The sequence below is a fragment of the Cygnus olor genome, chromosome 1, assembly GCF_009769625.2.
Source record: "Cygnus olor isolate bCygOlo1 chromosome 1, bCygOlo1.pri.v2, whole genome shotgun sequence".
Taxonomy (NCBI): domain Eukaryota; kingdom Metazoa; phylum Chordata; class Aves; order Anseriformes; family Anatidae; genus Cygnus; species Cygnus olor.
Window position 1 is genome coordinate 72521041 of NC_049169.1, and position 142193 is coordinate 72663233.

Here is a 142193-nt window from a genome sequence, read left to right on the forward strand (position 1 = left end):
GCCTTTTCTACAATAAGCAACATACTGTTATTTGCTCTAAAACAAAAATTCTCACTTTAAGCACTGCACTCACTTTGAAGATAAAACTCAACATTAACTAGAAAGTAATAAAATCTGATCCTCTGAAGGTGTATGAGTATGACTTAACAGCCCTTGATCCCTTTTCTTTTTTATGATTGATAGATGCCAAATGAAATGAGATAAACTAAGTATGACTATAAATTTCTAAAATCCATTTTTAAATTTAAATAATGTAAAGACAAATGCCATTTCCCTTCAACTTTTTCCATGAACCACCAGTGTTTAGATTGTTTTGTTTGATAGCTTTTATGTTTTCTATTTTCTTAATAAAGTTTTATATTGTGCATTCTGCATTTCTATTGAGCCTTGATATGTGAATTTTAAAATCATATTTAGCTCCTTGCAAAAGGTTTCAGGCAACATGGAAATGACATGTCCTAATACTTAGTTTCTTCTTCCTTCTTCTGTTTTTTTTTTTTTTTTTTTTTTTTTTTTTTTTCAGCAACTACATCTGCTGGATGTATCTGAGCACAGACATTTATCTCAAACTGCTGCTTTTCAGTTATTTATATTGGCACCTCTAAAAGATGAAGCAAAGGAAAAAAAAAACAGGGACAAAAAATAACGGCATTTCTCAGTTAGCTGTATAGTTTCATGTATGTAAAGAGAACTAAAGGAAAACTAAACTTGTAATGAAGTCACTGAGCTGGGAGAAAAGTGATTTTTTTTCAGTTGCTGGCTATTATGATTTTCATTTTTCCCCAATTTCCAAGTAGGAATAATAATACCTTATTTCTCTTCCTTTTTCTTCTGATTATTTAGAATTGCAAGTTCAGTTGGAAACTACCTACTGTGCATATATATGGTGCCTGTGTTGATGGGTTCTTGATCTAGTTCAGTGCTGCTAAATGAAGCAAATATATATTGGTCATGAACGAAGAAACGACATTTATGTGCTTCCTAAAATTTGTACTTAAAATAAATAAATAAATAAATACAAGTCTTAACATTTTTTAATGTAGTAGTATACATTGTATTGAAACACTAGTCACCTGATACAGACCTTCAGGCCTGCATGTTCTTTTCTCTTTAATATGTAAGCAGTGAGTAGTTTTTGAAATGCTTCCATTGTAGTTTTCAGCTAAGCATATTTCAGAGAGTAGGGGGGAAAGGTTACAGCATAACCAGCTAAATTGCTTCCTAAATATTTCAAGCAGGACTGAGTATTCTAGGAATCAACAGCTCATCTGAATCTGGATTATGGTGTTTGGAAATGAACTGCTAAAATAAATAAGTAAGGTAATGATAAAGATTTTTCCACCTGCTCTTTGTTATCATTTGTGTCCTGTTCTTATGTATGTATACATACCATGTATGCATAAAACAAGTTACACTAAAGAAAAAAAAAAAACTTCCAGATTGCTTTCCTGATTTTTTTTTCAGTGAATAATCAACCTAAATTGCCATGAAAACTGTCTCTCAGTGGGTGAACAGCAATATTTACATATGCAGATAAACACAAGAAATGCTCTTGCTGTAGCTTAGGGTTTATAAACCCCTGTTAAACTCTCCCATGATTTCTTGAAGTATTTGCTGGTCGGGCTGAAGTCACTCATTCTCACCCTACTGCCTGAATTCAGGCAAATTCCCTTGGCATGGTGCTGCCCTTTGCTCCCAGTGGTGTAAGGCAGGCACAAGGCACAAGGCACCAGGCAGTGCTACCGGCGTGCAGCTGTAAGCACACCAGCCGATGGGGCTGACGATGAAGGAGCTAACACCAGCATCAGAGCCAGTACTTAAGGCATGGAAACAACATCAGGCACAAATATGATGTGCTCGCCCCTGTTACAGTTACCATGGGAAACCTAACTTTGAATTTCTTTGTGTCTCAGGGTAGAAAAAGCTTGGAGCATGCAGCATTAATAGAGAGGGGCTGGCTTTGCACTCTTTGGGTACAAAAATAAACAATACAGGTGTTCAAGTGAAATCGTTTTCAACGTTTTGCTTGCTTATTCCTTTGGTGTCGTGCTTCAGTGTTGCTCTGTTTGAAGAGCCCTAAGTGACCCTTTAAGCTTAAACAAAGACAGACAAACTTTTATCCCAGACAATTACGAGGGAAAACATGGTAATGTCACGCAAACGTGATCCAGTGACTTAATTAGAACCAAGTTAGCAGAGACAGAGAGGCGTTGTAAATCTCCTGAGAGTCTTTTGGGGGTGTTGCAGGCGGGTGAAGCCTTTGCAGCACTGTGAAAGCCTGCAATAGGAGAAGAAAAAAAAAATAGGAGAGAGAAGGGAAAAAAGTATTTCGGACAGAAAAGCAAATGTTAGAATATGACAGTATTTTTTAAAGGAGAAGGTGAAAGCCAGCTCGGTGAAAAAGCCGGCAGGGCGGGAGTTAATTTGCAGCAGCGCTGGAAAGGCAGACCGAGCCTGGGCAGGAGCCCGGCGCCCTCTGGTGCGGGAGAGCAGCGGCAGTGGAAATTTCCTTTGGAAAGCAGCTTTGTTTCAAAGTTCAGACAGATTAAAATGACTCTAAAGCATGCCGGCAGGACGGGTGCAGACTTGGCCGAGCCCCCCGTAGCACCTGGACGAGGAGCCCTGCTGGGGGGAAGCTCGGTTTGGGGGTGATGTTGAGGTGCGGGGGGGGGCGATTTCTTTTTTATTTTTATTAGTATTTTGCCTTAGTTTCTGCTCCGGTGCCGACTGTGACGCAGAGCCATGAGACGAGGGAAGGAGGCTTGAGGAGCCGGGCGGGGATGGCAAGGCTCGCAGCCGCCTGCCGCGACATGGTGGCGGCGCGACAAGCGCCGGGGCTGCCGAGGGAGGAGGGAGGGCGAGCCGAAAGGAGCTCCCAGCAGAGATGCCGCCTCCATGCATGACCCTAATCCCAAACGGGATGGTCCGCAGCCAGGCGCCCGTGCTTTCCAGCGGTTCCCCGTTCCGTTTGGGGAGATGTGCCGGAGCCCAACACTCTTGTTGGAAGCGCCGGGACAGCGAGGAGAGCTCTGCGCTGCCAGGCTGCGAATTCCCATTTTTCACATTTGCAATGAAAGCTGGAGCAAATAAAAGCAAGCCAGTTGCACCTCATATTGAGAAACAGCACACACACAAAAGCCGACCTACGAAGGACCAAAACGGGAAAGCGAACCGGGCTATGCCTTTAGGTACCAGCTCGGGAAATGCACTCCGTTTTTTAACATCCCCCCACCCAAAAAAGGGGGGTGGCAGCGTGGAGGCAGCTTCCCAGCTCGTCTCCCCCAGCTGCCTCTCGCTCCTTCCTATCGCGTCCCGCAGTGGCCCATCCTCCCGCAAAGCAAAATCCTCTCCGGGAGAGCCGACGGGGCGCGGAGGTCGCTCCTCGTCGGCACCTGGCTGCCGGGGTTCCCCCTCGGCTAATGACAAATTTGCCCTTAAAAATAAAAAAAAATAAAAAAAAAGAGTAAAAAAAAAAAAAAAAACGGTGGGTGGATTTTGAAATAGGCGCTTTCACCTCTCCCCTGATTACGCTTGAGAAAGTTTGGGAAAATAAGCGGCAAAGTCCCCGACGTCCGCTTTGCTTTTGCGTACCAACCTAAGCGCTGAGACTTCGTCCAGCGACACATTTCTCGGGTAGAAAAAAAGAAAAAAAAAAAAAAAGAAAAGAAAAGGAAAAAAAGCAACCACAGTCCCCCCACGATTTCTCCGGCAGGTTTCTGCTGTCACCGTGCGGGGGGCTCCACACCTTGCCCGCGTTGTAGACAGCCACATGCGACTCTTCCACCCCATCGAGCTGCCTTAAACGGGAAAAGAGTTTTTTTTGTTAGAGAAAAACTACAAAATAAAATAAAGAACCCATTTTGCAGCCAGTCAAAGCAAACTGTCTCCGAATATATGTGGGAAGGGTCATGTGCAGGCGGATTTGTCCTATTAATAAGGCACGGGAAGAGAGGGAAGAGCGAACGTGTGCCCTGAAGCCGACGTGGGATGTAATTTGGGGTAATAGATTAAGGACAGACATCGGAAATCAGCACCTGGGGGATGCGCAAACGCGTCGCTATTTCGCGTTAAATCTCATTTCCGAAGAGAGCTTCCCGGCTCCGCTGCACGTCCCTTCCTGCTAGAAGGAAGCAGGATTATTTGGAAGCAGCAATAGGACGGGGGGGAAATGAACAGACGACAGCTCCCTGTCGGGAAGCTAATCAACATTATAGATTAGAAACCTTCAGCTACTAAGGGCTGCTTTTCCGCTAATGGTTTTAAACCATACACGTATAAATACGGAGACTAATTACGAGACCGCATCGGAGTTTATCTGAAAACGGCTGGGAAGTTGCAGACCGTGCTCGGAAACTGCTCGCACCTTGCAGGGAAGCCTGTTGATGCCGAGGAACTGACAGCCGGCTGCCAAAACAGGGCGGGAGGGGAGACCAACCAAACCCTGCAACGCAAAGCAACCTTGTAAACGCAATTTTGTAAAATCCTTATCTTTTTTTTTTTTTTTTTTGTAGTTAAATAATGCAAAATTTTGGTTGCAGCCGGGGATGTTAAAGATCGGCTAGTAACACGCTGTTCTAGATGGAGGGAATATTTAAAATTTGACCGTAACAATTTAAGAAGTAAGTGTTTTAGGTAACAAGACTACGATAGTTATTCATTTTCCTTAATTAGAAATAATTGATTTTAATGAACTCTTAATAACAGAGATTTCGCAAAATAAGGTTTCGGTATTTTTGCTTACAAGCATTTTTTTTTTTTTTTTTTAATTCGGGCTTTTACTTTTTTATCCTTTTACTGCCCACTTTGTGGCTACGTTTATTACCATCAATAAGGGTTTCCAGAAGGAAAAAAAAATGCCCAAGATGACGAGGGCCCGTTTTCTTTGCTGAAGTGAAGGACAAACCTTCTGTTGGCTTACAGGGGAACAGGATGAGGCCCCAGCTCTCGCTGAGTGTCTCCCCCATAAAGGATCCCCGTTTATTTCCCTTATGTCCCGCTTCATCCCCTGGAGGACAGGCTGCCGCCGGGGCGAGGCAGGCTCTGCTCCTCCCGTGCAGTGATTTCTGCTCGGAGGCTTCCCCGGGTCGCCACAGCGGGCCGCCTGTGGGCTCAGATACGAAGGCTGCCCCTCCTCTTCCTCGGCCTTCTCCCGGTACGCGTGGAGTGTGCGGGCGGGGGGCAGCGGCAGAGGGGCGAGGGAAGGAAGGAGGCTGTCGGGCACCCCAAAATATTCCGCTGTCACTGGTGGCTCGCAGAAATTCTTCTATTAACGAGCCATTAACTGCGGTAATGACCCCTGTTATTTAATTACCAGCACGCCACAAAAATTATTATTTATTTGAGACTTCATTGCAATTGCCAATCGGCCGCCACTTACCGAGTGTATATAATATGTGCTATTATAAGGTAAGCGAGGGGGCTCTCAGATAGGAAAACACGGAGCTAAACAAACGTACTAACAGCCGACCACTGTGCTTAGGGTGCTAGTTCCCTTCTCAGCACAAATAAGAGCAATTTCCCCCTTGCTCAGCACTCATTCTTCCTGCTGATCTCCCTGCAAGGCGCTGGTCACTAGAGCCGCAGGGTCAAGCGGGTCACCTCCCCATAAAGGCCTACCACTGGATTTCAGCATGGATTTCAGCCCAGCCTGAAGCACCTGTGCTAACCAACAAGGAGCCCACGGCTCTGCTCCCAACCCCGATCCCTGCGCCGCGCCCTGAAGCTGACTGAACCAGATGTCAGTACCAGAGAAACCGTGCAAAGGTCGAGGCATGCCAACCAAATCCTAAACGAAAACCGATTTTAGGGGATTTCAGCGCAAAGCCCCCGACCCTGGGGCCGTAGGATTGGGTCCACGCCCCTCGCCCCCTGCTTGCCTGGCCGGCGGGAGAGTGACCAGGACTGCCGCCGGCCCAAAGGCTGTGAGACCGCAGCAAGGTGACGTCAAAAAAAAAAAAAGGGGGGGGGGGGAAGAAAAAAAAAGGCAAAATAAAAGCTGAGGAGAGGAGGGCAGCTGCCCAGTGCTGCGGGCTCCCAGTTGCTGTGCCGAACTGTTGCTCGGGTCTTCCTCTGCGACGCCCGCACCACGGAGGGGACGGAGCTTTTGAAGGTTTTGTTTTGTTTTCTTGCAATGTCTGTTGTCTTTTCTGCACAAGGCAGCGATCATATCCCTCCATACTAGGCCTTGTAAAACATTTCAGTGTTAAATACGGGGTGTGCCAAAGGCTGAGCTATTCTGACTGACGTTTATATTATACAAAAATGCATCCTTATATACATCAGGGACGAATTACACCCGAGCTAATGTGAAGTCACTAGAAGCAGCAGTTTTTCTAGCCAGGCATTGTCTTTATGCCTGGTTTATACAGTGCTTAGCAAAATGGATTAAGTGCACTGATCCCTTGGTGAATCTAAGCAGTATGATAAACTGCAGTGATAAAATATGACCGTACCATTCTTCACATGATATCTCCAGATTATTTTCTAATGGTACATTCCCCAGTTATTACCTCTGCTTGTGACTAACTACTGCAGGGCTGCCAGAATCAAAACATATGGTCTAACCGAGGGAAAAAAAAAAAAAAAAAAAGTTTATCCTACTACTGCCCTACCTCTTCAGAAGTAATAAAAAATGTAGCATTCATGAGTCTGAACACGCAGCTCCTCTACCACTAAGCTCATTGAAAATTGTGACATGCGAGCAATGCCCTTATTTTTAAGTAATTGGTCTGATTTCAGCTACCTTGCCTTTAAAATAGCCTATTGTGTATTAGGCCGCTGAATATGAATTTTTTTTTTTTTTTTTTTTTTAGTTAGGAGGTAAAGAGCAGGCAGCGGTCTTCTGACTTTATACAGTTTGATAATTTCTTAGAATTAACAAAGCATGAAACGAAAAGAGAAACAGGAAAAGTCGTTCGCTCCATGGAAGCCTTCCTCACAAGCAGTCACCATGTAGGCCCCGCTACTCGCGCAGTACAGACATGAATAAATGCATAAGCTAAGGGGCAAAGGAGTAGGTACAGTGACACCGAGCATCCTTCGGGGACCTTGACGGGGCCATGCGGGTGCCATGAGGGCAGGTGACTGCTGCCACGGCCAGCACGCCGGGATCAGACCGGACGAGCCCTCAGGAGGGGCGCACACACCTAAGGGGCTCCCGCTGCCCTCCGCGGCCCCAGCGCCGGGTCAGAGGGCGTGCTGGGCGCGGCCGCCTGCTGTCAGGGCGGGCGAGCGGGCGGCCGGCGGCCATCTGCCGGCAGGCTGCAGCACGCACCGAGCGGGAGGGGCGCGGTGGGAAGCCCGGAGCGGCGAAGGGGGGAGGAAGAAAATGGAGGAAGGCGAGGGGAAGGCGGGCTTGGGGCGGCCGCCAGCTGGGCAGGGCTGAGGCTGCGCCAGCGCTCTGCGTAGCGGCAGCCTCGGAGCGGGACAGATCGACGGCAGCGCCCAGGGGGGAGCTTTGGCGGTACGGGGTGGGCACCCCTGGGTGCCCCCCGGCTTGCTCACTGTCCGGAGCCCCGCGGGGCCCCAAGGGAGGGCAGCGCAGGCAGGGGCGGGAAGCGTCAGCAGCGCCTTCCAGAAAGTTCCCCGCGCCCTGACTGGCTGACAGGGCGGCGCAGGGCGCCCTCTGCCGCCGCCCCGTGCGTTTGGGGCCGGGTAACCGCACACGGGATTTTAGTGCTTTCTCTGGCGGGCAAAAAGTCTTTTAAAAACGAGTCCTCATCCCACAGTATATCCCCCCCGCCCCACACCTGCTGTTTGTGTAGTTTTTGTCGAGATGGAAGCAGGTCGTGTCCCTTCTATGTATAGCTTTAGCACTTCCAAGACAAAAGTGCTGAGTAGAACCAGAAGTCGACTTAAAAGATGAGCATGGCCTGCGTAGAATTTTTCGCTCTTTTTAAAAGTGCATGCTCACTTAATAAAACCTTTATGCTGGTTTACAGTTCCATTAAAATGGCTATGGCTATCAGATCGCAAATAGCGAAAATGTAAATTCGGCTTGTCTAATCCATAGCTTAAAATATTCTTGTGATGTCATGAAATGACGGCTTATAAAATATTTTCATTTAATTAGGAAGCACTAAGAGGATTTCTAGAGAAAAAAAAAAAAAAGAGGAAGCTCACTCTGAATTATTTATGTGCTGTGAACTACCATTGTTGCTTCTGAAGCTTTTTAAGTACAAAAATGCAGGCTTTATTCGTTTTCATTTTTAGGCCCTAATTCTTTAATTATTCAGGCATGCAAATGCTTGTGAACAGGGATTAATTATGCAGGTAATCAAGGTTTTATTCCAAGTTTACTCTTAAAAAGCAATGATTATTTGTTATTATGTATACTCTGCCTGACACCATTCATATTCATGTACCAAAGTAAGGTTTTAAGGGTATATTGATGTTTTGGAATTTCATAAATGGAAAAAAGTGCACAGATGAATTTGTGCCATGCATAAACTGAAGAACACGTTTTGTTGCAGCATCACTGTGGTCAGTTAGCAGGACTCACTTATCTACAAGAGATGAGAGCATACTCTGTCAGGATCTTTGTTCACTATCCTCTTCCTTTTGCAATGAAGATGTACCACATTATATACAGCAAAGAATTTGGGAGGTCAGAGGCTGTTTTAGGCTGGAAAGATTTAGTTCAGAGCGAGAGTTAAAAGGAAGACCCTTATGTCCAGTAAGGCTGAGCTGACCTCTGCCAAGGAAGCATTCCAGAGCTTTCAGAATTCTGCCTCCCACAGAAAAGTGTTGCATTTATTGCACAGCATCGTGACACTTTATTTAGCTGCCCTGTTCCCACTTACTTTTCTAGCACTCAGACAGTGATATGACGTTAAGAATCTCAGTTCAGGTGCCGAAGCACACAAATTTGGTGGTGGGAGACCTTATCATGGAGAAACTTAGGTACATGAGCAGTGTATAATTTAATAAACTATGCTGTCAGAAGTACCACAGAATACCAACACTGAGAGCCATTTACATCTCAAAAAATTTTGCAGCTGTAATCATACTTTCTTCAGTTATTAAGTACCTCACTTAAAGCCGATAGTTATACTAGTACAGTTTCAATTTATGGAAGTGTCATAGTGTATGTAGTATGTCTTGTTCCATAAAACAATAATTCCTTAAAAAAGACCTTCTCCTGATCCTCAGACTAAGATATTTTAAATGAGAGCTGAGCTTAAGACCCTGAAAATAGTGAGAATTAAAACAGTAAGCGGTGGAAGACTGACAGCTTCCAGTGTGAGCTGCACAGCTTTCCTCCCTCCGGGTAATCTGCAGCGCCATCTTGTGTGAAGCAATGGGAATATTCTTACGGCATGTGGTGGTGGTTGTCTGGTGTACTTGCAAACTGTCCATCACCTGAGTGTTTCTGGCTTTAAGATACGGTACGTTGTAAAATGAAAATGTCGGACTTGACGTATTTTGAATGCAGTTTAATCACGAGTCCCTTCAATAAGTTAAATAAGTAAAAGCATACTCGAAAAAATGCCTTTTTGTAGTAGGAGAAAGAGAGATGTATGACTTTATCAAAAGAGCTGAAGAGTAAGGAGTAGCGTTACTTTATGCATAGCCCAAAGAGAAGAAAACCAGTTTGTTAAATACCAGAGGATTATTTTAAAATGTTAAGACAAGAGCTAGAGGTCTGTGAAATGGGTAGTCCGAGACCTTTGGAGGCTTAGTGAATTTTTTGTTTTCATCCCTCCACTGAACTCTAGTTCCACTCCAATTGTTAAAGACACCCTCTAGGCAATAGGGAGTGGTCCTCAGCATTAAAAAGCTATTTTATTTCAGACGGTAAAAAATGTTTTACATCTGGTGTCTCATGTACGTACCAAAACTAAAAAAAAAATAAATCTTTTAGCTTCTTCTTACCAAAGTAGCTTCCTCAAGCCCTCCACAATACCCACTCCTTAATACAGGAAAAAACAAAACAAAACAAAACAACAACAACAAAAAAACACTAAACTCAAACCACCCTTACGACACCAACTAATGCTGTCAGATATCCAGAAGGAGAAATGGACCTCCTACTTTAACTGAACTCTTGTTTTCTTAACTCACTGACGAGATTGGTGATTAGGCAGCATTTACAGTGTGTCAGTTCTGACAAGGTTAGAAGGAAAAGACAGCTTGGGGGATACTGGTACAGCAGGGAAAAAGTCTATACTTTTTATAACCAGCCAAATACAGCTAGATGAACACCATAGTGCAATTAATGATATAGAAAATATTTATTCAACATACTTACAGTAAAGATTTTTTAGGGGCCTTTTCAAAGAATAGAAATAGTTATGAACTAATCATTAGCATTAGCATTAGTATTAGCATAGTATTTTTCATCCAGCTTGAAGGAAGACATCCTGTTACGACCAGAACATCCAAGTCCAACCTCATTCTTTGTTCTGAAGGTAACTTCTTCAATCTGAGAAAAACTACTTAGAAAAGGAACATGATTAAAAAATCACAGGTAGAGTACCTGCATGCTTTCATCTTCTGGTGACATTTACTTCAAATAGCAAAGGACTAGAGAAAGAGAGAAATTAAGGTCTCACTCAACCTCTTATTTTGTTGAAACATGATGAAGTAAAAATAAATAAATAATTAAATAAAAGACCATCACAAAAATGCACAAAAAGGATAAAAACATCAGCACTTAGTAACAAAATTATGACATTCTGTTTACTTCACTAGTAAGGTAACATATATTGGCCTGCTTCTGCGACAGTTTAGAGACAGTTTACAGAATGTCTACAGTTTGGACTTGCAAGCCACAGGGTTGCATGCTGCGCTGTAGCTGCATCAACATTGTCATTGTGGTGCAAGTTCCCAGTGTAGATACTGGAGTATTGGTGTGACTTCTAAAGAAACTTTCTGCCTTGGGAGAAAAAGGGAGGAGGATCAGACATTTCCTCTTCTCCCTTCTGTTGCATTCAGTTTGTCAAAGCATTGTTTCTCCTGCCACAGGGGTGGAAGCCACTTCTAGCTTTGGGTGGCTGGAAGAAGAAAGAACAAGGAGCTGAGCTTCGTTTGTATGGAGTGAACAGCAACAGATGGAAAAGCAAGAGACAAATGCATTGTTCCTTTCCTTCCCTTCCCTTTCTGGATCTTTCTCTGGATTTAATTATCCAGTGATTTTGTAGCTGTCAACTGATGGATGTGCACTCTACCAGTGCCTGCTGGCTAATCCACTTTTGGGCTGTATTAGAGTGGTTGAAGAATGATTGAATTAGAATAATATTCTGCTGCAACATAGAACAATAGTGGGAGAATGAGGAAGTCTATGGAAAAGAAGTAATATTGGTATCAACAGAAGAAACTGTGTTTCAATTTCTAAGGGGAAAATATGAGTTTCAGTTACATTAGTGCAGCATCACAGTTTTAAGAGGTACAGAAAGAGTTGGACTTGTTCTCAAAAGACTCAAAATTACATAAAATAAAAGAGGAGAGATGAAAAAAATAGCAAAACAAATAATAGGATATATGATCTTATCGTCTGGTAGGATTCCAAATAAAGTATATTAAATTTGGTTTGTGTGGTCAGAAGTGTCTTGTAAACCCAGATGCAGAACATGGAGAATGGTAAAACAATAACAATTGGAGAAAAAGAAATGGAAAGTGGTAGACCTATCAAAAGATATACAGGAGGGCTCCTTTAAATGAGTGCTTGAGGTTTTACATAGCTGTTTTACATAGCTGGAGATTTGTCTTATGCCATAAGAATTGCATTTGTATGTGTTGTTTTTCAATGAATCATGCTCGAATAAAAACAGAATGCTGCATAGACCAGAGTGTTTTTGGTACTGTGTATCCATGCCCTTACCTCTTGCCACTGACTAATGATTTACTAATAATGCAATGATTTGGAGTTGGGTAAAATGAGGGATTCTCCGTGTATCTTAAGATTCAAGGAAACTCATTTAGTATATAGGGGTTTTGTTTGTTTGTTTGTTTTTGATGTTTAGTGCTCAGTGCAACAAATACTTTGTCATTTGGCAGAAGTGTGAAAATTATTACTGTATGAACAGTAAGCCTTTATCGTCCTAAATTTTTGTTCTTAGATCTATCTACATACTGGTATTGCTGTTATCTTGGTTGAGTTGATTCTGACCCATTCTACTCTTCCCTTTTCTCTAAGTAAATGGAAAAGGAAAGTATTTTTTTCATACATAATTTTTGCATACTGAGAAGTAATAGTATAGTGTCTTTGGAAAACTCAGTGCTTTTAGGAAAGATAGGTAAATCATTATTTTAGTATGCAATGTTTACAAAGGGAGCAGAAATGGCCACTGAAAGCAGAGGCCATAAAATGCCCCAAAAAAGCCAATAGTGATTCAGGAGATATCAGTATATCTCACAAAATTCACATGGCATCTTCAACAAAATAAGCCTGACCCCTTTACTTGTTTCTGTCTCTAGGAAGAAATGGTATTTTTTCCCCATTTCACCCATACCAGTTATCAAACAGGTAAAGAAAGAAGGTCAGTATGTGAGAACACTACAAGCAATATTCCCTATAAAAAGCAACAACTGCTGCAGTCACTAGTGTGTACGGATGATTTCCTCATCCTTAGATGAAATGCCTTCATTACAAATTGTCTTAGATTGGCCATCTATTCAGGAAAGCATTAGTAATCTTGTCAGTAATCACATCAAAACATCCCTGTTGCTCTTTGCAAGCCATAAAGACAAAGGTCTAGCTCACAGTTTTGGCATTTCCCGTTCAGCAAAGCTGGTGCAAACATCCAGAGAAGGTCTATTTGTGTCCTTTGGCTTGATTATTGCCTCTTTTGTGTAAACCCAATCTGTGGGGACCCAATTAGATTTTTCATTGCTAATAATATCACCACTGTCTTTCATAGCACTATCTATGAGTAGACAGCAAAGCAAGTAAAGATGGAACTAGCATGGATATCCCCATTTCCTAGCTGAGGAAGGAGGCACAGTGACAGAAATGACTCATACAAAGTCAATCAATAGGCCAGTGATTCAGTGAAAACTAGCACTAGGCATGTTAAATTCAGTATAGTCAAATTTCATTAGCATCATGAAAAAAGACATGAACAGAGATTAGCTGAGGTGACCTGTGACAAAGAATTAAGAGCTAGAAGGTGCCCACTTGCCAATTGTTTGATTTCTATGGGTAAAGGTTGTATTATTTCAAAACATTATCAGCAGAATGCCTTGATGGACAGTGTTTTGTGCTTAAAACAGCTGGAACCGAGTTGGTCTATCAGCGAAAAAACAACCAAAAAGTCACACCAATCTGAAGGAGTGGTGACAGATTCTAATTTCAGAAAGGGAGCTATAGCCATGGCAAATTATTACTGGAAATAGGAACCCATGGGCCTACATTTGCTGTAGTATTACACTCTTGAACACAATTTTCTTTTTTTTTCTTTTTTTTTTTCTTTTTTTTTTGTTTGTTTGTTTGTTTGTTTTAATTTAGTTGTTGAGTTACAAATAGATTCTTAGAAATACGAAAGAAATGCCTTATCTCCTGTATATTTTAACACAGCAGTTCATTTTACCAATGCTCCTCTTTCATTTGGTTCCAAAATCTTTCTTTCCTTCATTCCTATTCACAACTAACACTCTTTTCATTGTTGGCTCACTCTTTTCTGCATATCCTTTTTTCTCCTCTTCACTGTTCTTTTCCCATTTTTCTGAAAATTACCTTATATTTTCTGTTCTAAGTTTTTTTTTTGTTTTGTTTTGTTTCATTTTGTTTTTTAAATATGTAAGTAGCTATAACAGCCACCCTTAAAGTCCTTTGAATACTTATTGTCCTACATCAAATTCTTCCAAAGGATATACTTATGCTGCATATAGAAAACAGATTGCTGTGCATTAAGATACCAACAAGTAAGACTTAGTAACAATGCAGTCTCTGCAAGAGCTGACACAATGTAGATGTAAGGAATAACAATTAAGATTTGGCTTCCGTGTTACAAAGGAAAAGTACCCATGCAGCCATAGAGAAATTCAAAAGAAACTTACAGAAAATTGCACTTTTTTTTTTTTTTTAAATTGCTAAAAGTAAATGGACACATGGACACCTACAGCTACCAACCAAATGAGGATTCCTCCCCCCGCCCCCGTCCCCCCTCTCCCCATCCCTTACCTCTATGCCTCATTGAATGTAAGAGGCATTGTCCGTACAGACAGTGGAACATTACCTTCAGAATCAAACCAATTTATGACTTTCTAAAAGAAGAAAAAAAGAGTGAAAAAAACTAAGGAAAGAAAAAAAGAGTGAAAAAAACTAAGGAAAGATTTAGCAAATAGACTGTGTTTGGTAAAAGCAATAAGTAAGTTCTCAGTTTATGGTTCCTAGAGTGTCAGTAGACAATAGCATAACAATAAATTGTAGTATGAATTATCCTTATTACACCAATTAAAGAGCAGAAGACAAAACACCATATTAGCTCTGCCATGCATACAGACAAACAAAACTGCAATGATCTTGTGAATAAAGCTTTACATCACTTTAGAGGGACTAATTTACTGAGCCTAAAACTCCCTTGCATCCGAAGACCCAGCAGAAAAAATGCAAAGGGGTGAGGAATGTCCTACAGGGTGGTACTAGACTTCAGGGCTCTACTTGGGATCTGGAATTATGGTGGGGACTAATCGTTTCAGCTTGGGAATCAGCAGCTCTGTGTTTTGATGCCAACACAATGATTCTGTGCTGGGGAGGAGGAGGATGTCTAATCCAGATGATATTGTCCCACCATTTTCTGCTAGCACAGGCAGCATTCTTTATTAATATGTACATAATTATGTTGCATTAAGGTCACAAAGCTAGTCTCCAATTTGCTAACCCTTGTCGGAACATACAGAAAAAAAAAATCATTGTCTGCAACCAAAGAGGAGTGAAAGAATTTCATTTACACCATGGTGTGAAACCAATCCACCCTACAGAAACAGTTTATGCTTTCTCCAAAGATCCCACAATTGCTCACTATTTTGGAGGCATGGGTACGGATGCACATTACAAACACAGTGGCACCCATACTGCCCATCTTCTGTTGTAAAATCAGAAAGATGCATTGTTTCTAGAAGCCAAAGAGAATCGAAGAGTGTACTAAGGCAGAGTCACGTAGATAGATGTCTGCTAGGGTTACTAAATTAGTGGTTTCTGCTCAGTACTTTAAAGGTTTTGCTGTCGTGGGTGGAATCATAGGAGCCCATTCTGAGGGCAAACCTCCACAACAAATAAATGTTTCCCTGAGCATTGGCAGCTCACTGTCTTACAGGATTTATTTTGTATGCTTCCCTAGGTAATCTGTCCTCATGCTTTGCAGCTTTCAGGGCATACTCTGTTTGAGGGGGAGAGGCAGGGGCTATGGTGGCCACACCATGAATTCAGATAATGCAGAAGTTCAGATATCATGCCAGGAGGGTGTAATGGATGAGTTACTGCCCTTTAGGGCCTTGCCCGGTAAGTCTGTGCTTGATCTGAAAGTAAGATTAACACACACACAGACACACAGAGGTATGTTAGGGCTGCATCAGATAAATAAATAAATAAAAGTGCTGAGACCCTTCAGCTCCAATGAAAGTGATGACAGAGCAGAAGCAGTCAACACTTAAGTGTAGACCCTGGTTTCTACAGAGATCTTGTATTGAGATTACCAGACACTAGATTTAAGCAAAGAGTTAAGTCTGAAAATGCATTTCTAAACATCTCATAAATTGCTTATAACTGCACAAAATACCGCAGGGTGCATATAAGCACCCCCACATTAAGTTGAATAGCTGCCAGATAAAATATGCTGCAGCTTTTGCTGATAATCCTGATGAAAGGAGGCTTATTGTAATAGAGAGAAAATGTAAGAAAGATTTGTAGATAAATGATCATTATAATTCAGTGACCTGGGGGGGACATGACACAAACGACATTATTTGACGAATCATTGAAAACTGTAATGGGAAGAGTGGCAATCCTGTCTAGCTTGTTTCCAAACTGGTCATTTCTGTACACTAATACAGGCAGTAAAATTTACTATAGAACTGCAGTGTGACAATATAGCTAGGTTAGTCAAAACCTGCTACAGAGGCAAAGATGAAAATATCAGTGTAAAAGCGACAATTGTTTTGGAAAACAGTACTTTTCTTTTATTTTCTTGCCATAGTTCCTGGTAAGAGGCGGGAAATCCCATTTAGGAGTTTTTCTCGGTATCTCACATGTATGAAAAAAAAATCCACATGTTCACAGCTCATCTGTTATTTAAAAACATCAATCATTAGAAGGCATGCAATTAACTTTTGAAATCTGGCAACTATGTACTGTCAAGTGTGTATAAATGTGAGGCACCAGAGTCATTTTTAAAAATAGCACACACAAAATTGAGATATGATACTTCTATGCCTAACAGGAGGGCACACATTCATACAGATTTACATCAAGATTGTAAGCCGTATACAATAAAGCAAATTAATAAATTCAATATGAATACAGCTGATAAAGTCCTGTGTTTTTAAGCAGATATGGTTATCAAGTCCTTTAATGAGTTACTCTGGGAGAAAAAAAAATGGATGTTTAAAAGTCCAGTTACAAGACAGAGGCCCAAACATATGGCTGATGTTACAAAGTTTCCTACTGGTTGTTGAAATCTGTTGAATATTTTCTTGATATGAGGGAGAAAAAAAATATGCCATTGAATTCCCATGCTCACTGTTCTCCTTTCAGGATGTTTTCCTAACATGAGACTGCATCAGGTAGCTACAGCTGTGTACTCTAGGTAGGGACGTGCACTCCAGATCTCAGATTTCTGGGAAATGTAGTTTAGAAATCAGAAAGAGAAAAGGATGGTTTTTGATAAGCTTATTTGCAATTGATAAAATTAGTGGTTTATCTGAGATATTATGAGTAATACCTTTGAAAGCAATAAGATGAACGGCTAAAGAAGATTCACTTGATTAAGCTGTAGCACCAGTGATACATTGATAAATGAAAAAAGAGTAGTGTACCATTTTATCTATCATTATTGCTTTCTTTCACCCCCTATATTTCTCCCGCTTCTTATTTAATGAGTATTCCTACTATATACCTTTGATGAGTCTCAGCACAATGTCTCAGCTTCTTACAATGAAAAGTACCTTTGCAGTGGGTTATCCAAAGAAGGGATCGAAAAGATCTGCAACTTTACATGCACAACTTAGCTGCATCACTAGTAGGGATGAAGCTAACATTGAAAAAGGGGACAGCTGCAGTGGCAGAAAGAATGTAATAAAGCCAGCCAGAATTTCCTACTTGGTAACTTGAGGGTAAGAGTATCTCTCATATTTCTCTAAGGAAGTAATCACCCATTAGCATTGGTAGAAAAAATGCCATGCTCTACAATCTTCTCCCATTATTTGGCACCCAGGCCTCACTGGCCTTACTTACACTGGGATGATGCCCCAGTGACAGACACTGCGTTTGTTTCACTGTATCTGCACAACAGCAAAGATTTGCCTTAGTGAGATTTCAAGTGTTGTACCTGTGATGCAAACAATAATTTCCATGACATATTTGGAATCTACAGGTATGCCATTTCACTTGGATTTTTGTCAGGCTAAACACACAGTGTAGGTGTGGCTTTAGTCTTCACAGGCTGATCATCAAGACATATTCATATATTACTCACAGAAGTTAAAAAGAATTCTGCATCAGATGGAGTAAAGTTACAACAGTAGATCAGTTAGGAAAAATGACTCCTTCCTGTGGACTGCTTAATAGTTTATAGCTTCCCTTTTAATATTATAAAAATTCCAGCACAGTATTCACAGGCAAGAAAATACCTGAATTCACTCAGCTATCATAAAAACTATCCAGTTACATGGTTTTTGAAAAGATGATTTTAAGAGGAAAATATAATTTTAAACCACCATAATATCTTTTGTGCTTGTTATTTGAAAACACAGATAGCTAAAAAGATTCTTGGCCACCTAGGCTTTTCTGAGAATAATGATTAGAAAACATAAATGAAGCATGAATAATTAATTATTTAATTAAAAGACCTTCATGTGGATTCCAATTCTGTGTACTTATTGGTGGGACACACCAGGCATGAACCTGTGGATAACGTAAATCACAAAAGAGAAAATTACTCCTCAGTCCTGACGTTCCTTTGTTGTATCATAGGTAGTTGTTGACTAAGAGACCTGCAGTGGATCCTAGAAAAATAAAAGAGAAAGGGTTTCTCTTTAAATAACACAAAAACAACAGTAGAAGTTTGTACCAATTACAGATTAAATTACTGGACTAAATTTATTTCTTTTTGATTCCCGTATAAGCCTTGCTGAACTCAATACTTGGTTTGCATTCATTTGGGCTACCCCAGTGGGGCTACGTTAGACAGACAGCAGACTTTGATTCAGTGAGATTCTCTTACTCTTTACATTACCTGAAGCGGGGAATGAAAGTTATATACATAGCTTCAAACCCTAAGTCTCTGAATTGCTGACCTGACTAGAAATGTGCAGACTCCTTTTATTAGATGTAGGCATTATGCCTAAAAGGGACCTTGATGCGTGTAGCCTGAGGCAGAATCCTGTACTACTAAAGAATTTCTTGCAGTTTTTTACCTAACCTGATCTTAAATCTTGTGAAGATTTTTCCTGATTTTTAAACTAATTGTATTTAAATTCTGCTCAGATCCATTTATCCCATGTGTGTGTACAACAATTTACTACCTTGCTGTATTTTCAATGTGCTTTTGCACCTTTGATGACTACTATCCTCTCTCTGTTCAGTCCATGTTTCTGTAAAATAAACAAACACAGATGGTTTAACTTTTCTTCATGAATCAGATCTTCTACACATCTTCCTGTTGCTCACCTATGGATTACCTCCAATTGATCTACATCCTTCTTGAGGTGTACTGCCCAGGAGACACAGTTCATCCATCACTCTAGCCTTCATGCTGCTTCAGAGAATAACAGGATTGGCTCACATATAACATGTACATCTAACAAGTCAGTTTTTTCAGAGTAGTTGTATTTAACATTTTTGCAGTTATATTACATTGCTGGCTAATGTTCAATTTTAGCTGCTGAATCTTCTTCTGCAGACAGTGTTTTAGGCTAACATAATTGATGCAGGTAAGAAGCCAGTTCATGAAGTACAGACGAAAGGATCTAGAATTATGACCAGTGCAACAAAGCCAGTAAACACCCACTCAGCAGGGGAGGAGTTAGTGAGAGGGTTTGTTAATTCCATTTTGTGCTGGTATCTCATACACATAATGTATTCCAATCAGACATTTCTGTGGTTTGAACAATTCCTCTCTGGTCGTTGATGAAAAAAGTAAAATAAATAAAATAAAAATTCAAATCAGGATTAACCTGAAAATGTAAAATGTGAAGCAACCAAACATGGACACCTCTGCTGCTTACTAATATAATTTGGTATCTGCTAAAGTGATGAAATGTTGGCAGGCTTCGGAATTACAGGAAGACAGACACCTTGAGAGGCAGAACATATTCCAGGCAAGAAGATGTAAAAGAGAAAACAGGAAAAAAAAAAAAAAAAAAGAGAAGGAGAGAAATAGGGAATGAAAAACGGGGAAGGAAAATAAACAAAAAACAGTGGTAACTAAAGGTATGGACAAGAGCTGTTAAGTGTAATACCAAGTGAGAGAACAACTCAGGGTGCAATGGAAAGTTTAGTCACTGTATAAGACAAGACTCAACCCTTGACCTTGGTGCAAACTTTCTATCGCCAGTAATGGGTGTTATGCCAGACACTGTGCCACATGTGTGCCCCAAGAGCATAAACAGGGTGTAATTTGCATGCCTCTGTCAGATGAGTATCATAGCCTCATGCTGAACTGAATCTCAAAGTCCAGATGAGCAGAACAAGCTTGGCATCAGAACCTCTCTGAAGGACATCCTGAAACTTAAAACCAACTCTAGAGGTAGATAGTAGGTTCAGTAGTCTCTCAGAAAGGGTGGCCACCTTACACCTAAGAAGCAGTTAAGTAAATGAGAGAAGGAGCCAAGAAAAGACTTAATGAGCAAAATATTAAGGACTGTTAGTAAATGTGTATAGTTAACACATATAATTGTTAAGAACACTTGCCAATCGTATGGCATAAGATCCTTGTCAGATATGGTAACTCTCTCCTTGACTGTTTCATGGCTGCTTGACTGCTCATTTTTATTCTTTTAGTTCTTTTCCTCTCTTTCAGCCACATGTCCTCTTCGTGTTTTCCCTGAGGAAGACTTTCACATTTCTATGTATGTTAGGTGGCCTTCATCTCCAACAGCGTGGAGCAACAGTGCCTGCCAGTGGCTGGCTGGGATAAACGCAGGCAGATTTTCCGGTGGGTAGCCTTTGGGACCTGGGACAAGCATGCCAGTTACCTATGATTGATCTGAGCAGTAAAGAAGAGAAAGGCGAGTAAAGAAGCCTGTCGCAGAGGCATTATGCCTGCTGCCTGCATTCCCGAGAAATTTCACAAGATTTATTCTGATTTTGAACACCGTGCTTGGAAATAAGCTCTAGGGAAAATGTTGTGAAGTGTGACAGACAGTTTAAAATTCCTCTCCCTGTCCACTCTGATCCATTTATAAAGATTTACATGCTGGTGTGCAGGCTTTTGCCCCTTAGTCCCCTGAGGATTGCTTCCTCATCCTGGGACAGTTTGTCCTCTGTCTGTAAGGCCCTACAGTCACAGTGGTCCAGGTCAGACTAACAGTGCCATGTCCTTTTTGGCACAGATTGGGCAATGGAAAATAATGAGATGCATGCCCTGGCAAGCTGGCAAGTGAATCTTGTTCCTGTTGCCTCCTTTTTTTTTTTTTTTTTTTTTTTTTTTAAGACAGATACTTGCCCTTGGGTAACAGCACGCCTGGTAGTTACTGCTGATTGACTAAGCTCTGGGACAAATCCACTGCTGACCACCACGGAAGGTTGCCCAGGTTCTCCTGGGAAGGGGAGCGGAGGGGAGGGAGGGGAGGGGAGGGGAGGGGAGGGGAGGGAAGGGAAGGGAAGGGAAGGGAAGGGAAGGGAAGGGAAGGGAAGGGAAGGGAAGGGAAGGGAAGGGAAGGGAAGGGAAGGGAAGGGAAGGGAAGGGAAGGGAAGGGAAGGGAAGGGAAGGGAAGGGAAGGGAAGGGAAGGGAAGGGAAGGGAAGGGAAGGGAAGGGAAGGGAAGGGAAGGGAAGGGACCACCAGATGGAATGTAGAAGTAATCTTTAGAGAAGAAAGGAAACAATTAATCGTTCTGCCCCTGAGACCCTCACTCTTCCTGATCTTCCAACTCCGACGTCAAAGGGGAGCAGGGAGCAGCCGTGGGGGGAAACTGAGGAGCAAGGCAGCTTCTACCGTGCAAAACCCGGCTTTTAGGCAGAGGTTTGGGAAGGCAGACGGCGACCTGCAGGGGGGCGGGGGCTCGGGGGCGGCGGCTTCTCCCCGTGGCACCGCCGCCTCCTCCGGATCCCCCCGGGTCCCCCACGCAGCCTGTGCTGGCAGCGTCCCTGGCTGCCCCCCGGTCCCGGCTGCCCGGGAACCCAGCGGAGCCCCCCGCATGCCCTTTGGCCCGGCCCAGCCCGGCTCGGCCCGGCCCTGGCATCGGCAGGGCCTCCCGCCGCCCCTGGGTGGCGGTGTTACCCCGTGGGACGCGGCCCCGCACCCCCCCCGCTCCGCGCCCCGGGGGCTCGGCCCTTCCTAGCGGGGTGTCGGGGTGGGGGAGGGGCATGTCGTCTTCCAGTGGGAAAAAAAGGGGGGAGAGGTATTGTGGGGGCAAGAGGATCAAGGGGATGCAAGAGCATCGTCAGTGCCTCCGGGAGGGAGGTTGGGGGGAGGTCTGGGTTAAGTTATGGGGCTGGAGAAATGTTTTTTGCAAGGGGGAAATATGGCTTCATCTCACGTAAGAAAAAAAGAAAGAAAAAAAAAGGGCGTGGGGGGAAAAATAAAGGATATTTAAATAGAAAGAACGGGGAGGAAAAAAACAGCGTTTTAAAAAGACGAGTTATTCACAGCTAAGTGTTAGGAATAAGGGAGTAGAGGTGATGGGGAGGATGGCTGGGCATTAAAGAAAAAGTGGGGAAAGTGTGTGGGGGGGGGTGGGGGTGGAAGAAGCCGATCTGCAGCTAGAGGCAGCGGCGGAGTAGGGCAGGCTCGACCACCTCTGTGTCACCCCGGGTGAGGCCGCTCTCTCTTCCCCTCAGCTTCTGCTTCCCTCGCCGGGAGACCCGCTGGACATCCTTGAGCGCTGCCCCGAGGAAAGCCAGTTTTGGGGAGCGGGGTGGCTGTGGGAGGCATCCGAGCATGACCTCCAGTTTCACACTGTGTCACTTCAACCACGACAGCCTGTCTGGGCTTTAAAAAATCCTTTGTTCTCTCCATCAGTACTTTACGATGAAGTTCTGTGTTCAGGCTCTTTTGCTTGCTTGTCACTGCCTGCTTGCCTTTCAGCCCTCACTGGTGTGCGTTTAGCTGTTTCTCTTGAAGAGATGCCTAGAGCTATTGGTGTTTACTGTTACTACATGTATATGTACGCTTGTGTGCAAGTGGGCATAGGCGCACAGGTTTATCCATATCTCTATAACTTACCACAGCCCACAAGCGTGTATTTGAGTGCTATTTAGACGTGCGTATGCCTGCAGATATATGCCTCCAGACAGACACACTTTGTGTAGTAGACTGGAATAGGTAATTCCACAGAATGCAGGAATAAGCTGAACAGCTCTGAAATGAGTGAGAAAAAGAGAGAGAAAGAGAGAGAGAAAGAGAGAGAGAAAGAGAGAAAGAGAGAAAGAGAGAAAGAGAGAAAGAGAGAAAGAAAGAAAGAAAGAAAGAAAGAAAGAAAGAAAGAAAGAAAGAAAGAAAGAAAGAGAAAGAAAGAGAGAAAGAGAGAAAGAGAGAAAGAAAGAAAGAAAGAAAGAAAGAAAGAAAGGAAGAAAGAAAAGACTTGCTTGACTGTGTCTGAACACAGTAATTTCACGAAGAGCAGTAAACTGAATATCCCAAACTTATGCTAAAATCCAAGCATATCCGTTTTTTAAAGTACGGGGAATGTTTACTTGCTGCGGGAAATGAAATCAAATTTAGTGACAGGCGTTTTTAAGTGCACAACAGGGTTGGACGGCCAAAGAGAAATAGCCTGGACACACACACACCACGTTTTACGACACAGAGCTATAAGCAACCTGGGGTTAGCGCCTGCCTCTTTATGATTAAAAAGGAAAATAATAATAATAAATTATCAATATCTTTCGGAAAGTCAATACATTACAAATGCAGCCTCGTTACCATACTAGAGGAAATGAAAAAAAAAAAAATGCTGCAGCTTGAGACGACGAGTCTTTTATTTCCCTTTTTGGATACATTTCATGTGTTTTCCCAAACACTCAGGCTGAGGGACATGCCTACCGAAACACAAACATGCACAGAACTCGCACACACATACGCACGGACAGATAAGATATGTAGTAGATTCTGACACATACAGGGTGGGGGGAAGAGCAGGAGAGAGAGAGAGAGAGAGAGGGAGAGAGAGAGAGAGATCCTCCTACCTGGAGCCATAGATTGCAAGATACGTAGTGTTACCTGGGGAAGTCAGAACAAGTAAAAACACATTGAACTTCAGGGCTCTATGAGGCAGTTGATCAAGATCAGTGCTTGCTCATTTTCTTCCTTAGACTGTCTGTCTTGGGTTTTTGTTTTACCGTTTTGAGCAGCTCTATCTGTTTTCCTCCCTCTTTAGCTTTACTATCGGAGCTGTTTTTGGTCACCATGGCTCTGGGAAGAGCTGCTTATCTGCGCGCTGTTGGTTTTTTACAGTTTGGCCGGCTTTGCTTCTGGGCAGCTTCAGAAATGCTCTTGACTGGGATTTAATCGACAAGATCAGTTCGACTTTTTGTGCAGTTTTTATGGCTCAGTCCATTCCCTAGATCATGCACAGAAACTTTCGCAAGTGGATTTTCTACGTGTTTCTATGCTTTGGAGTCATCTATGTCAAACTAGGGTAAGTCCTTGTGCACCACAAACCTTGTCTTTTGGGTCACGTTAGCGCGGAGCAAGCGCAGCCGAAAGAAGAGAAGCGATCGAGCGACAAAAGGACGGGAAGCGATCGTGTCTCGCCGCCGGGACCCTGGGGCAGGGTCGCGGTGCGGGGGGTGGCGGCGGGGTCGCTCCGGTGTCGCGGAGCCTGGAGGGAGCCGCTCTCCGGGGAACGCCGGATCCTCGTGTTTTACACCGCTCAGCCGGGCTTCGGTATTAGCTCTGGCTCACGGTACCCTCGGAGCCAAAAAAAAAAAATAAAAAATAAAAATAAATGAGCCCGACAGAGTTAACTCAGCCGCTGCTGATGAGACAATAGAGCGGAGCTTAAGTATTAAAAAGGAGAAAGGGGCGGGAGGAGGGGAATCCCTGCTCCGAACCTGCACTCGGGGATTTGTTTTATGCAGGCCTAGACACAATTTGCGCTCCTAACCATCACGCCGACGTGATGAAATTAACTTGACAACTGCTCCGGCTGCCTCCGCATCCCGGCGGCCGGGCGAACCGGGGGGGGGGGGGAAGGGGGGGGGGGGGCGCCGGCAGGGACGTATCGGGGGAACCGGGGGGGACCGGGGGGGCCCGGCCAGCGCTGCCGGGGATCTCGGCGGTGTCTCCGCGTTGCTGGATGGCAGCGGCCGAGACCGCGCTGTGATTTCAGTCGCCAAGTTTCTCCCTCTGCCTCTCCCCCCTTACCTGGGTGCCCTTATTAATATTGCTCGTCGCAGTAGGCTGACTTGAGTTGAATTTCCACATTCCTGAGCCCCAGCCGAGTCCTTACCTGTCGAGCTACAACCTCTTTAAAGATCCTGTCTTTGCATAGCTGTGGGATTTTTTTTTTAAAATGATCAAGAATGCATAAGGTGAGTTGCAATCCGAAAACACTTGCTTCCCGCCTTGAAAACAACACGGGAAAGAAGGGGGCGAAGGGGCAGCTCGCGCATGTGTGTGTGTGAAGGGGGAGCACGTCCCCGGGGAGCCAGGCCAGCAGCACGGAAAGGGCCGGCAGGGAAAAGCGCGGAGCCGGCCGCCGGGACCCTCCAGGGTCGCGCAAAGCTGTCGCCCGCCGCCACCCCCCGTCCCCTCCTCGGCCACCCTCCCGAGCAAAACGGGCGGCGGCGGGGAGGAGGGGGCCGGCGGGGCAACATAGGGGCGGTCTGCAGCGGGGGCAGCGCAGGAGCCGGTTGCACGATTTGGAGTGTTGGTGGGGGGTGGGGGGCTGCCGAACCGGGCTGCAACGGGAGCAAAAGGGAAGCGGTGCCCCCGCCGGCCGGTGCTCCTGCCCGCTCCCTCCCGGCCCGGCCCTGCCCGGAGAGTCCCCAGCAGGTTGCATTCACCTTCGCTCGCCCATCTGGCTAGCCACCTAATTCGTGGCCCGGGCACTGCGGCAGGGCTCCCAGCCCGCCCCTACGGCCGCAGGTGCCGCGGAAGGGTCCCCCGAGGAGCCTCGGGGGTGCGGGCCGGGCCGGGTACCTGCACCGCCGTCCTCTTGATCCCTAAATCCACCCAGACGGGGCGCCCCGTCTGCCTCGGTAGCTGACCGGTAGACTCTGTGCAAAGGCGTCCCTCGCGGAGGGGCACACGAGCTGAAAGAAAAGGGGTTGCAGAAGAAGGGGTAGTGCTAGTGCTATTCGCTTTCACTGCGGTTTTAATTGTAAAGGGAACAGAAGATTGGGCACGTGTTACAGTCTGGAAGGCAGATTTCTTTTCGAAATTGTGGCTGTTTTAGAAGGGGATTCGGGAGGAAAAAAAATCGCAAGAATGCTGTCGAACTGAGCCTGGAAATAAAATTGAGTGGAGGGCAGGAACAGTAAAAGCCCTTACAGAAACCCCATCAGATCCATCACCGTGCCTGTAAGGCAATGAGGATGCTTCATTTTCCCTGAACAATAGGAGAGAAATTTGCTCTGAGATCCAGGGCTACTTCTAGGCTAGGCATGTGGGATGCAATTATTTCCTCTTTCATCAGCCACTGGAACTACCATTTTGTTGAAACCATATCCTCTAAGCGTAATGATACCTTTCCTAGTGAGCTCTGTGCGTAGCAAAGGCATGGGGGGGGGGGGGGAGGCGATGAAGTGAGATAAAACACGGTTTGCCTCCCCGCGCCTTAGGTTTAGTTTGCAGGGTGAAGGAGAGATGGAGATAGCAAAGAACTTGGCTCATGCAGTTACGTTATTTGCCGCCGAGCACGTGTTCTTGTCTTAATAAAACGTGATCAGAGCTGGGCTTTCTGGCTGGACAGTGGCGAAGGGGAGCCCGAGGGGAGGGAAAACAAGACGATGCCCAGCTGCTGACTGGCGGGGCTGCTGCTGCGGCACGGCAGGGTCCCAGCGGAGGCTTGGAGTGGAGAAGCCGCTGTCCCCAGTACGGAGGAGGGAGCGAGACCCCACTCAGGTGGTCCTCCCTTCCTCCATCCCTCCCTCCACCCCTCCATCCCTCCTCCATCACTCCCTCCCACGGAATTCCCGTTCTTCCCAGTTCCATTTTGCATTCCCCAGTATGTTTCTGGCCGTGTCGAGCCTTGTTCCCGCACCGGCTGGCACAGGTGAGGGGGGTGAAGCCGCGGTGACCAGCAGCCCCCCTCCCCCCCGGCGCGGGGGGGTCCGCCTCTCGCCGTTGCGCCTTGCAGCCCCCCTGGCTCCCAGTATCTAGCGGCGAAAACATAGGTAATCAAACGGCGACCTCGGCTGGCAGCTGGATTGAAACAGACACGTTTCCTGCGAAGATCGCAGAGCAGCCAGCTCCAGTTTAATTAATAAACGCGTCGGAAGTCCAAAATCGCAGCTGTGCCACAGATGCAAATCGCAGCGGATGCTCTGGGGACGAGTGCTGGGACCCTCTGGAAAGACAGAGCGGCTGGCCGTGCCCAGATCGGGGCTCGGGGGGCAAGTCCCCCGTGTTCCCCGTCGTCTTTCCTGGACGGATAGAAGGAGGGCAGCCAGGGGGAGCGGAGAGGAGGCCCGCGGGGAGGAGGCCGAGGTGCGGCTCAAGGGGTGCAGGAGGAGGAGGGCAGGAGCTGGCCCTGCCCCGGGGAGCCACGGAAAGCTTGTGCCGGCGGCTCCTGCCCCAAACGCCAACGAAATCCCGCTCCCCTCTGAGCCTCCCCGTACCTGGGAGCAGCCTCGACGGCGGCCACCATGAGGGAGGCAGCGCCGGGAGCCCCGGAGAGGCCCCGGGAGGAGACGAAAGGGCTTCGACCGTGACCCCCCGGCCCCGCGCCGCGATGCCCTTGGCTATGCTGCCGCAGCCAGCCCGCCCGCTCCCCGCCAGCCCGACGTCGGGTCGCGTCAAGGGACTCATCTTTGACCCCCTTCTTTTCCCCTGCACTAGACTTGCAGCTTTGCGAGGTACAAGAAATACCTGGTTCCGACCTGAAAGGAGTCCAATGCGTTGCCTGCTGGACGTGCGGTCAAAGCTCTTTCTGTCTTCCGACGTGCTCTCCTGCCGGACACTGCAGGTTTTGGTGTAAGAAAGAAACCGCAGCTGGGAATACATGAAAGAAAGAAAAGGGAAATTCTTAATTCATGCCTGCTCTGCTTCGTCTGCCTTCTATCGCACGGTGCCGGCAACCATTTCGGTGCCTCCCTGCCCTTATTTTGTCCAGAAAACACATGTTTGTGGGAGAAGAAATGACAGATGCTGAAATGCTCATATTAGGTGCTACCGCCAGTACCGGCTCCTAGAGTGCCACACCATTTTATGGGGGTTATATTCGGCTTAACAGGTCGGTTTATTCGACAAAACAAGTGCACTTCTCGCTATTCCGGACTGCCATAAATATAGATACAATTTGCAGAGAATTTAACGCGTTATTGTTATCACCGGCATCATTGCTATTAATTTTCCGACGTAATAATCGGCCCGTGTTTTTAGCGAAAAAAAATATCTTCCCAAAATGAATCGGCACGATTTGGTTGATTTTATAAGACTTTCCTCCCTCTACACGACAAAGCTAGCTTCCTCCCGAAGCTGTGCAGAAGGGCAAAGCGTCTTCGTTTCAGCCGGGCTGGCTCAGCCCCTGCCAGCCTCACTTCGAAGTTTTCCAGCGTTTACTTTTCATTTTTAGGATTCACTTTCTTCCCTTCCTTCCCCCGCCAGGCACATCTTTAAAAGAACATTTTAAAATATATCTGAAGCCGAAAAAATGCTAGAAATAACCCATCAAAAATCGCTACTCGTTCTCCCAGTTCGCTTTCAGCTCTGCTGCCCCAGCCACTTTTTACATGTCTGAGAAGGGCAACGGGCATCACGGGAGATGCACAGCTATATGTCTCTCTCTCTCTATATGTGTAGACAGATGCACACACACAGTTAAAGAAGTATAAATACGACAATTTCAGAATCTTAAAGAATTACAAACAAATAAGACGATTCTAGGATGTAAGTAATCGTTGAGAGGCTTAAACTTCTGTCCCTCATTAATCGAGAGTAGCGTTCTCCAAATGACGCTCACTGTACCAGCGCATGCATTATTCAACTTGTAGATGAAAATCGTTAAATGAAACAAACCCCCGAGAAGACTCTTATCGGATATTCGGCGGGAAACACCGTTTTTACACCAATTCTGCACTCGCGATTCCATCTGAAGGATTATTTCGTTGTGCCGCAGGGACAGCTGCACCCATGTGCCGGGACTGGTTAACTCGAGGAGGTGTATCCGGGGTGTCTGGAGGAGCTCTCGGCCAAGAAAGCTTCTTCGGTCATTAGGCGATTAACCCGAGACGAACATTACAAATCCTACGGACCAAGGAAGCTTCGGAACCCAGTTCTTTTTCGCTCCGGCTGCACTTCAGCTAAACTCGCCGCGGCACACATTTCTCTTTGGGGCTTCGTTTGGAGACTCGAAGCCCACGTCCCTCCAGCAGGCTCCTACCAGCGAGACTTTGTTTCCTTACCCGAAAACCAGACGAATCCATTGCTCCGCGGGGCGAGGGGCTCCCGCTGGCCGCAGCAGGGTCGGGGCGAGCTCCCCCCGGCCCGGGGCCCGAGGGGCACGCAGGGGAGAGGGGGCTGATCCGCCGGCAAAGCGCCTAGCCCGCCCTGCATCCTCTGGGAAAGAAGGAGGGAAGGGGAGAGGCGGCAGTTCTGCCCCCGGGGGCTGCGGGAGAGGCTCCCGGCCGGCCGGGCACCGCGGCCCCCGCTCGCCCCCGTCACCCGGCTGCTGCCCACCCGTCCTTTCCCCCCTTCTCTCACGCCAAAGCCAGCCCCACCAGGAAGCTACGAGTGTGCACGTCTTTATTTCTCTCTTAGGCGGGCTAAGACAACGTGCACGTCCTTTTTTTTTTTTTTTTTTTTTTTTTTTTTTGTACAGAGGTCCCCCGAAACCAGAGCTTGATTTGCAACAGCAGGGGCAACAAGAGCCAAGAGCCCTCCGGGGCTGGAGGGGACGGCGGAGCCCTTCGGGGGAGCTGGGGCAGCCACCCATCATAAAGCAATTAACCAGGAGCTGCCGGCTCCTCCAGGACGTCTCCGAGCCAGAGCCCAAGAGCTGCCTTCGCCGAGGCACGGAGCGAGCCGCCCCAAAATGCAGCGCTGAGCGGGTGGGGACCGCTCCGAGAGCTGGGCGTACGGACAGGGCTGGCCCGGGGAGAGAGGGTGCATTGCAGCCCGAGCGAGATCGGTGTCTCTCCGTTGTCATCCTCTCCTTTAAAAAAAAAAAAAAAAAAAAAAAAAAAAAAAAGGAGGGAGAGAGAGAGAGGGAGAGAAAAAAAGTAGGCGGATTGCAGTGACTGACTGCCCAATGGCAGCCCCGAGTCTCAGGAGAGTTGCAGAAACAGGGAGAGAGAGAGAGAGAGGCACTTTCTGCCATCCAAATCCCTTAAACCATCCTCATTCCAACACGAGAACCCACTGTAACAACTTCCAACCACTGAGACATGACAGGCAGGAGCCCAGAGGCAGCAGCAGCAGCGAGAGCAGCAGCAGCAGCACATACTCTGCACAGGGAGCAGCATTAGCACCAGGGGAATACTAGACACAACAATACAAACAAACAAAAAAAAAACAGACAAAGCCCCCCAAGCCCAAGGGACTGGATTCCAACTCAGATTCAAGCCACAGCTGACACCAAAAAGGGTGGGGAGTTACGACCAGGGGGGGCCAGAAAGGAATAACCAAGGAAGCGAACTCCAAGAGTGTAAACGGGATTCAGCCATGATACTTTTTTCATCTCGCAGTGTGTTACTCTCAGTGTATTACCCTCAGATTTTCCTCATCCTTACCAGTGGGAGTTACCTGTAAGTGATCCAGATTTTTTTTTTGATTGTTATTTTTTCCAAATACCGTTTGAAATGCACCCGCTAGCTGCCTAGGGGCAATGCAAGCAGAGGGAGCCGGGACAAGCCAGCCAGCCCGGGCGGCGGCAGCTCCGCGCAGAGCGTGGTGGTGAGGATGATGATGGTGATGATGATTGATGATGATGATGGTGGTGGTGGTGGTGGCGGCGGAGCTGCTGGCGGTCGGGCCCCGACCGGGGAAGGTGCACCGCCAGGTAACTCCCGGGGATGCCCCGGCGGGGCCGGGACCCTGCGCGCCCCTCCGCGGGGCGGTGGCACCGGGAGGGCGGCGGGCACGGGGAGCGGAGCGGAGCGGAGCGGAGCGGAGCCGAGCGGCGTCTCCCCGGGGCCTTCGAGCCCGACTCCTCCTCCTGCCGGAGAAGAGACGGCCACGGCTCCGTGCTCGCCAGGGGAGACCCAGCCCGGGGGGAGCCGCGGCCGCGCTGCGCGGAGGCGCACGCTAGGCGGGTGCTTTTGCTCAGGAGGGATCTGCAGTCCCGCAGTTAGAGCTGGCTCCAGGACCTTTTCCTTGTGAGGAAGGGGGTGGAGGTAGGGGTGGGGGAAATGAGAGTCGGTGGGTGGGACTGCAAGGAGTTTCGGGCTCGCTTTTTTAATATCTATATCTGCATCTAACGTTGCGGGGGAGAAGTAGCGGCCAGGCTGCTCCGTGCGGGCTGCGGGGAGCGGCGGCCGCCGCGCTGCTGCGGGTCACGGGCAGGTCCGGGGCGCCGGCCGGGGGTGCCGGGGCAGCGGGCCAGGGGTCCCCGCACCGACCCGCCGCCGTGCCCGGAAGCCCGGCCGGGGCTGCGCTCCAGAGCCCCGAGGGGCTGCTGGAGGGGCTGCCGAGAGCCCCTGCCATCAGGCGAGGCGCGCCCAAGTTTTGGGGCAGCAGCGGGGACAGGAGGGCGCCGGGGGCTCGAGGAGCTGGTGTAGCGCCCGGACCCGCTCCCTCCCTTGAGCATCCCCCCGGGACCCGGCGCGCCCCTCCGTGCGGGGCGCCGGGCTCGGGGGGGCCCGGGGCTACCTCTGAGGCGGGCAGGTCGCCGGCTGTGCCCGGGGAGTCTCCTTGACTCCCGCCTGCGCTGGGAAGAGGCTGCTTCGGTGTCACCTCCTCACATTCCCCTCGGCTGCAGGTGCCGGGCGGATTTCTCTTCTATCCCACCCCCGCGGCTAGCACAGACCTCTATTCCACGGCGGGTGCAAAATTGGAGCTCCTACCCCTGAGGTGCCTGTGGTTTTCTATCTACCTATCTACCTATCTACCTATCTACCTATCTACCTATCTACCTATCTACCTATCTCACTACCTATCTCACTACCTACCTACCTACCTATCCATCCATCCATCCATCCATCCATCCATCCATCCATCCATCCATCTATCCATCCATCCACCTATCTATCCTATTCATCCATCCATCCATTCATCCATCCATCTGACTATTTTTCTTTCTGTGCATGCAAGTGAGCAATGCACATGCACATAAACAAGCACGTGTGCGTGTGTTCTTCTGTGTGCGCATTTTTTTTTTTTTTGTGGGCTATGGAAAAATATAGCCCACTGATAGGCAAGAAAAGTAGGAATAAACACAGACATAAAAAGAAACTAAACGCCTATTCCTGCATTCTTAATTCTTAATGAAATGCACATGCCTTGTCTACCGATTTTTAAAGGCGCTTGATTTATGGAGCCACGTTAGGTTTAATTCGGTGGGATGCTATTGATTAGACCAAACAGCCTGGGCTGCCCGCTTCTCTTCCCAGGAGGGATGCGTCTGCTGGTAGGTGACCCAACAGCCCGTGAAAAAATTGCAATGCCATCTTCTTTTTCAAACAGGAGGAAGGAGTCGTGATAAATAAATAAATATAACCATTTAATATAAACGTAGCCATATTTTTCTCAAAACCGTAGGAAATTACTATCCTACAAAGTTTGCCTTCTATAAATAGTTCAAATCTTGAAACAAAAGTTTTAAACCGCACACCAGATGCTGGGATGCTAGTGGTTTCCCTTGCTGTGTGATATAATTATAAGGTCCGAAAGCAAAAGCTATAGAAGTATAATAATAATACTAAGGCGACTGCTGAGGGGAAATACAAGGGGAGCAATGCCTGCTTTATTTAGAGCGAACCGCTCGGGGATCTTTTGAGCGCTGCCCTGCGACAATGCGAACTTGTTGCGGGGAAATAATGCTGCCTCGGTTCATCCCGCCGGCGGCAGGTCACCGGGAGCTGGACCCGCGGAGCCGGAGCCGCGGGGGCTATTGCAGTCCAGCAGAGCAGAAGGGAAAGGGATCAGGAGGTGAAAGCCAACAAAGCGCAGCCCGAAACCAGCGCGCACGTCCCATCCATCACCCCGCGGGGACGCAGCCGACCGCCTCCCCGGGGCCCCGTTACCCCGGCCCCCCTTCCTCCGGGTCGCCCCATCCCCATCCCCTCTCCCTCTATCCCCTCTCCCCTCGACCTTCCTCCCCTAGACCCCTCTTCGCCCGGCCCCGCTGCTGCCCCCCCAGCAGCCCGGAGCGAGCTGGGCACGCTGCGATGCTTCGCCTCGCTCCCGCTTGGAAGTGAAAAGAAAGAGGAGTTATTTCAGTGCTTAATGGATAGTAGCCTAGAGAACTTGTGGTGTTTATTTTGTGGGTAAATATAGTCCTCAGGCTTACTAATGGTAGCTTTTGAAGATTAAAGCATAGTAGAGCCTGTTCGAGCATTATCTTCTGGTGTCTGGTTCTGCTACCCTCGCTCTCTGGAGGGGAGGATGCTTCCCAAGCTGCTATTTACTAAGCTCCCATGCGCTGTCAATGATTATGTTAATTGTGCCCGAGATCTCTATCATCTCTTGGCCGTGCGAGCAACAAATCGTCTTCCGAGCTGTTGGTACTCAGGGGATAAAGGCGAAGCTCACGAGGGCAATTTGCAGCGGACTAGCAGAGGGAGAGCGGTGCGTCTGTGCCGCGTCTGTCCCGCTGCCTGCGAGCCGGGCATGGCATGGCACGGCACGGCACGGCACGGCACGGCACGGGTCGGCACGGCTCGCGTGTTCTGCCAGCACGGCTATAACACACAGCCCATCCCGGTCAAGTGCAATTCTGAAAAGCGCGCAAGCAAAAAGGCACCCGAGGCCTCGGTGCTAAGCGCGCAATAGCCGGGAGAAGACACCCAGATTTAAAGAACAAACTCCTTTATAAAGTCGATTTCTGTACTATGAGCATGCTATCTGCTAAAGCAATCTTTTCCGGCGCGCTCACCTACTAACCTCTGGCCCTCTGAGACACTGTAAACATTTTTACAACCAGAAGCAATTAGTGTCTGACTTTTCGAAAAAGAAAACAGACTTCAGGTAGAACGGCTGGTAGTAGGATGACTGATAGATGTTAATGTACTGGACGTATGTTGGTAATCCAACTACATATTTAAAGTATACAGGTTACATTTAATAATATCGATGTAATTAGTATAAATCTCTAAAAACAGGATTAGATATAACACTGTTTGGCACCGTTTCTCGCAGTGTGTGTTTAAGTGCGCATGTGTCTGTACGCATACACATAATTAGCTTCTGAAAAAGACGGGGCTGTTCTGGCTTTCCATTTGTGTACCGCCTTCACTGTTCATCTTCTTCAGGGTTGGGTGCATTCACTAGCAACATGAGAGTGTTCTTAAGAAGCTTATTTTGGGGATTATCTGCTGGTACATAGAGTTAATTCAGTTATTTGCTAAAAAGTGATTGGGAATAACTTGTAAGAAAATGTGTGTGTACAAGGTAATAGCAGCATAAACCTTCAGAACAGCTAAGCATTCTGACACCACAGTATAGCAAATAATTTTTATTAGCCAGTAGGTATTACTGGCAGATTATGAAATGTAGGAGAAAAATGCCTCTGCACATTTTGCATCTGTTCTGCTGATGCTGTCAAGTCCTTATAATTCCACTTCCTTTACAACAGGGCTTCTCCATGTTTGTGGGAAGTGGGTTAGAAGGAGCATGTATTTTTCATATGCTTACAGGAAAGTACTCATGCCTAATCCCTAAAGATTAGGATTGCTGGAGATGGTCCCTGAAGCTTTTCTCCTAATCTGGGAAGTGTAGGAGGGAGCTACACAAACAGAGAAGAGCAAGCCCGCTCTGTGTTGCAGCCTCTTCAAGAGGAGCCCACTCTTCCCATCCCAGTTAGATCAGAGCTATGTCAACCTCTGTGATAAAACTTGTTATTGGAATAGGATTGTCTCTGCCTCAGTCACTGGACTGTGGTGTAAATCTGCTGTTTCCCTGCTCTCGTGTCTTGTTCATCTTTTTGCTGAGGCTGTGTATGCTTTGGGGGCAAACTTGCTCTCTCAGCCTCTATTTGTGCAGCATCCAGTGTGCAAAGAGAGCTCTTTTGGGGTCTTTAGACACTCCTGTTCCATAGAACTTCATAATACTCATTTATAAGAGGATTTGGAATAGGACTTCAACTTTATTTTGCCTCCACAGATGTGTTGGCTTAGATACAGAACAGGTGAACCCCCAGATTATATTGACTATTTTTTAGGATCACCTAAACCACCTTTTCTTTTGCTTAGGAGAAACAAGAAAAATAAAGAAGATTTGAATGCTGTGCTGCCATAATCAATGTAAGCTTGGCTTACCTGTCTGATAGAGGCTATTTCCATCTGTTGAAGCTGCCACACAAAGACAGGAAAGTGACTGTGATATGACTTCCTAGTAGCTTTAGAAGATCAAGTCTACCATTTCTCCAAGACACCCAAACTAAAATTCCCTGTCTAAAACTATAGGGCTCTGGTAAACATGCCACCCTTCTCCCTGTTTGGTCTAGGCCAAACACTGGATATCCCTGAATTTAAATGCAGATGGATGTAGCCCCCATTCTCAATAGTTTGTGGCAAGCAGGTTCTGGGGATTATATTTCTAGCACACTTTAAATTTTAAAAACTCATGACAAGTAATTATAAGGAAAGGTGGTAGCATCTAGAATTTGTAGGATGACAGCCTGCAATTATTACATGTGTTGCATTACTAACACAATACTACCATTGGATATAAAGCATCATTAAATATGCAGATGAGCAGGTCAGGTTTAAAGAAGATATGATAGCATATTAAAGAACAAGGCTAATCCCTCAGAAGACAATCTTTCAAAGGAGGTGTTAAACAGCTAGACAAAGAAAGCTGCAATTATACTGCTAGACTGACAAACACATTTTATGCAATGGAAAAAATACACCATGTGGACCTGGCAATATGGCACGGTAAAGGTAGAATGGTGCCAAGTGTTTTCTTAGTGCATGCAGCTATGTAATTTGGGCTGAAATACTGTCAGAGGGATTCCTCAAAACACACCTTAATGCTGTTGTCCTCCCAGGTCACTACAAACAGCAGGAAGCTGGGACCAGCTCTAGATCAAAGGTGTTCTGCAGGCGTGCTGACACCACACATTACAGAACTGCTTAATGTTGCAAGGGTGAATTTTTCAGCCCCTAACCTTTGCACATTGTTTAACCCACAGTGGATTCTCACCAGTGTTTTTCATACACATTGGCAAAACACCTCTACCTGCTTGCTACCTGACAGCTGGCTATTTGCAGCTCTAGGTCATATGCTTGACTCTTCTCATTATCCTTGTTCCTTCCTCCTTGATGCTTCATTGCCCTCCTGTACGGCATTGCCCCAGCCTGCCCCAGTTGAGGCATATAACTTTTATCGTATGGCAGTAGCACCCTACATGGAAGAGTTGTGTGGGAACCAGCCAGGCCTCTGGCCATGAGAACCATGACCAAAATATCAATGCATGAAAGCAAAATATCCATGACTTCTGGAATTTTTCTGTGTACGCAGGCAAAGAGCCGAACAAGTTTGTCACTGAAAGTTGTGGATTTACAAGCCCAGAATTACTTGGGAAGCTAAGAAAGATCAGGAGGTCAGGCATGCTCTGGAAGAAAAGCCAGGGAAAGAAGGTTCCTCAAGAATATCTTTCAGTCCTTTAAGGATTATTAGCACCTTCTCCATCTCTTTTACTTTCCCTTCAGTCCTGCCCCAAAGGTAAAAGGACACATTTTCTCTCCTTTGTGAAAAAATGCATAGGACTTGGTAGCTGCTTCAAGACAGCTCCTATATATTTGTTCTTGCTAAAATACATGCATAAGGAGCTTTGCAAATACTTCAGCTGGTACAAATGTGACAAAATTTTAGCTAAAGAGACACAAAGGATTTTCTTAGTAGAGTTCTCTATCTACATGCAATGTATTTCTGTGACTTCTCTCTTCTGTTACTGCCTGAATGCTGTTAGGACAAACCTTTATGCAAAGCACTGAATTGTTTTTTTTTCCACATTTCTCTTAGGTTTTGTTTCTCCTCTAAAGGCAGTTTTCTCGACAGTCTGAGGAAGCTGCCAGCTAGCTATCTTGTTCAGTACTAGCAGAGTATAGACAGTTTCTGCAAAGTTAAGATAGCTATGGCCAAAGCCATCACTTTCATAAAAAAAAAAAAAAAAAATCCTTCTTCTACTAGGATTTGACAGCAAGATAATTATCACCTGTTAAATATTTTATGGCCAATCATTATCACCTGTTAAATATTTTATGGCCAATCACACCTTCTTTAGAAAATCTGATGGCAGGCTAAATTAGAGAGCTGTTGTATCTTTTTCTGGAAATAATTTTAAAAGTGGATACAATTTGTACCCATGTTGTAGCTACATTTTTGTACTTCTGTTTTCTTCTCATCCTAGGCCTGTGGATCAGATTTCCCTTGTGGCAGAAACCCACTAATGATAAAATTCACTTTTATGCAAAAATCCCACGTAATCATCATGGTGACATAGTCTGTGTTCCAGCTCTTTGTCCAAGGTCAGATTTCATCCTGAGTTCCTAACTAATTAGGGAAAAGGACATCCAGTGGTATAGCAAGTGTGCAACTGTGGGCAAAAGCTAGCCTCAGACGTTTAACATGTGGCAGAAGAATTTTCCCCTGTGAAGTGGCAGCAAGTCCACTGGTCACTGTACTGTGTCCCAGATTGCTTATCTGAGGTAGAGCCACCCTGATGCTAGGTGGACTTTACTGGCAGACTTGTGGTTTCGGTACAAAGCGCGAATATAACGCTGATGATTTGCCTCTTCCTCCAGAACATACCTGGGATGCACAACAAAAGTGTTTTCTTCTGGATGGCCACCACCAGAGGTCTGTGCAGCACTTTGGGAAGCTCCTATATCTTGTCTTTTCAGCACGAATGCCTACGGCTTCCCTCCCCTGGGGTTGCATCTGCAATCCAGTAACTTAACAAAGCAGGAGCAGCTGTGCTGAAGCTGACAGAGTGGTGCAAGTGAGAGGAGAACCAAGCCCAAAGTCAGCACAAGTCTTGTTCTTCCAGCATCCCTTCTCCTGCAGCCTTGGCACAGGCATGCGGTGTTTTGAAATTTCAAGGGAATGTGGCCATACTTCCCAAGAACATACAGCAAAAGCAATATTAATAGGAGGCTATTCCTCCATGTCAGACAAAACCCAAAATCAGTTTTATGGACTATCGAAAGAATCATTATGGCCTTTGGTGACAGTAAGAGCTGACGTAAAAACAAAATGTTATTTACTTTTTGAGGGGAGAAGCACTTCAAAACACTGCGGCATTTTCTTGTTGTGTGCAAGGCACTGTGGGGAAGCCCAGCTTTCAAATCTGGAAGTAAGAATAACTCATAAAGATATAAACCACTGTCTGCCTGCAAATAGGGTCTGGAAAACAATTTGAGGTGTATTTAATTTAAAACTGTTTAAGCGTGGCAGTTCTGGGCCTGTGTATCATATCCACCCTCCTAATCTGGCTGAAGTGAGACGTAATTATAAAACGTGACTACTATTTAATAATAGTTGCTTTCATACAAGGGTTGTAAGTGAATTAATCCTCCCAGTACTCAAGTGAACTGGGCAAGGATCATTTCACTCACGGCTGGGGCAGAACACAGCAGCTGCCAGGCAGCACACGGCAGAGCTGTGAGCACATGTGGGGCCAGCACTGGTCCTAACATCCCCCACAGCAATGCAGGAAAGCATCTGCAAAAGCCCAAGTGCATCTCTAATTGACCTGGACCATGGCCAGGGCAGCGGGGTAGCCCCTCTAAAGATGAGGCTTTTCTGCGGTGGGTTTTGCTCTGTGGTGATGACAGAGGAGGTCTGAGACTGGAGGAAAACATCAGGTGCTGAATGGCCTGACTTCCGTCTCCCTCAGTTTCTCACAGCTTTAACAGGGCAATGGCAGTGCTGGCATGGCTTAGTGGGAGGGGAGGAAACCAAAAGCTGCCACAGCACTTTGGAAATGGAAAATGCAGTGTAAGTGCCACGTCATTACTTTCAGTGACTCTTCTCTGACAGCAAAGAGGAGAGTCAGCGTGACTGTGTCTCCTCAGAAAGATGGCATCGCACTCACCTGCTTCACCACCATGTCCAGTGTGGCCACTTCCCTGGGTCATGAGCATCACTTCTGACTGTCTCTCCCCATCCTGGGAGGCTGGCCAGACCCCCTTGGGCGCAGCCAAGCAAGGCTTGGCCAGGGAGAGCTGCTGGGCATGAGGCGGTGGCCGGTGGCAGCCTGGGCAGCAGGCAGGACATGGTTAAGGGAGCTCTCGGGGAATGGCAGCATCTCTCATGACTCCTTTGGCTGCTGGCCTGGGAGCCATGTGACTCCTTGGTTAAAAGAGTCCTCTCAACCATGAGACACTTTTTTTTTCCCCTCTGGTTGTACCTTTTCTTTTCTGAAGTTAAAACAAAACGTACCCACAAAACTTGCCACATTAAAGTTGTACTGTAGTCTGATGACTCAGGGTGAGAAATTCAACGGGAATGAAGAGTAAGTAACATTTCTGAATCAGACCTGTTGTGCTGAGCCTTAAAGGACAGGAGGATTTTGCTGGATGGAGAACAGCATGTCTGTAAAGCCCAGTGAGCAAGGAGCAGAAAATGGGACTTACATCGATTCCCTACTGGTGTGGGCTACAGCTAAATCAGTTGGGGTAGTTTCATATACAGCGGACTTTGATGTTATCAAAAGGGCTAAGGGTGAGGGTGCAAATACATATGGCTTCATCTGATTCACAGTAAATTCCTTTTTCTTCACTCCCATGACCTTAAGGGGTACATAATTTAGCTTTACAGTTTTTGGTTGTTTTCCTTTATTGGCAACTCTCCTCACAGTATCTGAGCACCGCCCACAACAATTAGATTGGCACATCCCTCGTAGACTTCCTGGAGTCTTTTGTTCTTCTCCCTTTTCTGTCCCTGGGGAGCTCTGCCCAGGGTAGGTGCTTCTGAGGGCTGGGATGGGGTCAGGTTATTGTTGTTAATGTCACTCTGGTTATGTTGTAAAAGATATATCAAAGAGGAAGCTCTTGCACTATGACCCAAAGGTCATCACACTCTGGATTAGTCTAATCTCTGAAGGTTTGTTCCCCAGACAGATCCTTTCGACCGAGAGTAACTTACCTCTGGGCTCAGAGCTTTGTCTTGAGTTTTATGATCTTTGTTGTTCCAGAGGAGCTCAATAGGCCTGGCAGAGACAGAGGCTTGGTCTGTCTTCTGTTGCTAGGCCATGATCCACTAATTGCTATAGGGGTTAGGCTTTACACCTTGAACTGGGGATGAAAGAGAACAGGAGGGATGAGAAAGACATGCATGCAGAGACAATATGCAGAGCACAACCTCACCTGGTCATCCTTTGAAGTCGACACACTGTTTCATGGTCAGAACATGTTGGAAGTCATAAAGCCTGTGTCTCTCTTTGGCTTTGTCCTCTTCTAGGAGAAAAGGGCAAACCATTTTGAAACCGCCTAGCAGGGAGCTTACCCATCTCTTTTGGTCTCATGTAGGCCACACTGTGTGGCTGGAGAGCAGCAAGTTCAGGGCTGTCCATTAACCAGTAACACAATACAACCCATGCTAAGGATGTGAGGGGTGCAGGGCAGACTTTAGAAACAACACCTTGCTCCTTTGTAAACCCAAAACACAGCTGTGCTTCTGAGCAGAACCAATGCATCATCTCAGTGTAAATACTTGATTTTAAGGAATGTGCTGGGACGAGCACTTGTGCCTGCTGCCCCTGTGTGCTCTTCTTTTCTCCTCTCCCTAGCCCAGCTCCATAGTGTGCCAATGCCTGCTGCTCAGCAACAAGACTTGGCAGGTGGTACCTGATGAGATAATCATGCCCCAGGGGCAGAAGGAGGCATAAGGTGCAGCCGGGTGCTCCTAATCTGTCCATGGGTGTGATTTTCTGTGGTAACCACACCCTCAAGTGTTGTCTTACTGCAATTAGGAAATTTGTTCAGTTTAGGTCAAGTACTTATATCAGGGTGCTCTTCACATCTAGCATGTGTTGGCATGGCAGGAGTGTGTAGACATCCAGGGTCAGGTGCTGTGCTGAGTGGTATCCCTGCCACTATGAGCTCCTACTTCTCATCACTTTGTGCTTATTTCCAAGCCTCGAACTTCCCTTTCTGTTTCAGGTGCTGTGGTGGTTTTACTTGGGTGGGTGGCCGAGCTCCACCACAATCGCTCTCTCACTCCCTCTCCTCAAAGAGGAACGGGGAGAAAATACGATGAAAAGGACTTAAGGGTTGAGATAAGGACAGGGAGATCGCACAGTAATTATTGTGATGGGCAAAACAGACTCAGCATAGGGATATAGTAAGATTTATTGCCTATTACTATCAAGCTAGAGAAGTGAGAAACAAAGGAAAGAAACCAAAAGCACCTTCCCATCCAACCACCCTCTTCCACCTCCTCCCCCCGAGCGGCACAGGGGAATGGGGGAATGGGGGTTATGGTCAGTCTATAGCGCTTCTTCTCCGCCGCTCCTTCTCGGTCACTCTCGTCCCCTGTGCTGTGGGGTCCCTCCCACGGGATGCGGTCCTTCCTGAACTGATCCGGCGTGGGCTGCCCACAGGCAGCAGCTCTTCAAGAACTGCTCCAGATATGGTTCCGTACCACAGGGTCCATCCCTCAGGAGCAAACTGCTCCAACCTGGATCCCTCACGGGCAGCAGCTCCTGCCAGGTCACCTGCTCCTGCGTGGGCTCCTCTCCACGGGCTACAGGTCCGGCCCAGAATCTGCTCCGGCAGGGGTCTTCCACAGGCCGCAGCCTCTGTCGGTGCAGGTCCACCTGCTCCACCATGGTCTCCTCCACAGGCTGCAGGGTGGAACCCTGCTCCACCGTGGTACTCCATGGGCTGCAGGGGGACAGCCTGCTTCACCATGGTCCTCACCACAGGCCGCAGGGGACTTCTGCTCCGGTGCCTGGAGCACCTCTCCCCCTCCTTCTTCACTGACCTTGGTGCCTGCAAGGCTGTTTCTCACTCCTCTCACTCTCCCAGCTGCTGTGTGGCGCAGTGCTTTTTTTTCCTGTCTTAAATATGCTCTCACAGAGGCGCAAAACAACGTCACTTATTGGCTCAGCTCTGGTCAGCAGTGGGGCCCTTACCAAACATGGGGCAGCTTCTAGATCCTTCTCACAGAAGCCACCCCTATGGCCCCCTGCTACCAAAACCTTGCCACTACAGGTGCAAATAAAAACAAATGAAAATACCCACCCCTGGGACTAGGCACAAGTTATATCACAGGCAAGGACCCTTTTAAGAATTCACCACTTTTCCTTTCTGGAGTTTCCATTTTACAGAAAGAGCTTTGAAAACCAAAATATATGAGGGCTGTACTGCAACAAAGACCAAATGGCAGCTCCTTCCTGAAGGTAGCAAATGCTTTGCTTTTGCAGGCTGACTTGCATTTCAGTCATGCTGCAGGCAGGTATGGCAGCTAGGTATTAAATCAGTCAGGTAATGAAGAATACCTGACAGGTACACATCTTTCTACTGTTTTATTAAAGACTTGGTGTAATAACATCTGACAGGCAAAAAGGTTCTCTGGCTGCCACTGAGGTGAACAGGAAAGGGGGGCCTCATGCTGCTTGCAGCATTTGTTCCCTGTGTCTTTACTTGGCAGAACTGTCATTGCTTGCCACAAGCCGCACACTGTGGTTCCTGTTCCAGCCTTGCCTGCTTAGGCTGCAGGAAGGGGAGATGTCTCCATGCCTTCACACAGGGAAGCACGTGCAATGTTTTTCCTGTTTGCCCGTCATGTAAGCTTAAATTTTGGTTCCATCTAAACTTTGCCTGAGCTACTACAGGATTTATCTCACAGTATTTTGTTAGGACACTGCTGTTTATTGTAAAGACGTGGCAAAATACATCAACTCAGAAGAAGATCTCATATGCTGGGTAAGGGTAAATCAGGGGCCTGGTATATTTTACCTCTCTGAAAGTGGAAAACCCTTTCAGTGCTAACAAAAGTCTCGTTTGCTTTTCTTCATATTGCACAGATTTTTTAATTTTTTATTTTTTGAGATTTGTCAGATCTTTGCTTACATGATAGTTGCTATTGTATACCTAATTAGAAATCAGTGTTAGCTTGCTGACAGTAGCTGGCATAGTTTGTGTTCCCCCTAAGACATCTTGTGAGATAATTAAAGCGATGACTGACAACATAGCATAGCGAAAGTAATGTTTCTCAAAGTGATGCCGCTTCTACAGGTTGCTTGTACACATTCTGTTAAATGCAACCCCGTTATAACTACGCTGGTTGATGATTTCGCTGGAAATTAGACTGACCCTCCTTTTTTTTTTTGAGAGAGAGCTAATCCTGCAAGTCTCTCCATTTCTGACTCCTTTCATGTTTAAATGTATGTGCAGGAATATAGTGTTTACGAAGGGTGCCTGAATCAGAGCCCTGGAAAATGAATTCCTCTCCTTACCCACAAAACCAGTACAGCACAAGCAGAGTGTGTGTGAGCTTCCCCACTCCACCCCATCCTTGTGTCTCATCCGTGACCTAGAGGGGCAACCTCTAGATAGGCATAAGCGGGTGGCTCAGTCTCTGTACTTATTTAATCCTTGGCCAACCTGCTAAGGCTGCCAATAAGGGTGCCAATTGTGGTGGTGGTTTCTGTGATGTGGATAGTTGTCCACTGGGAACTGGATTAAGACCATCAACTCATTTCAAATACTCTAGGCCACAAAGCATCTGCCAAACGGTAACCATTTTTTTGGTCACTACTGACTTGGGTCATGTTTGGATCAGTGATGAAAGGCTCCATATCCCAGTACCAATCCCCTGAGCAATACAGTTTCCCGGAATAATTTTTTTAAAGAAGGAAAACATTATTTATTGTCCTAAATTCTCCTTTGATCTGCAGTTTTTAGTGTGCATAATGGCTCTTTAAGGTGCATAATTTTCATTGCCTCACTGTAGAGGATTCAGAGACTGGGAGAGATTTTGGAAGATGGCAGGTGGCAGATCCATGGGGTGTGATCCAAAGTGAGCTCTCAGGGAGAATGGATACACACCCTGGCACCTCAGCTGGCATTGCATTTGGACCTAAAACTTTTACCTTCTTAAAGCTTATCTTATACATACTTCTTACAGTCTCTCAGTAGGGAAACTACCATTAAATTGAAGATCACATTGCTTTCTTGTTTGCTCTTGTTCTTTCTAATATATCTAGATATCTATATCAGATAAATGCAGTCAACCAGCTTTTCTGGTAGCTCTTCTAGAAGCTGATTATATTGTCAGATATCTTTGTTACCACAGTCTCTGAACCCACCACAACCTTGTGTATATGCCCGTTAACATGTCATTTTTTTGGGAAATGCCTTATTTCACATGTGTTGAACTGCAGGATGCAGGGACTAAATAATTTCACTCAAATCACACAGTCCAGCAGGGTGAAGAAATGAAAGGGAACTTTCCTGATCTCAGTGTAGACCCCAAACCATTAACAGTTCTTCTCTTCAGCATACCTGAAAGCGGAGTTAGGGTCAGCTGAAATTTGTAGTGTAGTTGGCAATAAATAATATTGCCTTCCATAGCTGTGTGTGTTGCGCAGAAGAGACCCCATCTCAGAAAATACCTGGGCAGGAAACATGTTGTCAGCATGCTGAAGGAATGTCATTGTGGCTTTTCTTGGATAGTACAAAGCTGTGCAATATTCCCTATTCCCACCAGTTCTCCCTTGAACTGAGCAAAATACTAAGAGGTGACTTTTAGTTTTCCTTCCTTCCTTCCTGCCTGCCTGCCTGCCTGCCTTCCTGCCTTCCTCCCTCCCTCCCTCCCTTCCTTTTTCTTTCCTTGGGGTAATTTACATTTGTGCTAGTATGAAGGCACTATGCTTGCATTAGTTCCTTAGAACAATGACAAATCTACCTTCTTCTTCTCTATTACACCTGGAAAAGATGCATGTTACGATATCAAGAGAGTGGCTCTTGAGATAGAAAATTCTCGGCAGATCCATTACAGTAATGGATGGTCAGATACAACAGATAGGGGTAAACAACAATGATATTGAATTAATTGTGAGGCTGTGATAGTATCTGCTTTCTATCACACAAGTGTCAGGATCACCATATCAGTAGATATCTCATGGAGGTTTATTGATATTAGACTGCAAAGCAGATATTTTGGATTTCCTTATATTTTGTTTAAAATAATAAACAAAAAATTATGTTATTCCATGTATCCTTTCAGTGTGAAAAGTTGTTTCTATTAAGAGAAATAGAAGAAGATGGAAAAAGTAGGGAAATGATTGTGTTTGTAAGACTATATGCAGAGGTATAGATATATATAGAATTCATAATTCTTTAGTTCTTAAAAAATAAATGTATCGCTACAAAGCTTTCTTTTTTTCTTTCTCTTTGCTTTTTTTTTTTTTCTAAATTTAAAGTTTCTCATCTTATTTGAAGTCCTTTTATCTTGAGTTTCTATTTCCAGAGTAGAAGTTTCCCTTTTAATAGCAGCTGAGGCTTAAATCAAGAAAACACATGGAGAAATGTAAGCATACTGGCTTAAGAGAACTTGTAGTTACATGCATATGTTTAAGTAGACCATGGCCTAAACCTAGAAAACATGGGACATACACAGGGCCTACCACCCTCCTATGTTCCCAGATTACAAAGGGATTTCAACACAATTAACTCTTTCCTAAATCAGGTTATTAAGTTGGGTGATAGCTCTCAATTTTACTTTCTTATTAGTATCAAACACACAAAACGTGAGCTGAAAACATAAAGTGCCAGTGAAATCTCAGCTTGGGGCATGACTCAGGTTTTTCCTTTCAGCCTGATGGCTGTGTGCAAAAGCTAGACTTACTGCCTTAGGAGCTTCAGGACATAAGGTGGGGGAGAGTGAGGGGTAGCAAGGGATGGACAGCAAGGACAGGGGCTGCGTATACCCCATGGAAGAGAGAACAGAGAGATGTAGGGGGTGGAAAACCCAACAGGAGGGAGAATGAGCGAACTGGGAAGAGAAAAGGGGAAGGAAGCAGCAGGAAGGAAGAAAATCAGAGGTCAGGAAAGCATGAAAAACAGAAGAGGTGGAGCTGGAGAGTGAAGCAGACTGTAGGATCATTGCCAGAGGAAGAGTTCTTGGGAGGTTCAGCGCTTAGCCGAATCGTGGTTTAACCTTTCTTGTTGGTCAAACCTCCATCAGCTGATAATAAATGTAACCACCTGAGAGCACATTTTTTTGCAGCTCAGCATGAGGACCAGAGCTGGGAGAGGAGCATAGTCTGGAACCGGGAGGCAAGTGCGGAGTTAGGAGAGGTGATCAGAAAGCAGGAGCAAAGCAGCACAGGAAACTACTCTCAGGCAAGAGACACTCTACTGTGCCTCTGAGGCTTATTTGTCCCCCATAGAGGATGTGACTCAACATCACTGGTCAGGAAGAGACAACAAAGAATAGAGCGGGATATATTGATGGCTAATTTCAGCAGGCAAAGGATGATCCCCCTTTTGAGGAGAGGGCAGGGGGAGAGATGCAGGAGAGGGCATGTAAAAGGAGTAAGAGACAAAGCAGAGTTTACATCAATAAGAGAATTTGGCTTTGGAAGAAGATTTTCTGCATGGCTGCTCCACATAAATTGTGTTTAGCTCTACAGATTTTGGGGTTTCTGACAAGGCTCTTGAATGTAAACTCCTAAGGAGAATTTTACTATTTAGCATCCCAATATGCTGTCATCCACTGAACCTAAAGCCTTGTGAGGGTGCACTTTTAAGTTTATAAATTTGGTGATGCTCTAATAATAATGGTTAATAAGCACATAGATTAAAGGCTCTCTTTATGGGATTTCATTTGTAAGTATTGGGGTACTAGGGGGTAAAGGCCTGTCTGGCCTGTGATTCCACAACAGTAGTGTGTAATATATATATTAATAACATAATATCGCATTTCTTCAATGATAGCAAATGCTGTGTAATTCCGGCGTGCAGGAGTGAATTGGGACAGTCACTTGGAGGGGATGCTCAGCTTTTCCTTCCTCTGGAGCATGAGTTCATTTCAAAAACCAGGCTTTCAGGGGGTGTAACATTGTTTGTGTGTAGCCAAACCATGAAGGATTTTCTTCTCAAAATATATTCAGCTCCTTTCTTCCCATCTCAATAACTAACTCTCTTCAATCTTTCAGCAGACTAGTTTTTGAATATATATAGGAGCTATTGCTTGGCACAGAATAGAGATTGTGGCTTTTATAGTATCCATACACTATCAGGGTCCAGTGTATTACACTGTATTTTGGAATATGTCTTTATTTTTATATAAAACTAAGTCCAGTACCATGCATATTTCACATCTCTTTCTTCTTTTCTGTTGTCTTCTTCATGAACACAGATATATAAAGGGTTGAGAAGCTATAGAAAGACTCAGGAGAAGGTCCTTTAAGACTTCAAATGATTTTTGGATTTTACTTTTAGCCTTGTTTAGAGTTCTCTTTCCAAAGTTTCCCCCAATTTTAATTGAAATTTGTGCCTCATATACACATACATGATTTCAGTGTAAGTCACACAAAGTGGTCCCTAAAGTTTCACTCAACAGTTTTTGCTAAAGACATGTATAAGTAGATCTAAGACAAGGCAAATGTTAATGTGCGCTGGCTATTTTATCTCATACTTCTGAGGAATTTAAACTCATGGAGAGGAACAGAGTGAGATTGTCATCTGAAGTAAACTATTTTATCAAATCTTAATCCCAGTGCAGCTATGCTGGTTTGAATCTTGTCTCTGGTCTCACAGTCACAGACCTGCATTTTTCTTTTCTGACTCTCCTCTATTCCCTTCACTATTGTTTTCCTAAAATATTTTATTTTAGGATTAAGGAAGGAGATAACTGATAGAGAAACGCAGCACTGAAACAAGGCTCTGAAGCCATTGATGGTCCTCTTGGTGCATTCTGCTCCTTGGAAGAAGCCTGGCATCACCTGCTTTCCATGAGATGTGAAGTTAGAGAGATGCTACCCAGGGAGTAGGAAGCACAATGCAAATACCTGGAGAAAGGTTTGCCCACAAGCTTAGCAACACATGCTCACACACGTCACCCAGGCAGAACAGTAAATGCTAGCTACAGTGCTTCCAAGCTGAGAACACATATCTGGGCAAACATAGGTTATTATAACTCTGGACAGCAAACCACAAAGGCATTCAAAGAATCACCACCACAACATTTTACAGAATATTATTACAACTGTCACCAGCAGTTCTGTCAGAAATCTGAAAATTGCAAAGGACAAAATTTAGCTACTGAGGAGCAGAGAATTCTCAAAAATTCTCTGGCAGTATGCTGGCACAGTTTGGACCAGAGAGAAAAATGCTGGGCTTTGCTGCTAAGCATCCTGCAAAGCACAGGGGGAAAAATAATATCAGAATGATATTACATTATCATCTACACCTCTTCCTTTACAATCCTCCATGCATTTTTGTCAGCATCTTTATGCCTGCTCTCTCTCTCCTTCTGAATTGCACCACCTCTGGAGCTGGACTAGCTCCATGGACCAACTGGAAGGCAGTTCTTCATCAAAATCTCTGATCTCACCATAGCTGTCAGTTTGGAAATGGGTTTGAATTTTATGAGAGAGAAAGTAAAATGGAGTTGTACTCATCTGTTCTATACCTGTAGCAGGAGAATGTGTCACAGTATTAGTGGCACACTGCAGTTAAATTATACCTCTGATGTCACATAAAGCACCTGGCTGGGCATGGTCTCTCTTGTTGTTAAAAGACTTACTTTGTGCATTTATATATTCTGATATAAAATACCTGATATTTTGTGTTGCTCAAGAACTTCATTATACATTATTAATTGTCAGAGGAGAAGTAGAGATTTGAACACAAGAATCTGGGAGCTGGAGCTTCTGGAACTTGGGAAGCTTCCACAGGGAGAGATTTGGGGGGGCTGGAGCCTTTAGGCTATCTTGATAGGAGGTGGAGCAGGGCTGCTGTTGAAGAAGTGGAGAACTTGAATTCCTGCTTTCAGTACCACTCTGCGTCCTTTTCAGCTGCTTCTTCAATCAGAAGTGATCCACCAGTGCATTGCGTAAAGGCTACAGTTAAATTATTAGGAGTGAAATGGTTAAGCACACTGATTGCCATTTTCACCAGATTTCAGTAAAAGCAGATTTGTAACATAAACCATGCAGCTTGAATTTCTCCCAGAGCTATAGTTCCAGACTCCTTGCAGACTGAAGGGAACAGCAGAGTTACAGTAGTTTGTATGTTGAAGGGCTAAGGGATTTTTTAATATATTCAGGATCAAGATGTTGCTGCAGTTTCCAAACCATAAACAAGGACATGTCAATGCAGTTGGCCCCAACTACTATCTGTGTGAGAGCCTGCCAATATATGTGCAAAGTGTTGCTGAGCATGTGCAAACCTGTGCCAGCAAAGCCTTGTTGCCTCTGTCATCATGTATTCCAGCAATGGCTCTCCTGGAGCTCCACACACATGAGCACATCCCGTATGCTCCTCTATGCTGGGGTGTGAGCACAGCCAGGGTGGTGTTCAGTGGTTCGTGCTTTCTGTGCTCCTGTGTGATGCCCTATACAGGAAAGGATATAAACACTTGAGAGAGGTATAAAACATATCATTTTTGCTACATGCCATGTCTGTCTCCCTCTAAAGCCATTTGTTTTAACACTGAGAATTGGGTGACTTGTCTGTAATACAGCACTGACATGGTGGAGTTGTCAGTGTCCAGTTGTGAAATCATCCCATTGTGAAAAATCCCCTGAACTGGCACTGCCCTAATGACGTGGCAATTGGTGTTGATCTGGAAAGTGAATTTCAGCATCATGTCATCTCACTTGGGCCCCAGCCATGCAATGCTGGATGGGATATTTTGTTACTTGGTGTTGTTGTTTGCTACCATGATAAAATGCAATTGCATTTTTGTAAAGGTAAAAAGACTTCTACTTCACAGGCCAGAGGGAAGATGACAACGTATCAGAACAGGAGTACTTTTGAGGCAACCTGAGGCTGCTATCCTTATAAAAATGCAGATTGCCTCAGGGTCAATGAGTATAGTTGTATAAGTTCTATAAATGGTCAGAAAGTCCTAGCTTCTCTGTTGTACGGCACACTCGTTGCCAGTGGCAATGACTTATATTTCACATGAAGCCTGTCAATCTACCAGGACTGACTGTTGCATCTCTGATATGAGAAATACTGTTTGTGGGGGAAATATGTTTAGTTATGTACTAGTGGTTCTATAAGTGCTCCTTAGGTTGGAGCTTCAGAAGTGGCTCAAGCATGCCCATGTTAAGGTGCTGGATAAATTATTAGGCATTTCTGCAGCTTACCAGCTGATATCACCACAATGTAATAGATTCAACGTATGTGCTGAACAAAGCAATCTGTCGTATCAGGTTCCCGCCTAGCTCAGTTCAGCGAGAGGCTGATGTTTTGTGGCCTAATTTCACCAAAGTGCATAATCCCGGGAGTATCCCATTGGCTCTGATTTGAACTCAGTGGGAACATATGCAGGCTTAAAACTTTCCACACACTCTTAGGAGCATGCCTAAAGCCCATGCCTGGTGTACTCAGTGGAACAAACACCAGAGGGTTGAGTGTCTTCTGCAACCAGTGGTGACGAGTGTGCTTCGGTCACAGCGTACTCCCTAGGGTGGGCGATTGCTTCACCAGGCTGTTTGCAGTTATATTTGTTTCTGACCAGGGTTGTTTAGTTTGCCCCTTTGCTCTCAGACCTTTGTTTGGACAGTCTGGGTCACTTTTTAAGAGCTGCATTTAAAGAACAAGTTCAGATCTCTTTGGGAAATCTGCCTTCAACCATCAAAATTGAATGGGACAAATCTACATATGTAACACTCTGAATATGCATTGTCACTCAGTTGCCTAAAGGAGATATGAGATCTTGAGGAAATTGGGCTGTTTCTGTGCTGGAAATCTGTCTTTCAACTCCTTGGAAATCTGAGTGATGGACAGATGTCCTTTCAATAATCTGGCTCCCCAGCACTGTTACAAGCTTTACTGAAAGCCTGGAGAATATAGTGTGTACTGACTCACACACGTGTGCCATTGCCCATACATCCAGCTGAAGATGTGTGCCTTGCCCAGCCACCTGTATAGTGCTGCCTTCCTTCTCACAGAGCTGCATCCCTGGCTGCATCACCACTCCATCTGCTGATCTAGCAGGGAAGGAGAGGGAAAAACATGGACATAGGCAAGGTCCTGAGCAGAATGGGATACTAAGATAGCAATAATGAGAACTGATACTGATACTGCTTTCCTATGTACATATTGCCAGGCAACTTCTACAGTGAGGACAGTCATTTCTCTGGAGTCCACAGTCCTGTGGACTTAAGCAGCCTTTAGCACAGGCCACATTTGTTTGCTCCAATCATTTTATTTAACAGGGTGAGTCAAATTGCTCCAGTTCCCTCCCAGTCTGAGACATGGTTGATTGAAGGGGAGGGTGTGGAGGTTGCAGCAGGAGGGAGAAAGAGGGAATAGTCTCCTTTGAAAGCGAATAAATGCTACCACTTCTGCTAATTGCAAAGACGTCAAAAGCTAAGCCATAAATGGTAGTGCAAGTCTGAGATTACTCGACAGCCCTGTTATTCAAATGCAGAATGCTGTATGAGGCAGATATAGAAGAGCTTAGTGTTAGAAAGGGCTCTTATCTTCACTTGTTAAACCACTCGTGTGTTATGACAAGTCATCCCCAGCCTAACAAATGAAGCTTAGTGCACCACCAGCAGCATTAAAAAGTACAGATGCTGGGAACTCTAACAGTGGACCCAAATGGCCCCTGATCTTTGAAGAACTGACACCTCAGTTCAGCCTTCACTCAGACCCCTTTCTCATGAAAGGTCTGAAACTCACCTGTCTGACACCTACAGATGAACCTGCAAAGTACTCTTTTTGATAGGAGAATTGACTTCCCTGTCACTTTAATCTAGTAAAAGACTCTTATGGATTTCAATAGGCTTTGGATCAAGCCCAGGAGTGACCGATAATGCACACAGAGCATTAATATGTGGCCCTGAAGGATGGCAGATATCACAGCTTCTGCTTGTATTTGGCAGCTCCTGTTAAAGCCAGGACATACCAGAATGGCTCCTCAGAGATTGCTTGCTGCGGAGTGGCAGAAAATTGGCCTCGGTGTTAATATCCAGAGTTGTTTTCAAAGTGAACTGGATTACATATTAGTGCATAGGATTTTTCCTTTGAAAAATTCAGTATATGGAAACCACAATTACTCCATGATAAGAGGTAAACAAAGAAGAACAAAAGGAACTATCGTGTTGCAATCCATTTGGATGTTTATCTGTAGCAACACGTAGAGGTGGATTAACACAACCAAATTTAGGCAACTAAGAGAGTCAAGTTAGGAGTCTAGTCTCCCTGCGTGCTTTGTATAGTTAATAGAGAAACAGGCAGGTCCATGGCATTACTCAATCCACCTCCATTGTGAATCATCCTGGGAGGCAGCTAGCTCTTCCCTTGATGGTAGAGGGAACTTAGGGTGTACTGTTGCCTAACTCAGGCACCTTTGGCAACACTATGAATGGTATAGAAAATGGGCCCAATGAAGCACACTACCAAATATCACCATTGAATTCCTATTAAAGTGAATCAGCCCTAACTTTGAGTAAGAATGCTGAGATTCAGGAGAGTTTGAAGGGAGCAAATGGCATGCTAAAGAGGCAGGGAACCACACAACTCTGTGCCCATGACGCACCTTGGATCCCAAGTAGCATAGGGAAAATGCAGTCCTGGCAGTCTTTCTGCTGCATGGATTTTCAGATTGATGAATGGGAGCTGTAATAGTCCCGCATAAATTAAAATAGTCTTGCTACATTGCAGCAGCAGCATCCTTTATGCTGGTGGACTGAATGACAGCACTGTTACATAGCAGCATCTCTATGGAGGTCGGATAGTGAGGACTCACTTACAGGAACCCACTGATATTCCTGAAACAAAACAATTCCACAGCCTTTTCCATAAGTTATCAGCACCATGCTCAATGTACAGCTGAGGAGGAAGGACAACAAGCCTCTTTCTAATTCAGGTAAGGAATTCAGCAGCAGTGCAAGCAGAGGTAACACAATCCCTAGAGCTGCTGAAATGTGTTTGGGACTTCCAAGCAGTGTGAATGAGTCACAAGGAGGGACAGAGAGAGGGAGAAAGAAAAGCAAGCTCAAATCTGGGAAGGTAGAAAGTGTGGGTGGAAGGCAAATACCGTAGACAAGCAAAGGGCTGCTGTGTGAGTTAATTGAATCCTATAGATACTAATACTTATCATAAATACCAAAGAGGTTTTAGCAACCGCAAGCTTTCAGGAAACAGTAAATGAAAACAGTTTCCTGTGGCCAGAAGTACCAGAGAGGAAGATGTGAGTGGAGGAAAAAGAGATAGCAGGACTGTGAACACAAGGGAAAGGGTACTGTGGAATATGACATAATGGAACATGGATTAGCAGTGATTATGTGGCATGGATAACAAGATCAGATGATTAGCTTTTCCAGAAAGATGCTGTGTTGTTTTTCCCAGTAATCTCTTATTAAAAGGGTGCTAGAATGCATGAACAATACAAGAAAAACCCTTCTTATTCTAGTGGCTTTTCCTCCCATAACTCTGTAAATTTTGCACGTAAAGCATTGCAGGATACCATTTATTTTATTTATTTATTTTTTTTAAGTGATACTTCATTTTAGTATTATGTTGCTTACTTGCTTTGGTTTTCAGATGACAATGAAAGCAAGTCTTATTTTTAACTATGAAAGTTGCTTTTGTGGAGCTATGTCAATGTGGACATCACCATTTTCATTCATCGCATTCATTCATCGCAGTCTACAACTTCCTTGCGAGAGGGAGGCGAGAGGCAGATGACCTATTCTCCGTTATCACCAGTGACAGAACCCGTGGGAACGGTGTGAAGCTGAGGCAGGGGAAGTTTAGGCTAGACATCAGGAAGAGGTTCTTCACTGAGAGGGTGGTCGCACACTGGAACAGGCTCCCCAGTGAAGTAGTCACTGCACCAAGCCTGTCTGAATTTAAGAAGAGATTGGACTGTGCACTTATTCACATGGTCTAAACTTTTGGGCAGACCTGTGCAGTGCCAGGAGTTGGACTTGATGATCCTTATGGGTCCCTTCCAACTCGGGATATTCTATGATTCTATGATTCTATTTATTACTTTATACTCCACAACATTACCTTCAACGAAGGCCTGCCCCACGGGGTGCAAAATGCATCTTAGAAAGTAAGGAAGAAATGCAATGCATAGCAGAGTACAAAGAAATTTCTTTGACCCTTTCATGAGAACGTTATAAAATAAAGCCTAAATTTTAGGCATTGCCAATATATATATATATATAAATTTTGGGGAGGACAGAATGCAGTGAGTTTCAAATATAATTGTCAATGCTGGTCTCCAAACCTTCCCAGGTAGCTCCATCCACATGTTAAGTAGAACAGTATTCAGAATGGATATAACAGTGAGAATCTGGGCCACAGCTGTTGTAAGTTAGCATACAAGCCAAAGCAGAGAGGGAGGTTTTTTTTCTTGAAATTATAGGAATGATTGCTGTGCATTTAGTTTGGTGTTGAAACTTTTCCTGTTCTGTGACTGCCTCAGTAATTTCAGATGAGTCAGTTCAAAAGACTCTTAGGAAGGGGCTACAGAAAGGATACTGCCCTGACCTTCGTGTCTGTTTCTCTCACAATCTCTAGAGTGCTCTTGAACAGGAATTTGCAATTGACATCAGAGTTGCTGCTCAGAGCTGGCATTTAAAAGCTCCGAGTTTGTGTTAAAATTTCAGTTTAGATTTTTTTTTTTTTTCTGGAGAACTGCCAATGAATCATGAGTGTGGCTTGTGCCTAAGTGTGCATTAGCATGGCGTTTTTAACTTCATGGTCACATTTTCTTATGGGATGCCTGCCTCAGGAGTGCATACCCTTGTATATTTGCTGAAATCGGCGGAGGGTCTGCAGGCTTTCTTCTTGTGGCTGTGAATGAACACAGGCTGTCTGGATGAGAGAAGGAAGGTCCTGTGGGTCAGATGTTTGCGTGTTGCTATCAGGAGCTACATTCTCTTTCCTGTCCTATCCTGGCAGGGGAGGCACCATGATCAGGCAGGTGGTTTTCCCAGGGCGAAGCTCATACCTTGAACTCCAGGTATGCTGATCTGTGCGATTTCCCCAAATGTGGGAAACTTGACTGTATAATTTGTGGTAGTGGGGGACTGCATTTGTGCTCTCCACTGGTAAAGGAATTGGAACTAGATGATCTTTAAGGTCCTTTCCAGCCCGAGCCATTCTATGATTCTATCCCATTTACCTGTGTATTGCTAGCAAAGTCATTTAAACTTCTTTTTCAATTTTTTATTTTTTATTTTTGAATTTAGTAGTAGTTGTTCCCCACGTTTGATTGCTTACTTTGGGTTCCCAGCATGTGGCTTTCTGAAGTGGTGAACAACCACAGCTGCAGAAAAGCACCAGAAGTCAGAGGGATCAGTGTTTAAAACCAAAAAGTACTCTGAAGGCTGGTGTCTTAAGACCCATCAAACTGAATTGCTCATACCAGCAAATACTTAGATGTTACATCTTACTAAAATGCTAAGGTGGGAGGAATCGTATCTCTTTACCTCAAGTGGATAGATATTGTTAAATGATTTTTTTCTGTGATTCTCTCACACTTTACATTGGTTGGTACTATCCAAAAGCTAAGGTGAAGCTCAGAGTTGCTCTATAAAATGGAATAAAATAAATAAATAAATAAATAAAATAAATAAAAATATATAAAATAAAGCCTGGGGTGTGCACAGTGAGCAAGAAGAAAGCAAAACAGAGCAATTGCTCATCAAGAGAGTGCATCCATCCTGCACACTAAGTGGAGGAGAGGGTCCTGTAGAATAAAAGGTTATGTTACCATAAGCATGGAAGATAGCTGATTTAAAGTTTCACTGTCAGTCCTCATTCTGTCACTTCCTAAATTTTAAGTACTTGAACTAATGACCTTGAAATGTTACTTTAGAAATGCTTTCTCTCAGTTAATGTTATGTATGCTTACAGTGGTTAATATGGAAAGATTGATGGAATGACCCTGGACGTGAAAGCCTGATGTAGATTTTTTCCCCTCCATTTTAGGACAACAGCGCTTTCCATACTTGATTTTCTGAGGCTTCCTCTATGACTTAATATATTGTCTCACTCACTTTTAAATTAACAAGTTACTTGAAACCTGTTAAATCCTAGAATTTAACAGTTTGGGATTCTCGAGGCATTTACCAAATTCATCCCTCATACTAATTTAATGACTTTGGTATTTGGCTTATTGCACCCATTTTATTTTGGAAGGTTAATCCTGCTAGCCTTACTCACAATGAAGAGATGCATAGACTTGGCCTATTACACTGGACTCCTTTGTATCAACAACTCAGTAAACGAAAAGACATATTTGGATGCCTTTGCAGAGCAAAAAAGAACTACTTTGTTTTTTTGCAGAAGAAATAGAAGCATTCACAGGGCAAATTACAACTTTGCGACATAGTTGATAGACAACTGCTAAGTGATGATTTCATGCAGCAGTTTGCTGAAGATCTCATTATGCTTATAAGCTCTTGGTTAAATACATTCTAACTCTTGAACTGTAGCTCCTATTAAAAGAACGTGTATTTATAGATAAAGGTGTTAGAACACACTATTTTCTACAGCTAATCACGCTGCTGAGAAAGTACAAGCCAAACACTGCCCTTTGCAGGAGAAGGAAAGCAAAGTGCTTGGCTGGCTGTGTTAGCGCATAGGTGCATGTGCACATGTGCATGGGTGTGCAGGTGTCTGTAACAAAGGAGGAGTTAACTACTATTTGAAAAAAAAAATAATCAACCCTGGCAATTTCTGGTTTTGCTTCATTTCTTTTGAAGAAAAAATGTGTGAAAGGTGAAGCCTGCAAAACAGCTTGGCTCCATTAGGCCAGGGAGCATGAAGAAGGGCGACAGCAGAAGAAAGGTATCATGGAATATATCTGCACATAAGCAGCATTAGTTGGAAGACATCATCATGCCATGGCTGCTTGGTGGCTGAGGATAAGATGGATGTTGTGGGCTCCCCAGGGGCCTCACCAAGCCCCTTCTGTAACAGGCAGATTTAGCTTCCCTGTTGCCAGTGTTGGCTCCAAGTCCAAGAGGTAGGTCTGAGAAGGTGACTGTTCTTCCTCTGAGAGTCCCCAAGGTTGTGGATAAATTTGCAGTGAGTATGGCAGTACCCTCCAGCCTTTCAAAACCCAAAGACAATGGACAGCTGGGAAGAGCCTAAGCCATGGGAAGCAATGGATTAAATTTACTATCTCACCATTCAGCTACCCAGAGAAAAAGCAGAGAGATTGGCTTGTGAAGAAAGAGAAATCAACTTGATCTTCAGTTGCTACTGTCAGTGTCATAGAGCAGAATTAAATTTCATACTGCAGAGGTTTTAGTTTTCTCTTTGACTGTCAGTTGCTCTTCTGTGGCATACATAATTGTCTGAATCAATGATGGGAAGCTGAAAACAGAACCATTCAGATTTTTATTACAGCAAACATTATAGCAGGAGTCATAAGAGCAAACCACTAAGGGGAGGAATGGACCATTCACCTTTGTAAGTGCTCATAGGAAGTCTGGATCCTTTCTGGCATGGGCTTTAGTTTTCAGTTTCTCAAATTAGTAGTTCATGGCTTCTTTACAGGTCCAATGAGGGTTCAGATGGTATTACAAAGTTTTAGGCAGCAGCATGCAGCCACTTGGTTCCTCCAAGGTGGAGGAGTGAGGGGCAGCTGTGGTTACTGACTGTCTGTGGTTGCACCAGCCAAGGCACTGTGCAGCAGCTTCAATTTGCTGACAGGAGCTTGGCTACTATGAACTGAGGTGTCTTGCAGCCAGCTAGGAGAGTAAAGACAGTGGAGCAGAGAAGAGGTATGTTACTGCCAGGTGAGGAGTCAACATAGTCAACATTAACAAATCCACAAAACTTGTGCTATAGTTATACACAAGCTGCATCTATGATAAGAATTTGAGATATAGTTCATCTAGTATGTCCTCCTTGTCTTTAGAAGGAGATAATAAATGTGATAATACTTATTTTAATGTTAATGTTAGTCTGTTTAAAATAGTTGAATTTAAAAATGGTCCTTAAGATGGTACTGCTGAGCAACATGAGGGAGACATTTAAGATTTGCTATACCTACAGTCATATACCTTCTTTGGGGCTGGCAAACATTGACATATCTTTGGAAAAAGTGAAAAGGATGGTTTGTTTTGGAATTACTAAGTGCTGGATTCAGCACCTGGGATGGGGCGTCCCTGGCTGTATATGTACAAACTGAGGGACAAGAGGCTGGAGAGCTGCCCTGCAGAAAGGGATCTGTGGGTTTTGGTTGTCGTCAAGTTGAACATGAGACAGCAGTGTATCCTGGACGCCAAAAGGGCCAACTATACCCTGGAGTGCATCAAGCATGACATTGCTAACCAAGGTCAAGGGAAGTGATTATCCTGCTCTGCTCTGCACTGGTACAGCCTCACCTCAAGTACCGTGTGCAGTTTTGGGCACCAAAGTATAAGGAGGACATAAAACTCTTAGTGTCCAAAGGAGAGCTACAAAGATGGTGAAGGGTCTAGAGGGGAAGATGTATGGGGTGTGGCTGAAGGCGCTTGGTTTGTTCAGCCCAGACACTGAGGGGAGGCCTCATGGTGGCCTGCAGCTCCCTCATGAGGGGAGCGGAGGGGCAGCCGCTGAGCTCTGCTCTGGGGACAGCGACAGGACCTGAGGGAATGGCATGGAGCTGGGACAGGGAAGGGTCAGGCTGGGTGTTAAGGAAAGGTTCTTCACTGAGGGGTGTTCAGGCACTGGAACAGGCTCCCCAAGGAAGTGGTCATGGCACTGAGCTGTCAGAGTTTAAGAAGCATTTGAACAATGTTGTCAGACACACAGTCTGATTTTTTGGTTGTCATGTACGGAGCCAGGGGTTGGACTCAATGATCCTTGTGGGTCCCTTGTAACTCAGGATATTCTGTGATTCTATAATTCTACGATACTACTTTGGTAACAACTTCAACTTATCTAGGAAAAAAAGCTATGGACAGCTAGGAAGACAAAACAAACACCCAACGCAACATCTTTCTCTTGAACAAATGAATAACAGCAACTACAGCAAAAAAGATCAGGATTATTACAAAGTGTGAAAAGGATCATCTGGATGGCAGAGGAAAGCACTAAGCATGATGCTATGGTCAAATTTTTTAGTGCCTCTCTTCTTTGCTGTCAGCTTGTTCGTTACTGGTGGTACGTATGTGGTAGTCAGTTGGTATGTGCCTTCTAATTAATTTTTCAACTAAATTAACACCTAGCACTGAGTCCTTATTGTGACAGAGATCACAGTAATGGGCAAGATACTGTCCTAGCCCACATACCCTCTAGGAAGGTAAAACGAATGCAAGGAAGCAGGAAAGAAGCACAAGACAATGAAGTGGCTTGTCCAAAGATACACAGGGGCCAGAATAGGACCAGATCTTGTTATTTTGAGCTGGTATCCAAGACATTGGAGAAGTGGCTCTCCAGTCTTGCCTGTGGGCTTTCTGGGAGAGTAGGTTAGCAAGGAAAGCATGCCCAGGATGCTCTTCAGGACCAGGAGACTCTCAATATCCTGCCTCTCTCTGATGCCTCCCTCACACAGTCTGACTCAGAGCTCAGGCTGCTCTGTTCACACCTAGGTATCAGCTTACTTCCCATGTTCACTTGCTTTAAGGAAGTCTCCTGTTATGACCCATCCTGTTTAAAGTGCATTTCATAGTAGGGCAAATAGCCCAATATTTTATGAGTCTATGACTCCAGAGGAGAATCTCCCAGATTTGCATTTCAAATGCTAAACATATGGGATACTTGGCCTATCCTCTCCCTGATTTGACTTTATAGTGGTAAGGTCTCTCATTCAGAAAGACAATAGGAAGGTAAATGTGGTAAAATAGTGCACTAAGTATACACCAGGGAGGATTTCCTTGCCATTTAGCTTCTGATATGGACAGACAACCAAAACCAAGTAAATTGATTGCCACATTCAAATTCAAAACATTTTTTTTTTTTACATAATTCTGTGCCTCAGTATTCACATTTCTAACAGTACCACTTCTCATCTATTGTTATTGCTAGGAATTTTCAATCCCTGATTTTTAAGACCCTAGGCTTTTCTCTGCTTCACATAGGAGATGTTTGGAAATTATTTGGTTTGCTTGTACAGTGTCTCACCGCTGGATCACACTGACAGCTCATGTCAATCATGAAAGAAGTTGTGGACGTTAATGGGCTGCAATATTTTATGATCTTACATCACAGACTATCTTATTTCTCTTTTCTGTTCTGAATGACTGATTTTCTGCATCACAGGAAACATTAGTTATTCTTGATGGATTTTTCTTTGTGTTAGTTTTATGCAGTGACATTTTGTGGAGATAGAGGATACACTGCTGAACATAGGGCAGAACTGAGAATAACCTCTTTACCAAGAAACTTACCGTCTATGTTTATGTCTTCCACTGAAATAATGCAAGTGTGTTTTTGAGCTACATAACCAAACTGGCTAGAGAACTCATCATGACATTTATGGTGCAGAGCGGATCTATGGTATAAAAATGGTTATAATGTCAAGCTTTCTGCTTGAGGTCTCCAAGTCTGTGAATCACATTTTCTTTCCTCTATTAACAACACAAGAAGGGTCATAATCCTCTTCTATGCAGTGTGGATTTCTTCATGTCCTTTTCTAGAAAGCCCTGAGATCTTCAGAGTACACAATGTAAGTGCAAAAGCAGTAAGCCTATTTCACAAATCTGGCCATACTTAGTGTAAGCTAGCTGTTTTGCTATTCACGATTCCTCTGTGGTAGGTTATGTCCAAAATCCACCCTGGCATGACTTCACTTCTCCAGTCAGAGGGCATCCTATAAAACACACAAAATCATACACCCTTTAATTCTGAGTAAGAGATGCAGCCATATACATTGTATATATGTTGTATATAAGGAAGTCACGAATGTACAATATTTTGTTCCATCCTGAAAGAGTCCCAAAACAGTTGCAGGCCTCTGACATGTGTACTCAATTTCACATTCACAGGGCTGTCCCACTGGGCCATGGAGTTAAATGCTAAATTATGTCTAAATTTATAAGTAGAATCATTCAATTCTGAACTAGAAAATAGCCATTTATCAGCAAGCTTTATTCAGTTTACTCAAGTAATTAGCTGGTTTCTTGCCCCCAGTTTTGCCAGAAAAAAAAACAACAAACAACTACATTGTTCATTATTCAGATCAAATGCAGAAAGTGTTTAGGCAAAACCAGAATGCAATATATAGTTAATGCTTGCAAGAATTTTACCCAGACAATTATAATTATCTTATTTTTCATCAGTTCTCTGATTCCAAAAAACACCAGAGAATTTTTAACACAACAAGAGATCAGGCCCTCTGTTTTATCTCTGGGAGGCAACATCAAAATGTAGTACATGCATCATCATCTACCACCATCTATTTTCACTGTGAATTAGACATTTGGTATCTCCAGAGGAACTGGCTTTTGGGTTGGTATGAGATTGCATTGTTTTGCTCTACAACAAAGATGCTGATTCTTGTTAGCATTTGGGAGTTGGTTTGTGATGCTTGGATTGTATTATCAGCTACTGCACTGTATGGGTTAGTTATCAGATCCTTCATGAAGTTATAGTTTTCCCAACACAAAACAAAACAAAACAGAAAAAAATGGGGTGAGGGTGGTGATTTTCTTATTCTTGTGCTTACGTAAGGCAGAAAGAATGCTGTGGATCTTTCTTTCTTTTTTTTTTTTCTCTTTTTCTTCCTCTTTTTTTTTTTTTCCTTGGGTGACAGGAAGTTTTCAAGCATAACAAGCAAGAGAAGTCTAAAGTATACTTTAAGACATGGCATTAAGGTATTATTTTACAATATCTTTTGTTGTTGTTGTGAAAGTATTCACAACATTCCCTTTGGTTTGTTGAGGTTAACTTGCTGAACAAACATATATGACGTTCACCTGTTGCAACTGTTTTTTCCTTTAAAATGAAGACTAATACATCATTCTGTAAGTGCTTTTTTAGAACACACGAGAAGTCAGAACAAAAGCAACAAGCTTGGAAAACACTAGCCACCCTAGGAAGAGCCTTGGGAGGATGGATTTTGAACAGCATGAACTGTGATTTTTTCTTGGCACCTGTGGGATGGGCTTCCCCACACAGAAGGGCAGTTTGTGTCTCATGGTCAAATTTTCAAAGTAAGTAAGATTTCTGTTGACCCTCCAAATGGGTGGCCAACTCATCAGAAAGAATTGTCTGTCAACTGAGTAGATTTGTGACAGGGGTGAGTGGTCCTACTTACGGACTGAACCCATGACCTCCTAATCCTATCTCATGTGTAGTGCCTGCTAGACTGTTCAATGGTCATTAGACCTGGGTGAACAATTTGGACAAAAAATTGAGCCATTCTGGGATTAAGGATCCAAAGAAACCAACACCCAGCTCTTAAAGTTTTGGCTTTCAGTTTCCACATAATTTTGTATTTCATTGGTGTCTTGCCTGTGCTATGTGTTTGTTTTGCCATGACAATAAACTTTCATTCTGGATCCTATAGGCTAAGCTTGGAAAGCTCAAGCATATGGCACAAGACCTTTGTGTGTGAGCCAGAGAAACTAGAGTTTAAGGATTCACTTTGATGGAGTAACGTGATGGTAATCCAATAAAATCGGGTTGTTTGAATTTTACTAGGGATGAAATGCGCAGAAGTTGAATTCAAAAATTTAAACACAGGTTTAAATCTAGAGTTGTTTATTTTAAGTGGTATTGGATAGAAAGTTTTATACCATATTCTATAAAAATCCATGAATTGTAGCAAATTCAGAAGCATCTAATGATTTGGACTCTTAAGTCCTAGGGCTCCTTGAGCATACACACTGACCTAGAAATTAAAGAGAGAGACTGCTTTTCTGTCTGGAATTGAAAGACACTTTTTCACCAGCATGTGTCATTCCTTACTAAAACAAAACAAAACAAAAACAGACAGACTTTTCTTTCACTCTGTTTTGAGATAGAAAAGAATGACCCAGTAAGGCTGGAAGTGATGCTACCTCTTTTATCTTAAGCAGTTCACAAATCTCTGATTACAGCAATTCACGTGCACAGTTGTTCTAAATCTTTAAGGTGCAATGAAACCAAAACAAGTCAAGTCTACTTCGGCTATGACTTACTGTGAGTTCTTTTTGTCTGCTGTAATTTATGCACCAAAACATTCTTTAGATTTATCTGGAAGCTAGTATATGCACTATTTCTAAGACTCAAAATCGGTGTTTTTAAAATATGACTTTTTTGTATATTAAGCATTTAGTAAGGATACTTTTAATTGCCAGTTTTTTCTGTCTCAAACATTAAAAGTTTTATTGCAAATATCAAGACTAATCTATTAAAATTGTTTCTGCACCTTTTACTACAATTCTTCTCCATCTGCCCCAAATTTTCAGTCAGAGGCTGCAACTCCTTTTAGACACAAACGAAAGAGGTGCTGATAACTGGACATTATTTGTACAATGTTACTGTTCCATTGGTGGGGGCTGAGACACAAGTTCAAAGACTCAAAATATTTTTGCAGGGCTGATTTTACACAGTGCAAGATAGCTTTAACAGTGGGTCCATGCAAGAACTGAAGAAGTCAGAAGAAATGAAAGATCATTTTAAGATGTGTGTGTAAGTGTAAATATCACTTCAGATCTCCACTCCATTTCTCTCTGCCTTGCCTGTGTACCTGTTTTCAGATTTGGCAGTGTTTTGTTCTTACATGGCTATGAAGGATATAAGTGAAGACAGTGCTGAGCCAATGTTGGTTTTGATACGCTTGATATATAAATTTTCACTCTCAATATACCAGTACCAATGATTCCTCAGATGAGCTTATTCCCTGTCACCTACAGCTTTCTCAGAAACTGACAGTTAATCTAATGTGGGCAGGCAGGGTTGCTCAGTATGGCAAATGGCTTGAGGTCTCTGGTCCTTAAAGTCAGTTGAGCTGTTTTTTTGCCTCCTACAGGGCAGCTCTACACTGGATCAAACCTGAAAGGAGCAGTGCTTCTCTTTTCAGACTGTGATATGAAGAAGGGAGGGAAACCTTGGCATTTGGCTTGGGGTATAACATAGGCAAGCAGAGGAAGTTAAGAGTGCTATCTATAAGAAACCCACTGATTGCAACTGTATTGGGGTATAGGGTATAAAGTCACTGCCCAAATCAAAGCCAAGGGCAGCGCAGGATCATTGGGAGCAGGCAGCATCCAGAATGGCACTAAATGTATGGGGTAACAAAGCTAGTTACCTTATTCTTTCATCCTTGAGAGGAGGAGAGGGGAGAGTGTATTTCCTTCAGTGCCAGTCATGATACTCAGTTTAGCTTTTTGTGCAAAAAAACATGGACCAATGGGAGGTCTAAAATAGGTCTAGGAAATATGCCTAGGAGGAAAAGTTAGATGAGGGCTGGTTTGCTCTGGAGAAGACTTATCAACAATGTAAAAGATGATGCAATACTCCTGGGGACAAAATATTCTGTTTCCATGCATCAAAGAAGAAGTACTGAGCTTTAGTTATATAAATTAGTTTAGAGCATAAGGGAAAATAGGTGTTTTAATGGACAATAAAGTCCTGGAACAGATTGTTTTGGGACATTTGGCATCCCCATTACTGGTGTTTCTTATACATAAAGAACTAAGTGTGTCAGGAATGAAAAAGATGTAGCTGATCTTGCCTCAGGGAAGGTGGATGGACTACTGCCTCCTTAAGGTCACTTTCTGTCCTGTTTACTTGTTTCCATTGTTAATACTGTGCTGTCCTACCACCATTCAGACAGAAATGATTACCACATCACTTTCTTACAAAACTTTCTATAGGGAATGCAGCTCCTTCAGTCTCCAGCATTTGTGGTCCTGTAGTATCCTAATGGGAGCCTTTTAATGTGTACATACAGTGGCCAGCTCTGCACACTGCCATGCATAAGTATCTCAGTCCAACAGAGCGCTCTGGCATGCACATACAGATGCTTTGATGCATGGGTTCTTCTGATATGCCTAAAGACAAGAATACACTTTTTTTTTGGCAAGGCATGTCACATCAACTTAATGCCCACTGTAAGAAACTATGAATGTATGTTGCAGATTTCACGTCTTAGAGCACATCCTGACTTCCCCTTGGCTATAATCACAACCCTTTTAAACTAACCTTCCCTCTGACTAGCGGGTAAGTTCCATAGGGCTTAATGATATTTAACTTGTGAGATTTTAGAAAAATGTTTCACATACTTTAATATAGCCTATGGTATTATTGTTAGTTGAAGTATTTCTGTTCTAGAATGGTTAAATGTAATGTAGACGGAAAGGTTATACTACTCTATCAATTTCCATTGCACTTCAGGGTAAAATGTTTTTTAAAAAGTCAGTAGCAAAAGAATGCCAGCACTGGGAAAAAAAAGCAGAGTAAATATTTGTTAGCAGAGAAGACTCTTCCAAGAGCACAAGGTTGGCCGAAGACAAAGACCGGAGTGCAGTGCAGAGGTAGCTGTTACACCATGCCCAGTCCTCCCAGGGAATTTTCAGCTTTGCTGAGCCTGCCCTAGGCTCTTGCTGACCAATGCTGCATGTGCTGTGCTGTCTGCCTGTACACCCTGCAGATTGCATATGCTGCATTTTTATGTAGCTGTTGTAGTACAGCCTCTGCTGGCTCAGCTGTGAATCCCAAATTATTATTTTCACTTACTCCCTTAAATAGGTCCACTCGGGAATGCATAGTCATAAAAGGACTCAAATAATTAGACTTAGAAAGGGAGCTGGAGGAAAAAAAAACATATGCAAAATGCAGTGGAAAAAGGCAGACCCAAACAGCATCTTCATTTTGGAGGCAGGAAGAAGCTGAAATGGAGTCAATAAACACGGCAAAAATAAATAAATTTAAAAAAAAAAAAAAAAAAAAACACAGGTGTGAGTGCTGGCATATGTGTGATTTTTTGAGAGATCTTAGAATGAGAAGTACTTCATCTGGTTGCTTTCACAAGCTTATAGTGATTCGCAAAAAGCCAGTCCCTAGGGACACACCCAACACAGGCCACTGTGATAATAACACAGATGCACAATGTTTACATCTGTCTACCAAATTTAGAAGCTCCCCCTGGAAAACCAACTCAAAATGTCTTTTGCTAATCCTTCTGAACACCTGGAATAAGTGCAACAAGCCAGGGACCTAGGAAAGATACCATGTGCTTTCCCAATGCTCTTGCATCAGTCAAACTTAAAATTTGAAATAAGCAGCTGAAAGGAATCTTAGAAATTCATGGGCAGCCTGTTGGGTGTTACATTGTTCTGTGCAGTGTTGACAGTTTGGATTATAAAGCACCATGTTTCTGGTCACAGAAAGTCCACATACTGAATATAATAACATTTTGAATGCTAGGAAATATGTATAGGATCTCTCTCTATATTTTATATTCTACAGTTTTTAAGGGGTTGCCCCCATTTTTTACCCTCACTTTCTTGGGCTGCAGCCATTTTATAGTAATGGCTAACTTTTGGGAATAGATCTAAATGTTTGATGAGTCTCACAGTGTGCTAGCAACTAAGCCCTGCTTACAAGGGCTTTCAAGGGCCCTGCTTAGCCCTGTTGTACACAAACTGCCTCACAACCTCATGCCAGTACATTAAGGATAAATGATCCAGTGGATCAGAATTTCTTTTTACGTGATTATCAGTGAGGGCTCAATGTAGAAGGCACAGTCCTCCTCCATAAAAGTGGTTTTGCATGCAGTTAGCTATGATGTGCAGAAGGCTGCAAACAATTTTGTCACTGGAAAATAAAGGTCAACAAACAGACTTTAAAGAGAAAAAGCAAGATTAATTAATGCATTAATAGGCTATTTTTTTTTTTACCAGAGAAATTCAGTTTGATATTTCCTCAAAAATATGTTGTAATCCTTTTTTGTTTGTTTGTTTGTTTGTTTGTTTGTTTTCAGACAGGTATTTATTAGAAACTTACAAAACCTACCTAATGCAGTATTTCTGTACCCTGTTTTTCTTAGGCATCTGCCTTAATGCAAAACTTTTACCTCTTAGATTCATTTTGGGATTTGGTGTTTCCTCTGAAGTCTACATGCAGGGACATATTCTGGTACATTTACTTCAGCTGACTTGCAGTTTAATAGCAAATTTCCCACTGCAATAAATGCAACAAAATGACAAGCATGAAGTGTGGCAAATATTGAAATCAGTGGTAGATGTCTTGCATTTAATGGGCTGGTCCTAACAGCACTCTCCTTCTTTAAGTCAAGGCTCTGCAAGATCTTGTCTGAGCTGTGCAGGCTGAAAGGGACTTCTACGGCACTTCTGTTTTGGAAGCATGCTTACGTTGCAGCCAGCCGAGTGAAGTCATTTAAAGCTACCTGTCTAGTCGCAGCAAAATCTCCTGGTTGCCAAACCTGTCCAGGGAGCAAGACAAGTACCCAGGCAATCAGCTCATGCCGGCCTCTGTGGTGTGGTGGTTATGCTGCAACTTCTGCCAGGTCATCTAAAGCCAGTCTGGATATGTCTGCATGGGGCTGAGCTCACGGCCAGGTGATGGTGCAGGGTTAGCCTGGTCTGGGAGGAGGGTTAGCTGTGTAACCCTGCATCTCCAGCAGCAGGAACAGGAGGGAAGCTGTATCTAAATTCTCATCCATAAATTAACAGATGCCACTCTGCTGTTTCCATTCATTTGTGCCTGTGTAATTTTCTGTGGACTCTCTTTTCTGGTTGTGACGACCTGCCACTAACATGCCTTGGTATTTTGGTTATTGGTAGCAACATGACGGTACCAACCACAGAATATTTGTTGGGTCTCTTAATCAATAGAAAAATACCCAAAGGGGCCAAAATATCTTGATTCTAAAAGGAGACTTCCAAGGAGGAGCTGTGATGTAATTTGTTGCTCTGAAAAAGGGCAAAGCATGCCTTCATGCCAGACCTGGTGAGATCAATGATTTCTGCTTCTGGGATGTCATGTTTCTTTCCTATTTTTTTCTACATCCTGGAAACAACATAAGTGCATTCACAGTAAGAGAGCATACACCAACTAATGTAATCTGCGGGAAAGAGAAGTGTTGAAAGTGGGTCTAGGGAAGAAGACTTTGTGAGCAGATTGGGAATATGTCAAAAAATCAACGGTCTGCCTGGTATAGTTGGGCTCTTGTCAAGAGGCCCAGTCCTCACAATTGCTTCCTACATGCTGCTCACCTATGCATGAGATGCTATGTTTCCCTGACCATGCTGTCATCTCAGAGGTTAATCAGTGGAACAGAAAAGCTGAGAAAAGACCTTATGATCTTCAACTCCTCCATTGGCAGACAACTGTCTTGCTTTAAGTAAGATGCAGCAAGCATATGGGATTTTGGTTTTAATTTTGTCTGCAGAAGTTTTTCAATTTGATATTCTGATATCTCATGGCTGTAGCAAAGATTTACCACCATGAAAACAGTGGTGAGGAAAGGAAACAAGAAATCTTGAGTCAAATTATGTTGGTATATTCAGCGTACAGAAATTTAATGTCAATAACAAAGTGAATTTAATTTTCTCTGTTCTGCTGTTAATTCAAGACCAGTCAGACAGCTAGATTTGTGGTCATATATCAGTGCAGAAATAGCAACCTCCAGTGGTCATTTAGTCCAAATTACACATTTTGCATGGGGTCAATATGGCCTCTTCACTTTCCTTACTTGAAAAGACCTCTGAGACTACTTTAATGGCTTTTCGGTTATAGCTAAAAGCCACGTACATGCTTTCACCTTCATGCTTAACAGCCACAGTTTTAAAATTAACATGAAAGACTAAATATTCTGATAGAATGATGCATTAGTAAATTCTCAGAGTTTATTCTCATTGGCTAGCAGAAATGAGTTCCTACCTGCACTACCATAGCACTAAAGCTAGATTATTTCTTTTGGGGAAGCAGATATCTTCCTTTCTTGTAGATCCATTATTACATGTTTTACTCTTTCAATTTGTGTATCATGTTTATGGAAGTCCTGTCCATGCTAAGCCAAAAAAAAAAATATATATATATATACTTAAATGCTAAATGTAAATACAAGAGAGCCTGTATTTTAAAATAGATTTCACCAACAGTCCATCTTCAATATTTAAAAAACACAACCACATATCTCCTATTAACTAAATGACAATTTAGAGTGAGCTAGCCAAGTGGAATATATGTTTCTATGCATCAGAGCCATTCTACGAGGATTTCAGAGCCACACCATGTCTGACACACATCATCAGATTTCACGAATTAAACAGGATATGGTCTTGCCAAATTTTGGACTTTGCCTGAATGCTTTCATCTTTCTCCTACTCTTATAACTTTTTCACAGGGGAGAGCAGTCTGCTGAACTTTGGACAAAACCAAAACATACACTCCAGTTAGACTTATTTAAGGCTTGGAATTGATAAATTTTGGAAAATTTCAATAGCTATGCGTTTGTCATGTGCGACGGAGACAATTTATTAATTCTTATTTGCTATATGAAAAAAAAGCATATAATGAAAGCTTGGGATTTTACATCTTGAAGTGTGACATTTTTATTTGTCTATAATGCTGAAACATTTTAGTGTAGACACACAAATTGTGTGGCTTATCTCTTCCAGCCATTTTGGTATTTCAGAGTTCTATCCCCGCACAGAGAAACTGCAATATCCCACCACAATTATGCTGCAAGGTAATTTTTTTCCTCTGTAGTGAATTACTATTCAGCAAACAACTCTGTAACTTTGTTAGATATCAGCATGATTCTTTCTTGTGCTAAAGGAAAACAGAAATAGGGTGGAAGGCAAATAATAGCATTTGACATCCATACCAACTGCAAATGCTCAGCAGGCATTCAGGATTGGACATTTTTGTTATTGATAGTAGATGTTGCCTGGTACTTTGCTGGGCATAATACAGGTGTGTGGATGCTTGCAGGACTGAAATGGTAGGTTCTGTTAACAATGTGCTTATATAGACATAAGACAAAAAAAGAAGTATTTCAGTGTGATTTCTACATCTGGCATGAAATCAAATCACTTTATATCAACTATTTTTCATTAAACTTACTCAGATAAGTTCAGTTACATTTTGTGTACCACCACCATCATCACTGGGAAGACCAAAGCAGGGATATCGTAGTCTCTCACGAATGACCCCACACATGCCAGGAGAACTGTGGCCTGCCTGCAGCTTGCTCAGTCCTATCAGCTTACTCTGTTTTAGCAAATAAAATGCTTTTTGAAACCCAAATTGTTTTGGAATCAATGTTTCCCACACTTCAGGTATTTTGACATCCTATTTTTATTGTTTATAGATACGCAAAAATGTTTTTCTCCATCTGACAAGATGCCTCTAGAAAAAAACAAGTGTAGACCAAAAATGAAAATGCTTGTTACACAGTCGTTTACCATTCAAATACGGTATGCCTACTTTAAGAGATTATGCAAATGTCCAGTTTGGCAGTATGATTTATCTGATAGAAGATATATTTACATGTGAGGTATTTCTGTTTTTCATGAGCCTTCTCTTGGTGTGAACATTTTCCCACAAAGATCAATGTGGAGGAATGGCTCCTAGATTAGTACGTGGTCACTAAAGATTGTCACATCCTAGACATCATCAGGACTTCATATCAGAAAGGCCTCATTTCGATCAAATATTTATGTTGTTCTGTTTTAAACATAACTTAATGGGAAATAAACTCATTACTTTTTCAGAATTTTGAGTTCTTTTGGAAAAGATATTTGCACTTAGATAAGGCCTCCTGGCTCTTGAAAATGAAATCTGTGGGTAATGCACAGATTTCTGAAAAAAACACCATAAAGTAGCCTCATATATAGTGGAGTAATAGTCTTGAAAAAATTGAATACAAGTAAACTAGAGGTGTAACAGGTCTTCAGGATATCCTGTTACATATCAAGAGCTGCCTCACTAACTGATGAATAAGTGATGATTACAGTGGACCATCCATGCACCAGTCAGATTGGAATGTCATTGTGGGTATAAATCTCAAGAGATATCAGACCAGAAATACTTGTCATTCATAGATGCTTATGCTTTTTCTTGCTCTTGAGTGACCAGAAATAACTAACAAAAAGCTTGTACCAAGCACTAGTGGAATCTGTGAAAGCAAGTGAGTAGTAGGTGAGTCATTTTTTTTCTTTAATCACTCCCAGCCCTCCTATGCTGGCATAATACTATTTAGATGAAGAGTAGCTCCTGGGTCTTCAATTTGAGCTTCAGCTATCTTGCGTTAGAAAGCAAAGTGAGTACCACTCCCCAGCTATCCTCCATTCAGGCTCAGGACCACTGGTATTTGTATGATTCTGTACAGCAAGCCAGGGGAGGGCACAAACTCAAAGCTTTGCATAGGCTTTCCCCCATCACTGTTGTGTACAAGGATGTAATGTGGATCCTTGTTCCCACTCCTCTCTAAAGCAAGCATTTTTTCTAAGGCACACCCTGCCCTTATGAGAGCTGTGCCCTCAGGTTTATTTATCTTACTGCATTCATTCTGGACCATGCCACCAATCACACTGTATGATCCAGAAGGCTCTTTTTTGGTGATCTCCTCAGAGAAGTCACTGCCTTTCATTTAACATGAATGACCATGTTGCTATCAATGGCCCACAAGTCCAAAAACTTGGCTTGGAGCTCCAGTGGAGATGAATGCACCATGGGACAGTATCAAACAGTCCTGTTTGATTTCCATTTCAATAACGGATACACTGAACAATGATTTCTTAAGGTCTGCCGTGGAAAACAAAATTGAAAGCATAAACATATGCAGATGGAACTCAGAGCCCGCGATGCTTCTGCCAATTCGTGCAACTTACGCATGCTCAAAATATTTACTTAGGAATTCTTAATTAAGTAAACTATTCGGTAGTGGTGTACTGTTTCAGATATGTCACAGTGTCACCGCAAAATATGCCAGTGCCTCCTTCTAACAAAGATCCCATTATGGAGCTTTTTATCAGGCACAGTGGGGTAAGTTTTCAGTACAGTGCACCCAGATTTAAGTCATGCAGCTCTTTTTCTGTTAATGGGATTTGTGTGGCTAAATCCCTTCATTCCTTGCTGAAAAGGATCCCCCGCCCGACAGCAAGCGAAGGTGAATATCGAGTAGCGCAGTCAGGGCTGACATCAGGGTAACCCTAAGCACGCCTGTTCAAAGGACTTGCAGCAAGGCTGTCTTGGCAGCTTGTGGAGAAATGTGTACCGCACCACTGTGCAGCCAGGAATACAAATGAACAAGGGTGTTAAAGGAGATGGTACAGCTTCTGAAGCCACTCCTGGCCTGTAATAAAGTGTTATTTGCACAGGGAGCAAGGACTGATGGAAGAGAATTTTGAGTGCAGACTCAAATTTCAAACCAAAAGGTTAAAATCAGCTTGGTTAAGTGCTTTGTCTGTATGAAATGTGTTGGTAGTTTAATAATTCTTTTTCTATTTTGCCTTTCATTCCATATTTGCTGGAACAAAATTCTAAGCTCTTTGGAGAAATCTCAGTGCATGTTTGTGCCTGTACTGGAGCTTGGTGAGAACTCTGGTTAGTGACTCCTGTTTATCTATAAACAGCTAGCTCTATTTATCACTTTGCTAAAAAGCAGATTCTTCTAACAACAGTAAAAACTAGATTTATTTTTTTTCTCATGTGGTTGTACAATTGCCCATTATAAGGATTTATTTTATATTTGTGTATTTGCCACTTGTGCAAAGATTCTAAGCCCCTCTATAAAATAGAACTCAGGTGATGACCTTCCTATGCAGGACATTCATCAAGTTGCAAGAACATAATGACATTTGATGTCAATGAAATGACTAATGTGCTGAAGTTAAGCAAATGCTTGCATTTGTAAATATAAAATAGAGACTCTAGAAAAATTGTTAATGAAAAGTGCATTTTTATTCTGACAAGCAATATTGCGTTCAATATGTGCTTGTTAATTGCTCATATGATTTTAGGGATTAATATTTAATTTCTGAAGTATTTTCAAAGACCTATCATTTTAATGAATTGCTGAATTGCTTGCAATATACAATAATTTTCATGGTTCTGATCTTTACATTTTTCCCTATAATGCTGTGAAAAGGAAGGTTATAGTTGTGTAGGTCCCAGAGAGAAGACACAACCATGACAGGGAACACATTTTGAGGGAGAATATTCATTGTCATCTGTCTTTACATAGGTAAACAAGCATTATTTTAGAAAATACTTTGAAATTTTCCTCCTACTGCTGTGTGTTTTTGTTTATATCCAGTCTGACTGCAGCTGTAGACGTTTTTTCAAAGAATGATAAACCTGGTATTTCAGGACAAATCAAACCTTCCGAGACACCACTCCTCAGGTTTAGCGTGTTAACTTTGAACTGCAAGGTCCTATCCAAGCCCAGATTTAGATTTTTTTTTTTATTTATTTATTTGAAAATTACTCTGTTTAGAGCTCAATTTCAGTGCTGGTGTTTCCCTTGCATTAATGACTAGTGATGGAGAACAGTGATGACTATTCATATGCCAGCCACTACCATTAATTGCTTTGATGTGCAATGTTATCCCACTAACACTGTTCAATTGGATAACCCATGTGGATGGCCCAACATTACACTTTGAATTGTGCATAGGCTATTGCACTGTGGTATGGTTAGAATTATAGCAAACTGCAGCAGAAATCTTAACAAAACCCTGCATTCAGGATTTCCTTGTGATAAGAATCATGAGAGTTTGCACCGCAGAGAAATATTAGATGGGAAAAGATGCCAAAATGTGGCGTGTGGATCTGTCTTTTGACAGTTATAAAGCAAAACATTCTCCATCAAGTAAAAAAAAGTGTAGTCTTCAACCTGCCAAGGGCCAGGAGTAAAGCACAATCCTCCTGAATGTGTGACAGATGCACAAACTGAGGGACGCCACAAGAAATAGTGGAGAGGAAGCTTGAAATGCTGCTGGATACATTTCTTTAATATAAATAAAGTTTTCCAAAACCTCAGATTCATGATTCAGCACTTCTTTTGGCACTAAAATTATAGTAACAATTTAAAGTAGGCTAAACAAGTCTGAGGGAATATGCTGGTAAATTCAGGCCAAAGAGGGGGAAGTCCCTGGAAGTAGTAATAAAAAAACTAAGGCTCTCCTCCTCCTTAACCCCCCCCCACCCCCCAGTAACTGAAGTTTGATCCTTTTAATAAGGAATGTCTTCAATCAAGGAATGTCTTCAATCTCTCTTCAAGCACACAGTAATTATCAATATCCTCACAATACGTTCTGAGGCAGATATGATGATACTTATTTTCTGGATGAACAAGCTGTCCCACTTTGACCAAGGCCTGCTCCAAAAACAATGGGAGACCATAGAATACACTCTTTAACCTAATTATGAGACAGTAGTAATGTGTATGGAGGAAGCAACTAAACTGTAAATTATACATGGGGTAGATACTGTAGCCAAACCTTTCTTACTTTTCTTTGTTTTGAAAGTCGTAAGTTTTTGCTGCTCAAGTTGAGATAATTGTTAGTGAAAGCTGTGGGGGAAGCTTTCTTTTCCAAAAGAGATGCCAGAAAGTTATCTCATAACTTTTATCAGTATTTTAATGTAAAAATATATTTATATTATACATTTTACATGTGTATATATATATTATTTATCAGTTAATTGGTCATGTAGCCTCAGCTAGTCAATGACCACTGGGTACCCAGTGGACCAGAACACTGTGTCTTGTGTACATATGTTGAACATCAACTTAAATTTTGAAGTCTTGTGTGTGTCCACATCTAGGACCTAACCCCACATTCCTTCAGGATTAGGAATTTTCCTCAGCTGGCCTCTTTGCCTGTGCTACCTGACAGTGTGGCTGACCTGTGTGCCTTTCAGCTGCCCTTAGGCAGAAGAGACATTGACCAAGCTGCAATTTCTGGTCCCCTGTTGGGCACATTCAGGTTACGCCTAGATTTATAAGAGCACTGTCAAGTAAACATGGTGAGACTGCTTCTGCATCATTTGAGAGCCGTGTAGCTCCAGGGGTGAAACCATCCACAGGGAGGAGAAGGGGACAGTACCAGGATGGTGCTTTTATTTCTGGTGTTGGTGGTATGCAAGCCCAGAGAACACAGCTTGACACCAGAGCCCAGCAATGAATTTGCAGAGCAAGTGGTCAAAAGCCTACTAATTTTTGTAAACCTCGTGCACCTGTATTTGCAATTTGCCCTCTCCTCTGCCTCAGTGTACAGTGAAGCTTCCCTGCAAGCTCTTCTGCAGTTTGCCTGTGATCCATCACTTATCAATTTAGTTTGCTTAGAATTGGAACTACGATGTTTTCTTTGTCACTTGGAGAGGCACCCAACTACTACCCTTTATACAACATAAACAGTGTAATGCTATATGGTATCATGTGGCTGGACGTATACATACTCTGAACAAGATACAGTTCTCTTGCTGTAACTTTGAAAACAGCCAGACTAAATACCAGCATGGTTTGGGAAAAGATTCTGGTATTTTAAAGTGATCAAAGTGATACTTTTCCTTATGATTTTAAATGTCTCCTTCTAATGTTACTAGCTAAGTACTATGTTAGTTACTATCTAAAACCGTTGTGGAAGTCAGAGAATCATATTATCTCTACAAGACATTCACTTTTTTTTTTTTTAAACATTATTGTATCTCTTAGAAAGTGTTGATTTAAAGGCATGGTTATTTAAATATTTTATTGAGTTGTTTAAGTAGAGAGGCCAGAAACAAAATCTCAGGTCAAAACCTGCCTGAATCTTGGGGAGTCGTGGATTCCAGATGCTCCAGCTTTGTTGCTTAGTACTCAGAGAAACATGAATGAAAGCAACCGGTCTGAGCACTCATGCCCCATACACTGTGAGTGGTCAGAGCTGCAACTACATTTTCTTCTTACTTTTGTTTAGTAGGTAGTACCACATGGCATGCATGTTCTGTGTTTGCAATACCTTTTTTCCATATCTATAAAGCCCCAAGCCATAAATAAAAATACAATTGAGATATTTCTCAGGGATTGTTAACTTTGGAAAAGATGCACAAATACCTATTAAAGGCAGAGTGAATCATCATGGAATTTCCATCCCACAGTAAAACTTGTATTTCATTTTGACCAGCGAAGAGTTCTGCATTTCACCCTTTTTGCTCTGGCTTTACTGTAGTTTATTGAAATGGCAAAATGAAACACTCTGATTTTGTTTAAATGCAACATTTATGTAATTTTTTGGTTACCTTTAAGGTGAAGTTGGTAAGTTCCTACAAAACGCTTCAATTTGGTTTAGTCAGCATTTTCCAAAAAGAGCACTTCCAATGGGAATTTTTTAACACTAAGAACAGAGGCGTAAGTGAGCGTTCAAGATGGAGAGAAAAGGAATGGGGAACTTATTCTGTATCCTGTAACTAACAGGATGGGAAAATGAAACTAACTGTATGATCCAATACCAGGCTGCGAAAAGCTAAAGAGGGGAAAAAGTTTGCAGAGGTAATTCCTTGGAGCTGCCAAGAAGCAGGATGTTGTCTGCAGAGCACAAAAGCCAGCTAGTCCATGCATCAGGGGCTTTTGCAGGCTTCAGAAGGTCTATATAACTAGTCAGGGATGTGGATCAGAAATAATGACCACATACATCATTATGGGGTAGTATGCCTCAAGCTCTTCCCTTTTGGTGGTCTGTGTTTTTCTGCAAGACATTTTCTGAAGTGCTTCATTGACTTGGGTGCTGAAGAGTGTTTTCTGAAAATGGACTGAAGGCTCCTAAGTTGTGGAGCTGTCTCAGGGTCCAACACATTGGGTTGAGAAAGGACTGTTTTGCTAACAAAACTATACTGATCTCCTTGCTCTTGCTGGCTTGTCCAGAGTCAGTTGAAGCATCCCTGCTGGTACTTGATAGAAGTGACCGGTGGCATCCCTGAATGTGTACCCATGTTGTCTTATTTTTTCAAAATATGACTGCTTAAAATGTAGCTTGTACTGATGTTGAAAAATGAGCCTGTAATGATGCTGAAAAATGAAAAATAAATGCACTAAAGTGAAAACATATGGCAGGTGCAAGTTATATGCAAGCTTTATAAATAATGCTGAAAATATACTTGAAGAATGAGAAATACAAATGTTTCTGGTCCGGATAGCCCATATTAAGGATCACTCATACGTGCTCCGTGATATTTGCCAGGTCTAGAAGTTCAGTTATGCTGGTGAACTTTCATTAATCACTCAGCAGAAGAGTGTAATAATGGGCAAGAAAGTTGGTACTGTCAAGTCATCCTCTAAATTGTGTTCAATGGTTTCAAATGAGTGATGGATGGATGGATGGGCTGCAGTAATTAAAACACTGAGCCTGAATCTGTGTAGGCCATTCAAAGCAGATCTTAACTTCAGAGATTTACATACAATCAGTTATCACTATTTTCTGTTTTTAAATATGACTTACTTTCCACATCTAAACATCTGATGGCAGTGTGTAGGACTGGAAGCAGAAGTGCCAAAGTTCCACTTGTGTGGAGTTTCTGGCACAAATCAGACTAAGAATTACTGCAAGATTTCCAAATCCACTTACCAGACCAGAAAAGTTGGGATAAGTCTGTGTAATTATAGGAACTAAACTTCCAACTCTTCCTCATTTACTTAGCGCCTTGCCTGCCACATGGCAACATACAGCAAAAGCAATTAATAGCCTCAATCTGGTTCTAATGTGTCTTTCTGCTTTTCTTCAGAGCTTTGTCATCTGTGGTGGCTTTAGGAGCTAATATCATCTGCAACAAAATCCCAGGCTTGGCCCCTCGGCAGCGAGCGATCTGCCAGAGCCGCCCTGATGCCATCATTGTGATCGGAGAAGGGGCACAAATGGGAATCAATGAGTGCCAGTACCAGTTTCGGTATGGGAGGTGGAACTGCTCTGCACTGGGAGAGAAAACAGTCTTTGGACAAGAGCTTCGAGTAGGTAAGGGAGTCTCTAATACAGTGCTAAAATGGTATGTTGGAGCTATTTGTCTTTTAGCTTTCTCACTGTGCTTCTGCAATGGTTTAGCTCCCTCTAAGGTATTTGCTTGCTGGAGTTCAACAGTGATGCTCCCAGAGCAACTGTGGTCTGTATTTTTCAATCATCAAATAGTAATTGGCGAGAGACAAGAAATCTCTAATGAACTCTAGATGAAGTCACTCATATCCATGCAACTTCATACCTAGCAATGATCCAGATCCCCGCACAGGCATCCTGGGGCACAGTCATCACAGCCCGTGAAAAAATATTTCCAATTGTTATCCTGTTAGAGGTTGCCATGATAACTGTGGTGCATGTTAAGGCCAATCGAAAGGGAATGACAATGAGCTCCAAAGAACACCTCCGCCGATTTCCCAAGAGCTTAAGTGAAAGGAGAGTCCCAATTAACTGATGGAAGTGTAGCACATACGACACTGGCCTTCCAATAAAAAAATAGCAATATATATCCATTTTAATGTTGCTATCCTATTTTAAAGAAAATACTGCAATTGATTTGAGGCAGGAAACCTATTCGAAGAAAATAATACCGGATCTTGGCCTGACAAACCATTAGCTGTCAGAAGTTAAGTGATCACTTTCCGTTTACCGTATGTCTGCTATTATTTCATAGGGAGGATTATGCAAATTTATTTTCCAGCACTGAGATCATTATTTTCCTCATTAACTAGCTCAGTATCCTAACCCTATTCTTGTCCTTTCCTCTCTCCCCCAAGGGCTGTCCACTTACCATACCCCATACTTATGGTGCTCAATGTTGGGATAACATTTTGTGGTGTGTGGCTCTCACAAGGGTGCTCAGAATGAAATCATCCACCTTCTCTGTGTGGTTGTAGCATGTTCTTGTTGTGTCACATTCTTCTCTGGGTGACATCTCTTTCTTGAATTCAATAGTTCAGGTGAGTTTTGTAACACAATTGAATGTGGTCAGACACAAGATATCTTTAAAACCGTGTGAAAAAATAGCATAACAATTATTCCCATCTGTGCAAAGAGGAGGCAACTTACATGGTGCTTTGGTTGTTAATAGAGATCCAGGCACATTTTTTTTCCCCCAACATACTTGTGCAATGAATGCCAAAAGCTCAGGTGCGCTTAAGTCAATGACAAAACTGAATATTTTTTTCAAAGCATATGCAAGACTGAGAGTCTGATTGAGGTCTGGGCTTTTTTAGTGCACAGTGGACTAGTTATAAAGAATTGTAACTGAATAAGTACATTGATGTCAGGAGAACTGACTTATACTAGCAGAGAATTTATCATACTCTGGCATTATTCCACACAAAACCACAGAAGTGAAAAGGACTAGAAAGCCAAACTAATGGCTAAAGAAAAGTCTGAATTTTTTGAACTTTAGAAAAATTTTCGGTAGAATTAATGCTGAAAAGATGGTAGTGAGAAATTTGATTTTCAGTGTCTCTTCCCACATTTGACTGAAGAGATTTCTAATTCCTCTTAGAAAATACATCACACCTAACCTTTGTTTCTTAAAAGGAAGTGGAAGGCATTAAACATCCTCGAGACACCATATACAGGAAATAAACAAACACTTAACATTTGCCTTCATCTTTAAATGAATCAGAAAACCATCTAGTCACCTATATTGACTATTAGAAGCACAGGTCTATTCTTCCTTGGTTGGTCTTAGACTTGTTTGTCATAAGATAATATCCAAAATGATGTTGCTACTAGAAAATATATAGATGCCAAGCAGACTATGGTTGTACTTCTTTATGCTCCTTTGTCTTGACCTGCTAAAGCCTGCAGGCATGCTCTGAACCTTAGACAAGTAAGTCCTCTTAACATCTGTGAGATCATCTATGTCCTTGGAAAGAGACACTTGGTAGTGTTGTATCCGAGTCAGTGTCACTGCTAAACTTTCAGTTGAAAATGTTTTCATGACTTCTGCTTTCCTCTTCAAGCTCAGAATCTTGTGACACCTCATCAGCTTAGGTGTGATTGTATTCATACCTAACAATCTATACCACTGACAGAAATTGTGCAAGTGAGCACAGTGAAAATGCTTAAAGAAGACAACAAGTCGTGGTTGTACTTTCTTTCTGAAATAAGAGCCATAGGGAACCGAAATTGGTATCAGGATGGACTAGCTATCAGGACGGTCAGACTATACAAGTTTTGAAAAAACAAGGTTTTCTTGAGCCATTGTTCAGGTCATATTTGCCAAAATGTTCACCAAATTCTTGACCTCTTCACCGAACCTGGGTGGTTTCTTTCAGCTCTGAAATGACTGATGTGGAATTTGGTGGGTTCTTTTATGGCTTAACCCAAACACAGACAAAACTTGGCAGTTGCAGCTGAGTTCTGCTTTGACATTTGTTGGGTGTGAAACCACACAAACTGTAACGGATGGAGAAGGTTTACACGACCCCTGCCAGCTGAGCCAGATGAATTCCATGCAGGTCTATAAAGGATCCCATAATCCACATGTCTTTGTTTGTTTTATTAGTGGAGTAGCACCCAGAGATGATGTGGTTAGTATCTAGGGAAAGGACAAGGTTTAGGAAGTGGTGTTATTACACTAGTGAGAGGAAAACAAGTGAAAAAAAGGACAAAGTTTAAAATAAAATAAAATAAAATAAAATAAAATAAAATAAAACAAAATAATATAAAATAAAATAAAATACTTAAAAGGTACAAAAGACTTGTAAACATAAATATTCACATGTGTAACAAAACACATCTGTATCTGACACATAAACACTAAACCAGACATTTGGTTCTGTCTTGAACAGACTGAAGGAAGGATTAAGACAAAAAAAAAGACAGACGTTATTCATTTCATCCTCAATAAGCTAGCTATGTTGGATTGATGCTGAGCTATTTTTTCAAAGACTTACTTCAGTGAATGGGTCCTGTATCACCACCTATGTAATACACAGGGGTCAATATTAAAAGCAATGCAAATAATTCATTCGGAGGTCAGAATAACAACTGTAGCAACCATGTTATATGTGGGACATTCATATTTGTGTGGAAGATTTATAGCAATGTCCTGGTTTCAGCTAGGACAGAGTTAATTTTCCTCCTAGTAGCTGGTAGGGTGCTATGTTTTGGATTAGGATGAGAAGAGCGCTGATAACATGCTGATGTTTTAATTGTTGTAGAGCAGTGCTTACACCAAGCCAAGGACTTTTCAGCTTCTCGCTCTGTCCTGCTAGCGAGCAGGCTAGGGGTGCAGCAGGAGCTGGGAGGGGACAGACCCAGGACAGCTCACCCAAACAGGCCAAAGGGGTATTCCATACGATCTGACGTCATGCTGAACAATATATAGGGGTGGCTAGCCGGGGCGGGGGGGCCGGCTGCTCGGGGATAGGCTGGGCATCGGTCAACGGGTGGTGAGCAATTGCATTGTGCATCACTTGTTTCGTACACATTATTATTAATACTATTATTATTATTATTATTATTATTATTATTATTATTATTATTATTATTATTGTTATTATTATTTTCCTGTCTTAATAAACTATCTTTATCTCAACTCACAGGCTTCACTTTCCCGTTTCTCTCCCCCATCCCAGAGAGGGAGGGGGGAGGGTGAGCGAACAGCTGTGTGGTGTTTAGCTGCCAGCCGGGCTAAACCACAACAAGCAACCAGAGATAAAAAGTGATAAGGAGATCCAAATTAGTAGCATGAACAAAGGACGTGGCATGGAATGAATTAGGCAAGCCGTGTGTATAGTTTTTTTTTTTTTAAATTGTCTTTTTATATATATATATATATATTTATAGCTGGGAACTTTCCCAGTCATGCTAACTCCAAAGAAAAATATCACTACTACACTTACTTTACTCATCCTGTCCCTGCACATACTCATAATTGTCACCTTCCTGCACTCATCCTTAGTTTTCACACCAGCTTCTCACATAAAGTCATCTTTTGCAGTCTCTACTCATTCCTCTTGTTAGAAGCCATAAGTTTACCTCTTTAACAAATGGATTCACAAATTAATTGGTTAATGATACATAAATTGGTATTATACATCTGATAATCATTGTTGAAAAATCATTGTCCTTCTACCTTTTTGAAGGCAAGGGCCCTGATTTGGAAATGTATAGCCTCTGGTCCTACCAAGCTACTGATGCAAAAGAGTGGATTGGTCTTAATTGCCCCAAATGATGGTTTAAACAATCTATCATGTAGGTACCTCTAAAAGTTATAGATTATTAATAGCAATTGGAAGCAAATAACTCTAAGCAAATAAGTATCCAGTGTAGCCTCTGAAGTAGGGAGTTAGAATCAATATCAGAATTGAAACCTACCGTGGTTCTTTGAAAGTAGATTGTTCTGGCTAATTATTTGAGTATTGACCTTTTCCACTGAAATTCTCCGAACTGAAGTGCTTATAAACAGATTGCTCTTATAGTGTTAAATCCAGGGCAAAAATGAGGTACAGCAGACAAAAGTCTTAGAAATGTATAGCTGTAAAGATATAAAGATATCAAAATAATCTGTAGAATATTCCTTTGTCAGACTCACGATATAGAAAATTGTCATGAATTAGTAGTATTCATCTGGCTGTCTTTCGCACTCATCAGAATGCCTCAAAGATAACTTTAGATATGGGTTATATGCAAAAACTTAATAATTGATCTGAACATTTTACAGGGAAGAAGCAACAAATTGGCAAAAAACAAGGGAGTTCAGAAGATTTTTTTTTTTTTTAATTTCTGACCTTTTGTGTGGATCTGTAGATTTCTGGTATGTTGAAAAGATGCTTCTGAAGTGAGGTTAAGCTTTGATTGCTGTGAGAGATTTAGGAAAAGACCAATATCTTAAGAAATTTCCAGTCACCATGCATTTACCCAACTCTTATTCCACTCTCCAGGCAGAAAGGGAGAGGGATGGAAGAGAAAACTGCATTTTTAAAGACTACTGAAATATGTGCATGGATTTTATTAACTCACAGGTGAAGAAGACCTTACAGGTTATTTTGAGAAACAGTCAGAAAATAAAGTCGATTGTCAAGGTTATATACAAGCTTTCACTTGTATATATGCACACATAAAATGCTAGGAAGACAGCATAATTTCAAACAGAAAGTGAAGAAATGGAGTGAAGGACCTTCCAGAAGAAAGATACTCATAAAAATGTGATTCTTATATATTTGCGCTGGAAATAGGTAACTAAATCCACGTCGAATCCTGCTTATCACGTTGAATCCTGCTATTTTAGCTGCAGGCATAAAAGAACATGGGAATTGGGCATGAAAGATTTGTAAGTGATGACATTGTGGAGAATTGGTTGGCATTTTATCATGCATAATGAGGGATGTCAGTAAATTATTCTTGGTTCAGGCCATATATAGGCTTAATTAAATTTGGATTCACATATGAATCCAGTCATTTTTATTCTGGGCTACGATGGTGGTTTGACCGAGATGCCAAATGTTCATAAAAACTTCCTACCAAAAATGGGAGGAGTAGAGAGGCTCATTACTCTCCAAAAATGGAAAATCACATCCAGGGAGATACATTGATCTAGTACAGTAGTGTCTAGTATGGTAAGAGTTGGCCAACTTGGAAAGCTTGACTTGCAGTACGAGCAGAAAATTTCCAATACATGAAGACAGGCGGCATTCTTAGACATGCTTTACAACCATACATGTGTTTTAATGCTATCAGCAAATCAATAAAGGGAACCATAAATGAATCCAGATAGTTTGCCTAAAGTAAGTACACTTCTATCTCTTTATTTCCCTTCCTTTCCTTTTGCCATTTTTTTTCTTTCAATTACTTTACGTTCTCATTTTACAATTTTTAATCAATATATGTTGTTAGTTAATGCTTAGTAATATTCGTATATCAGGTTGACTGTATGTTTATTATTCAAACATCTGTGTATTTATTATGGGAAAATCTATCTTTACGGAATTGTGTTATATCCAATAAAAACAATATGGGGAAAAGAAAGGAGTCGTGCAGCTGGAAACAATTTAGAGGGGGAAAATGATTTGGAATTAGATTATTTTAAATGTGATACAGAGAAGGGTATACACTTCACCAACAGAAAGGCAGTAATTATCTTTGTCATAGCAGTAGGTGCTATGATTGGTTTAGGCATTTGTCAGTTATCGTCAACCACAATTGCACAGTGGCCTTTGGATATAATGTGGAAAAAAATCCTTTTTTTTTTCTTTTTTTTTTCTTTTTTTTTTCTGTTGTTGTCATATAGCATGGTTCCAGATAACAAAGTCTTTTTAGCATTCAAGCAACTGATCAGAAAGAAACTTGTTTGTAATTTGAACTGGATGTCTGCATTGGTGCTAGGATATGGTAAAAGACATTTCAATGTAGAAGTGGCTTCTTGGGGGAAGGCAGCAGCTTCCAACTCATAGTGCAGCAGGTTATCTGGGATGTCAGGAGATAGGTACACACAATGTGTTCAATCAGCCAAGACTGTGTGCGAGACTTAGAGAAGACTGCCTAAGACCAATACAAATTGGGTCCTTGCTGCTCACATGGCTACCTTGGAATGACTGCTGATGTCCATTTCACAAAATGTCATGTGGAGGCATTGCATTTGCTTGTGTGATTTAGTTAAATGAGTACATGCTATAAATGCCTTGGCAAATTTAATGAACCATGGTTTATGCAAGAATAGTTTTTAATAGAAGCACAGCAGTATACTACAAGATGCATAATCCTCAGTTATTTAAAGAAAGAGATTTCCTATTATTAGGCTGAATTCAAAAATAAAAATAAAAAATAAAACAAGACATGCACAGTGAACTGCCACCCGCACTGGCTGAGTAACTGTCAGGCAGACAGGCAGAGGCAGCGGTAGAGAGAAGAAAATACAATCTCTGAGGACCTCCTCAGAATGCTCATTTTGCTGGAAAGATTTATCTTAGTGCAAATACCCTTTGAAAGCCTTATATTAAGTAGCTCAAACAAACAGTGTATTTCTTTTCACAACTGGCATGTTGTTGCTGGAAGGAGAAACAAAAATATTCTTAACTTGAAGAATATCCAGTATATTTGTACTATCTTATTAGATATATATTGCAGAAAGATTTCAGTTATATCAGAGAGAGAACAAAGATAGAAAGTCCATGTTAGAACAAAATTGGGTTAATCCACCTAATGTCCCTCATACCTATATTAGTTATCCTGTAGGCAATAAGGTAACTAAAAAAAAAAGGCATGCAAGCTGCCTTATGAGGACAGTTTTTACAGGGCAATTCATTTTGATGGTGACCTAAAGAGTAGAAAAAAAGCTGTGAAAATCTAGTGGCTACAAGGTAAAGTGAGAGGACTATTTTAGTTTGCATCACTGACTTTGAAGGAAATTGAAGAAAAGATGCAAACAGTTTGTACTTTGTGACTGTAGAAGGGTGGATAAGCTTCTTGCTATCACAAGAAACAAAGCAAGACAGTAACCCAAACCAGAATAAGAAAATAAACCTCCCAGCTGGCAGCAGCTGATGTTGGGAAGGGTTGGTAAAAACTTATGAAACAACTTCTGTGCTAAGAATTGATATCATTCTAGCTGAGGAGACCTTTTGTGAGAGTGATGGGTTGAGATTTTTCCTAATTTTAGTAGGATTCTGTCATCTGAAGATTTTTAGAAAAATAAAAATATATTTCTGTTCTCAGGAAGTACTGTTGTATTAAACAAACATCCTATTTTGAGAGGATGGAGGATCCCCATCTTAGTGAATCTACTCAAAACTCTGTGGATAATAATTTTGTTGTGCTTTAAATATTTCTTCAGATGTCAGAGCCCCATAATCACCCAGCAAGCTTTAATTAATGTTTTCAAAACAGACTGCAAGTCATAGGTGAAAAGATAAACGTGAATGGACAGCGCCTTTTGTAAATTATTAATTGACAGTAATATATTTTGTTTGACTTTACTAGAAACAATGTCATTCTTCTACATTAATTTAATCATTTCTACCTCTTTTTCTTTGTCTCCCTATAAAAGAAACTTGTCTAGCATATGTAATCTGTGATATAGATAATCACCTTTTTGTAAGGTATACCTGTCTAGTGCAGTGTAGCTCAATTATGTTTTTTTGTTGTTGTTTGTTTGTTTCTTTTTTCTCAAGGATCATAAGTTTGAAGAGAAGTACAAGTTCTCTTAGATTAAAATATTATCATTGCCATTTAAATATTTACCTCTTTGGCAGAACGGTTGCTTTTATAAGGCAGACATCCTTATTCTAAATGCAGCACTAATATGTTAATACAATTACTTCATGAACTCTGTGTGGCTTGCAGCTGGATGAGAAATGGTAGATGCTGAACTGAATGAAATCTGGAATTCCCATTCTGAGAGGAGTGCTTACTCCTTAAACTTCTATTTCATTTATCATATAAAAATGAAGTTTTCCTTGGAATACATTTTTTTCTTCAGACACTTTCAAACTAAAATGCCTGACTCTGAACAACTTCATTTTGGTTTACTAATGCACTGCCTTTCAAACTAATTAAGGATTAATGCGCATTGATGTAAATCGATGCAGGGACCTGTAACTAGGGAGGCTCAAGTCTCTGCATCTCATGAGCTTTGGTCTCACCTGCTTCTGTATGCATCTGAAGTTACATGGCTCTGTGACATACCTTGCAGCTTGGTAAAAGAAATCACAGGAAGACACACTGCCTGTGACATTAAACCTCAGGTTACAAAAGGGCCATTGTGTTCTCAGAAAACAACAGGTTGATGTGGGAAAGCAGTTTAATACTTTGTTTCAATGGCCCAAAACTAAATGGACCACTTTTTTCTTAAATGGAATAGCTCCTTTTAAGTGTTGATATGGAAAATAACTTTTTTTTTTTTTTTGGAGGTGGGCAGGTACTCGTGGTTTTTGGCATTCTGTGATTGTCCTAATAAATCTATAATTAGCTGTAGTGGCAAAGGATGCTGTTATGTGCAATGTGACCTTACAGGCAGAGTCTGTAACAACCTGTAACTCTAATCATATCATGCTCAGCACTGACCAGAACAAAATCCTCATTTTCTGTTGCTTTTAACTTTGATTTTAGCTGCTCAGGATAAAATTTTCCATGTTACTGGTCTGCCTTGGGATGAGTGAATCAGAGGTCCTATGGAAAAGATAGTATGCAAATTCTAGTTTATTATTTAATTAAATGTAGTACAACAATTTGGACACAACAGTGCTAAATTTGCACAGCAACATTAAGTATGTCATTTCCTTACTTCCAAGTGCCTTGCTTGGAACATTAATGTTCCTTTAACGTCATTTTTTTCATGTCATTCTGTAATAAAATTGCTGGCTACAAATGATCCTTAGTATGCTGACTGAATTAGTTCCAGCCTCCCAGCCCTATTGGTTAGTGACTTTCAACGTAACGCACACTTAAAAAGGAAGGTGAATAGTATTTAAAATTAAATAAAATCTGGTTCTGGACCTAGCCCAAAATCACAGAGGCCAAATTCTAGTCCTTTTACAGTCAGTAAAATTTTTGATTTTTCTTTTACTGAAGCCAGGATTTTACAGCCACTAAAAAGGCACTTGCCTTTTGGGTATGAGCAGAAGTTCAAATTGGAACTGAGTTTCATAGCAGGGACTCTGCTAAAGCCTAATTAGTTAAATGGAGATCAACTGTGCGACATTTGATTTTTTAGGTACAGAAAAGCTTTGGAAACTGACAGGTGCTGCTAAATCTTGCCACTGCAAGAAAAGTTCTTTATGTAAAACGAAAGGCAGTGCAGGACAGCAGCTAACCTGAACCTGTTGGTATCTGATCCTGTAATAACTTAGGCTTCTAATGACTTTGAAGATTCCCTGAGCTTTACTAGTGCGGTTAACTATGTTGTCAAAATCTCTTCCCTAGAATTACAGATGATAGGTTTGGTCATCTAGCTCAACCTCTACATCAAGTAGGACAGACTAAACATAACATTAGACTTCGGAGTTACATGTGTAGCAGCACCCCTCCCTTTTCTGCCCTGTTCTTTGGGATGCATTCTGTTTGGTAAACCATTTGTTTCTAAATTGAAGAGCTTGAAATGCACAGAGAGGCATGTACAAACATTACAAAAAACACAGCATTTGTTGATCTGTACATTTTGGTTTGCAAGTTAATGTTACTGCATTCATGCTCAGATCGCTGATCCATGCAGTTTGCTGTCCTGCCTCTAGGCACGAGCAATTTCTTTTTCTAATGAAGTGGCTGGCATAGTCCAAAATATTACGACTGACAAATATCTTATTTTCTAATTGACAAAACTTCCTTCCTTAGTATCATGCATGACATTTTAGCATTGGATTAAATTACCCATGACTGTAGTTCATTTCTTACCGACTGTGGAGTACAATATTACTGTTGATGGTATGAGTTGAATTAAAATGAAAGCATGTAAGCAAGCAAGCAAGAAGATTGTATTATCTATTGTTTGAAGGTCTGAAAAAATGAATCTAGCCCAGTAGTACTAAGGTAGCTCTTCTCTCAGTCTTCAAATTGGCCAAGAACTTTGGTTTTGCTCTGTTTACCCAATATGTGCTTAACTTTAAGCACTATGTTTTAAGTCCTATTAAAGTAAAAAAGGGTTTAAAAGTGCTTCACTTTAAATGGTATGCAGAGTACAAAAGTCATAGTGAAAGCCAACATGCAAATCAAGATGGGGATGGGTCTTTCAGATAGATAAAAGCGTAATACTTTTTCAATTTTGATCTAATTTGGTTTTAGGATTTAAGTAATCCTAGGTGAAAACTTGCAGTCACAATTTTAATTTGTTACTCTGTCCACTACAGAGGCTCAACCTCAGATTTCTGGGACTGATAAAGAAAGATGATTCCTAAGACTTAACCAATGTTGGTGTAAGTGGGCTTGGATAGCTAAGGCATATTTAAGAAAACTGCTCTAACCCCAGAAAGTCAAATTGTGTGCTGGGAGAAGACATCTGTATCTCTAGATGTAAGCTCAACAGACATGGACTGACTTTGAAGAAAATAGTTAGAGACGAATTGCTGTAGACTGGAAAGCTCTGTTCAAGTTGCTAAAAAGAATGAAGTTTACTCATGGATCATTATTTATTTTTACTTGTTTACTGATTTCTTCATGACAACACGGAACCTGGTTTTCTGTCTGACTCAGCATCCACCCATCCTGTTCAGAAAAGATGTCCACACAATGTCCTATTGACAGGTTTAATGCAACCTTGCAGTTTTTGAGGGAAAAGACATGAGAAGTAGCGGTGGTTTCTGTCTCTGTTGCTGAACTTAAGGGCTTCAGACAACAGAGGCAGAAAAATTGGGAGTCCCTTCCTCACTTCTTTCTTTTGGCCCAGTTTCATACCACATAGCTCCAGGCATTTGGTTGAGATGTCTAAGATACGAACCTAGCCAGCCCGTGTTCCTTGTATGGAAAGGAATACAGAGAGAAGCACTTCCAGAGGGTGATTTGGATCTTAATTTGACTGCATGACTGTGTGGAGGTCTCTGTTGACTATCCTGGGAGTTTAGACTCCCTAATTAGGTATCAAGCCCCTTAATGTCCAATTTTGGTCTGTCTGTGAAGTTTTTCCTCCTCTCCACATATGTTTCTCAGGGGAAAATGTGGTCTATAAAGTCATACCTGCTTGCCTGACATAGCAGAAATGAAAACATGACCTTCCTTTAAACTGCTGGCTGTTCTTGGTACTCATTCACCATTAGTACCTGCAAAAGTCATCTTAGCTGATGGCTTTCAGGCAGATACTTGCAAAGAAAAAAAAAAAAAAAAAAGCTGTAACCATAGGCATATGCTCCACCACTGCTATTTGGAAATTTAAGAACAAGTGGGAGTCCAAAATTACCACCAGATGGTGCACCTATTTAGCAAGTGACAGAGACATGTTCCACAAGAAAGGGTAGCCACAGCCTCCAGCAACCCATCAAGTTGCTTCCCCTGCTGTTTATTCTCAGCTGTGATATGAACTGAATGTGTTTGAAACATGGACCTGCTGGTCATGCTATTCTGTTACATTTAATATGGAGTATGTTTTCAATCTCTGCAATAAAAGCCTTTCAACTACCTGGATAGGGGAATGAGGAAGTGGGAAAGTGTGTAGCGGATCTATGAATGTGTATAAAGGGAGAAGAAAAGAAAAAGAGATGGGCTGGGAACAGGAAAAATTGGTGATGGCGAATGGTGATGAGCAGGTTCCAAAATCAGAAATGGTGAGAAGCATATCTGCACTACTGTTTTGTTAAGTGAGAATAATTCTGGATATTTTTGGTAAGTAACTGGGAGAAGGTTGAGGTCAGGGCATTTCTGAAGTATAGCCTCGATGCATAATTTAATATTTTGGAGAACTGCCAGTGCCAGTATCCCAGGTGAAAACATATGGGATAGTTTATTAACTACATAACAAAGGTGGTGAACTTTCCTAGACAGTAAAGTGTTTTTATTCTTTGACTACTGCTCATTCCTAAACATTCGCGGTACTCCATACTCAAAGATTAGCACCAGTTAATATACATATATTTTCTGCCATAATTTTCACAACACAAGACCATGCAAGTCTTCAACTTGATTTGCTCTAAATCAATACACTATAAATGTGTAGGAGATAAGTAGGTCTTTCTTCCCCTCATACTTTCCTTCTTGCATGAAGTAGTATGTAGGTTACTGGCAATTCTCTTTCAAGAACATTAGAAAATTAACCTAAAAGAAAACATTGTGAGTCTTGTTTTGGTATGCTTTAAAAGATGCTATAAATAGAATTTAATATATTGCTAGAGAATGATTAATTAGAAAAGTTGTTCTTTTGATTACAATTTGACCAGTATAGAAATGTCTGATCAGAAAATTTCCTCTGAGCAAAGAATGAAAACATTTAAATATTCTTCTACCTGAACAGAACTCATTCTGAACGGATAAAATATTTTTTCATTCTCTTTGTCCAAGCTGAGAGGAAGGCATCTTCTAAAGCAGCTCAATAAAATTTCCTTCCTATCATTTTTCACATATCCTGTGGCTCCTAGTCCAATGTGAGAACTATCATTATATGGTTAAAGCATGGACCAGGAGATAATGGACTTGGATGCTGTTTCCAGCTGTGCCATATACTTTTCTTGTGACCGAGGGCAAGTCACTTCATACCTCGCTCTCTGAAGACTAAAGATGATTAATTTCAGTGGGGAGTTGAAAGGCTTAATTAATGTGGACTAACCTCACTGGGACTCAAACTTTTGTGAAGTACCCTGGGATCCTCAACCAGAAATGGTCACTTTTAAAGACTTCTTATCCAAACAGGAAGCAAAGCACAGATGTGTCATGAAGGGATTTGTTCTTACAGAACATGGGTCCAGGCCTAAAACAAAGGCCATACTGAAAAATCTTGACAGGCCTGGTAAGATTATTTAGTTTGCATAAGAAGGAAGTATGGAAGCTTTGATTAGTTGTCTGCAAACAGTCTAAATTCCAATTTCTCAAAGATAAAATATTGTCCAGTACTTATATGTAACACTACAGAGAAAGAAAATAAAGCCCACAGGAACAGTAACTGCTGGTTACTTACTGTATGCTCACTGTGCATGTGCTGTGATTCTTTGAGTAAATCTTCCTGTCCAAGGGCCTCTTTTTATAGCTATCGGTGCACAGTGACATCTTGACACCAGCAATGGGGCTTGAGCACATTTTCCCCTCCCTCCCTTTCTTTTTCTCCTCGTTGTCCCCCTTTTTCTTTAACTTCAGCAGTTTGGCAATGCTGAAACTGAGTTCCCTTCTTTTGTTTGCTTTTCCCTTGTCCATTGATCAACCATGTTGCTTTATTTCAGACACTGTAGTTTTAAGTACAATATAAACAGAAGTTCTTAGCAGGAGAGTTAGCTGGGATTTCCCTGCCCTCTTACACAACTAAAGTTTCTGCAGCACTGCTCTCTTGTTTGTTTTCAGGGATTAGTGGCAATATTCCACATACTACTGTCAAAATGAGGCACAAGTTTGTTCAAAGAAGGCAAAACATTGATTTTTAAAGAACCCTAGACTACAGTGCAACTAAGGATGACCATGGAAAGCTTGAAAGGCAGCGGTCTACCCTCCAATGTGAGTGATAGTAAGACTGATGATGGGTTTTTACACAGCACAAATTATTTCCATGAATATTGTGTCCTGCTCAAAGTTAAATTAAAAGTGTCTGCTCTGAATATCTCATATAGCAGCGTGTGTGCTGTCATTTTGTGTTAGCCAGAGGAACATTACATCATGTGATAGGCAAAAACATGACGGTACAATACAGACTAATGCAAGACTTTTCACGTGAAACATTTGTTTTGTTTTGGTTTTCAGACATTTGCCTTTCAAACTGGTCTGTTTTAATTACAGCTCAACCTGAACCACAAAAAACATAGATTTGAACTTTCCCAGAGTTCAGTGGTGTTCAGATCTGGCTTTTGGTTTGGCCCATCACAGAGATACGGGTCAACTTCAAAGTTCAGATCTGCAAACAAGTTTCTACAAAGCATAGGACTATGAAGATTATTTAATGTGACCAATATCTTGTTTTAACGGTAGATTTGCAGTATAGACAGTTGCTAGTGTTTTTTTTTTTTTTAATATTTTTTATAGTGTCTGGAAGACTGATATTAATACCAACCTATTTAAATACTCTTGTATTCATACTCCTGGAAGGGAGTCATGTCTCCTTTCTAGGTCGCAAAGCCTAGATCCTGTACTGAAGCTGGAGTACTTTAAAAACCTACAGATTTTGCTTCTGATCTCTGTTTAAACTCATCCTTCAGTTCTGGGATATCACATCTAAAAACAATGGGTAAGAAATTTGTGGGTAAGAAATTTGATCTTTTTATCCTCATAGCATTCCAAATTTTCAGCTGAAAGGGCAGTTAACTCACAGGGCAGGCATCTACCCATTTGCCAAATCCTTCTGTGCAACTTCTTGCAGGTATGGACCAGCATCTTAAAGTGAACTTGTGCAGTATTTGGCAAAACACGGGCTTAGCTCCCTGATCTTAGCACAACACAAATAATAAATAAGTTACTAATCTAATAGATAAGATAGCCTGACCGGTAGCCAGACAGGTTCAGATTAAACAGTAATTAAGTATCTTTCATGAGGTCTAAGAAGATTAGAGTAATTGCTCCTTATTTTTATGAATCTTGTCACTTCCTAACTCCTGTCAGGACCAGAAACTCCAGAGCTGAAAAAAAGACTTTGCTCTTGTGATGCGTCCAGACTCATTTTGCAAACCAGAGAGGTTTGGACAAGCATCTAAACTCTGTGTATTTATCCAAAACCCTCTGAGCTCTTTAGTCTTTTAAATCTCTTTCATATGTGTGATTTGTGCTGCGTCTCATTCACTGATGTTACAAACGAGTAGCAGGCAAAGACTCTGTAAATAGGAAGGAGGGCAGACATCATCACTTGAATCTTAGCTCTCCTCTCAGAAAGATTGTCAGGCAAGCCAAATCAACCAGAAATGTGAATTCAGCCACACAGGCATTGTAAAAGCATTTGGAAGATCTTTAAGTAAATTTGAAAGCAACTCTCAGTTCAGCCCTTTTCATCAGAACTTTCCCATTTTCCTTCCAAAAAATCTGAGCTCTGGCAGGGAGCAGCAGTAATTTCTGGGGTTGCTGCCCAGCTATTTGCCCTACACCTGGAAGATGTGAACTCTACAGCAGAATTAGCAGAGCAAAAGGCAGGCTTATTCTGATGATCTGCAAACCCAGACTCTCCTCTGCTGCCTCCCAGGAAGGGCTGGTTTGGGATGGACTGTAAGCTAAATCCAATGAAGCATGGTTCTTCTGCTACCATGGGTGATATCAGCACAGTGGTAACATCCTAAACAGTCATGTTGAGACTCACTGCATCTCATCTGTGAAACCTTGTCTTGCCAAGAATGCACCAGAGAAACGCTATAAAGACTGAAAGACTGAGATGAGTGTTGAGTCACCAGTGATAGGGTTCATGGTAGAGGTTTGCCTGTGAAATCTAGACATTGAGTTGGTCCTCTAGGTTGTCCTGTCAGGCGTCAGAAACCGTGCCAGGAATTTAAGTAAACAACAGAACAAGCAACATGCAGAATTATCTTCCAGAAAACTGACGGAACTTCCCTGCAAACACAAGAGCCTCCCTGTTATGTTCCTGCGGGTGCATTTATAAAAAAAGGCAATATTCCAGTACATTATTTGATATGAATTATTTTTCTTTCTTTATCAAGCATAAGAAATGGTCTTTTGTTTATGTCTACCCAGTTCTTTGAGGAGTATCTTGAAAATACCATTCTTTGAAGAATATCTAGAAGACCAGAGTCTATGATGTCTGGACAAGATGACAGCATAACAATTTGTGTGCCTGGGAAGATCTATCCCAGGCATATAGGAAGAGTTTATCCATGACCAGTAGTCTAAAATGCTTCTTGGAGTTCCCGGAGGGGCTATCACCCTTTTTGAGGATGGGCAGTACTTACACCACCTTCATTGTTATTACCACAAAAAAGTGTGCAGATATCATTATTTCATAGGTATATGACAGTACTCCTACATTGCTACTGCACTGAAAGCTACAATATTACAGGTGGCTATGCCATTTTATGATATTTCTGTAATTTATACTGGAAATCTGAGAAATACTTTATATAAATATTTATTTATTAGATCCTGGCTAGACAAAGTATATGCCTTGTCTATGCTCTTCAGTTTAATAAAGGATACTGCCACTCTTCATAAACCTTACTTTATAAATGTCATGTCTAGGTAGAATTAATACTTTATTTCATATAAGAACATTCTAATTCCATACTTGATATAATGAAGTTTAATGATACTCTGAAAAACTAGAAAAATACACTAGAAGAATTTATATTGTGTTCAGTTTTATTGTTATTTATATATTAGTTTATATATAGAATAGTATATATATACACTATATATATAGTTTTATTGTTTAATTTATATTGTGTATCCTAATCAGTGATACTAGCAAAGTCATCTTCTAGCTTTTAATCTAATTAAATCTTTCTTTCCCCAATTAGAATACAGAACAAGATAATGGGCTGAAAGTAGGATATTATAAGGATGGGATCCCCTTTACCAAAATCACCATATACCCTCAGAAATTACACTTAGATGCCCACTGCCAGCGTAGATTGAAAAGCTTTCTGTCCAGGGAAATGTGGCTTACCTCTCTGACAGGATGAGTTTAGACTCTGTCCCTTTCTTTGAATTTTCTACACACAGTTTTGGGGGTTCTCCATCCAGCTTGATCACTTCTGGAAGTCTTACTTTGTGGCATCTAACTCTCTCAATACTTGATAAGGCTCAATTCCTATCCTTACCACACAGAAAATACTAGGAGGCAGAACATCTAAGAGACAAGCTTTAGAGCCAACTTCCCGTCAGAGATTTATCTCTAGGTGTCTAGCTTTTGTCCTGCAGATGTGATTAATTTTGTATACACTGTCATTAATTTTGTAAACACTGTCATCTAATCTGAAAACAGTATCTCATCCCTGCAAAAATAAAGGTCTATTCTGACACATATAAGACACCAGCTTAAACTTGCAGGTATCTTACTTCTTACTGGTAGTGAAGAAATATCATCAACTGCAAATGGGGACATAAAAACATTTAGGATCTCTGAAACAGAAGCAAATGTAACCTCAGCAAAATCTCAGGTAAAACACTTAAATTAGTTTTTTGTTTGTTTGTTTGTTTGTTTTTTTCCAAGTGAAAATTAAAGGAAAGGTATGTGTCTAACTCTCTGCAGGTATGGCACGTGAGGAGGTGTGAGTACAGGGTGTTAGGAGCAGGCTCTGCTGTGTACTTCTTCTACATCACAGGTAGGCATGGTGATGCTAAGCATTGCTGTGTCCAAATCCCCCTTAGGGTTCTGGCAGTAGATGGACTGGTTCAATACCATGCTGGAACAATATGTAGAGGTGCAGAGCAGAGAAGCCTCAGTCCAAGGGAATGCTTCTGCAATCATGTTGTCTCCTGCTACACTATGCATTTGCATGGACATCCTCCCTGCAAATGGTTGAATTTGTGTTGGATGAGAAGTCCACAGCTGCCTTCCTCCATGGACTCCCCACAAAGAGAATTCAACAGGAGGACAGCTCATTTTCTTGCAAGTCCTTCTGCCATGTGGATAAATGCCTTAATATCCTCATGTCCCTGTGAAACAGAGGTATATAGTATCTGTTGTCCTCTCCAGATGAAAGTCACATTTCATTTTAAGTCACAATCTACCTCTTGCATAAACAGATTTTGTCTAACATGAATTTCAGCTGGGCATCATATGGTATATCTGTAATTCAATAATTATGGCAAAATGGTACCTGCCCACTAATAGACTCTGCACAATATATTGAGGTAACATCCATGATTTAACTAAAACGTCTCAAGAAATTCTGAAGTGAGAGCTAAAATTTCATCTGTAATGTACACAGATACTCACACCCACAGATACACACCCACAGACACTCTGGCATTCCCAGGTATAGGAGCTTAGTGTTGATTTCTACTTATAATTTAGCGAACCCTTTAAAAGGTGTTATTATTTAACATGTTTCTACAGCAAAGCACAGGTGTGCACAGTGATTTACAAGAGAATACGGACATGACCACTGCCCTCAGGGATTTGTTATGTACCTTTGAAGTGACAGAATATAATACAGGAAAAGATGACTTCATGCAAAAGATAGTGCAGATTTATTTTTGAAGAAATGTTCTTCAACATTTATAAGTCAGGCCACTGAAGTGATTTAAACAAGTTAATTCAAATACTAACCCAGCACAGAGTCCACTGAGAAGGTCTGATTCTGCAAAGTGATAATTTCTTAATGTTCATGGGCATGGCAGTGGGGATCACAGGGTATTTGTGAAATTGGGTCCATAGCAAAGTCAAATAAAACCACAGAATCACAGAATAATTTAGGCTGTAAGGATCCTATATTGGCAGCCATGTAGAATATCTATTCTAAACTGTTTCATTCATTATGAGCTCAAGTCTATTAAATCCACACACATGAAAATCTGAGTGACTGAAATGGTTTGGTAGCAACCTACTCAGCTGTTGTATACTAATAAATTGGAGCATAAGTTAACTTCAAAATAAATCTCCTTTAAAAATGTGGTAGTACTGTCCTCCATTTCTCTGACTGGTTCAGAGTGGATTTTTTTTTCTGTTTTGTTTGTTTGTTTGTTTTGTTTTGTTTTTAATGTAATTAAATTAAATTAATGATTATTTTTATGACTATGGAAAGCATGTTTTCTATTTCTTAAATTGAAGCAGGCAACATAGCACCACACAGATCTCTCAGAAACCTTTAACAGGCCATATTGTGGCGCAAGAGTATGATCAAGAGCAAACCAAAAAAAAAAAAATGCCCACATATAGCTGTAGTGTCCCTTCCCTTTTTCTTAATTACCATTTTTATTTCTCCCTGTGAAATGTTTTTCAAAAAAAGGGAGCATAATGCATAGGCAAACCCTATGCATAAGAACTGTTATCATGAATAGATTGACATGATTCAATTTTTATAGCAACACCTGGTTTCTCATAGTCCCATCTCCTTCAAGGACATTAGCATAGTTTAGGACCCAGTTTCTATGAGCGGTCTTCAGGAGTCCATGCTTTATGACAGTGGGTGCAAACAACTTAAAAATAAAAAACAGTATGCTTCAAGATGCCTCCAGCTGAGCTTTTACATATTACAATATATTAAACCACTAGTCATCACTGAGAAGCAAAAACACCAAACATTCAGCAGGGAATCATTAAGTCCCACAATGAAACTTCAGTAGGTCCAGAACAGATCACAGGCAGGAGATGATCCCTCTGCTCCAGCTATTGCTTCCCACATACTACTTTGACAGTATTAGCAGTAGCATTGTGAAAACACAGCCGGCTGTGACACTGCACAGGCTTTTCTCAATGGTACGGTGTATGTGGGAACTACCCCCTCATGCTTTGTGCACTACGTATTTTTCAAGCAATGGTCTTGTACATTCTTTCAAGGAGCGCTTAACACCATGTTTTGATTAAAACTTGACAAAAACAAGCAGTAGTGCTTTTGAATCCAAACTTGATTTCTCCATTTTCTCTAAGAACGAGATACAGATTGCTTCTTAGAGCTGAGTTAGTAAGAAATACTTGCTGCAACAAGTATAGCTTTACAAGGGAGAGCTTAAAAAAAATCCTGTTTCCCTAGGTACTTTTAAACATCACTAACATAAACATCAGAGCAAGCTTACTGAATTCACAGGAGCTGTCCCAGAAAACTCCAAATGATATGCCACCAAAAGACAGTCAAATACAAAATAGAATTACGCTCAATTTAGAACGGAAATGCTGACTATTGTTTATAGCTGTCAGGAGTTAACTGAATATGTTTAGGGGGCAAATTAAGAAAAAAAAAATCTGTAAAATGTTGGAAGCCTCATTACAGAGACCACTGTGGAAAGTACCACCAAGCCTTTAGAAAATAACTGTGAAATTGGAAAAATGTTTGAAAAAATATGAAAAGCGGAGGCATGTTATATACATATATATATATTTTAATAGACATGCTTCCAAAACTATATAAATAGTGAGAGCAAGGAGTTACAAAAAGCAAGTGTGAAATAAATCTGGCTCATATGCAGCCCATTCTAAAAGAAAATCTGACAAACCCACATGAGCAACAGAAAACAATCCAGTTAACAGAGTGATTTTAGACTGATGGCCAAAATTCTGGCACTTCCACCCATAAAAACTTAGTGGGATTCTAGAGATGAAAATTACTGAATAACAGAAGAATCTGTAAACAAAACATTATGTCACAGCACTGCACAATCTCAGCTTTGAATATGCACCATTCATTCTCTGTCCCATCCAAGTGTAATTGAAAATAGACATTATGAGCAGTCTACAAAGAAGCTGCTGAAATAATCTGCAACTCCTGCTTTACTTCTAGTCTATCTAAACAGGCCTATCTGGATGAAACATTATTTAAAAAAAAAAAAAAAAAGACAATTTTAATTAGATTGTAGTAGAAAATAAAGATTTTAGGCAGGAAATGGGAAAAAAATACCACAAAGAGAACATTATCCAATATGACCATCAAAAGACTCCATCAGATTTGATCAGAAAGCCCTGCCAGAGTAGCAGATATTCAGTCTGCATCAGGTTCCTCATTCAGGAGGACTTCTGAGTGCAGGTGTCGCAAGATGAACCTCATGACCATGGGTGACTCTTTCTGGTGTTGGTTTTTGTTGTTGTTGTTTTAGTTTTTTGTTTGTTTGTTTGGTTGGTTGGTTGGTTTTTTTGACAACACGCTACACAGTAATGATTCAGTCAGTACTTTGTCAGTGAGTGGAAGATGTATAAAAAAGCTGGTCCACTACTACCATGGCGAGTGTAAACCAAGGATAATGTCGAGAAGGTCAAGAACTTCTTGCATCGGCCTTCACTAAGAGAGTGAGTGGTGAGCAGATGCTTATAGAACTAACATCATCTACAGAGGAATATCATCTCATCATTAGCTTGGGAGAAGCATCTCTCCAGGTTGTGTGCATTCTAGTTAGCTGTCCCTCATATCAGAACATTTAATGAAGCCATTTTAGAGCCATTAGTCCTGGCAGCCATTAGAGCTGAAAACTTGTGGAGAACTCTCATTAAGAAAAATTGAAAAGACAAATGTATTGCCTTTGTCTAAAAGAAACAGCAGAAGAATTATAGGACCAATCATCCTAACTTCAGTAAATTAAAAAAATAACGGGAACAAACACTCATTTGAGCTCATAATTGAAAACAAAGAGATGAGTAACAATAACAGTCGACAAAGGTCTATTAAGAACAAATCATGTTAAATCAATCTAATTTCCTTATTTTGCCACCAAAGGCCTCAGAGGCAGAGAAGAACAATTTCATACCATTTATTTAGGATTTAAATGAAGCTTTTAACACTGCTTTATATGACATTCTCATGAGAAAACTAAGGAAACTCTAACCAAATGGGTATATACTGTCAAGAAATTTATTTGGAGGATAGTTATCAAAATGGAAGGATGTAATAACTAACTTGACTTTGTGATCTATGCTGATTCTCGTACTGGTTAATCTTACACTCTTGATTTGACTGAAGGCATAAACTGAGCTCATTGAATTTACAAATGAAGTCAGGCTGGGGAGGACTGCAATGAAATTGGAGGAAGTTTCAGTCAAAATTGAAAATGATCATGGAAAAATTGACTGGAAAGGAAGAAAAAAGAACAAAAAAAAAAAAGAAAATGGAGGTAAATCAGAAAGACAAAGATCTGTATGTGGTAATAATCAGCCCCACAAATGAAAGATGGGAAACATCTGTTGTGATAGCAGCAGCATAGAAGAAGACCACAAACTGATTAAGAGTTAAAAACGTCCTGCTGCTTTGAAAACACCATAATGGCATGAGTAAACAGGAGTGTAGCATGCAAGACATGTGAAGTGCTACTTCTGCTCTAACCCCAAGTGAGCAAGGCCTTAGCTGGAGCAGCCTGTCCCATCTCTGGCATGGAACTGCAAGGCACAGGACAGCTAGTTGGGAGAGCCCAGGGAGAGCAACAGGAATGGTCAGAGCCCATGAAACTGCTCTACAAGGACTGACAGACCACATCTAGAAAGGGGGTGGAAGCCTTTAAATGTTTAAAGGCTGCTGCTAGAAGGGAACAATCAGGTTCTTAATATCTGTACAGTAAGAAGTAGTAGGTTTGTATTCAGAAAGACGGTTTCAGGTTAATACTAGTAAAACATATATAACAACGTGGGTCCTGAAGCAATGGAATAGACTGTGGAATCTCCACCATGAAGAACTTTAAGAAAGAATATATAAAACTGTTTTGAAGGACACCTGCATTATTAGCCTATGTTAGGGTCAAGGGACAGTCTAGAAACCTCCCTGAGGATCCTGCCAGCCCTACTTTCTTATAGCTTTTCTTCTACTTGTACAATCTGATTTCAGTGCTCTCTCACATGCCTCACTGTAAATTAGTAGTAAATTATAGTAAATTAGAAGGTTAGAGAAATTATTCCAACCCCTGCTTTTAGATTATAAATCAAGAAGTACAAAATTAGTTAACTGAAAATGCAAACAGAGAAAGGATCTGCTCCAGAGAGTGAGAAAACTCTCACTGACTTGTATTACCCTTGGATTGAACCCAAGGAGAAGAGCCTGTACTGTTTTCTTTGAGAACTGCTAATGAGTGTGTTGAATAAAATACAAAATTACAAAGGAACTAAACTTGTCTGCAAAAGACTTCAGCCAGCCCTACTTGGGGGGCTCTTATCTGAGTTTCAGTTTACTCATCTAGATGTATCTCTTTTGTCCATAAAAAATGACTTAATACGTCCTCAGCTTTCATTTGCAAAAGACTCGTCAAAAATAAGAAGTTTGGCAAAAATAATCTAACTTCTGCTATAGTTCATTTTTCTTACCACCAACCTTTATTGAATTGTGCCATATAATTCAAGATCCACTGTCTACAGATTGTAAGCATATAAGGGATTTATTTTGTTTAATAGCAGTGTGTACATTTTTTCTATCATTGTTAATCCAAGATTTAGCAAAATACTGGTTAAACAGTGTATATTCCATAGTGTACTCTTTCAATTTAAATTAGAGTTCTACTAGCTGACATTTTATGACACTCTTATTCATTTAACTGCTGAGAAAATACATTTCTAAATGATGTGTGGAATAGTAATATTCTCATCTAGTTACTCTGAAAAACAGATGCCTTACTAATAACTATGAAACAGTCAAATCTGTAACCCTGCGTTCACAGGCGAATGATCAAAATATATATTTAGCATGCACGATTCTCAGCTGATTGTGGTTACATGCTGAAAATATGCTGCTGAATATATGCATATTAGAATGCAGTTAACTACAGCAGTTATGAAACTTGTAATAATTTCCACATCAGACCATACTAAGTTGAGTGCAGTTAGCAGTCTAAAAGTCAGTCAGAGATGACATCTAAATTAGGGCTAAAGTATAGGCTGTTCCAAGATTCCAACAACGGATGAATAGACTCCTCTCACCCTTTCTGCCAGAAATTGCTCACTGTAGGAAGCAATGATCCAATATCTGACTTTCTGAGCAGAAAATGTCTACATTACTGGGTAGTAGGCCACTTTTAAAATACAACCCACCGTGAGAAAACAAGTGAACTCAAGCAAATGGCAGCAACTCAGACTGGCAGACCACAGGCAAGACTTCTCTCATGGCCTAGCAGATTGCAAGTAGTGACTCTCAGCACCTTTACCAAAGACAATAGGCTACATTTCAGTCAGTACTGACTGCCATCTTCTATTGGAGTTACTAGATCAGACAATTTCTGTGTACCATTCTATGTTTGGGGAATTAAATCAGAACTGTCTTCTTTGACGTGAAAGCAGGCATTCCTAATATGGAAATGTAGGGATCCAAGGTCTGCAATAAAAGCCAAAACAGTGTCTTTTCCACTAAAATCAAATCTTGACAGAATTATTCTCGTCTACATAAAAGAAAACTTTGAAAAGTTAAACAAGAAATTTTTGTTCTGAGACACAGGTAGTATGCACTTATACTGCCAAATAACTAGGTGACCAAGATATTCACAGAAAAACAAAACAAAACAAAACAAACAAAAAATTCTAGCTTCCAAGTTGAGTCATATCCCAAATCTTCTGATATTTGTTTTTCCTTTTAATGATCATTTTTGGAAAGATTTGTCTCTTTCTTTCATTGCAGAATAAGAATATTTTCGAAATCTCAAAAAAATGCATAAAATGAGATTATTGTTCTTCATGCAGGTATCACAGCAATCATTACTTAAATTGTTTTAGCTGCCTAACAAGGACTTACTTAGGGCTGACTCAAGTGATGACATGCTAATGGAAAGCTTTGTGTAAAGCAGACATATTATTCAAGCACAGTTTCCTATCCCTCCTCCATCAGCATTTCCTGATAGACTCTCTTGATCCTAGGACTTTAGAGAACTGTTGAGGTAATGCTTACCCTGAAGGTCAAAGAAAGCTTGGGAACATTCTTTAGATAAAAACTAAACTAAACTAAACTAAACTAAAATAAAATAAAATAAAAAATAAATTACTGGCAGGACACCTTAACTTGCAATCTGATTTTCAAGCCACCTATTATTTCTGATCCCTTCTTATTTTAGAGCTGCACTGAAACAGAAGAATAACATCTTCAGAGGGTCAATGTGATTTCCATTAAGAATTACTCCATGACTTGAGATAATTCCTTTACTGGTATAACTGTCAAGTGGGTGAAAGAAAGATATTTTCCTCTGTTCCCAAATGTAACCAGGGGTATAATGGGAACAAAGGGGAGAAAAAGGAATATAAAGCCAGAATATTCTTTAGTTTTACAAAACTGATTAAGGGAAGTGATGTGTGAAAACTCATGAGCAAGGCATAGACAGTGCCATTACAAAATGTCACTTTCTACTCTGGATACAGGTGGAATACATTGAATTGAAAAAATAAAACATCAGCAACCTCTTTCTAGCTAATCTGATAAATCTACTGAACTGTAGCTCACAGCTGTGGTATTCCCTGACAGGAATATGTTTCTGCTTGTTTACGAGCTTTTCTACACGTGTTTATTCTAGAGGAAGGAAAACTTATCTCTATATGTCATTTCTGTTGTATCTCATACTTCTAGTCTTTCAATTTAAGAATAAAGAATCCAAATTAAGAATAGATTTTTTTTTTTGAAAGGAGATGAAGAAGGAAATCCTGCAAGTCAACAGGTTATGTTTTAAAACACGTCTCAGTTTTGACTTCAGTTGGGGAGTGAAAGAGAGAGGAGTGAATATTGATATGCATTTTAGAGAACATACTAGGAATAGAAGTTCCCAAACTTTTTTTGGATTGCTATCAACCCTCAGAATTTCTTGTGGACCACCAGGCATTGTTATCATCAAACTTTTAATTAAAAACACTATTAAAAAGAGTGTTTAATATGGCTCTGCAGATTAGCTGCAAACCCTTTACTGTGGCCTCCTGGACCACCAATGTTCTGCGGACCATGGTTTGGGAACCACTGAACCAGACTACACACATCGTACACCCCAGCAAAACACTTGTGTGTCTGAAAGCAGAGTCAAGCCTTCTGTAGGGTGATATACTCAAATAGTCTACAAGTCAGTTTAACCTTCCTGGTACCTGAATAAAAACAGACCCTTTTATTTTTCTCTTACCTTAAGTTACTTTTTTAATTGCTTTGGAGAAACAAGGAAATGGTGCCAAAAAACTGTTTATGATTGCTTCTTGTAGGATCTCTCTTGTATCCTGCAAAGGTGTAAATTTTCAGGAAGCTATATATGCAAATAAGACACATAAAATATAAAAAACCCCACTGTGCACAGGTCATTCCAGAATAGTTATGATATCTGTGAATACTAAAATAAAAAATTAAAAATAGACTCTAAGTTTTTTTTATTTTATTTTATTTTTTTTCTCCTCTGGAAAATTTGTTCTTTTTATTTTTTTTCTCCCCAAATCCATTAACCATGTTAAAGCTTTGTGTGTGGTCATTAAAGCACTTCAGCAACTTTCTGCAAATTCTTTACAGTTGTTCTTTGGCAGTAGTATTACAAGATTGTCTGTTTATAACCAAATAAACACACAGAGGAAAATAATGATAACACTGAGAGGGGAATTTGTAGGGAAATGTTGTAAATAAGAACAGCAAAATGAAAAGGGCCATAATCTACTCCTACACTAAGTCAGTAACAGAGTGTAGACTCACATGAGAGCAGGCAGAGGTTGTAACATCCCTTTCAATTGCCCTGCCTCTGTATCTCCTTGCTTATGTGCATCCCAAAAGCAACTCATCCTATCAACGTCTAGTCAAGAAATGGCATTTATTTGTCCCTTATATACTCAATATCAATACCTATAACAAGGAGTGGGGAATGAGGAACATTGGTGAGTAGTGGCATCATTAATAATAATAATAATAATATTAAAGCATAAATACAAGGCTTTGCCCTCATAGCAGCATCTCACTTGTTCCAGACAAGAAACAATGCTTCCCTAGCACTTCCATCACTCTGTACACTCACTAGACAAGATAAAGCAGAAATCAGAGTCAGGGTGGGAGTGGAAAAGCTGACAGCAAAACACACATATGAGAAAAGTCAGCAAAAGATGTCATCTCTACTTCACCTTGAAAGAAAACAAAACCTACCTAGTTCTTGTCCCTGTGGGCAGCTCTTGCCATAGTTGACCATCAGCGTCACTAATGGGCCCTACTGGTCCATAAAGGTGCACTAATAACCTCCCCCATTTGTGCCCAACCCTCTCGTGCACCCAAAAGGGTCTGGTATTTCTTAAGCTGTCTGTACACTTTTTCCAGGCAGTACCAACTGTTAGAGCAAACTACTGTTTTCCGGTGAGCATTGCCATTGGTGACTCACCTATTATTTATCCGAAATACATACAGTTCAGCTTGCAAACCTGATGAGACAATATAAAAACAAATCATATTGCCTCACCTCACCACTGCCCAGACTCATTGCCAAATTCCCTTCTGGTGCACGGGGTTAGACGGGACTGTCATGTAGCTGGTGCTTACCTGGGGCAATAAGCCCCAGACAAACCAAACATTTAAAATACATATGTAATTCTGCCAGAATGCGAAGCACACGCTAGAAGTAATGCCTGCCTCACATTCCTACCTGACACCATTGCTGTACATAATGTGTGTACTTTCTTTAGTAAGTGCTACCTTTCTGCAAATCCATCAGCTTTTGGCTTCTCTCCACAGGAAGCAGGGAAGCTGCGTTCACCTATGCCATTACTGCTGCCGGGGTTGCACACGCTGTCACGGCCGCCTGCAGCCAGGGCAACCTCAGCAATTGTGGCTGTGACCGAGAGAAACAGGGCTACTACAACCAGGAGGAGGGCTGGAAGTGGGGAGGCTGCTCTGCGGATATCAGATACGGCATTGAGTTCTCCCGGAGGTTTGTTGATGCCCGAGAAATCAAAAAGAATGCACGGAGGCTGATGAACTTGCACAACAATGAGGCTGGAAGAAAGGTATTCGAGCAAGCAAGAGGGATGGATGGGGAAGTGTGTGTGTGCTGGAGGAAGGCGGGAGGCTGGCTTGGTCGCAGGGAGCATTCCCCAGGAATGTATCCCTCTCTATGCTGTTATCCCACACCCACACCGTTACCTGATAGTATTTAATGTTTATGGTTTGTTGCTGTTTCTTTTTATTCATAGCTGACTGTATATTACAGCCCCCATAGCTGCTCTTCACAATGTTTCTGCTCCCTAACTCACCTTTTGAGTCCCCCCAGTAAAAGAGAGGACTTTGCTAGAGCTGTTTGGGACAAAGCTAAATCTTTGCCTTTCTTCTCCTTTGCAAAAATCTAGCAAGAGATGACAGGGCTTGTGATGGCACAGGACTGAGTTTCTGCATTTCTGAACTCCCACAGCACTTGCAGCTATTTATTCCATCCAAAACCAAAACAATTCTTAGACCGCAGCTCTAATGAAATACGTACTTCATAGCAAATGCACAATTGTCTGTTCCTCACTAGCAGGCTACAGGCGGCTGCATCGTAAGTGCCACTTTGAAAGAAGAAACAGCTTCATGTCTACAACCACGATTGAGCTGCTTGCAATCAAAACAATAAACGTCATGGAGCTACACTGATTTATGTCCATTGAATAACAATCCTCACAGATCTCAAAGATCGCCCTGCAAAAAGTTAAATAAATCTTTGTACATAACACACACCAACCAGAGATTTTACTGTATCTTTCAAGGTGTTTTCATCCAGGTTAAAAAATGCTGTTTCTACCCTCCAGTGTGAATATATTTTGTTGCAGGTGACACCAATATTCTGCTCCTCCCACCTAGCCCCAAAAGTTAGCCTCAAATTTTCTTCTCCAAACCAACATGAGCTTTTATTCTACACCAAGTACCAGCAATCCATGTGGCTGGATTGGTGGTGGCAGAAGCAATGCACTTTTCTTGCTGCCTGTATTCTGGAGAATTCTTCTTGATGCTCAGAGCATGCAACAAAATCTTCAGGGAAGAGCAGTCAGTTGTGCACTGAAATGGAAGGTGTCATGTAGGCAGTTTTCACTGGGATGAAAGTGTTGCATAAATTCCAAGTGATGAAAGAGATCAGTCATGGGGCATAATTGCAAGCGTAGAGGCAGGATTGATACTCAATTGATGCTTGATACTGAGGTCTCCAGAGCCTGACCGAGAGCATCCTTAATAGTAGCACTATCTTTTCCTGAAAACTTGTTCTGCCAAGGTGGGTAAGAGCACCCCATACTGCTATACAGTGTCATGGAGGACTGGTTCCAGGCTTGACTGTTCTCTTAGCCAAAGTGTTTCACTTTGGTGTCATGCATTACATTTGGATGCAAAAGAAGCTGAAAGCCACACGCTAAACATGTAACAGAGCATTTGTTACTACTAGATGCAATATGGTCCCCGCTTAAACTGGCAACCCTCTGTGGTGGGCACTGTGCCACCCCCACAGAGATGCAGATGTATGTCCTGTTTTGAACATGTTACAGCCTACATGTGAAAATGTGACAAAAGAGCAAAAGTGAATGCATAGATTGAGAACAGTGATGTCCCTTGCCCAGGCACAGAAGGCAGCTCAGCATCTGAGCTAGGCACTGATCCCAGGTCCCCCGGTTCTAAATATAGTTCAGTAACCACTAGACCACATTGCTGATTCTTATTAAGCAAATTGCATTTTTACTGTTCATCAGAATTTCATAAGCAGGAGGACATTAGCAAATCAAAGAAGCGTGTGCTTTTACAAATATTACTGGTAGCAGCATTCATGCAATTGCATTTCTTTCAACTTTTCTAAAAACTTTGTTTTCTGCGAATGTTCTTGCAAAAACAAATGATAATGCTCACTTGTTGTGTTTTTGAGATAGGAATAAAAAGGCTTGCAAATACTGACCACATTCTTTCCCCCCCAAAATATACTTTCTTCATAAATAGTGTTTTGGAATTAACCCATTTTGTTGTTGTTGGTATTTTTCAGTAGTCATTTATAGCTATATATTTTCATTGTAATCTTTAATGCATCATATAGTTTTGAACAGCTAAGGATGCCTGAAAGAATTTGATGCAGCTTTTTGCTTTTTTTTTAACGTACAATCCATCAAATCCTGAGGAATGTGCTCATATAAAAGATGGTTTGGGGTCCATGTTTAGAAATAATGTTAGTGTTATGACATACATTCCCATGAAATGAATATGCAAAGTTTTACGGTATATAATAGTGATTTTGGTTCATCTGAGATCATCTGCTATTTGTACAAATTAGATATTCTGAACTTGAGGACTGACTGAAACTTAGGGCTAGAACAAAACTCTGGAAACCAGGATAGGTTTTCTTTGTTTTCTGAGCTGGACCTTTAAGAAAGCAGCCACAGAGTTTTGTGCAATTTCAGCCTGAAATCAGAAGTCCCTTCTGAGAATCCAGACAAGCTTGAAATTGTTCCTACATTTCCTAGCAATGTGGCAGTTTTGGATATTCTGGGTAAACTTAGATTGGATTGTGAGCCAGAAACAAAATCCCAAAACAGGAAATTTTGCTTACATGTGGATGTTATTCTGATGTGCTCCATGTGTTCCTTATTCAAAGTCAAGTCAGAAACATTGCATTTATGGCTGGACACTTGCTGAAGTACCACACTGGATCTCCATCTTTCTTCTTTCCCCTTCCAAAATTTCCCCCCAAAACTGGGAAAAGCTCTGCTTGCTCTGTCAGTACCATTCTGCTGATCTGAATGCAGCTTGTCTTAAAATTTGTAAACAGTTTGGAATCAAGCTTTGTATTCCTGTCCAAGATTACTAAAGGACCAAAGTAAGGATATTTTCCCTCGTTCTGAATATGAATAAAAGGTAAGAAGGAGACCAAAGTAAAGATTTTGTTACTCCTTTGTTGCTTCAGACATTTTCAAATAATCTTTTCAAGTTCAGGGTGGGAATGCTGAGAAAGTAGAGGAAATGTATGCTTTTATATCTTCCTACAGAGATTCCATCAGCCATTGAAATATTTCTTAGTTACAGTTCAATCTTATCAAAACTGGTAGAAGGAAAAACAAACAAACAAACAAACAAAAAACAACAAATTGTTTATATGAACATCAATCCATTTGCCAAAGTTTTATATTTCATGGGACTTTCACTATTTTAAAAAACATGTTTACACCTGTAACATTAAGGCTCTTAAGTCTCACAGTTCTTAGTCAGTTCATACTGTATTGGCTTTTTGAGTTGCATAAGACTGACAATATTTAGGCAATAGATTTGCTATCTTCATTTTAGTCTTGTGTTTAAATCCCAGAGCCTCCTAATACAGAAAAATCAGGAAAAAATTTTGCAAAGAGATCCCAACCCCACCTACAGTTATTCCCAGGTTGCTCCAAAATCAGTGGAAGGCCCTTGACCCCAGTAGACCTCAACTAAGTGCCCAGAAAATCATTCCTATAAGCATTATTCAGGAGTCTAATCAGCAGTTTTGCCCACAGAGCAATTATTTGAATGCCCCCTTATATCCCTCCATGGGATTTTTCATGGACCGAGGCAGGATTTTTGCCTATTTCCAGTCTCTCCCAGCACTTGTCCCAGAGTTGTCACATCTCCCCTCAGACATGCCTGGTGGTTAGAGACATTTGTAGCTATAGCAGTGACAGTAATGTTTTGCTCTCATAGGGATGTTCTCAAAAGCTGGCCTGCTGGCATTTTGCTCTTGTTAAAAATAGAGTACTGAGGAATTTTTCTTTGAGGAAAAGACAGCATGCTGCATAAATAACTGCATGAACTTTGCAAGCAGATGAGGGAGAAAATAGTTCCGGGGGGCTCATTAATGTGACTTTGCAGCTGAGATGCTCAGAAACAGTACCACCTTGTACTCAGAAACAGTATCACCTTGAAAATGCAGAATATTTGCAGATATTTAGGCTTTTCAGGGAATTTTTGGTGACTGTGGAAAGAATGAATCTCCTAATTGCTCCACTAATTGCATCTCCTTACTTCTCTGCATTGCATTTCTGAAAATTGTTTCAGCTAATGGCAAGCTTGTAAAGTTTTTAATACATTTGCAATAAATAGCACCAGTGACAAAATCATAAACTTGCCATTGGCACCATTTGGAAGAAATAAATGCTTAGAGATTCCTGATGACATGAGATGCTACTGATGGAAGATTTTTGCTTTGCAAATAGTGCCATGCAGTGTAAAAGAACAAAGCAGCTAACTTCACCATCATTATTTAAAGGGCTGCTATGATTCAGAATGGAAAGCACAAGTGCGGTAAATGAAAACAACCCCCCAAAGGAAGCCTAGCATAAGCCTAATGCAAACATTACTGTGAAAAGGGGAAAGAATGGTTTGTTGTAAATCTGAACGATTACAGAGAGATCTGTGGGCAAAACTTTTATAGAGTAATGAAAAATTAAATAGCAACAAAACCAAGTAAGCTTTAATGCTGTTTTATGAGACAGCTTTCTACCGTGTATTTTTAGAAACAAGTGTCTTTACTCTGAGATAAATGAACTTAGAAAAAGTAACATCTGGGAACACATGCCATTAATCTTAACTTTTTGTAGAAAGGTTCAAAACAACGACTAGCATTCATGGTGAATCTCAATGATAAAAATGCGTTTGTTTGTTTGTTTGTTTTTAAGGGGGGGGGGGGGCGGGGAGAGAGAGCTAGAAGAACAAGTTGACAAATTGGTAGCAGATCACAGTTTTTACCAAATAGAAGACATGAAATATTTCTAACAGTTTATGAATCAATTAAGCTCTTATAAGAGACAATGTCTGTGGTTACATGGAGAAAAAGCTGGCCTATTTCTTTCCCTTCCATGGACACACCCATAACACTGACTGCCGGAAACTCAGCCTGGTACCATCCCAATATTTATTCCTTTGCAATGTCAATGGGTTTTGCTTGTTGTTTTTCTGGAATGCCTGGAAGATGACATCTTATTTTACATTTGAAACAATAAGAGAGTGGGGACAAAAAAAAAAATCAGACTGTCTTTAAAAGAGATTATTCAATTACGTGGGACAACATTTCCATCTAAGCCATGACTAGTTCTCACAGTTCCTGGTGCCACAGAACTGTGGTACTGGGAAGGGTTTTCTGCTGACATGCTTTGGCAGTAGAACAGCAAATGAGGTGATTTGTTGGTCACCATTATGTATATACATATATATACATATACACATATATAGATATGTAGAGTGTGTGTGTGCACGTCATTGTATATATTTATATATAAATCTATATGTGCTGTTTGTGCATAAAATATGTAAGAAAGTGTTAGCTCAGTTCACCTCACCTGAAATATTTAAATTAATAAGCTCACTTTTGCAAGATGCTCCATACGCCTTAATATATTGCAAACTGCCTTCACAGTTACCTAGCAGGACATAAAGTTTAGAAACAGTCCTCAAACTCTGGATGACATGCTCTGAAGTTGCAATGGAGCCTGAATCCCAGTTTCAAAATTGAAAGCCAACTAATTTTCTTCTCTTGTAAGCCTAAAATATTCTTCAAAATGTGACTCTGTTTCCTAAGTCATTTCAGTGATTTAAAGAATGTGACTTTCCAGGTTTTACAGCCCTGATCCCATTATTTGCTGAACATTTTTTTCTCTAAAAGAGACACACTATTTCACTGCAATTCCATTGTAAGAATATTCATGAAAGAAAAGCTTTTGATATTTGTGCTTGATGGCATACTTTCCACTTTTCCACTTAAATTGATTTGCAGACAGTTATAAATCCAACTTCAAAAAGTTTGGTGTTACAGCTTGGGTGGGTTAGATGGATAACTAATGCTTATCCATATGTCCTGAGTATGCAAGCTTTGGCTCAAAATCTCATGAGGATAGTTCTCCCGCTTCCAGTTGGGCTGGATTTACTAGCCTATTTTTTTCTTCCAGAAACACACCCTTAACATCGACTGCCAGAAGCTACATCTGGTACTATCCTACATTTTGAACATTTTGCTTTAAAATTAGAGGGGGGAAATAGCAAAATATTTTAGAACTTGTTAAACGGTTTTATTCTAGAAATGGACTTGCCAGTGCAACCTATGCGGTGTATACAAGATGTACATATCATTCATCTAGTAAAATATTACTTCACACCCCCTAAACCTGACATCTCTATATTGTCTGACATGGTAAAAACGACAATGAAGTATTTTCATCTCTTTAAGATGATATTTAAAAATTTATCTGCAAGCTTCACAGCAATTTCCGTAGAAAAAAAATTGTGAAATAATGTATTTGCACTTGTTTTGGGGATGCTTTAAGGGATGCATCTGGAGATTTTCACTTTTTTCAACATTTCACTGTGAAAATACTTTTCAGAAATTTTAACTGGTTGCAACAGTTTGCTGCCCAAACTTAGAAGCTATTTTCTATTCTTCTAGAAGGGCAGGAAGAGGCCCAGATGTGTCTATAACACATCCTCATAATAGTCTCTATAGCCCATCCTTATAACAGTAGGGACTTTCATCTGATGGGCAGGAGGTCTCAAATTCCCAGGCTTGTATTCCTGCTAGCCAGGAGGAGAACATGGGTAAAGAAAGCAACAACCTTCTTCCATTTTTTTAATGCATTCAGTGGGATTGGGGGCAAGTGAAGGGCAGAAGGAGGTGAATTAATGTCCCTGGTCCTGCTGAGCTGTGGCCAGTGCCAGGGAAAAGCCGTCTCGTGTTGCAGCCGGACACTGATCCACTGCCAAACAGAGCGTCCCTGCTCCCCCAAACTAAATGATAAAAAAAATAGGGATGCAATAAAAGAGGGAGTAAACACAGTAAGTCAATTCCTCACCTTCCCTCCTAGAGTAGAAATACTGGTTTGATGCTTGATGGAGTAGCCTCAAGCAGGAGCACAAAGTAAAATACACAGCTGAATCACCAGTATTGCTCTCTTGCTGGTTCCAGTATGCCTTCTCTTCATAGGGCTGGACACAATCTGATGAAATATGACATAAACTGCTCTATTTTGGGCTCTCTAGATTGCTGTTAATGAAGAATATTTCGAGGACATTTGTATTAGAGTAGTATTACATCCTACTAATATTAGAACCCCTGGCTGTCAGTTTTTTTTTTTTTTTTTTTTTTTTAAGGAAAGGAAAGGAAAGGAAAGGAAAGGAAAGGAAAGGAAAGGAAAGGAAAGGAAAGGAAAAGGAAAGGAAAGGAAAGGAAGGGAAGGGAAGGGAAGGGAAGGGAAGGGAAGGGAAGGGAAGGGAAGGGAAGGGAAGGGAAGGGAGGGAAGGGAAGGGAAGGGAAGGGAAGGGAAGGGAAGGGAAGGGAAGGGGGAAGGGAAGGGAAGGGAAGGGAAGGGAAGGGAAGGGAAGGGAAGGGAAGGGAAGGGAAGGGAAGGGAAGGGAAGGGAAGGGAAGGAACACGGAAGGAAAGGAACACGGAAGGAAAGGGAAGGAAAGGGAAGGAAAGGGAAGGAAAGGGAAGGAAAGGGAAGAAATGGAAGGAAAGGGAAGGAAAGGAAAGGAAAGGAAAGGAAAGGAAAGGAAAGGAGGAAAGGAAAGGAAAGGAAAGGAAAGGAAAGGAAAGGAAAGGAAAGGAAAGGAAAGGAAAGGAAAGGAAAGGAAAGGAAAGGAAAGGAAAGGAAAGGAAAGGAAAGGAAAGGAAAGGAAAGGAAAGGAAGGAAAGGAAGGGAAAGGAAGGGAAGGAAGGGAAAGGGAAAGGGAAGGGAAGGGAAGGGAAGGGAAGGGAAGGGAAGGGAAGGGAAGGGAAGGGAAGGGAAGGGAAGGGAAGGGAAGGGAAGGGAAGGGAAGGGAAGGGAAGGGAAGGGAAACCAACCCCAAACCCAACTTTGTTTCCCAGATGGGTCCATGTCAACATTTTGCCAGCAATGCTGGACACCAGACTGCACTGGGACTAAAATTTGCTGGTACCCAGCCATAAGCTCTCATGGCTGCAGCCGCTCAAGTATGCAAGGGGATGGTGACATCTCATGACCACAATCTGTCTCTTTGGGTACTGGTATTACCCAAGGCAAAAGCTGATCACTTGCATATTTGATGGGGGAAAACTTTTAATGTCTTCAATTTCTTTTTGATACTGCAGTCAAAAACTAATATGGATTTTGTTACATTCAACATCTGGTCCAAAAATGTGCATTTCCACTAAGGAAAACACAAACCAGACAAGGCAAGCCAAAACAAACACACACAAAACATTACTATTGTTTTTACATATTTTATCCAGATAGGATTTTTAATATGTACAGAAAGTGTATCTGATATTATGCAGTTGGGTCTAGATATGGAACTTGAAAAAATGAGTTTCTTTTCATGCATATCATTTTGTTTTATTTCAGTCTTTGCTAGGTTTTTCTACTTTACTGGCAGCACACAACCCTCAAATTGTATTTTCAGTATATGATTTATGTAGGTATAAAAATATGTGGAATAAGAAAGCTTTAATGTTATATTTCACAATTCATTTAACAAAGTAGCAGCAGTTAGAAAATTTTACTTGGCAAGATCCTACTGGAGTGGGAGTGGGCCTGCATGTGGAAAATGGACCTAAAGAATGTTCCTACTATTAGTCTGAGGCAGCACGGTCCAACGATGGGAATTTGCTTTGGGAAGTAGATCTTGCTGTAAACTATTTGAGATTAGATATGAGGCACTGACATATGACAAATGAAACTGCTGAACGACTGGGTCATACAAGCTAATGATTTTCAGTCTTTAATCAGGCACCTACCTTGGCATAATGTATCAGATTTGAGTAAATAAGTATCTTTAGGGCTCAGGGTCGAAGCTCTGATGGGAATTTTGCTGAAGAAAAATAAGTCGGAGGGACATTTAGGAAGAAAATGCTAGTCACTCTTTGTTCACAGTACTGCGTGGGGAGGGCCAAACACTACCACTTTTGCCAGGCCCAGTACCACCTTGCAAGTGGGAAGCTGCTTGAGATACCAAGTAGAAAGGTGCGGCTATCCATGTAAATGGCAAGCTGCAAAGCAGCGGCAGGGCCTGCTCCGGGATCTCCACACTGTGCTTCGTGGGGCTTCACAACCACACCTCTGGAAAAGCCTGACCGTGCTGGCTTGCTAGCAAAGAGGAATGCTCAGCAGCATCTGTGTAGAAACAGGAAAAAATATTTAAAAATCTTACTTTGAATCTGCTTAGTTTGGGCCTTGTATTCCCTGACCTCCAAGTTTTTGGGCACAATTTTATACCCACAGCTGACTGTGGGCACACAAATTATAGCATTCAGGAATTTAACTACCTGATGATTGGGCCTGTGCTCGGTGTTGTAACCCCAAGCATTCCACATTCATGAGAGAAGTCTCCAAAAAAATAAAAAATAAAAACCTGCAAGATTGGCTTCAGGATCATGAATTAATACATTTTGAAACTTATGCTTTTTTGCGTGGCTTGCATTTTCAAGATCTTTCACAAATTTAAATGTCAGGAATATCTGAAAAAATACAATGCTGGAATCTGATTTCTGTACACCAAAATGACTCATGGAACTGCACCTTCAGAAAGACAAAAAAGAAAAAAAAAGCAAAACTTAGGATAAAGTTGCTGCAGATGGTACTACAAAGTGTGTCAGGCAGTGCTGTATATAAAAAACAGTGTCTCAACCAAATAACACACAGATAAAGGTATATACACATGCACATATAAATATAAATATACATATACGAAGATATCACCAAGGACACCTGAGTGGGTAATATCTTGTTTTCCAAGAACAATGACACTCTCTGTTGTAGGAGGTAAGCATATCAACAAGAGAGACCAAGGCTCCTCAAAACAGTGTCCAGAGCGTTAAGTCTACAGACAACCAGGAGCCTCACAAGCTTCACCTCCTCCCACTCTCTGGGCCAATTACTGACTTGGCCTTTCCAAACTAAAAATCAGACATCACACACACTCACAGAATGTGGTAAAACATATACTAAACCACAAACCTCTGCCCTTCACCAAGAACTGTTACTTAGGGAGAAGAGGAACGCAAATCAGGCATGGTGGATCAGTCCCATTGCTAATGCTTTCCTGAAGTCCTTACATCCTGTAGTGCTCTGTGAAGTTGCTGTAGAGAAGGTCACCTCCATCCAGCTTCTGTTACGGATTTTGCTGCAGTGCTTGTGTCTGCAACTGTATGGTGACCACCAGTCAAAAGAGAGAGCTGTAGAAACAGGCTGGTTTAAAACAATGTATTTCAGCAATGTCAGCGAAACAAGCAATTAAAAAAAAAATATATATATATACATCATGCACATCTAAATACCAATAGATTATTTCAACACAAATTTGTGGAACAGGATTGTATTTTTTTTTTTTTAATTTATTTTTAGGGGGGTGAGGAAGGAAGGTCTTTGAAAAAAAATCACATTCTTCTACAGATGAGTAGAAGAGTACTCTACTCACAAAGTAGAGTCAGAGGAATCCTGACAGACCCTAGAGTATTTCATAAGGCATCCCTCTACTTGCAGCTACTGTAACATTGCTGCCATTGCAGAAGGTGGCACTTTTTTTGACTTTTTGTTGTTGTTGTTGTTTTTTGTTTTTAACTATGGGGAAGACAGGTGGGTGATACAGTTCATTAGAGAGCAGTGGCTGTTACAGTGTCCATAGAAAGCAGCTCATCCTAGCCTTGCTGATTTTACTTTTAGAGTATTGCAACTGCAGGAGCTTCTTCCCTAACCCAGTAACGCTTGCTGCAAGCCACCTTTTCTGCCTCTGAGCACTGAAAGGCAAAATGGATATTGACATGGGAAAAGCCTGTGGTTCCAGAAAGTCTAAGGTATTTTTGACTAGGATGCTCAGCTGTCTTGTGCTTGCTACTGTATGTTGGCAAGTCAGAATCAAAACCAAATATTCTCTTTAATATTGAAACCCCCCAAATTTGGGGAAAACAAAACAAAACAAAAAAACCCCATACAATTTAACTGAAACTCGAACAACTCAGGAGGGTGCCCTCTATTTGCAGGGATAACCAGATCTGTACAGCTTTTATTTTAAGGCCAGTTTCTTAAGCAGTAAGCATTTTTTACTTCCCTTCTACTTCATTATGCCATTGTACTCAGATTTCGTCCCTTTTATCCTTTGCCAACTTCAATCATGTTCTGGGATATGCAATGAAATCACTATTGGAGATGGTCCGCAGCATCAGTAATGCTTCAAGACAAGCCTGGTAGCTCATATTTCTTTGTTAGCATCCCATTGTGAAAGAGAAAGATCAGTTTGCTTTGTTCTTAGGCCTTGATTTTCATAAGCTAATGATGACTGTGGGTGCAGTTATGGCTAGGCTTAAGTGGCAGCGCAAGGGCAGAAAAACAGAGAGGCACTTCCCTGAGGCCAGTCTCCCTTCCCCATGTACACAAGAGGCAGGAGGGCATCTCCCTGCCTTGCCCAGGGCTGTGTCAGTGCCCAGGGAAGGAGGGATGAGCCAGCTATGGTGCGTCTGAACCACAGATGAGACTAAAGATGAGGAGTGGAGCATGAGCATGAATGTCTGCTAGCGTTGGGATTCCTCTTAGGGTCCACCCGATGCTGGGTTAGCCTCCTCCAGAGGCTGGTGGCAAGACCATCACCAATCCCTGAATGCACGTCCATGATGGGAGGGAGGCATCCTTAGGTATTACACAGCCATAGCAATAATAAATAATCCCATTTCTCTTCAGCTCACAGCTCAGCAGAGCCCTTTGGTGGTTTTTATTTTCTCTAATGCTGCACAGTGATTGCCCCAGGGTGAAAAATATACTTATGGATGAACATTTGCATGATATGGGGCTAGGTGCAAGAAGTGCTGCTTTTAAGGGTGATGATGTGCTCTGTGGGCTAAACAGTTAATAGGAATGCTGCTATTACCACTGCCAATGTAGGCAAAATTTTGATTATGCAGTGAATACACACCCACAAAGTATAGTTCTGTGAATTTTAAAGCTGTTCAAAATTTTTAAATATTTTTTAAACATTGCTTAAAGCAATTAAGGTTAAATATTCTGAATCTTAAAACACTTTTTAAAAACTTTTTTTCTTTTCTTCTGCTTTCAAAATGAAGATGATACGATTTTATTTTTTTTAAGTCATTGTAGTCTTATTTTGTCTCTAAAGACATCTCCTGAAATTTCGTTAAATATTTTCCAATATTTGGAAATAGAATGAAAATATTTTGTAATGAAATGGCAAACCACTGTATTTCTCATCATGTAAAACAAAGTGTGTTAAAAGCATTCTGCTGGGAGGCAAGAAGATTCATAGGCATGCATTTGAAAAATTTCAGCCAGCATTAATGAATATTAATATAAACTAGACAGACAGATTTAGGTAAGCTTGCAATGTCATTTTCCTCAGTAACAATATGTAAATGTCTATACACATAGGTGCTTGAAGAGAGAATGAAATTGGAGTGCAAGTGTCATGGAGTTTCAGGTTCCTGCACAACCAAGACCTGCTGGACCACACTTCCTAAATTCAGAGAGATCGGATATATTTTGAAAGAGAAATACAATGCTGCAGTGCAAGTGGAGGTGGTACGAGCCAGTAGACTAAGACAGCCAACTTTCCTGAAGATTAAGCAGATCAAGAGTTACCAGAAACCAATGGAAACAGATTTAGTGTATATCGAAAAGTCACCCAACTACTGTGAGGAAGATGCTTCCACGGGGAGTGTTGGTACCCAGGGACGACTCTGTAACCGAACCTCTCCCAACGCAGATGGGTGTGACATGATGTGCTGCGGAAGAGGTTACAACACACACCAGTACACCAAGGTGTGGCAGTGTAATTGCAAATTCCACTGGTGCTGCTTTGTGAAGTGCAACACATGTAGCGAGCGGACAGAGGTGTTCACCTGCAAATAACGGCATCATGCGCAAATGAACAGAGCAAATCGCCACAAGTGAAGACAGTGGAGTACAGCGAATGACGACAGCATCATTTTGCACATCTAATCTTTGGGAAAAAAAAAAACAACACAACAACCAATCTCTCCCCACTACTTACACCTCTACGGATGGTGCATTTTGGCTGGCTGTTGTGACTGCTTTGGAAACAAGGGCAACAGGATTAAGGTGATGTTGACAACTACATGACAACCGTTTCTCTCTCTCTCTCTTTTTTTTTTTTTTTTTAAACTACAATCTGGGTGTTATAGAGTTCTCCTAGTAAGTGTTTTAAGTTATACATATCAGAGAAGCTGATTGCATTACAGCTCCCATGAAATTTTAAAGAAAAAACACATTCTCATATTTTACGACAACAAAAGCACAAAGCCCTGTGCAAATAAAGACTTTTTTTAGGAAATGAAATCTCCACTGACTAGAACAAAGCAGTCTTGCTGCAAAAAACTAAATTGCTAAGAAAGTAGGTAGAGAGAAAACTACAACTGGTAGGGAGACAAAATCTGTGGCGGAAGTACTCCACTATCAGCTTGAAAAAATAAAGTTCACAAAATTACATCAGCTGCCAGTGACACTGGAACTCTTTGAATGAACATTAAAAATAATTATTTATGTTTTTAATAGTATCAAAAATTCTAAGCACTAACGGGTAGCTATGTCTTAATTCTGTACTAAATGTAAACTGATTGGAACTCTGACTTTATGATTTTTGTATTTGGTTCTCCCTAAGTTCTTCAATGCTACTGATCTGTTGTCACTCCACTAGTAGAGAGTTTGATTACTGTAGGCCTTAAGCAATGACCAGAACTGAACAAAAAGATCATGTGAAGCTGTGGTTACAAATGCTTAATGAAGACTTTCCCCACTTGCCTCCTGAATAAGAATGACTCTTCTAGATTCAGGCTTCAGGTGTGGATCATCTACCCTCAGCTCCTTGTAGGGAGTTTCAGGATACAAAGTCATGCTCTGACAAACATTACAGATTTGCTTTGCAGTCAAATGCACTGGCAGGATCTTCCAAGCATGACACTGCTTTTAATGGTTAAAACATAATATTATCAATAGTTTTTGAAAAAAATATGCTCAGCATGAGCTGAGAAGTTAATAAAAATATGGTAGCTGAACACTAGGTTGCTGCAACCTGTGAGCTGCGGTGGCTTCATGAGCATAGGAAAGCCAAAATTTGGGTTAGTCTGTGTCATCATTATTCTAAGGTTGGCAATAACATAAGCCCAGTAAATGCATGAATGTTAAGAAAGAAGTGGACTTTTCACACCATCATTCAATTCTAATTTACACACCTTTTCCCTATGAGAGTTTTTAAAAAATCCTCAGACGTTTTACTACTGTAGAATCTAGTGGTTTAAACCCCAAGTGCCAGATACTCCCAGGTACAATACAGCACATTTAATCACGTTAATTTGCTTGCATCAGGGATACTTAGCTGAATTTCAGAAAAGTTGGATTAAAAATTTCTTAATGTCTGTGTATCTGCATTTCTAGCTTTCGTTTCATCCTGTTACCTTTTGTGAGGGGCTGCACAGCCATGAGGCCTCCTCACCCAACACAGGAGCACATGCTACACCACATTATGCTCTTGGGGCAAGGGGCCAGTGGAGCTGCCATGCCGCCAGCTCCCATGCTGAGTATGTGGATGATCCAGGATTACATCCCAAATTTGTGGGCCTGTGTTATCCAAAGTAACCAGCCACCTGGGCACCTTGGTTTGAATACTCGTGAGGTCCTGCCTTTCTGACCACAAGCCTTTCTTACACTCTGAAAATCATACCCTTTTGATGGGTATTCCAAAGATTCCAAACTCAAATCACTCATGCTTTGTTGTTGTTGCTGCTGGTTTCTAAGTGCCAACTAGAGATTCAAACTCAGCCTTGGCATAAATGAGTGCAACCCCATGGAAGTAAGCAGGGGCCCCCAAAATGCCAGAGTCAATTGATATAATTTAAAGTTCCCTAGATTTATGGGTATTGTTGTTGAACAATAGTGGTATACTGTACTTTCACTACATTTCTGACAGGAAGCAAATAAAGCTCCCAAGCACAGTAATGCACAGTCTTATGGTACTAGATACTGTAAATATATTAGAATAGTATTTGTTAAGTACAACTGAGGAATCCGATTAAGTTATATTATTGTATATCGTTTAAATGTCTATAGAGTATTTTAAATTATTGTGAACTACACTGCGTTAAGAAATGAAAAAAGGTTATATATTATAACACCATCCACTCTGAAAAGTGGACCAAAATGACACTTTCTTTTTTTTACACACCCCTATTTCAAATAGCTCTGTCAGCTGTTCAGCATTGTAACAGTCCTACGATTGGATTAGCAGTCTAGAATATAATGTTTCAGAGCATCCTATAAAAGCCTTGCTCATGTGGGGGTGCAGCATTCAGAAAAGTACTGTATGGCACAAAACAGGGGCTGACCACAGAAGTGCATGGACTTTGAACTATGTCCCAAGAAAAAACGGTTTTGGTCAGAAAACACCATTACCACTAATACACTGAAACGTCGGAAAAAAAAAAAAGACAAAAAAAAAAAGACAACCTTTTCACAAAGGTGGTTATGAACAGAAGCAGGTTACACACAACTTTTCTTTTAAAAAAATATAGTTTGATGTCAAAGAACTGTGACAATAGGTGTTTGAACATGAACAGCATCACAACATGGTTTAACCATACACTAGCCATGACAAAATTCAAAATACTGTATGTTATTAAAGAATATAAGAACAAAGATCAATTTGTTTACTATGTGAATGTTTTATGGCAAGCAGAAAAGATGAAACATGTTTCCATTAAAACTTAATTTTTTCCCCTTCTAGCCCACTTTCTTTTTGTTCATTATTTATTTAGAAAAAAGAAAAAAGACAAAGGCTCCTCTGGATGAGAAATGACATGCAGATTCCAAGTTCTAAGCAGGTTTTATGTTTGTTAGAAATGGTAATGACTAGTCCTGTGTTTGATATTGAAGTCCAGAGTCATCTATCTACATTAGTGGTAGAGTGAACTTTGCAGTAGCACCAGCCTTAGTATTACCAGAGACGTCCATTGGCTCAAATGAGACAAGGATAAATGTTTTCTGATAGAAATGTGTCTTCAGACTCCAAAATGCTGCCCTTCCACGAACCTCATGTTACTGATTAGTGAACAGAAGGAAACACAGGCATATAGGAGAGGTCTGAATGCCCTGACTGGACCAGCACTTGCTTGCACTCCAGTTTATTCAAGCAAGTTATGGACACATCTGAAAACCTAGCTAAATCAGGACCTAAAAGATTTTACAGCGTTTACTTTGCTCAGAATAGCAGCAACCTCCTTGATACTGGAAATAGTGTCTTCCTATAAGAAATCTAAAGAAAATGCACAACGTTTGTTATATTTGTCCCTTAGGATAGATATCCAGCTATAGATAAGGGTATAGCCAAATTCCACATGAACTAAGTCGAAAGTAACTTCATTAAAATGACAGGAGTATAAGTATGCACAGCATTTTACCCACAGATACCAAAGAAAACACTACACCTTCTTTCTAATTACATCATGAGAAACTTGTTAATAGAGCTGCAGGAAGTTTTGATATTAAATGGTAATATTACATTCATTTCAACGATGACATCTGGGAAGTAGAAGAAGCTCATCAAAAGGTTTGTAAATATTTTAACAAATCTAAAGCATGGTGTGAATAGGTCACTTAAAGTTTCCAGCAATTATTCCCATGGATTTCTTTGTTTAAGATTTAAAATTGAAAGTGATATTAAACATAACAAATTGAGACCTTCCCTTTTACCAGCCTTCCCATGTGAATAACTTGATATGCAAATATGCCTTTCACTACTGAAGTCACTCTCGACGTTCAACAGAAAATACTTTCTATAAAGCTGGAGATAATTTGCATTCATAGCAATTGTCATAACTAGATGGAACGACTGCACATTTCCTTTCCAATTGCTGGGACCTTTTGTTGCAGTGACAGTTCCCACAGCAAGGGCAGTACAGTAAATAGTACAGTAAAGTGTTCTTCTCCCAGAGTGACAGCCACAATGAGACACAAATATACACAAACAAGTCTACATCCAAGGGAAAACATTGAAGTGGAAAGGCAGAAAAGGTTGCAAGTAATTTCAGTTTCTGATACTGAGACTGTGAGAAACCTCTTGCATGCAAAACAAACTACATTGTAGGCTGAACTTCACACGCAATACTTTTCCCCTCAAACCCAAAGTCCCTGTCTGCATCTCTGCAAATTCAGAAAGTTTTGTTGGAGAAAAACCATGTGCAAAGATTGGCAATTATTTCCCTTTTATGTTTTAGCTGTTATCAGGAAATTGTAGGGGATCACTACCTTACAAAGGACATACAATTGCAAATTCAAAATTTGCATCTCGTTTTTTTAAATTAAGATCTGTTTTTCTTTCCCCACCAATTCCTCTGGTACAGATATATGTATGCCAAAAGATTTGCTTGGTGGAGAATAAAGATTGCAGTTTTTACATAATATATGCTTGTTGGTTGTAATGTGTTCCACAGAGCACTAAGGTAGAGGGAATAATACTGCTTTAAATTTCAAACATTTATATGTATAGTTTTAACTGATAACAGTACACTAAATACGAACTGTTTGGAGACCCAAGTGCAATTCTATTTTATAGTATGGTTCTTCTCATAACTTGGTACTATGGAAGGCCAGGAAAATGAGAATAATAAAGTTTACTTTGGTTTTGGGTCCTCCTTCCAGGTCCTCACTGCAAACAGACAAGATCAATAAGAAACCAGACTTATGATTTTTAAATTTATGCCTACGTATTAAAAAGTATTAAGATATTTGTTTCTTAGATGATTCCAAATAAATGTCGCTGAACCAGCCATTGGAAATGCTTGCATTGAAAGCCATCTGTATGATTAGCCTCTATCTTTATTTGCCCCATAATTTAGGGAAAAACAGCATTTTAGATCCATGCAGCTAAAAGGAATTCCCAAGAAGATTACACAACGTTGATCTTATTGTTTAATTCCTGTAGCTTAGAGTGAAAACGAACTTTCTCTACTTCTCTGAGCAAAGGGAAAACTAAAAGCATTTTGAAGACTACTCACACCTCTCAACTTAAAAGGGTGGCCAAGAGGGCTGACTGCCCCTCAGGGCTCCCTCCAGGATGGTCAGGGGATGTGTTGGTTCAGCCATGGTCTCTGACCTTCTCCTCCTCCTCAGCTGGAAAAAAATCAAGGAGATGTGTCAGGGTGATTTATCCAATCAAATAAAGCACCAAACATTGTGCTGTGGGAATGAAATCCCATGAGCTATGCTCCCAAAGAAATGGTCTCAAACAAAATTGTAAAAGCTGGACTATTATCCAATGATTTGATGAGGCAATTCTTTGCAATATGTTTTATTTATTGTTTTGACTTCCTCTTAAAATTTGTGCTGTGTGGAGAAGTTAATCCAAGGGTTGAACATTTAATAACATTTTGATACTTGTGAAGGATCCCAAGAAGTGTGCACTGCAATGCTCCCCTAGTTATTCCATGAGATCACATCTACGCTTCTATTTCTGGGCTCATTAGGCTATGCCAAAAGGCTCTCACAGCAGCTGCATCCTGATTACTTGCATGAGTTGCACCTTGCCATTAAAGCTGAGTTCAGCCTACATTTTGGTTTGTTAAAAAGGCAGTGAAATTTAATAGTCAAGTATTTTCAATAATGCTAGCCATCGCATGGCATCCTCATCTCAACACCTTTCTGAGGTAAGTATTATATATTTTTAAGACAAAGAAAAATATACATACCAGTACTTAAAAAGGGTTTTCCTGCCCAGAGAGAGGAAAAAAGGCACTTCTCAAATTGCAGTGTGTACTCCAAATATGAAGCCTAATATGCACACACATCATGCACTATTTCTGTACACACACATACAAACATGTGTAAATACATAAAAATACATAAATATATGTGTGTGCTTGAAAAATACACACAGCAGATATTCAGTGCAATTTATGTAAGATCATTGTTAATTTTGTCCCTTTCTAAGGGAAATAGATTCTGTGCCCTCACACTGAACTACAGAGCTACAAATTTTGCACATTTCCTTGCAGACATGCTGTATCATCAGCACCTGATAATGCTTCTTTTATTTGTAGGTCTTTTTATTTATTTCTATTTCTGTTTTCAAAGAAAAACAACAAAAAAGAAACCCAACATTTTGCAGCTGGAGAAAGTGCAGATGTGTGAAATCTCTCCCTCCTTCATCTATTTGGGAAGAGGATGCAACATAATTTAGCTCTAAACCACTTGCCAAAGGCTCCAGCAAAAATCTATAGTTAGGACTACTACTCAGATGTCCTGGTTTTTGGACTGGGGCTCTAACTGCCAGCACTACTTGCCATGGTTACTGTAATGTATAAGAGCATCAGCTGTGATGTACACGTATGTATATATTTATTGGCAAGCACATCACAACTCTTCTTCCTTATCTCTCTCTTTAAAAGATAAGCTACTTAATATTTGCCCCTGGCTGCTATCAGCAAATGTGTCATGATCTGCACTCACTTTGCACCCATGTTAACCTTTTGAGCAGATGCAGGCACTTTCAGTCATAAAATCATCACCAGTATGCTCTTTTAGTATATTTACAGTAATGAGTCAGATAAATGCTTTCTCTTTTTAAAAGGCTGGAAGCAATGCAGCAGGACAGGTTTGTCTACCCACTGCATTTTGTTCTAGCAACTCTGGCACAGAGCTGCATCTGGGATCAAATAGTCTTAGCAAGCCAACATGCAAAGCTTGAACAGTATGCTAAAGTAAATATATAATGGCGTGGGAAAAAGTCTCTTGTTTGTTAATATTAGGTGATCTGTTGTTCAGGACAAGGAACTGGAGCATTGTTGGATTATGTTCAGTTGTCTTCATTTCACTGCATAGGTTGCTTTCCTCTCTGTGTTGGTGTGTATGTGCATGCAGGAGGACTTAAGAAGCACTTAAGTCAATGCCTTAATAAATTTTTCATTCCATGAACGGGAAAATAATGGGGCAGGGGGTGGCTGGGTGGGTGGGAATTAGTGGAAATCTAAATGAGAAATACCTGGAGTTGGCTCACAGCAACATATTTTCTTACCATGTACTTTGGAAGTTTCAGCTGACTACCTAATGCAAACCACTCCTGAAGGAAGGAGAAAGAATGAGGAAGTCAGCTTGTGGTCAGCAGCTTCTCTGCCCGTGATATCCAGTACATAATTACTGCAGGGCTACAGTTCAGCCAGCTTTTGACAAATGAACTACCAAGAGTTTTCCCTGCATGTTTTTTATTCAAGTGTGTTTAGTCATAAATACTTGGTTCCAATGGCATTTTCTTAGTCAAACAGAGCCACTCCTAAGCATTAATAATACTTCTTATTCTTACTATAAGCCTCTGAACAAGATTCTTTTATTCTGGTTGAAGGTCTCTTTACAGAAGTTGAGTATCCTGGACTTTCTCCACCCACGCTAATTTTGACTAATTATACCCCTAGTACTCTTCATGTCCAAACCCTTTGCAACAGATCATACATTCTGTGCTGAAAAGTTTCCATGAAACACATTCTGTGCTGTACAATAAAATTATCAAATTCATTTTATGAAAGGAAAAAGCAATAGCAGAAGGCACAATGTTAGAACACCAAATTTCTTTGCTCCTTTACTCATAGTCAGCTTCTCTTTCTTCAGGTTCATAAAATGGCAATTTCTGAGTGCATGGAACCCAGTAGCCCAGTCCTGAGTGCATGGAACCCAGTAACCTCACTAGAGATATCACCGTTTTAGAGGTATCAGTCACAAAGACCTGAAGGAGGAGGTAATGAGCCATAAACACTCCCTGGTAGTGCTACTGTATGATGTGACTGTATTTGCAAACGATATTAAAATAATAAGGTATGTAAGGAAAATGTTAATTTTTAGTCAATACACATTTTTCAGGATATATCACTTTTTAAAATGAGGGGCAGTACTCATCTTCATTCAATGCATTTTTACAATCTGATATTAGGAGGTCATATTCCCCTTTGGTGATGGTTTCCTGAAGTGTAAATTAAGATTTAATGCCAGGAGCCCTTACTAGTGTCTGAATCCTTTTTATAATCTTTGACTCTGTATGAGGAACTTAAAACACACATGTAAAATGCTCTTAGTGAAGTACCAGCACTGGCAATTTTTGTCTTCATGTATTCATCTTCTCTTTTTCTCCCCACCCCTAATTACCGACCAGCAAAGAGAACAAACAGACTTTTTTTTTTTTTTTTTCACAAACCAGCCAAATGGATACTTTTCCAAGGACCTCTATTTGTTTTCCTTTAAAAACAGTACCCTCTGTCTTCTGTTTAAAATCTTTTGCATTCAAGAGATGCCTCTTCTCCCTAGATGGGTTCACTTGAGCTTCTTTCTCCACTTCAGCTTTTTAGTTAGTTACACTCCCTCACAATCTGATGCCTGTTCAAATGTCTCTACTCAAGCTGAGACAGATCCAAAAAGTACTTGTAAAGGGTGTTGGCCACAGTCCTGAAAGCCTTTCTGCTGGCACTTCAGAGCAGTGAAGTGTTTGCCTGCTCCCATCATCTTCAACTGAATGAGGAGGGAACTGAGCTTATCCTTCAGCCACAGACGACTGCAAGGTAAGCCACAGAACTTTAAGGAGCAATAAATCAAATCATGCCCCGCTCAGTCTCTTGACCTGAAACTTGACAAAGGTGGCAGTTACCACCAAATTCAGCTCCCGTTCAGTCGCCAGCAGAGCAAGACTAGGGAATGCCAGGACTCTAAATGAGAGGGTTTTCTAAGCCCTTCTGAACACCTCACCCTAAATATCCTTTTTCAGTTTTGAAAATTTTGAATCAAGTTTTGCTTAAAAGCTTTGTGTTCATTGTAATTCCCATATCATACTACCATTCCATAATTCAGCTATCAAAGAAAGACCTCTAGATGTGGGATTTTAAGGATTAGTCTCAAAACAATACTGCAACCCACACACCCAACAGAAGCACCAGAAATAATTATAATAATAAAAAAAATCATTAAAGCTGTCACACAAAACTTAAAAAATTGAAACTACTGAAAAGGTGGAGTCTATGCAGAACAATAATGTTGGCACAGATTGTACTTGGGATGTAATTGCAGCAGTTCTGAGGCCAGAAGGGCTGAACAAACTTACCTTAGTTGGAAAAAAATCAAAAAAACAAAAACCAAAAAACCTGTAACAGAGCTTAGCAAAAAAATTTCTTTGGTGAAAAAAGAGAGATTAATCAAGACCAAAACAAGGTGCAGCTGGGATGAATCTCTCAAACTGTTCATAAAAACGGGAGACTAGCAGGTGAAAAAACTTTTTAGATGGTGCTTCCTGTTTCTTTGTTTTTATTTCATTTTAATTAATTATTTTAATATATTTAAGCTAAAACCTCAAAAAGGGGAAAGAAAAAAGATACAAAAAGGATTTCACAATTATCTGAATGAAATAAGCTGACTGGTTCAAACCAGACCCTATCTTAGATCCAAGAAATCCCAGAACTACAAATTTTTGTGCTTTCTTGGAAAGAAAACACTTTTCAGAATTCCTTTTGTGTGTGCGCATGATGGGAAAATTATTTCACCCCCAGTTTAAAGAGAACGTTATCTTTTTGAATGTTTTGTTCAAATAGATCCCATAATCTTCCTTCCCCTCCTACTTTGGTAAAAATCTGATCAGGTGATAGTGGTGTAGTTTCAGATTTCAGTTCTGAATGATGACAAGTCCTTCTTTTTCTTCCCTCTAGCCTTTCTCAGATTTATACATATATATTACAAGATATCTTTCTTCTGAGTTCAGACATCCAAAACAAACAAAATTGGAACATATAGTCTTGTCTTGGATAAATATATAAAGCTAAAATCAATTAAGAGCATTTTTTTAAAGGTAGTGGGAATTTAAAGCAAAACAAGAAAACTCAGAAGGTATCATTTAAATAACAGAAGCCTAATATTTAAACAAATCTGGGCTGCCATATTCTCTCAGTGTTTTAACATAAGCACAAGTGATCAAATATGAGCTGACTGAACAAGACATGAGTTCTCACTTTTGAAGTACGGTCTATTGGTTAGGTACTTTCCCCTTTTTCTGCCTTTAGAAAACCCTGTTAAAGCTTGATCCCAAGGTCAGGAACAGCAGATGACACTTCAGAGAGACTAAATCAAACCTGGGGAGTCAGGGCGCACATGCCAGTTATAGCAGTCCACTTGCTGTCATGGCTTTTTTAACATCACCATAGCTGTCTGTGAGAGACAAAAATTGCTGTGCCAATAGCCATACCACAGCCAATTTATGGCTAGAAAGTTTTTCAGACGTGTCTTGGGTCTGACTAACAGTGCTTGACTTCTCCTCACCGTTGGGTGTTGTCTACATCTGCATCCCCAGTGGGAGAAGAGGACAGAATGCAAGTCTCCAAGGCTTCATTTGGGGAACTGAAGGTGAACTGCTGAAAAAGCAGTGTAACAGTATCAAAGAAATTATTTGAGAGAGATAAAAATGAGATGCAGTGCCCTAGCACAGAGCTCTTCTCAAGCACCACTGCAGTCCTGTAATGCTAGCAGCTCCCTCCTGAATCCCCCAATATTGAGCCTCTAATAATCGGACAGCACTGGGTCATACCTGTTTTCTTGGTGCTTATCCAAAAGAAGGCAGAAAGTGTCTATCTTTTCAAGACAAGTGACAAATCAATGCCAAATAAACAGTCTGCAAGGGGAGGGTGCTGTTAGACATCTTCAGCACAGAGTGCAGAGTCACACCAAGCGCTGGCAAAGTAAACAAACAAACACCCCCCAGCTGATAAAGCAAATAAGTTGTTTGTGTCTTTTTGGCTGAAAGGCACCAGGGGAACCCATCCACTCACTGGAGCTGAATGGGGTTTCTGCCCTTGGAAAGCTGCCTTGCTGCAAGCACAGAGCCACGGCTGGGACCACGGGGCCGGGCAGGCATTAGCCCGATGCGCGGCACACCTCGCTGCCTCGCTTGCAGTTCATGCTGAAGAGATCATGTTTGCATACTCAGGGCATGAATAAGGGCGAAATTTTCCAAACTATTTTAATGTAAATACAGGGGCGTCCACAGCTAACCAGCATGGCAGTTTGACTGGGATGACTGCCAAGGAACAAATTTAATGCAATGTATTTCATTTACTCCTAACAATGGATAAATGGCACTCTCTTTCTGTTTAAATGGCATGCCCACTGCTGTCTACGTGTCTGCCCACAGGTGTTATGCAGTATGAACACTTACGTTTGTTAACATAAATTTGTTCATTTGTGTTTGCTTCCCTCTTCTAGCATGGCTGCTAAGCCAATCAAACTGACAAAACTAAACAAGTACAAACACTTCTTGCAAAGTGTGTATGCAACAATTAAAGCACGCTGAGGTAGGGTGCCGAGTTTTAATCACACTGGCCCTTGGCCAAGGAGCTGTAGAAGTGAACTGTGCTTTCCCAGCCAAGGAGGAAGAAGGAGGAATTTGCTCCAAGCCCCTAACAGAGAGAGCTGTGTTGCTGTTGCTCCTTAGTTTTTAGGGCTATCTCCTTGTCCACACATTTCTACCTGCCAGTGGATCTTCACATGAATACTCTGAGAATTTGCCTCTGCTGCAACTACTCCTGGAACCATATTAAATAGAAGTAATAGCCCCTTTTTTTCCCCCGACAATTATTTGTGAGCAAACAAGCTTCAATTGAAGTGAATTTATTACCTTATTTGTGCAAATGCTGACAGCTTTGTGTTGCTTTTTGCAGTGTTCGTGAAATGTCAGTGCCAAAAGAAAGCAGAGAAGATATTTTGCTGTTACACAATAACAGGGGAAAATGTAATTTTAAATCATTGAACTGAGATGTTTTATAAGATTATAGGCTTAAAAATGAGCATGTACAGAAACAGTTTGCCAAATTGTAACCAAAAAGTTTTGCACCTTCTGAGACCAAACCCCAGTGTATTACTGATGATGGGTAGCAAGGAAAATCTATTAATTCTGTGAGTTTTTCTTTCAAGATTTTTGTTTAGTTATTTAATGCATTAGGATGTAAATATGTGTGTGTGTTGGGGGAGGGTGAGGGAGCAGGGCACTCCCAGAATGTTCAGCTTTGCATTTGCTTTTCTATTGCTGTGAAATAACTGGAAATGCATCTCAGACATTAGCATACAAATAGTTACACTGAATTGTTTATAAACATCAAACATTATTTATAGCTCATGCACACACATCACCATGGAAACAAAGCAATTGTTGTACTTTTAGGATGTAATTTCTCTGCACAGTGAGGCAGAATGGCAATTTATCTGCATCTGGGTGGTTTCACATTACTGTTTGTGGTCACAGATCTCCCCTCCAAATCATCTCTTGGATGTGAAATTAGTTTTGATTACTGAAGAAAAGATTAGATCAATATAAGACAGACAATTTAAAACAGCAGAACACGTGAAAACACTGCAATTATTGCACAGGAGTGATGTGAACTATTCAGGGATGGTGATTCAAAGGCAAACCGAGGAATTTCGAAGCCAGTGAAGGTCACTGCAGGCGTTTCCCATCTTGCCGTTGCTGATGGTCAATGGTCGTTGCCATCTGCTTGCTGGTTAGCAGCGTAAACGAAGTTGTATTGATTATAGAGTGCAAATCTAAAAAACTAGCATGAAGAGGCATCCTTGCTTATAATCTCTCTGGTAAGGTCAAGGATTGAATAGACAGAGAAACATTCTCCCTCCTTAAAGAAGACAGAGTTTATGCAATACCAGTTTTTAAGTCTAAACAGAGATCTATCACAAGAATATAGGGCACAGTTTATATAGATAGACTTTTAATAGATTTTTTTTTTTTGATAACAAAGAATGTAAGGAATTGAGATCACTGTCTTCCACCTGGCACTTGAAATGGAGACTATGATACAAAGAAACATGTTCTTAGTCCTAACAGTGTAAATGACAAGATCATCACACCTTGGCAATAACAGCTGTCTACTTGGTCATTCCTGAATAACACGAGCCCTTCAAGGGAGTTAACAGAAAATGCATGATAATTCATCACAGCAGCATACCAGACTGTACTAAACCATGGCTTGAATTAATCATATATTTTTAACACAAGAAAACACACTAAAATTCTCTCACAACTGAAATAATGTCTTCTCAACCAAGTTCTGTAAAAGTGGGCTTACAGAATTCTTGCAATTTTAACAAAAAGCTCACAATGAGGCTCATCTTGCAATATTACTGCAGGCAACACTCCCAGAGATGTTCTGCCTGAGTCAGAGCTGCAAGGTCACTCCAAAAAGATTGCTCGTAGAAAGTCCCATTACTGCATGAATTCAGTTTATTCCCCAGCTAGATTTAATATGAATTGACCAGCATTCTGCTTCATTAAAAAATGCTCCTTAACTCAGAATGGAAGATTCCTTTGTGCAATCTGTCCTAATAACACTGAAAACAGAATGGCTTCTCTATCTCTGACAGAGGCTCTTTTTCAGAAGGGGAAAAAAGAGTCCTCTCTCTCCTCACAGATCTAAATGCTGCAAAGTACTTTGGGAGCCTTTAGGATAAAAACTGCTCGAGTAAACACAGGGTATAATTATCATCATCTGTCATCTCTGCGAATCCATACATTTTATATTCCACTTAAAACAGAAAAAAAAATCCTCAGTGGGATGTCTTCCAGCGAACCAATTTAGCTAATGAGAGTGAATATCAATGACTGCTGGCTAATCAGAATAGTATTAGCATAAATTTTACTCAATGAGGACATATTTGGCTGGTGCCAGGAGCAAAAAGGTACTGAGCTAGAGTGTAAAATGCAAAGGATGTGTAAGTCTCCACAGAAAACCGAACCAAACCAAAACCAAAAAACACCCTATCAGAGCAAATACACAGAAATGTATCTGAGGTCACAGTTATACTAGCACTTCCTATGCAACCTGAGATTTTACCCTCACTTGAGGCTTTTCAAACTTTTTCATTATTACAGAATCTTATCAACCTTTTAACTGCGATGAATAAAACACCCTGGGGAACAGCCTAACAAGAGATTCAATTGAACTCTTTTAACCTCATGTTGGTAGGTAGATCACCAAGGGAACTTGCTTTCTTTTAAATTTAAGGCATGCAATACATGCGCTGTGCTGCACAACCGAAGTATATTTTTCCTTTGTGCATTGTGTAAGGCTCTGTTTTGAAAAATGCCAAAATATTGCTCCCAGCTTCAAAATGAGAAATGTAACATTGCCCTCTGTCTGCTTGTTAGCAATCTCAGGAAGAAAATTCCCTGCCTCACAGTCTGCCGCTACTGTCTTGAAGGAGTTAACTTCTAGAAGCATCCAAGTGCTGTTGTGCACAGCGCACTTCTTTATATATGCGCCGTATTAGACAGTCTGAGAAGTCTCCATGAACAATATGAAAGATTTTTGTCACAGTAACATAAAGGGGTTAGAGTTCAATGCTCTCACAAAATATTTAATCTTGTGAAATGTTATTTGTAGTGTCATTCTTGTATATACCTGCTTTGAAATTCCTAACCCTAGATTCTTCTATGTAAAGGAATATAGGGCAGAAGTGTTCTTACCTTTGATATACTATAGGATCTAACAATATTTAACCGCTGAAGTCATTTTTGTTTCCAAACCTGTGTCTCAAATATGCTTGGGAACGTGGAAACTCACAATGCCCTTATTCATGACATCAAAATCAGTTCCATGGTAACACATTGTGATGACAAAATACACAGATTGCAAGGTCACAAGTCACACTTAAGAACAGGCAGGGGAGAAATTGTTAGTTTAATGAATAACATTAGCCAATTCCAATAGGAATAAAAAAAAAGAAAAAATAATGTCCTAAAGTAAACGCCCTTAAATGCACTTCAGAGCCATTTCATCTTAAGTAGTTCTTTAAAGGCAGAAGGCTTCCGCAGGTTTCACCTCTGCAGCAAGTAGAAGCTCATGTTAAAAATAAAAGCAAGACGCTGTACGGTAGTGATAATACTCATTGTGCTTTTTCTCTATGTATGCAGACAGAAATAGCAACTGCAAGAAAAAAAATAGCACAAAAGCAATCAACCTTAAAAATATTCACATTAAATCCAGACTAAATCTTCCAAACAACTTAAGGTTCTTTCACCTTCCAAGGATTTGGTTTTCATGTACAGTGACCAGCCACTTCTGCATCTTGCATTTCCTTGGTCTATAGCCAGGTATTTGAAATATTTCTGTCACAGAAGTTAGCAACTGCAACTCATGTTATAGCTTCTTCTAATGAATTCCTAGTGCTTCCTTTACTGCTTACTTGCTGAACACTGTATCACAAGAAAATGATCCAAATGTATGAGATTTAAATGTACACAGGCCACCTCTGAAATTTAAGTCCTTTTGCTGCAAGAACCCTAATATATGTAGGTAGGAGATATCACCACAGCTAGCTCATCACCTAAGAACATAAAGCATACAAAAGAGGGAAAGGAAGGAATACCAAAAGGATAAAATTGACAGCCTGAGATTTGAACAAATGACAAACACCTTTAAGTCTTTGACATTGCCATCAGCTTTGCTTGTAGCTTCTCACGGCAATGAGAGGAAAAATTTGGAAAAAAAAATTGAAACAAACAAACAAACAAGAAAACTGTGTTTAAGGGACTGTTCTTGAACGTGGCATGTCTTAAGCTTTACGTGGTCGTTCGTAAAGGCACTTTACAAAAGGTAGCAAGAATACATTTGGATGAATCTTTCCTTCTAACTCTCATGATCAAAACTTTTTTTGAAATTGCAACTAAAATAAATCACATACAATCTATTTGACTTTATTGTGTCATAAAGTTGGCACTACACAGTCTGTGCTTACCACAGTCTGCAAGGTCAAAGGAGAGGATGGATTTCCTTTAACCTCTTGTTAAAATAGCACCTTATTTTTATTAGGAAATATATATATATATATGTGTATATATATATATATATTACCATATCATGGCAGACAGCCCTATCCCAATACATCCTTACACAAACAGTGACTGAATAGCCAAAAAAACAAATTGCAACTTAAATTCTACAGGGAGAAGCTCAAATTAGTTTTCTTTCCATCTATCAGAGGAGAAGATCTGAAAGGCCAGAGCATTTCAAAATAGATGGGAGAACAGCATCTTTGATTTTATTTAAATGGCATAAAAACACTGGATTATTCAAAAATAGTGAAGCATGGTTTTGTAAGACATTAACATTTTTAACATATTCTTGCACTCTGACAGTGCTGGGGATGGTAAAATTCCCTCTATGTTATATAAAATGGCTTGACAGTTGCATACATACTCAACCACAGGTGGGGGGTTCTTCTTAAATTGGTGTCCATCATGTGATGCTTCATAAGCAAAGAATAGCAGGCCATGCTGCTTTATTCAACTGGGTTATGCTTTTAGTCTTTCTTCCTGCATGTGAAAAGCATAACAGAGAACTAGCAGAGCAGAAGTAAGATGTGTTTTGTTAGTTGTCTGAAGCCCTGGGGCCCGGAACCGGATAAGTCCTGATATTATACCCTGGATTGAGCAGAATAAATCCATTTTGTTTCCTACAAACATTTAGCCATTAAAAAAATATGAGATAGAAAAACAGACTTTGCTGTCTGCATGCCTTCTTGTAAAGCTTGTATTGTGGAAATGTCAGAATCATTAGGTCATTGGCATATATTTTGCAAGCTAATGCTTCTACTTTAATTCTCACTGGGGACTGCATGTCTGCATGAAATCTACAATAAAATCTAGACTGGAGAAGGTGAAGTGAGCTTAAAATGATGCTGGTAATACTCCGTGATGGCTGATAATACTTCTAGATATGAGTAATTAGGAAATATCAGCCAAGGTTGATACAACCACAGCTTTTTAAGTACCTACTTTCATATCAAGCTCCACAAAAGTAATTGGTAAGTGTTAAAATTGTCTCATAAATATTTGTGGCTCCTTTTAAATGCACGTAGAGACATATGATTGAATAAAGTTTTAAAATAAATACAGCACGAGAAGTAAATTTAATATCTGAAATTACGCATATCATATGGGAAGCATGGAGGCTTATACTCCAAGTGGGTAAGTTTTCTTCTGAATCACCAGACAGATGCAGAAGAAGCGATCACAGAAACATCAGCCCCATTCCAAAAATTCCTCTCTTAAAACATGGTTTGCTGATAAAATCTGGCATGTGCTCAAGTAAGAGGTTAACACTAATAGGAATAATAATCCAAGTAGAAACACTCAACTCACAGTTGGATAAGTAGGTCTTGAACTTGCAGCAGAAACTCCTCTGCCTGAATCTATACTCCCTGCATCAGCTTTTCAGCTCTCTCTTATAGAAACACGCGCATGCTTTCTTCTGTGTAGAACAGAAGCATGCCTACTCCTGCCAGAAAGACAGACACTTTGCAGAAGCCGTCCTGCCTCCTCTGCATGGCCCCTGTGGCCTTGCCTGAGGCTCCTGGAGGCAGCAGGCCTGGGCTGGCACCTCCAGAACTCCATATTGAGTGGGGGGCTGTCATGAACTCAAAACATCCCCTCAAAAGTCAGACAAAACTACCGAGCGCTACCTGGTTTCTTAGTGTGGCCAGTTTAAATCATATGAAACCACAAGTTTAGTGTGATTTTGATACTGCTCTGTAAATCAACCCAGGTTTATCTGAAAATGAATTTAGAGTCAGTAGACAAGCTAGTGAATTCAAACAGACCTTAGGATAAATGTAGTTTTTATTCTGAATTTCTAAACAAATCCTCAAACTAAACAAATTTCACACAGTTTCTGTTTTCACTGTGGACATCTTGCACAGTTCTAAATAGTTGCAGATTTCTGGGTCCATTTTTATGTTTCTGATCCATATTTTCGTGGTTGCATGCTCCATAAGAATCCTATGGTATATATATATATCCTGATCGCCTTTCACAGGAACTCCATGTACTGTGACACACTGGCTTAAAGTTACATAGCTCCAATACATAGGAAAATCAGCTGTGAACACTGAATGCCATTTCACTGGCATTCTTCAAGCTATCCATATAACTACTGAACGCTTCAAACTCTCCGTAGGAATAGTATGTATGTAGGAATAGTCTTCAATAATATTTTAATAAATCAAAACTGCTCTGCAAAATTCTTTAAAGTCAAAATACAGGGCCCAAAAAGATCATGGGCAATTCATAGACATGATTCTGTAACCATATATTGTAAAACCTGAATACTCCATTGTAGAAAACTTTTTAAGTTTTGCTGATCTCTTTCTTCAAACTGAACTCATTTGTGTTTATTCTAATTAAAATCAGTCTGGCTCTACAAACTGTGCTATGTATTAGAGACAAAAATACCAAAAGCATTCTGTGTCATTCCTCTGAAACTGTAAGAATGACAGTTGCATTGTCTTATACAAATAAAAGATGAATTTACAGGTGTTCAGTTATCATCTGTAAGTGCCCCCCCCCCCCCCCCCACTTTTGCACTGCAAGAGTGGGTAAGGTGATCAGTAAATAAATCATTAGAAAAGGAAAATTTTAACTCAAATTCTGTTTATGATTCGTTCTTGTCCTTCAATAAATTTGAGCAGTTCAAAGCTTATTGGGAAAATGTGAATTCCCGAAAGCTTGAACACTGAAATAAAATAATTTTCAAAATGTACACCCAAAGAACCTTCAGAATATATGCTGTGCAATATAAATATTCCTAGCTAGGCAGCAGTCTCAGGCAAAAAGCAGAACATCATCTTAAGTATCAGCACCTTCAGTAAATGTGCATGGACTATACAGAGAGAAAGACAGTTCACAGAGAAAACTAGAAATCTGAATTAATTTAGTTTCTTTCAAATATTGTGGAAGGCAAGTAAGCTTGGAAATATTTTCAAAAATCAAATACATATTTTCACAATTGGCTTTGCATATAAATTTTCTCTGATTATTGGCTCAGTGGTGCTTCTATTTTTTCTCAACTGCTATACAAAAAGAGTTTGCCAAGTATTAGCCTCCTGTATTTTCCTTTCCAGATCAAGCGCAAGAGGAACTGGAATATGATTAAAAAGAAGACCATATTATTGCTCCTGAGAGAATGATGGCAATGTTTTTGTGGGTTAGAGCAAAAGAAGACACACTCTGCAAGAGAACTAGCTCTCTAAAAGGCATGGAGCTTTTTGATTTCATTGTGTTTTTAGAATTAGTTGGCTTCATGAAGAGCCCCCTTCTGCCTCTGTATCTTATAAATACCTTCTTTTCATAGGCTGTGAGCTTGCTTATTTTATAAAAGGCTTGCTAGACAACACTAGAGTGATGTCAACTCATGAGCATTATCTGGTGCCATAAATTTGGAGGTGACCTCCAGAACTTGAGGAAAGGATGAAAGAATAAGTGCAGGGTTTGGAAAAGCTAATGCCGGTCACAGAGCCAATAAAGGTGACACACAACTAGAAGAGGTTCAAGCAATATTCGCCTCCTTGTGAAGACAGTGAGTGGCAGGAAGGCAAAAATTGTGATTATTTTGAATTGTACTGGGTCAAAATCATTAGGTTTATTGAACAGAGAAAATAAAGCTAGTTCTCATTCTAAATTACAGAAATCATAATGATACCATTTTAGGAAAAAGGAAACTATGGAGATAGAAATTTCTATCCTCATAGGAGAGGTAAGAAGATGGAAAGACTTTTGAGATATTTATAACAAATGTTTGACTCTGACTGCTTAAATTCATAATCATAATTTGATATGGATCACAGCCATAAATCAAGGGGAAAACTGATATGATTTAGTTACAAGAAGGAAGCCCGTAGAAGGCAAAAGTGGAGATAGGCTACCCAGGAGGACTACAGAGACACTGCTTGGTCCTCCAGGGCTGGAACTAGCAGGGGATGTGACGGGCAAGAAGGTGGTGGTTTTTTTTGTTTGTTTGTTTGTTTGTATATATATAATAGCAAAAGGAAGGTGAAGAGCCACATGGGCCCATTGTTCATGGGGATTTAGTGACGAGGAAACGACTAAGAAAAGACTAAGGTACACAATGCCTTTTCTGTCTCAGTTTTTACTGGTAGGGTTTGCCCACAGGTCTCCCAGATCCCTGAGCCTAGCAGAGTCCATGAGGAGGAAGCAGAACCCCCAAGAAATGAAAATTAAGTTAGGGATCACTTAACCCACCTGGACGTACAGGACTCCATGGAGTGGAGATGTATCCAAGGGAGCTGAACGAGCAGGCCAGTGTCATTGTGAGGCTGCTCTGTCACCTTCAAGAAGTCATAGCAGTCGGGGAAGAATGCTGATCGCTGGAGAGAGGAAAATTCCACACCCATCTGCAAGAAGGTGGCAAGGAGGATCAAGGCCAACCAGCTACACACACCTTGGTTCCTGGGAAGGTTATGGAGCAAATCCTCCTGGAAGTCATTTCCATGCATGAGAAGGACAAGAAGCTGACTGGGAGCAGTCAGCATAGATTTAACAAGGACAAAACATGCTCACCAATTCTGTTGCTTTCTGTGGCAAGGTGATGGGCCCTGTTGGCAAGGGGAAGGCGGTGCATGTTGTATACCTTGGCTTTAGCAAAGCCTTTGACTTGGTCAAAGCCCAGGATAAAAAGAAACAGTGGGTATTCCCATACTCTGAAGTAAAAGAGAGGAAAATGGGTAGGATGCTTTTTGAAAAGAAAGCTACAACCAGTAAGTGAAATATCATGTTTTTGTAGGTTAGACTTAGGTGCACGAGTTATTCTTACATGCAGAGTGTATAAAGACTACTAGGTAACTGGAGTTACAAAAACTGATTTTGAAGAGAAAACCTATATATGGTGAAAACAAGTTGCTAAAAGCTTTCTTTGATCCCACTGGAGTGAACTCAAGCCATTATGTGTGGATATGAACTCCATGTGAAAGTATAACAAAATCTTGAAGAAATAACATTTATAATTGTTTTCTTATAAAACATTTTCAGGAAAGGGAGTACTTACTCAAGGGGTGAAAATGCCAGATATTAGGTTGTTAAGAAAGTGAATACAGGAGGAGGACAGAAGCCACTAAAAGGTAGAAAATATGTCCTCAGATGTTTTTAATGGCATAGAAAACTATCAATGGAATATAAAATAAAGTTAACAGAACTCGATTTCCCTGTTATATACATGCCAACATATACCTAGATGTGTACTTAGACAATAATTTAAGGAAGAAATTAGACTTATTACTCAATCTAGCAGAAAACACATGCTTCTTTGGAAGTATTTTTTTTTTCTACCAGCTTCTGAAGAGAAAGGGGAAACTCTTCCTACACCTACATCCTAAGGCGATAAGAAATCCAGCTATCTACTAGGAAAGACATTTCTTATCAAAAGTTTTTTGCTCTTTTTTATTTTATTTTATTTATTTTTATTTTTGCCAGTACCCCTTGCCTTCTCATCTCACCTATGTACTTTGCCTAGGCTGTGGAAAGTTTTTTAAAAAACAATTAATTTCCATCAAATTTTAACTTCCCCCATTTGAATACAATGCTTTATTGTAACTTTTAAGCTTTGCTCTGCAACCATATCATTTCACAAAACGATATCCCAGCATGGCAAGATACTGAAGGCAATGGAGTTTACCGATGGTATTTTGCTGTGAGTATAAATGATAGAGTGGGATCACAGACATGGATTTTGTGGTGTAAGCCTGAAACTTGTCAGACAGCAATGTAAATTTGGGGGTGAATAATTAACTTATGGAGTGAAAAAAAATTAAGTGATTGAGGGGCCCTGTTGGGGGGAGCGTCATAGAAAATTATCAGTATTTCTCTACTTACAGAGAAGGAATGATACATTTGGCTAAAAAATTTATATCCAGTCTGTCTGCCATAACTGTTGATCCAAAAATATTAATCTGGAAAAAAAAGATAGTGTATGAAAGTTACTAAACATGACAGGTAGCCTAAGAACTGTTTATAAAGAAGACACCCTTCCTTTGATTCTCTGATGCTAATTGCTATACCAAGTTGCCCAGTGAGTCCATTATGAAGGCCTTGCAACATTTTTTGCAGAAATGGGAATCACCAGAGTCTGTAATTAATGCTGCAGAAAATCTGGCTTTAGGTAGACGCCAGTGAATATGGACAGAAAAAAAAAAAGTCTGTTATGCTTTTGTATGCATGAAAAAAGGGTTTCTGGATGGAATGACAATACTCACAGAAGCAGACTGCAAGCCATTTATGACAGTGGTGTAGAAAAGGGTTTCACAAACACAACTTTGAACGAAGAGGTTATTCTTTCAGTTGCAGTTGGATGATTTATAGCTAGAACATAAACTGGAAAAACCCTCATGTCAGCAGACACTCTGTCTGAGCCTTCAATAAAACAGAGGTAGTACAAACATCAAGTCTGATGTTGTTCATGTAAATATGTTCATGAAAATGTTCTCAGTCCCAGACAGGATGCGGTCTGTCACTGCAAGAGACCATAATAAGACTTCACAAAAGGTAATACCAGCAATTAAGGCTGACTGCCCTTCTGAACATAAAACTACGCCTTTTAACAGCTTTGGAGAAGAAATGTATGTTGTAGATGGTACTTAAAAGTTCTAGATCAGTAGTGTCTGAAAACTTAAAATAAGAAATACAAAATAGAGTACCTGAAAGATGTATGCATATCAGAATTGGAGAAGACTGGTTAGAAGCACATGGTATTTGCCTCAAAAGTAGTGCAGACATTAGAGGGGAAAAACAAACAAAAACATGATACCAAAAGTAAAAAATAGGAATATTCAGAAACTGCGGGGGGGGGGGGGGGGGGGGGGGGGAAACTGTGATTGTAATTTAAACAAGGTTAGACATATAGTCCTCATTTACTTTAGATAGATTTATGTGTTTAGATGAATAACTATTCCTGCTTTGATTTGGAATTATTATTCTTAATTTCCAGAAATATCACCATTAGATTATATAACCATAAAATATATGATCACACATATAAAACCTGTGTTTACATACAAGAAATTACCTACCTAGAAGAACTAATAATGCTATGAAACATTTTTGAAATTTTTTTGTAAATAGAAGAAAAAAAATGAAGCAAAAGACATACCGTGACAATATATCACATGAATTAAAGTCTCTGTAGTCACAAAATAGCACACACAAGGTATTTGACAGCAAATGCAGTTATAAAAATCACTTGTTTCCTGTAAAACAAGTTTGTTCATTTCTCTGAGAATATGACTCAGAAAGGCCATACAAATAGTGGCCATCTTAAACTTGCATAAAAGGAAGAGGAAAAAGAAACATTAAGATGCTTGAAGCTCCAAAACAGAGCACACTAGAAAAGAGAGCAAGGATCAACTAACTCAGTGGAAAGGACTGAACAAAACATTGTGGAGAGCTACAAGCAAATGAGCACGAGCTCAGTCTGACAGGAAGCTATGCAGAATTTGCTGCATTGTCACAATTTTTTCCCCTCCTTCATGGAGAAATGAAAAGGCAATGGGTCCTCAGGGAGGTCTGATAACGTGTTTTGTCTATTTAGTTTACAACTATTAATGTAAGCAGCCTGATTTTGACAAGGGATTCATCTCCCTTTCTCCTGTAAGTAGTCACTACCTGACATTGAAAACTCCAACTGATTATTGGCCACCATCTAAAGATACAAGAC

General features: G+C 41.2%; 2 protein-coding genes and 1 non-coding gene across 9 annotated transcripts; 2 read left to right on the forward strand and 1 right to left on the reverse strand.

The window, feature by feature from the left end:
- The first annotated feature begins 23323 nt into the window (after nt 1-23323).
- Nucleotides 23324-121088, forward strand: WNT7B (Wnt family member 7B). Of its 4 annotated transcripts, none has more exons than XM_040564659.1 (4): nt 23324-23957; nt 77395-77621; nt 105416-105687; nt 118033-121088. In XM_040564659.1, exons 1-4 carry the CDS (start codon nt 23887-23889, stop codon nt 118510-118512), a joined length of 1050 nt encoding a protein of 349 aa, XP_040420593.1. In that variant the 5' UTR covers nt 23324-23886; the 3' UTR covers nt 118513-121088. The 4 variants fall into 4 exon arrangements, with proteins under 4 accessions (XP_040420593.1, XP_040420604.1, XP_040420582.1 ...); XM_040564670.1 differs by lacking the exon at nt 23324-23957 and adding an exon at nt 24544-24852; XM_040564648.1 differs by lacking the exon at nt 23324-23957 and adding an exon at nt 29324-30228.
- LOC121073592 (potassium voltage-gated channel subfamily C member 3-like) lies at nt 26124-29801 on the reverse strand. Of its 4 annotated transcripts, none has more exons than XM_040564630.1 (3): nt 28888-29129; nt 27364-27475; nt 26124-26640 (listed from the first exon to the last, which is right to left on the reverse strand). In XM_040564630.1, exons 1-3 carry the CDS (start codon nt 28906-28908, stop codon nt 26165-26167), a joined length of 609 nt encoding a protein of 202 aa, XP_040420564.1. In that variant the 5' UTR covers nt 28909-29129; the 3' UTR covers nt 26124-26164. The 4 variants fall into 4 exon arrangements, with proteins under 4 accessions (XP_040420564.1, XP_040420547.1, XP_040420567.1 ...); XM_040564613.1 differs by lacking the exon at nt 26124-26640 and adding an exon at nt 26719-26907 and having other exon boundaries at nt 27353-27475; nt 28888-29801; XM_040564633.1 differs by lacking the exon at nt 26124-26640 and adding an exon at nt 26719-26907.
- LOC121064212 lies at nt 54682-54845 on the forward strand. The gene has a single exon (XR_005816415.1). It is a non-coding gene; the product is annotated as a U1 spliceosomal RNA (small nuclear RNA).
- Nucleotides 121089-142193: the final 21105 nt, after the last annotated feature.

Bases quoted from the DNA above. Each gene is read 5' to 3' on its own strand.
- LOC121073592 (XM_040564613.1), bottom strand. From the start codon at position 29,801: ATGGCAGAAAGTGCCTCTCTCTCTCTCTCTCCCTGTTTCTGCAACTCT. The intron at 27,476-28,887 runs GTAAGGAAACAA...ATGTATTCCCAG, and splicing joins TGGATTCGTCTGGTTTTCGG to CTGCGGTTTCTTTCTTACAC. The intron at 26,908-27,352 runs GTATTTCTTGTA...CTATCCGTCCAG, and splicing joins TCCTTTCAGGTCGGAACCAG to GAAAGACGACGGGGAACACG.
- WNT7B (XM_040564648.1), top strand. From the start codon at position 30,146: ATGATACTTTTTTCATCTCGCAGTGTGTTACTCTCAGTGTATTACCCT. The intron at 30,229-77,394 runs GTAAGTGATCCA...GCTTTTCTTCAG, and splicing joins CTTACCAGTGGGAGTTACCT to AGCTTTGTCATCTGTGGTGG. The intron at 77,622-105,415 runs GTAAGGGAGTCT...TTCTCTCCACAG, and splicing joins TGGACAAGAGCTTCGAGTAG to GAAGCAGGGAAGCTGCGTTC.